This window comes from Salvelinus alpinus, chromosome 17 (assembly GCF_045679555.1).
Source record: "Salvelinus alpinus chromosome 17, SLU_Salpinus.1, whole genome shotgun sequence".
In the NCBI taxonomy this organism is placed as follows: domain Eukaryota; kingdom Metazoa; phylum Chordata; class Actinopteri; order Salmoniformes; family Salmonidae; genus Salvelinus; species Salvelinus alpinus.
In genome coordinates this window covers 27,058,464-27,202,642 of record NC_092102.1, presented here as the reverse complement: position 1 = coordinate 27,202,642, position 144,179 = coordinate 27,058,464, and the positions used below count along the sequence as shown (strand labels likewise).

The 144,179-nt window shown below is 42.1% G+C and overlaps 6 protein-coding genes across 22 annotated transcripts; 5 read left to right on the top strand and 1 right to left on the bottom strand.

Annotated features, from left to right (window-relative positions):
* The first annotated feature begins 399 nt into the window (after window positions 1-399).
* On the top strand, window positions 400-4,292 carry LOC139542676 (putative nuclease HARBI1). Of its 10 annotated transcripts, none has more exons than XM_071348409.1 (11): window positions 400-902; window positions 1,238-1,308; window positions 1,396-1,572; window positions 1,663-1,724; window positions 1,807-1,893; window positions 1,981-2,022; window positions 2,091-2,264; window positions 2,344-2,379; window positions 2,478-3,032; window positions 3,314-3,425; window positions 3,520-4,292. In XM_071348409.1, the coding sequence occupies exons 1-8, from the start codon at window positions 745-747 to the stop codon at window positions 2,377-2,379; spliced, it is 807 nt and encodes a 268-aa protein (XP_071204510.1). In that variant the 5' UTR covers window positions 400-744; the 3' UTR covers window positions 2,478-3,032; window positions 3,314-3,425; window positions 3,520-4,292. The 10 variants fall into 10 exon arrangements, with proteins under 10 accessions (XP_071204510.1, XP_071204503.1, XP_071204506.1 ...); XM_071348402.1 differs by adding an exon at window positions 3,102-3,217 and having other exon boundaries at window positions 1,981-2,264; XM_071348405.1 differs by adding an exon at window positions 3,102-3,217 and having other exon boundaries at window positions 400-1,308.
* Window positions 4,293-6,399: 2,107 nt separating this feature from the next.
* LOC139542626 (succinate dehydrogenase [ubiquinone] iron-sulfur subunit, mitochondrial-like) lies at window positions 6,400-10,332 on the top strand. The gene is made up of 8 exons (XM_071348282.1): window positions 6,400-6,548; window positions 7,735-7,868; window positions 8,001-8,086; window positions 8,284-8,420; window positions 8,594-8,710; window positions 9,082-9,183; window positions 9,427-9,549; window positions 9,774-10,332. The coding sequence occupies exons 1-8, from the start codon at window positions 6,483-6,485 to the stop codon at window positions 9,876-9,878; spliced, it is 870 nt and encodes a 289-aa protein (XP_071204383.1). The 5' UTR covers window positions 6,400-6,482; the 3' UTR covers window positions 9,879-10,332.
* Window positions 10,333-11,161: 829 nt separating this feature from the next.
* Window positions 11,162-57,118, top strand: atp13a2 (ATPase cation transporting 13A2). Of its 4 annotated transcripts, none has more exons than XM_071348280.1 (29): window positions 11,162-11,309; window positions 19,807-19,885; window positions 20,134-20,301; window positions 20,388-20,446; window positions 20,716-20,788; window positions 20,898-20,977; window positions 22,698-22,775; window positions 22,954-23,023; window positions 23,305-23,439; window positions 23,669-23,735; window positions 23,929-24,060; window positions 24,302-24,463; window positions 25,691-25,801; window positions 25,968-26,014; window positions 26,170-26,358; window positions 26,565-26,771; window positions 26,887-26,997; window positions 27,719-27,875; window positions 28,058-28,169; window positions 28,322-28,446; window positions 28,724-28,908; window positions 33,217-33,309; window positions 33,459-33,538; window positions 33,812-33,964; window positions 34,095-34,191; window positions 36,117-36,340; window positions 43,087-43,238; window positions 43,578-43,750; window positions 56,097-57,118. In XM_071348280.1, exons 2-29 carry the CDS (start codon window positions 19,883-19,885, stop codon window positions 56,262-56,264), a joined length of 3,411 nt encoding a protein of 1,136 aa, XP_071204381.1. In that variant the 5' UTR covers window positions 11,162-11,309; window positions 19,807-19,882; the 3' UTR covers window positions 56,265-57,118. The 4 variants fall into 4 exon arrangements, with proteins under 4 accessions (XP_071204381.1, XP_071204379.1, XP_071204380.1 ...); XM_071348278.1 differs by having other exon boundaries at window positions 19,803-19,885; XM_071348279.1 differs by lacking the exon at window positions 11,162-11,309 and adding an exon at window positions 18,631-18,775 and having other exon boundaries at window positions 19,803-19,885.
* Window positions 57,119-58,644: 1,526 nt separating this feature from the next.
* Window positions 58,645-59,391, bottom strand: szrd1 (SUZ RNA binding domain containing 1). Its single transcript, XM_071346747.1, has 2 exons — window positions 59,348-59,391; window positions 58,645-58,909 (listed from the first exon to the last, which is right to left on the bottom strand). Exons 1-2 carry the CDS (start codon window positions 59,389-59,391, stop codon window positions 58,645-58,647), a joined length of 309 nt encoding a protein of 102 aa, XP_071202848.1.
* A 21,296-nt stretch (window positions 59,392-80,687) lies between these two features.
* Window positions 80,688-83,810, top strand: tmem82 (transmembrane protein 82). Its single transcript, XM_071348276.1, has 6 exons — window positions 80,688-81,618; window positions 81,784-81,856; window positions 82,356-82,557; window positions 82,685-83,099; window positions 83,268-83,452; window positions 83,575-83,810. Exons 1-6 carry the CDS (start codon window positions 81,534-81,536, stop codon window positions 83,656-83,658), a joined length of 1,044 nt encoding a protein of 347 aa, XP_071204377.1. The 5' UTR covers window positions 80,688-81,533; the 3' UTR covers window positions 83,659-83,810.
* Window positions 83,811-93,428: 9,618 nt separating this feature from the next.
* Window positions 93,429-142,154, top strand: spen (spen family transcriptional repressor). 5 transcript variants are annotated; one of them, XM_071348272.1, is made up of 15 exons: window positions 93,429-93,820; window positions 101,531-101,851; window positions 108,477-109,070; window positions 119,864-120,021; window positions 120,827-121,042; window positions 122,791-122,942; window positions 123,058-123,183; window positions 123,322-123,435; window positions 130,474-130,587; window positions 130,717-130,817; window positions 130,925-138,773; window positions 138,942-139,277; window positions 139,437-139,631; window positions 139,830-139,988; window positions 140,162-142,154. In XM_071348272.1, exons 1-15 carry the CDS (start codon window positions 93,738-93,740, stop codon window positions 140,291-140,293), a joined length of 10,650 nt encoding a protein of 3,549 aa, XP_071204373.1. In that variant the 5' UTR covers window positions 93,429-93,737; the 3' UTR covers window positions 140,294-142,154. The 5 variants fall into 5 exon arrangements, with proteins under 5 accessions (XP_071204373.1, XP_071204375.1, XP_071204374.1 ...); XM_071348274.1 differs by having other exon boundaries at window positions 93,430-93,820; window positions 120,827-121,027; XM_071348273.1 differs by having other exon boundaries at window positions 93,430-93,820; window positions 119,861-120,021; window positions 120,827-121,027.
* The last annotated feature ends 2,025 nt before the right edge of the window (window positions 142,155-144,179 follow it).

Here is a 144,179-nt window from a genome sequence, read left to right as displayed (position 1 = left end):
AGTGGAATAGGTCTACCTTCTTGAGGAGAGATTATGAAATTGTTTGAGCACAGCAACACACATGAAGTGATGGTGGTGACCATCAATATAATACAATAAATAAGAATTAGGGAATATATAGATTTTAGGATGTCTATAATCACAGACTCTTTAAACATCCACGATAACCTGAATATGTACAGTACCAGTCAAAAGTTTAGACACACCTCCTCATTCAAGGATTTGTCTTTATTTGTACTATTTTTTTACATTGTAGAATAACAGTGAAGACATCAAAACTATGAAATAACACATGGAATCATGTAGTAACCAAAGAAGTGTAAAGCAAATCAAAATATATTTTATATTTGAGATTCTTCAAAGTAGCCACCTGTAACGCTCGTCTTCCTCCTCGTCTGAGGAGGAGCAAGGATCGGACCAATATGCAGCGTGGTTTGAATACATACTTATTTATTATGTAAACGAAGACGGAAAAACACTTAAACAAACTACAAAACAATAAACGACGTGAACAGACCTGGGGCCTGTTGCACAAAAGTAGAATTAAGACATCCGGGATAAATGACTCAGCTGAGCTCAATGAAGCCAAAACATGTGCGTCCAGGCTTAATTGGTTGCACAAAGACCAAGCCAGGATGAGCAGACACGGATTCATTAAGCCAGGTGAAACCAATCCTGGATAGGTGCGCGCTCACGGCTCACTCAAATAGACCCCGCCACAGATCACAGATTAACTGATTTACCATGGCAACTAGAGCCGCGTACTTTTCCCCGTCGGAAGCACAAATCCTCATGGAGGCATACGAGGAGGTAAAAGATATAATTAAGAAGAAAGGCAACACCGCCACAGTGATAAAGCAAAGAGAAAAAGCGTGGCAAAGTATTGCAGACCGCCTGAATGCGTAAGTAGTGCACAATTACACACTCACCGCTCCGCTGAAACATCACAATTACAATTCAAATATTTAATTCACATCTCCAAAAATGCAGTTGTACTGTAATTATGAAACGGTTAAATTTTTAATTGAAATGCACTGCAGATATGAGTGAAATTGTGTAAAGTAACTCCATCACACTGTATAAAGCTATGATAAATTTTTTGATATTTTTACTGAAAACAAGACAAAAATACCAAGTAATTTTTTGCAGTGTGACTCCATTAAATGTGTGTGTGTGTGTGTGTGTGTGTGTGTGTGTGTGTGTGTGTGTGTGTGTGTGTGTGTGTGTGTGTGTGTAGATTAAACATGAACGGGCCAAAACGGACATGGCAGCAGGTCAAAATCAAATACAAGAACATTCTGCAGAATGGTATGGTCCCTGACTAATATTTAACAAAGCACAAGCATATATTGTACCCAGAAGGTGCCTGCTCACACATTGTCTGTACTGTTTTAGCAGTGAAAAAGAATACCCACAGACAAGGCACGGGTGGTGGGTCACCAAAGGCTGACCTTACCCCAGCAGAGGACATGGCCTTGGAGCTAAATAAAGGCAGGCCCGTCTTAGAGGGGATCCCTGGGGGGAAAGAGACGAGCATAGGTTCCTCCCAAGATGCCACCCGCTTCATTCAAGGTATGTCCTTCCATCTCTACATGGGATACAACCACATTCATATTGAATCAATTTGGACTGTCTGACTTTGGTTTACCTATTGCCTTGCAGTGTCTGGCAGCACTGTGTTCCTGTTAGAGCCACCAGCACAAGCACCAGACGATGCTGATCCAGTGAGTACTCCATCAAAGGCATACTGTAGGCCTGGCATGTCTTGTCTACTAGCTTCAATATGAATCCGATTAAATGTGATAGGGTGAAGGCCCCAGTGCAGCAGCAACAGCACATGATGGAGACGATGATGAGGAGGAGACCATCTCTCTGGATTCCAGAAGGCATGAGGTATCATGTTAAGACTGTGAAAGTACTATTTACTCTACAATGGTGAGGAGTCCTCATCAAAATCAAAAAATCTAATTTCTTTTACAGGACCCAGATGCTATACAGTGGGAAAACCAGCCTGGCAACATAGTGCGTATTAATAAAAGGACACCACATCCTGCCAAATTCCAGCTGCGCTAATTGTATTGTGTTCACAGAGCTCACAAGCTATCAGAAAGTTGTATGGCAACCACCTCCGGCGCCAAATAGAACTGGCAGACATAGACATTCAGTACAAGAAGAAAAAGATGGAAAATCTTGCACTGGAGTCCGAAATAAAAAAGAGGACAATTAGGAAACTGGACCTTGAAATAAAAAAACTTGAGAGGGAGGTGAGATATGCCTTCAATGTACACTGTATGCTAACTGTAACACAAATGTATTAATCATTATTTTTCTTTCCTCCCCCAGCTCCAAGAAGATGACACAGCTCAAAATAAAAATTAGGTATATTCTCGTAAAGTCAAGTGAGCCATGACATATGAGCTCTTATTGTGAGCACACAGGACGGTGGCATCTTTCTAAGGTTTTTTTTATTTTCCCAGCAATCAGTACAACCAAGTCATCGTTATAAGGCATCGCCCTCTTTTGCCCACCCCCCCAGCACCAGGTGTGGCCACTAGCCTATATGAAGGCCCAAAATTGTGTGTTCCTTTCTGCTCTGACAATGGCATGCCCATTCGTGCGAGATGTGGTGGATGAAGAAGCACTTGTGCTGAGGAGAGCCTTCAGGCGAGAAAGGGTCTTCAGGGACCGGTTGGACCCACTGGCCTTCCCTGATGACCATCTATATGAAAGATACAGGTTTTCTGCAGATGGCATCAGGTATCTATGCAGACTACTGGGTCCCAGGATTAAGCACCGCACTGCACGGAGCCATGCACTGAGTGTGGAGCAAATGGTTTGTGTGGCCTTGCGCTTTTTTGCTAGTGGAGCCTTCCTGTACTCAGTGGGGGATGCAGAACAGCTGAACAAGGCCACAATTTGCCGCACAATAAGGAGTGTGTGTCTGGCTATCAAAGCATTAGCAGATGTCTTCATCTCCTTCCCTGGCCACAGAAGACTCTGTGACATCAAAGAGGAGTTCTATAGGATTGCAGGTAAGAGGATCTACAAATTACAGGACAACTGTTAACACATAGTAGGATACTCATTACTTTGTGTGACAGGTTTCCCCAATGTCATTGGTGCAGTGGACTGCACACACATAAGGATAAAAGCCCCCTCAGGTGCCCATGAGGCCGATTTTGTGAATAGGAAATCCTTTCACAGCATTAATGTTCAGGTGAACATAACTTTTTGATATTGTCCATTGACGAACACTCTGCATTGCCAGTGATGTGCATTGATTGGTGTAATATTCCTCATCTTATGATTTCAGATGGTCTGCAATGCTGACTGTGTGATCAGCAATGTTGTGGCAAAATGGCCTGGCTCAGTCCATGACTCCAGAATCTTTCGGGCCTCTGAAATCTATCAGTGCCTATCACAAGGTAAGCCACACAACCCCTATTTATAACCATCATGGCTGTGTCAAGAATATCACTGTGTTTATGAGGTAGTAATGATGAGATTTTGTGTTGACAGGTGAATTCTCTGGTGTGTTGCTGGGAGACAGGGGGTATGGCTGCCAGCCTTTTCTCCTGACACCTTTCACAGACCCCCAGGAAGCACAGCAGGCCTACAACCATGCCCATGCCAGGACCAGGGCCAGAGTTGAAATGACCTTTGGCCTCCTGAAGGCACGCTTTCACTGCCTTCACAAATTAAGGGTCAGCCCTGTTAGGGCATGTGATATTACTGTGGCTTGTGCTGTCCTCCACAATGTGGCCTGCCTGAGGAAGGAGAGGGCCCCCAGAGTGCCACCAGCCATGGACTGGGACAATCCGGCAATCTTCCCTGATGACGACAGTGGTCGGCTGCTGAGGGACCAATATGTGTTGAATTATTTTAGTTAGTATGTGTGCTTTCAATTTTGGTTAAATATGTCCTGCGGTGGCAGAGGAATTTGGGTTTTTTTGGGTTCGTTTTTTGACGAATTTGGCCTCTTATGATGTTTGTGCGGTATACTGTGTGTAATACAAGGCTGCAGGGAGGCTACTGCATCCATTCATTTGTCTGTTCAGTTGATGTGTATGGATTTGTCCTGCATTTATTTTAGTGTGCAGACATGCAGGGTGTGTTATATACAGACCTTTGAATGTGTATGTATCATTTTGTATAATATGCTTGGATTCTGTGCTTTCCATCTTGTAGAGTCACTGTGACTTCAGTTTCAAAAGGAGCTGATGGTTTACCTGCTTTGTTTTGTCCTTATTCAATAAAAGAACATAATGTTACACATTGTGTTTTTATATTCATATGGAATGTGTATTTGTTTATATGACAGAGTACTAGGGCCACACTGAAGAAAAAGGATAAAGTCATAAATTTATGAGGCTGGTTCTTTCTGCAGAAAAGCTACATATTGTTTTTACAGTTTTGATACTTATGACAATGTGATACTTAATATTCTGGCACATCAGCATGTCTTTGTTTATGAAACCATACTGAAGTACAATTTCACGAAATGCCCCACATCTGTCATTTTAACAACTGTCCTCCTTTAAAACAACTGGTTACAATATTATGACTTGTGTTTTTTTCCCCTCTGTGGCCCTAATATTCTATCATTTTATATATAGCCTTATAGTCTATGGGAAACTGTAAATTATCTAATGATAGCAACATCATCTAAAAATCATTTTTTATCCAAAATCATTGAAATTAATGATCACAAACGTTTAAATAATAACAGTGGGTCTAGTTATATGTGATAACAATGTATAGTGAGCAGTGAAATAACTATTGGTTTCCATTTGTGGTGACTGCTGACTGACATTAGGGATGAGATTAAATAGATCCTGGAATTTAGCCTGGTCTGGAGCAGGCTAGCTCCACAGAATAAATCTCCATGGTAATTTATACCATAACATATCCTCCTGCCCCCTATCCATCTTTAGTGCAACCGGATTACGGATCAATTGAGCCAGGATCACCAAGATATCCTGGCTTAATCCCTTATCCTAGTTTTGTGCAACAGGCCCCTGAACTTGAGAACATATAAAAATGAACGCACGAACGAAACGAAACAGTACCGTGTGGCGAACAAACACAGACACAGCAACAATCACCCACAAACAAACAGTGAGAACAGCCTAACTTAATATGGTTCTCAATCAGAGGAAACGTAAAACACCTGCCCCTGATTGAGAACCATATCAGGCTAGTTGAATGAACCCAACATAGAAACACATAACATAGAATGCCCACCCAGCTCACGTCCTGACCAACTAAACAAGACTAAACAAAGGAAAATAAGGTCAGGAACGTGACACCACCCTTTGCCTTGCTGACAGCTTTGCGTACACTTGGCTTTCTCTCAACCAGCTTCACTTTGAATGCTTTTCCAACAGTCTTGAAGGAGTTCCCACATATGCTGAGCATTTGTTGGCTGCTTTTCCTTCACTCTGCGGTCAAACTCATCCCAAACTATCTCAATTGGGTTGAGGTCGGGTGATTGTGAAGGCCAGGACATCTGATGCAGCACTCCATCACTCTCCTTCTTGATCAAATTGCCCTTACACAGCCTGGAGGTGTGTTGGGTCATTGTCCTGTTGAAAAACAAATGATAGTCCCACTAAGCGCAAACCAGATGGGATGGCATATCGCTGCAGAATGCTGTGGTAGCTATGCTGGGCCTCCCAAGTGGTGCAGTGGTCTTAGAATTGCATTGGTATACATTTTATATGCATGTGTAGGCTATATGCTTAAAGCACAACACAAGAGTGCAACAAAGTTACCAATGCAAGAGATTTTCACTATCCTTGATTAAATTGTGATTTCAAATTTGACAATGGATGCAGCTAGCAATACATACACTTCCCTCAATTATATCTGACAATAATAACCTTCTACAGTGAGCTCCAAAGCTATTAGGACAGACACATTTGTTGTTGTTTTGGCACTGTTCTCCAGCAATTTGGATTTGAAATTATACAATGACTATGAGGTTAAAGTGCAGACTGTCATCCTTTTTAATTTGAGGAGTTTAGAAATTATTGCAAGTTACAGATGCACAAATATCACATGCAATTTCAGAATGTCCCCAGTGAAAGTTGTGTCCCTGAGTTTTTTTTTTTTACGGTTCACCCGATATGGATGAAAATACCCTCATATTAAAGCTGACATTTTGCACTTTAACCTCACAGTCATTGTATCATTTCAAATTCAAAGTGCTGGAGTACAGAGCCAAAACAACAAAAATGTGTCACTGTCCCAATACTTTTGGACCTCACTGTATATAACCGACACCCCGTCTAAGCAATGAGAGTTGTAAAAGAGTCTCTGACATAATAGCCTGCAGTGCACCCATAGCTTTCAGTAAGTAGGCTACTCCTGAGTCGTGACATAAACTGACGTCATGCCTGGGGCGGGACAGCGACAAGATACATAAACTGGAACCGGCACCGCGCTGTATCGGTTAGAATATTCAACCTGAAAATATAAGCATGTCGGTCGTGTGTACCTCTTTAGCCCGAAACGCCGTGGCATTACGGAACACTGGGGCGATGATGGTAAGAAGTGTGTTTTTTTTTAAGGAGTAGAATAATGAAGTTGGTGAATGGAAAGAAAATACCTATGACTGGGATAGGTAGACCCCTATCAATAGGGTAGTCGTAGACCACCTGCCTGCCTGGCCATGCAATGTGTTTTTACTAGCTGTCAATAGGTCCATGTCTGGTTTATGGCATGGCTTCAAATAGTAGGCTGTCGTTCATATGGTTTACTAGACAGTTCCTCTGAAAAGAAAACTCACAAACTGTTGTCAATTGGAGGTTTACCTTACATCAGAGTAAAGCACAGTAGAAAAATCAAATAGAAGCTATTCTTTAATTTGAGTAACTTTGTTAAAGTCTAAATAATAATCTATTCATTTACGAAATATTCATTATTTGCCTAATCGATTTTGAAATAGAGCATGTTTCAGTTAGGTTTATAGGCCTATGTATCTTTTGTGAAGGACTTTTGCGCAAATTGTGTTTCAGATTAGAGATTTCTTTCATATAATCGTTAAATTGTTTTTTATTTCATAATTTATTTATTAGAATTTTTTAAAAGAATAGCGTTACTCTTAATTTAAGGTTTATGTATCCTTTTCGAATGTATTGTGGCCAAAATGTTAGTTATGAAACTTGAAATTGAGGGTGATATAACAACTCATATCAGTACATATGTCCTACCGCTAGAGGGAAATGTCTACCTTGTTATGAAAGTAGATATTTTCCTTTAGCGTAAAACCCTCATATGAATATACAACTCTGTGTCTTTTTGACATAGATATTTTTATGTCCGACTGAAATCCATTTTAATTTCAGTTGATCTATTGTGTAAATCTGGTATAGTATACTTTCACTCACCCCATGTCTTGCCTATCGATTGATATCAAAGCAAAGCCCATAAATAGCTGTATGAATCAAATTCAAATAAAATTTTATTTGTAAGATGCTTCGTAGACAACAGCTGTAGACTAACAGTGAAATGCTTACAGGACCTTTTCCAACAATGCAGAGTTAAAGATGAGATTAAAAAATGTAAATAGTGAATAACGAATAAAAATAACATGTACAAATAACATGGCTATATATAGGGAGTAGTATTAGATAATAAAACCAGCATTTAACACCAAAAACAATAATGTAAGCCTAATTTAAAATTGAATTCCTCCTACATTGATACATGTTGTCTATGTCTCGTCTCCAGATGGTGCGCTATGCACAGACCGCAGCCGCCCCGGCTTCTGAGCCCAGGATCAAGAAGTTCCAGATCTACCGCTGGGACCCAGACACAATGGGGGATAAGCCACGCATGCAGACATATGAAATTGACCTCAACAAGTAAGTACAACAACAGTATAGGTCTTCACTTGTTTAAAACCTATCAATGTCAGCGTATAGTCTGTATTGATGGAATTGCTCTCATTGATGAATATCTGCATTGTTAACAAATCCTTCTCCCTACTATTACAGCTGTGGCCCCATGGTTTTGGATGCCCTCATTAAAATCAAGAATGAGATGGACCCCACGCTCACATTCAGACGCTCCTGCAGAGAGGGTAAGGCATGAAGAGCAATTTGCAGTGGAGAGAAAAGTGGGTGTCATCAGTATGGGTAGAAAGTAGAAGTCATAAAATATAGACCTATAGATATAGTGTATCCTATTCTACAATGATAGAGCGTCATGAAATATGAAATGAGCCTTGGTGTGGGGTTGTCCTTTTCAGTGGTGTGATATACATGCATCTTGCTTTAGGTATCTGCGGCTCATGTGCCATGAACATCAACGGAGGCAACACACTGGCCTGCTTAAACAAAATAGACATCAATACCAGCAAACCGATCAAAATTTACCCACTCCCACACATGTACGTTGTCAAAGATCTGGTGCCGGTGAGTATTATGGTTACGTTTAGAAGTAAATTAATACTGATTATTATAGCTGCATTAAAAAATAACAAATCTAAAAGACAAATACTGAATAAAACAATGCAATGTTTAGTCACCATGTGGTAGCCTATATTTTGTTGACTAAGGGTGTACATGTACTGTGTGTGCCTCTACAGGACATGAGTAATTTCTATGCCCAGTACAAGTCCATCGAGCCCTTCCTGAAGAAGAAAGATGAGTCTCAGGAGGGCAAGGAGCAGTACCACCAGACTGTGGAAGACAGGCAAAAGCTGGTACATATTTCATCCCCTGGCCAGTGGCAGCAGATTTCAGTAGCTAAACTATCAATGCATCATATGCAATTTCCATGTCTAGTCTGAAACACAAGTACATATACCCATTTGATTAAGATATCAGAAAGGGACAATGTAGTATTTTGTAGGGTTGAAGTAATCTAGTCAGTTGAACCAATTTAATTTGCTGCATTGAGACCTTGTATCGCACTTGCGAAGGAAATAATTTTATACACGTGAACCACACTTTGCCACACCTTTCTGGCATTTCAACTTACCACTTTGTATATTTGAACATATGTTATATTGTTAGAGTGCAAGGAGTTCTCATGACAAAATAAATCTGATCTCTAATTGCCCTCCTCTCCCAGGATGGTCTGTATGAGTGCATTCTCTGTGCCTGCTGTAGCACCAGCTGCCCTAGTTACTGGTGGAATGGAGATAAGTATCTGGGCCCTGCTGTCCTCATGCAGGTATGTATTGGATTTTTAGTCTATATATGAATCTTTTTTTAATGCTTTTGCTTTTTTGACAGGGAGAACCGATGTCTGAAATCAAAGTAAAGCTGACGTGTGAATGCATTTTCAACAGGCATATAATTGGATGATTGATTCACCTAATGAGTTTGACTGGCACCTCCATTCCAGAGATTAGCATTTTATGATATTGCTGTATGAAGTAAATTAATCTGATTAATGTGTTTCCCTCCTCAACAGGCCTATCGTTGGATGATTGATTCACGTGATGAGTTCACAGAGGAACGACTGTCGAAGCTCCAGGACCCCTTCTCTCTCTACCGCTGTCACACAATCATGAACTGCACTAAGACATGCCCCAAGGTACACTCAACATCTGAATAGACTGCATCTGGTTTAGCCTTCCTTTGCTAAACCAAACCACCCTTTCTAAATACAGTAATAAGACTAGTGTAGAGTTCAGCACAGTGGACTTCAGACCATTTATACAACTCATGCAGCTTAAAAGTAGTTATCGCCAATCCCTTTCTGTCATGTTACTCATCTTTCTATCTTTCTTTACCTTTTATTTTGTATTAATTCCACAGGGACTCAACCCAGGAAAGGCTATTGCTGAGATCAAGAAAATGATGGCAACATATAAAGAGAAAAGCATTAACCCCGTGAACATTGTGGAAAACCACCGGACTTGAAATCCACTAGTAATGACTCTAATACTGAACTTTCGATTACACATTAGCCTTTCAACAGTGTCTGTCCCTTTCATTAGGCTTCGCACATGAAAAAAGATACAGGCAGTCTAGAAGATACTGCCGCTTTTATATATGTAAGAGTGAATGTGTGCTGGAGGAGAGGAGAGAAAGGACAGAGGAATAACTGCTCCTCCTTCTAGAAAAATACGTTTTTTTTCTAAAAATACATACAAAAGTAATGTTTGATGTGGTGATGGAGCTTATTACTCAGTGTGTGTATAGATTGTACAGCAGGGGTTGGCAACAGGTACTGGCCTACAAGTATTTAAGATTTTGGGGGGATTTGAGTTTTTGGAGAAAAAAATACTAAAACCACTAGGAATTCAGCAAAAAATGTGTTTAATTTAGGAAATCTGTTCAAGTATTGCCATGAATAAAAAAAGATGTGATCGTGTCTCAATGTAATCAAGGTCTGAAATTATTGCTATTTTCAAATACAATCTCTTTTTGGGCTTAGTTGTGGTCAATTTGCAGTGTATAAATGATTTTTAATTCTGTTCCGGCACCCCCGACCATCCACTCCTACAAAAATCAGCCAGCAGCTGAATCTAGTTGCCTACCCATGTTGTGCAGCCTTATAACCACATTATGGGATGATGATGAGCTCTGGACCACAATTTGATGTTTGTTCATTGGATATACTGTATGTATACATAATATTTTACATAATATTTTAAGGAAAAACAGTTAAATGTTATTTAAATGCTTATCAATAAAGGAAGTAGAATTAAAACAGGCTTTGGAGATGTTTTAATTTACCATTGTAACACATTGATAGGTTTCATGAACGAAACTGAAATGGTTTAGTTGATTTTTAAAAGGATTGATACTTTATCTGGTTAATGGCTGTTAGAATCGTTTTTGAGCCAAAGATCTACTCAGAATGCAAGTATGTTTTCAAAACTATGATTTATCATTGTCCCATGGGGAATGGAGTTTGGAAAAATTTATGTTACATCTCGTAAATATGATGTATGTCAAAATTTGATTTCATGTCTAGGTGTGGGGCTCTACTTTGGTGGCAACGCCCCCGAAAAGATCTCCCCTGTCATTTTCAGATTATATACAGTATGCTTAATTATCAAAATAAACAAAAACAAACCCCATTGCATACCAACCCTTATTTATTTATTAACATTTTTGTTGTTGAATAAACTCTGTTTTATTATTGTCACTATTCATGGGCTTCCGTAGAAATGCGTTTGTGTGTCACATGACGGGATAGAGAGGCAAAACGGAAGATAACGGTTCGCTAGTACCGGGTACTTGTTGTGCTAGTCAAAGACATCATTTTGCCAGTTGTATGACTGGCAACTAATTATGGTATCGATTACTAAATTATCATGACTAAAGGAAGGATGGACACGCTTGGTGAGTTTTGCAGTATGGCAGTAACGCCCCCCCCACCCTGACAATCCTGCTTGGGGAATGAACATTGGATCTAACGTTAATGTATGTAGCTACCTAATTTAGCTGATTAAACTCAACGATTTATGTTGGAGTTGAGCGGTACCTAGCGTGGGCGGACTGAAGTGCAGACGTCACATAAAATTCGTTTTTTAAAATTATTTTAATTATTTCAGCACAAAGAATAGCCCGAAATTACACATGACATTGTTCTGTGTAATTGCGGGCTATTCTTTGGGTGCTGAAATCCAGTAGTTTTTGATGATAACTGAATGTTATGACGTCAGAGCTCCGCCCACACCATCGCCGCTCAACTCCAACATAAATCGTTGAGCTGAGTCGGCTAGTAACTAGCAAGCTCTTGAATTTCTGGCTCCAGTAAATATCTTCTCATACAAACTCAATGAGACAGGATGTGGACTGGTGCCAGATAGGATGGTGCGTTACTTCCACCAACAGCAGAGGTGGTGAAATAACATTTAGAATTAGAAGCTAGGTACTGTATACTAGCTAGCTAAAGTAGTGACGTGAACTAGCTAGCCTAGCTCGTGTGTACTAGCTAGCTGCAATAGCAACAGTGGTTAATATAACGCCCTGGACCAGATCTAGTGCGACGACAAGAGCTAGTGCCTAACACATTAGACACCACAGAGTTTCTAAACCCTGAGCGCATCTGTTATGAAATTCGCAGACCACACGGAGTCGGCACCCATAATCTGCAGCTGAATGCTTCTCTGCAGTATTTGTATTGGAAACACTGGTGTTGAGCTACAAACTAATCCAACATTTTGCTTTTGGGAAATGTGCAAAGTCAGTGTTGACCAGCTGTAGCAACAGTAGCTGAACCATTTATTGTGAACACAGTTGTAGCTAGCTGACACTGCAGCAGGCTGTTTACCTCTGTGTTGTCTAGCTATGGGAGTTGCTGTTGTCTAGCTATGGGAGTTGCCTGCTTTAAACTCTTTCTGACAGCTCACCTGTCAAGACACAATCAGTTTTATAAATAATTAATTTGGAATGAATAGGGTTTAGCTCAACAAAATTGAACTATTATGATTTTTTTTAAACTGCAAGCACAACTAAATCTTTCTCTCATGATGAAATGATCATGGGACATGGTTACAACAGCACAAGCTGAATTTGCTAACATGTGATAACTCCAGCCATGCCTCTCCAGTAAGGGCTGAATCATGATCTAGTCCTGATTCCTTGAACCCTCTCAGTGTAGTGATTGTGGGAACAGCCTGTGCCATTTAGCCAAAGCCTGGGCCTCTTGGCAGAGGTAGTAGCACGCTCACATGCAGGGAAGTTACTGACCAACACTTTGCCCGGTCTGTGTGGCAATCAGTATTTGTTTGCTTTTGACCTACTTTAAGGCACGTGCACAAGACAAAAGTACATGCAGATGGTGCATAATAAACATAGCCTTGCAGGTGTTTACATGATTTTGTGCATGTGCCAGGTGATTGTACTGACCTGTTGCACCCTCTACAATCACTGTGATTATTATTTGACCCTGCTGGTCATCTATGAACATTTGAACATCTTGAAGAACAATCTGGCCTTAAATGGCCATGTACAGTGGCTTGCGAAAGTTTTCACCCCCCCTTGGCTTTTTTCCTATTTTGTTGCCTTACAACCTGGAATTAAAAATATATTTTTGGGGGGTTTGTATCATTTGATTTACACAACATGCCTACCACTGAAGATGCAAAATATTTTTTATTGTGAAACAAACAAGAAATAAGACACGAACACAGAAAACTTGAGCGTGCATAACTATTCACCCCCCCAAAGTCAATACTTTGTAGAGCCACCTTTTGCAGCAATCACAGCTGCAAGTCTCTTGGAGTATGTCTCTGTAAGCTTGGCACATCTAGAAACTGGGATATTTGCCCATTCTTCATGGCAAAACTGCTCCAACTCCTTCAAATTGGATGGGTTCCGCTGGTGTACAACAATCTTTAAGTCAAACCACAGATTCTCAATTGGATTGAGGTCTGGGCTTTGACTAGGCCATTGCAAGACATTTAAATGTTTCCCCTTAAACCACTCGAGTGTTGCTTTAGCAGTATGCTTAGGGTCATTGTCCTGCTGGAAGGTGAACCGCCGTCCCAGTATCAAATCTCTTGAATACTGAAACTGGTTTCCCCACAAGAATTTCCCTGTATTTAGCACCATCCATCATTCCGTCAATTCTGACCAGTTTCCCAGTCCCTGGCGATAAAAAAACATCCCCACAGCATGATGCTGCCACCAACATGCTTCACCGTGGGGATGGTGTTCTCGGGGGGTGATGAGAGGTGTTGGGTTTGCGCCAGACATAGCGTTTTCCTTGATGGCTTAAAAGCTCATTTTTAGTTTGATCTGACCAGAGTACCTTTTTCCATATTGTTAGGTTCTTAAATAACTCACGGACGGACACTAGAGAAGCTTAACCAAGTTTAATTCTTCTCAAAGGGTCGACACAGCTGTATTCAGACAAAAAACATTTCCCACCATCACAAGTATATATACCCCACTTTAGACACTCCTTCTCTCCAATCCTTACATCCTATGGTTCCACAGGAAAAGGGTAACAGGATAATAAACCCTTATTACTCCCTTCAAGGGATCTGACCTGACCTCAACCCCTCCTTCGATCTAATCCACAGATGTCCATCCGCTCCCCTATAGCAATCCTGTGATCTCCTCCCGTCCACCCAACACATTCCAAAGCCATCTGTCTTTCTACAGTAAACCATTATCTTCTGACATAAAACCCAGTCTCTTCCACTCCTTATATTCTATGCTTCTGATCTATCACTTATTTAATATCTCAATGTTCAAAGTTTATCCCGAATCCAACAATATGCTTGGGGAGTCTCCCACATGCCTTTTGGCAAACACCAAACGTGTTTGCTTATTTTTTTTCTTTAAGCAATGGCTTTTTTTCTGGACACTCTTCCATAAAGCCCAGCTCTGTGGAGTGTACGGCTTAAAGTGGTCCTATGGACAGATACTCCAATCTCCGCTGTAGAGCTTTGCAGCTCCTTCAGGGTTATCTTTGGTCTCTGTTGCCTCTCTGATTAATGCCCTCCTTGCCTGGTCCATGAGTTTCGGTGGGTGGCCCTCTCTTGGCAGGTTTGTTGTGGTGCCATATTATTTCAATTTTTTAATACTGGATTTAATGGTGCTCCGTGGGATGTTCAAAGTTTTGGATTTTTTTTTTTAACCCAACCCTGATCTGTACTTCTCCACAACTTTGTCCCTGACCTGTTTTGAGAGCTCCTTGGTCTTCATGGTGCTGCATGCTTGGTGGTCCCCCTTGCTTAGTGGTGTTGCAGACTCCACAGAAGTCTGTGGCCTTTCAGAACAGGTTTATATATAGTGAGATCATGTGACAGATCATGTGACACTTAAATAAAGTCCACCTGTGTGCAATCTAACTAATTATGTGACTTCTGAAGGTAATTGGTTGCACCAGATCTTATTTAGGGGCTTCATAGCAAAGGGGTGAATACACATGCATGCACCATGTTTTCCGTATTATTTTTATTTTTTTGTAACAAGTTATTTTTTTCACTTCACCAATTTGGACTATTTTGTGTATGTCCATTACATGAAATCCAAATAAAAATCTATTTAAATTACAGGTTGTAATGCAACCAAATATGAAAAACGCCAAGGGCGATGAATACTTTTGCAAGGCACTGTACTCTTATAATCTCCACTCGGCACAGCCAGAAGAGGACTGGCCACCCCTCTGACCCTGGTTCCTCTCTAGGTTTCTTCCTAGGTTCCTGCCTTTCTAGGGAGTTTTTCCTAGCCACTGTGCTTCTACATCTGCATTGCTTGCTGCTTTGGGGTTTTAGGCTGGGTTTCTGTAAAAAGGGCTTTATAAATACATTTGATTGATTGATTGAAATTTCAACGGCAGTACCGGTGTTCTAAAAATTTGGGCAAATAATATTTAATAATACCTGTGGATATGTTATCAAAAATTTCGGCCAGCTGAAGGACCAACTGCACAGACAACCGATAGAGTAAGTTAAAATGTAATTTTATTCAATATTCTGTCTTGTAAGGAAACAGGAATTGGTATCACAGTCCGATTTATTAGGCAACTGATCTACATGCTTTGCCTAAAGGAAAAGTTGGCTGGACTGCCTTTTCATTATCTCCAACTAGAGAAGCGGCTTTGGTTCAACTTCTGAAGGCAAGGCGTTGCACAGATGTGCATATCATTAGGCTAATGAGTGCGCTAGGATATTTGTTTGGAATGCAAGGTGATAGATCAGTGAGTCTGCAGCACTTTGCTCAGGCTGATCGAATGTACAGATGAGGCATAAATGAGACAAAGATTACCCTCCCCAATCCTAGTTTTATAACCATTTTCCCCAGTGAATGTAAGTTCCAAATGTCCTGACTCTCAGCTGACACTACAAGGACACTAGTCAGCAGGTCCAACAATGTCACAGATGTCTCAAGTTTTGAGGGAGCGTGCAATTGGCATGCTCCCTGTAGGAATGTACACCAGAGCTGTTGCCAGAGAATTGTATGTTTATTTCTCTAACATAGGCCGCTTCCAACTTAGTTTTAGAGAATTTGATAGTATGTCCAACCGGCCTCACAACTGCAGACCACGTGTAACCACGCCAGCCCAGGACCTCCACATCCGGATTCTTCACCTGCGGGATCGTCGTGAGACCAGCCACCCGGACAGCTGATGAATCTGTGGGTTTGCACAACTGAAGAATTTCTGCACAAACTGTCAGAAACCGTCTCAGGGAAGCTAATCTGCGAGCTCATCGTCCTCACTAGGGTCTTGACCTGACTGCAGTTCGGTGTTGTAAGCAACTTCAGTGGGCAAATTCTCACCTTCGATGGCCACTGGCAGGCTGCAGAAGTGTGTTCTTCACGGATGAATCCTGGTTTGAACTGTGCCAGGCAGATGGCAGACAACGTGTATGGTGTCGTGTGTGCGAATGGTTTGCTGATGTCAACGTTGTGAACATGGTGGGTTTATGGTATGAGCAGGCATAAGCTACAGACAACGAACACAATTGCATTTTATCGATGGCAATTTGAACGCACAGAGATACCGTGACGAGATCCTGAGGCCCATTGTCTTGCCATTCATCCGCCGCCATCACCTCATGTTTTGCAAGGATCTGTACACAATTCCTGGAAGCTGAAAATGTCCCAGTTCTTCCATGGCCTGCATACTCACCAGACATGTCACCCATTGAGCACGTTTTGGATGCTCTGGATCGAGTATTCCAGTTCCAGCCAATATCCAGCAACTTCACACAACTATTGAAGAGTGGGACAACATTTCATTTGTAGACTGCAAATTAACCGCAAGAAGCCCAATCTGATATAATATTTGACTAAAACATAATAATTTCAAACCTTGCTTACATTCGTATAAAATCACTTTTCTCTATTATGCGTGGAAATACTTGAACAGATTTACAAAATTATAATCACTTGGAGCTGATTTCCTGGTGTTTTTAAAAGTATTTTATGACCAACAATGAAAATTCAACAACAAAACAACTTGAGGGTCCAAATAAAACCACCCTCGGCAGTTGGGCCTAGTCTTATGCAAGGAGCATTTTTTTCTCTTACCCTGGATTTACGAGTTCCTGGGTGTGGGAGATAGAGATGATGTCCGATTTAACATTTGCTGAGGGCTTTCCAAATGGAGGAATGACTGGTTTTAACTCTCAGTACTCGTAGGTCTCGCGAGCTCAGATTTCTGCTCAGTGCTGTCACTTTTAGCACTATCATTTCCTGTGTCTTCAACTGGAAATGAACATATTAGGTTTTACTGAAGAAGTGGAACTTAGGGGCATTCATTATGAGCTACTTAGTGTGAACATTTTATTCAAGAAAAGATGAGCAATGGTAAGATAAAATATAAAAACGAAATATCAAACTTTTAATTGGTTCACTCAATGGTGTGGAGGAACAGGATTATTTTAACATTGACCTAGATGACACACACTATAATAAACTTAACAGAATAGCCTAGTTCCTCTTTGCGTTAGCCCTGAAACTACTGTAGGCAGCATGATCCAGATGTTTAGGATTCTTGTGCTATGTCAATTGAATAGTTACTTGAAGCCAGGAGAACTCTACTTTATAGGGACTGGTGTGGGCTTCATATGTTTTGAATGAAACTAATATTACTACATTAGCCTACACTGGCACCAAGAGACCTATTGCTTTATGTCGGTCAGCCCGTTGAGTTGCAGTTTCCGCTCTGTAAAATCCTTGAAGGCATGTAGTTTTCTAAGAAAATACTACTACGCTGTGGTTTATGTACCAACAAAAACATCAGCTCTAAGAGCACCACCACAGCCCTTTTTATTTTAGTTGACTGAGAACACATTCCAGCAACAACCTGGGGAATAGTTACAGGGAATGAATGAGCCAATTGTAAACTGGGGATGATTAGGTGACCTTATGAGGGCCAGATTGGGAATTTAGCCAGGACACTGGGGTTAACACCACTACTCTTAAGATAAGTGCCATGGGATCGTTCAGTGACCGCAAAGAGTCAGGACACCTGTTTAACATCCCATCCGAAAGACAGCACCCTACACAGGGCAATGTCCCCAATCACTGCCCTGGGATATTTTTTTTTAGACAAGAGGAAAGAGTGCCTTCTACTGGCCTTCCAACACCACTTCCAGCAGCATCTGGTCTCCCATCCAGGGACTAACCAGGACCAACCCTGTTTAGCTTCCAAAGCAAGCCAGCAGTGGGATGCAAGGTGGTATGCTCCTTTCAGGTTCCCTCTAAACAAGTTTGGGAGCTAGCCAAAAGTGGTGTGTATGGAAACAAAGTGGTCATTGTAAAGGCAATTCCAGATATTGTCAGTATTAATTTGATGACAAATGTATGTTAGCCCACTCATAGTGACTTTGTTTCTATATAAAAGCAATGTAGCCTAATAATGCAATATCATTCCATAAATCTTTCTCAAAGGAATCAATCAGATGACAATTAATTCAATACTTTCCCAGACAGGCTAATACCCATGTGTTTAGCACCTGATAGGACCTCAGAAGTTGAAGCCACTACTGTGTGCCAGTATTACAAATCAAATCAAACTGTATTTGTCACATGCGCCTATTACAACAAGTGTAGACTTTACCGTGGTACAATTTAGATTAGACTAGGAAAACGTTCAACATTCTTTGGTTTGTATTTCAAATGAACGAGGGAAATACAGCATGCGTAGGCCTACATGTTATTATTAGTGTGTAGGCCATAATGAATGTTAGCGGAACTCGACAGCGAAACTGGACAGACATGCGTATCGGAGCATTGCTACGTAGACAGGTAAACACAGGTGCGCTTTTGACACGCGACGCAAAAATAGCATTGCCAACCACTCTAATCACAGTTTCGGATATAATTATGACCAGATAAATAAGGTAAGTACTACTTTCGTTGATATTTCAAATAAATAGAAAGCCAACATCTGTGATGATATTTACATCGTACCTAAAACAGGTTACTGATACGTGTATACCCGGAAGCCAAAACAGCTTCAACATTGCCAACATTTCTGTTAATGTATTATTTATTTCGATAGGCTATTCGAGTCGATGAAATTAGTTTTACCCTCACCTCGACCGCACTTATGGTGATCTATTCAGAAGGGGCTCTTTTTCATCGTTTACCGGTCGTGGCTGCTGAGGGGAGAGGGGTTGTCTTTCCAAGGGAATAATATATCTGTTGTCAGATGACTTTTTCTGGTATAAACTGGTAATGATAATATCTAGGCTAGTGTTGGCTTATAAAATATCCTATTTTCGCTATGGATAGACCCTAACATTGTGCAGGCATGCAGTTGGATAGTTTTAACTAATTATAGGCTATCTACTGTAACTGTATAGTTTATTAAACGAATATTTGCCCCCCCAAAATGTCTAATGATCTATAACCTGAATAAGTATTGTAACCCCTTGGTCTTCCTTGTTTTATTACAAAAGCTTTATCTTGAAAAATTTATGAGAGTTTGTTAACTTGTAGAACCAAATAGATAAACCCTACTGCATTTGAAACTAGGCATGGAACAACACCTTCTTATTTGTTTCAGTATCTATGCCACATCAATCATATGCCCACCCATGTCAATTCATGTGTAAATGAAGGATTACACCGATATATAAGAATTGTTCTATTAATTAATTTAGTTTACATTCACTTACTTGAGTTGATTGAATGAAAAATGGAATGGACCCCCTACACTGATTCCCAATTGGTTCATTCATTCATACTGCTAGTGTAATACATTTGCCTTTCTTTCATGTGAGCTGTGTGTGACATTGGTGACTTTTACAGCTTATGTGTGCCCTGTTAATGTTAACATAATGGGTGTGTACATGCAGTGTTATGTTGTGTTTGCAGTCACTGTGTTGACTGTGTCTGTTGACTAACCTCAAGCCTGTTCCACAGGTAGTCCGGAGAAGGAGCCACCGGGAGGGTTCTGCTCCCCTAGTCCTAGGAGAGAACCCCACCGCAAACCCGAAACACACATGGTAGGAGCCTTTAGCTCATCAATTAAACATCAGTTAACTGACTACTTAAATTCTTTGCTCCCTGTTTAGCATAAAGCTACTAGTATAACCCACACCAATAAAGAGGACTATTATTTAAATTGGTGCTGAAAGCTGAACAATTGGTTCCATATCAACTTGTCTGCAATGCAAAATGACACCTGGAAATCAATGTACTGCTTTTGAATGAATGACATCTACTCTGATTGCTCTCTCTGTCTGTGTGTCAGGATGTCCAGGGGTTCAGATGGGTGCGCTGGCGTGTCTGGCTGTGTCACATTGGGTCCGTGTTGTCCCTGGGTCTGTTGCTGGTGCTGTTTCGCTGGCGCCCTCGTCTAGGAGTCCTTGCTCGCTGCAACTCCTGTCCCCTGGCCTTCGCCGATATTCTGCTTCTGAGGGTAATGTCATTGTCATGATTCAGTGTTTTTTGGTAGTTTAGGAAGCAGCACTTGGGTTAATGGTTTTATTCTTGATCTTCTCTCAGGACAGTTTCGGACAGCAGTATGTCGTGGAGGTCCTCACAGAAGAGCTGGAGGAGGGCAGGTTAGATACACGTCTTTATCATCAGACCATCTGTTGTATGTTGACATTAAAGATTTTCCATATTATTAGCCATAATAGAATTGCTCTGTCAGTGCTACCATAAAAAAAATGCTCTCATTTTCAAATGTTCAGTGTTTGGATATTGGTCAGCTGGAATGCACTGACTCCTGTACAATGACTCCTGTATGTAGTTGAATCTGTTGCTCTGTAACAACTCATGTTGGTCGTCCTGACTTCTGATGTAGTGTTTCTCCTTGTGCTCTCGGTAGTTTGGAGCCGGCAGGGAGTGAGGCGGAGGACAGTTCAGACTGGAGAGATACTGTCCAGCTACACAAAGAGGAGGTAAGGAAGGGGTAGTAAAATTGTATGAACAAAGTTGAATTGAATTAAATTGTATTGAAGGTGCAGCTAGAGAAGTCTGTAGCTTTTATGCATCCTGAATGCTTTTCAGGTACCGCTGCTGCATTACTACCTGTTTGAGGGGCTGCGCTACGTATGGATGGCCAGGAAGGGAGCCTTCTGTCGTGTTAGGTACTGTATGGAGGTGTAAACAGGTGTGGGCTATTGGGTTGGACTGGAGTCAGTGGCATTTTTATATACAGTGGGGAGAACAAGTATTTGATACACTGCCGATTTTGCAGGTTTTCCTACTTACAAAGCATGTAGAGGTCTGTAATTTTTATCATAGGTACACTTCAACTGTGAGAGACGGAATCTAAAACAAAAATACAGAAAATCACATTGTATGATTTTTAAGTAATTAATTTGCATTTTATTGCATGACATAAGTATTTGATACATCAGAAAAGCAGAACTTAATATTTGGTACAGAAACCTTTGTTTGCAATTACAGAGATCATATGTTTCCTGTAGTTCTTGACTAGGTTTGCACACACTGCAGCAGGGATTTTGGCCCACTCCTCCATACAGACCTTCTCCAGATCCTTCAGGTTTTGGGGCTGTTGCTGGGCAATACGGACTTTCAGCTCCCTCCAAAGATTTTCTATTGGGTTCAGGTCTGGAGACTGGCTAGGCCACTCCAGGACCTTGAGATGCTTCTTACGGAGCCACTCCTTAGTTGCCCTGGCTGTGTGTTTCGGGTCGTTGTCATGCTGGAAGACCCAGCCACGACCCATCTTCAATGCTCTTACTGAGGGAAGGAGGTGGTTGGCCAAGATCTCGCGATACATGGCCCCATCCATCCTCCCCTCAATACGGTGCAGTCGTCCTGTCCCCTTTGCAGAAAAGCATCCCCAAAGAATGATGTTTCCACCTCCATGCTTCACGGTTGGGATGGTGTTCTTGGGGTTGTACTCATCCTTCTTCTTCCTCCAAACATAGCGAGTGGAGTTTAGACCAAAAAGCTCTATTTTTGTCTCATCAGACCACATGACCTTCTCCCATTCCTCCTCTGGATCATCCAGATGGTCCTTGGCAAACTTCAGATGGGCCTGGATATGCGCTGGCTTGAGCAGGGGGACCTTGCGTGCACTGCAGGATTTTAATCCATGGCGGCGTAGTGTGTTACTAATGGTTTTCTTTGAGACTGTGGTCCCAGCTCTCTTCAGGTCATTGACCAGGTCCTGCCGTGTAGTTCTGGGCTGATCCCTCACCTTCCTCATGATCATTGATGCCCCACGAGGTGAGATCTTGCATGGAGCCCCAGACCGAGGGTGATTGACCGTCATCTTGAACTTCTTCCATTTTCTAATAATTGCGCCAACAGTTGTTGCCTTCTCACCAAGCTGCTTGCCTATTGTCCTGTAGCCCATCCCAGCCTTGTGCAGGTCTACCATTTTATCCCTGATGTCCTTACACAGCTCTCTGGTCTTGGCCATTGTGGAGAGGTTGGAGTCTGTTTGATTGAGTGTTTGGACAGGTGTCTTTTATACAGGTAACGAGTTCAAACAGGTGCAGTTAATACAGGTAATGAGTGGAGAACAGGAGGGCTTCTTAAAGAAAAACTAACAGGTCTGTGAGAGCCGGAATTCTTACTGGTTGGTAGGTGATCAAATACTTACGTCATGCAATAAAATGCAAATTAATTACTTAAAAATCATACAATGTGATTTTCTGGATGTTTGTTTTAGATTCCGTCTCTCACAGTTGAAGTGTACCTATGATAAAAACTACAGACCTCTACATGCTTTGTAAGTAGGAAAACCTGCAAAATCGGCAGTGTATCAAATACTTGTTCTCCCCACTGTATATATAACAACATAAAATGTTGATGTTGCCTCTTCCTCCACAGTGTCCTCAATGAGGACTGGACATGTGCCGACATTTATCGTTTCCGGGAGGGCCTGAGTCGTCTGGAGCAGAACACCAGGTACACTGCTCCACATGATGGGATCACACCCTTTCCTCAAGGGTCCTCTCTCGGACCTAGTTCTTTTTGAAGGCTTACCTCAAACACTTACGTCAAACATACTTTAATTTCCACACACTTCACCCCCCCCCCCTGCTGCCTCATCCAGTGTCTGACTCCAGTTCTCTTAATCTTTCAGGAGGAAGGTCTACGGGACCAATCTCATCGATGTGCCTGTGAAGTCCTTCATGCGACTACTGATTGAGGAGGTGATTGGCATGAACAACGATTTACGTTTTCTCATTGATTTACATGTACAGGACTAGATTTACTGACCATTTGCAGTGGTGCACTTGTTTATATTCATAAGGGAAATATACATTCACAAAAGCCGAATCATGAAACTTAGGCTTAAGGTCTCATTGTTCCACGTAAACTTTCATCTACCAACAGTTACATACAATAATACAGGTTTAAGGCCTGCTCACTCTCAACCCCTCTCTCTCTTTATCCATCCATCCCGTTATTCTCCCTCCCTCCATCTCTGCAGGTGCTCAACCCATTCTACGTGTTCCAGGTGTTCAGCATTGCTTTGTGGCTGACAGATAGTTACTACTACTATGCTGCTTGCATCGTCATCATCTCCCTTATCTCCATATGTGTGTCTCTCTACGAGATCCGCAAGGTGAGTGACACCAGGAGGCTCCTCCCATGTCTTCTGTGCTCCCATGAAAGCTTTCAGATAAATGTACAAATAGGTATTTTTGAGATTGTTATGGTTCTGTTATCGTGGGTGCTACATTATGGATACACTCCTTTTTATATTCATATTTTCCTATTACCTGTTATAGGGCAGACTATCATTTAGCTGTCTACATGTTCACCACTGAATTGTCGATTCTGTGGTTCCACAGCAAAGCAACACGATCCGTAGCATGGCTCAGCAGATAACCAATGTTACCGTGCGCAGAAGCTCCGGGGGTGAGCTTTCCCTCCATTTTTGTCTTCCACAGCCAGCGTACACATTTTAAGCAGATGTTATCGTGGGTTTAGCAAAATGCTTATGTTCCTATCTCCAACAGTGCAACCTAACAATACACGCAAATCCCCAAAACAAAAGTCTGCATCCTCTGCTCTAGTAGGAGCCGATTGATGCCCTGGCTCTGTTTTTCAGAGGAGGACAGTTTGAGCTCTGTGGAGCTGGTCCCGGGGGACTGTGTGCTGATCCCTCAGGAGGGGCTGCTGCTGCCCTGCGATGCTGCTCTGCTGGCCGGGGAGTGCATGGTCAACGAGAGCATGCTAACCGGTGAGGCCAAACAGAACTCGATCACAAAATTACTTCAGTCATGAACTACACTGAGGTCTGGCTGAAATGTGCATTAAGTTGAAACTTTCTCAACTCTCGTCACAAAATGTCTAGTTGAACTTGCCAATGATCAACTCGTTGAATGTCTCCTCCGTTGACAGTTACTGATTTTCGATCCTTTTGAAGCTCTTAGTAGTGAGCAATGTGAATCCATTGTAACAGCCACCTGCCTTACCTCTAGGTGAGAGTGTCCCTGTGATGAAGACCCCGCTCCCGGCTGCTGGGGGGCGTTACAGCCCTGAGGCCCAGCGCAGACACACCCTCTTCTGCGGCACGCAGTGCATCCAGGCCAAAGGGGGCCGGCCAGGAAGGGGCGGGGCCATTGCCGTGGTCACAAGCACAGGTGAGACGGTTACTTTTACACTACCAATATGAAAGGTCAAACAACAGACAGTTAAATCATGCATATGTACAGTGTATGTATGTATGTACAGTACCAGTCAAAAGTTTGGACACAGCTACTCATTCAAGGGTTTTTCTTTATTTTTACTATTTTCTATATTGTAGAATAATAGTGAAGACATCAAAACTATGAAATAACACATATGGCATTATGTAGTAACCAAAAAAGTGTTAAACAAATGTAAATATATATTATATTTGGGATTCTTCAAAGTAGCCACCCTTTGCCTTGATGACTGAGTGGTGATCCTGAGTGGCGCAGCGGTCTAAGGCACTGCATCACAGTGCTAGATGTGTCACTACAGACGATCCCGGGCTGCATCACAACCGATCTGGAGTCCCATAGTGCGGCGCACAATTGGCACAACGTCGTCTGGGTTAGGGATGGGTTTGGCCGGGGTAGGCCGTCATTGTAAATAAGAATTTGTTCTTAACTGACTTGCCTAGTTAAATTAAGGTTTAAAAGAAATCCTGGAATGCTTTTCCAACCGTATTGAAAGAGTTCCCACATGTGCTGAGCACTTGATGGCTGCTTTTCCTTCACTCTAACTCATCCCAAACCATCTCAATTGGGTTGAGGTTGGGTGATTGTGGAGGCCAGGTCATCTGATGCAGCACTCCATCACTCTCCTTGGTCAAAAAGCCCTTACACAGCCTGGAGGTGTGTTGAGTCATTGTCCTGTTGAAAAACAAATGATAGTCCCACTAAGTGCAAACCAGATGGGAAGGCATATCGCTGCAGAATGCTGTGGTAGCCATAGTGGTTAAGTGTGCCTTAAATTCTAAATAAATCCCTGACAGTGTCACCAGCAAAGCACCATCACACCTCTTCCATGCCTCATGGTGCGAACATCACATGCAGAGTAGCCACCCTTTGCCTTGATGACTGGGTGGGGATCAGTTAACACTTTTTTGGTTACTACATGATTCCATATGTGTAATTTCATAGTTTTGATGTCTTCAATATTATTCTAGTAGAAAATAGTAAAAATGAAGAAAAATCCTTGAATGAGTAGGTGTGTCCAAACTTTTGACTGGTACTGTATGTATATACATACAAAATACACAATACAATTCTTATGCATGTACATAATTAGACCTCATCATATTACATTATAAAAGGACTGTGTTTGTCCTCCACTCAATGTTGTTGGTTTTTGTCCCTCAGGGTTCTTCACAGCCAAGGGAGACCTGGTCAGCTCCATCCTCTACCCCCAACCTATCAACTTCCGCTTCTACCAAGACGCTATTAAGTTCTTGCTTTTCCTGGGGGGTGTAGGTAAGCCCCGACACAGTAGAGTTGCACGTCGTAAAATAACTCACTTTTGAATTATTTTAAATGGGTGCTAGACAAGTTTTGAGAAGTATAAAAGTATTACCAATTAGCCCCTTGTATTGTGTAAACATATCATTTCAGCATGAACCAATATTTAATTGTGTTTCAGCATTGTGTGGCACAGTATACAGCATCGTGATCCTAAGCAGAACCAACGTAAGTATTTGCCATACCAAGCTTATTAATACCATGAGTTCATTTCCACCCTAATTGATTAGATAAACAAACAACAATGTGGTGATCTTGGAGCTGGACAAAAATATTTGACCCTCTGAGGATTATTTCTTAATAAGATGTAATTGTGTCTCTAGACCACGTGGTGGGAGCTGGTGATTCGGGCTCTGGATATTGTGACCATCGTGGTGCCCCCTGCCCTCCCTGCTGCTATCACCACCGGTACCATTTACGCCCAGGGTCGTCTGAAGAGAGAAGGGGTCTTCTGCATAAGCCCCCCGCGCATCAACATCTCTGGGAAGGTCTCGCTCTTTTGCTTTGACAAGGTGAGGCCCCAAACCAGTATGCCCTAGTGTGTATGTGTGTGGTCTCTTGGTCGTGTTCTGTAAGCACACAACAGGAGAAAACATTATGAAATGGAGCGAGTTATTGTTTTTCTTTGCAAAACGCTCTGCTACGTTACGCTCTACTGAACATGACCCTGGTGAAGAACTATTTTGAAGCAGGAAGTGTGTGTCTACTCTCTATTCAGACAGGCACTCTGACTGAGGAGGGACTGGACGTGTGGGGGGTGATGGAGGGTAGTGGAGCTGGGTTCTCTGAGCTGGTCCCTGACCCACGCCTCCTGCCCCAGGGGCCCATGCTCTCTGCAATGGCCTGCTGCCACTCTGTGGCCTTGCTGGGGGGACAACCCCTGGGAGACCCTCTAGAGCTCAAGATGATCGAGTCCACTGGCTGGGTAAGACTGAGAAACCAAGAACCATATTTATGGAGTGTTTGTACTAGGTGCAAAGTCAGTTCTTCAATAGGGGCTGAGTATTTCACCTGTGTGACTGACTGACTTTTCCTGCCAGGAGCTGGAGGAGCCTGCAGGAGATGACAAAACGTTAGACTCAGAGTTCGGAGGTCACAGGGTTCTGGCAGTGATGCGACCCCCTGCCTGTCAGCTCCAATCTGAGAGTGTAGTGAGTATCCCACGTGGTCATGGCCCCTGAGGTGTTCACAGAGCTGAAATAATCTAATAAGTGAATTCAATCAATGTGGTGGAAGAAGCTCTTAGCTTTAATTGTTGGCCCAGACCTGTGGACACCAAAGGGGTTGGTATGAAAAAGTTAGCACTATCTAGGCCTAGGGCTTCGTGGGCCTGTTTCCATAGTGACAGACTTTGAGTCTGGCTCACAAGGTTAATAGTGACCTACCTAGCCTTCCCCATCTACTGACAAGGTTTTCTTTGTTCTTGGGTTCTTCTCAGATTATTAATTCATTATTCATAGGAGCTCTGCAATGTTTGTGTCATTGGGTACACTTGAAACCCTTTACCCAGATCAGCGTTTCCCAAACTCGGTCCTGGGGACTCCAAGGGGTGCACATTTTGGTTTTTGCCCTATCACTACACAGTTGATTCAAATAATCAAAGCTTGATGAGTTGATTATTTGAATCAGCTGTGTAGTGTTAGGACAAAAAACCTAAATGTGCACCCCTTGGGGTAGACAGGATTGTGTTTGGAAAACACTGACCTACAGTAGATAGTGGTTTGTGTCAGGAGTGTTAAGGCCATTGTCATAAACTGACCTCCAGTTATCATGACATCTGTGAAATTGCTTTAACACCGTTATGAAGGCCTTATGATGAAGGATTCAAGCCAGGGAGTTTAACCATGCTTTTCTTCTCTCCTGTCCCATCAGTCCATCCATGAGGCGGTGGCCCTCGTGCAGCGTTTCCCTTTCTCCTCGTCCCTCCAGCGGATGAGTGTGGTGACGGTGGCTCCCGAGGGACAGTCGTCCCTCGCCTTTATCAAAGGGGCCCCAGAGATGGTGGCCAGCCTCTGCCTGAGAGAAAGCGGTATGGAAGAGAGAGGGAGACAGAGTGGAGAGGGCTATGAATTGAAATAGATATTTCACAGAAAGAATAAGTTGCTGTAAGATTAGCATTGGCACTGGTTTGTGATGTAATTGTGTTTTAAGCCTGTCTTTTTTTGGTTATTGTTTACTTATACTGTCTTTCTTTTAAACCGTGACTTGCAGTGCCTGCACAATTCTCAAACACCCTGCGTACTTTCGCAAGTGACGGCTTCAGGGTGCTAGCTCTCGGCTACAAAACTCTGCATGGGCAGACTGACTTGAGCACCATTGAACGGTAAGACATTTTTATGAAGAACATCAAATGCGGTTATGTCCCTTCTAGCTACTACCCAAGTCCTCAATGAATTCTTCTTAACCTGTGCCTATAGCTCCGCTGATGAACTATCACGTCAGTAGGTGTTGATGGAGCTGTGTTGGTGTCCACAGGGGAAAGGTAGAGCGAGACATGCAGTTCCTGGGTCTGCTGGTGATGAAGAATCTGGTCAAGCCGGAGAGTGCCGAGGTCATCACTACCCTCAGATTGGCACATCTTCGTACCGTCATGGTCACTGGTATGAATAGCATGTCTCTTTTCTGTCTTTGTAACCCAAACATAATTTGACTATTAGAAATATCAGTCACGGCCATAGAGGACCGCAGTGTACAGGATCCCCCCCCCCCCCCAGGAGGGTTAGTGCTGGGCTAGAACAAAACATGTATACGCTATGGCCCTCCAGAGCAACCCATTCTAAGGCATACACTCTTAAGTCCAATCCTCTCACTCAAAGATATTACAGTATGTCCCACAGCAGGCCATCTAGCCTAAGTATTTTCTTTCCTACTTCACAGGTGACAACGTTCTGACTGCAGTCAATGTGGCTCGAACCTGTGGGATGGTAGGCTCAAACGAGAGGGTGATTTTTGTTCACGCCACCCCCCAGACGGGCCAGTCTATGCCCTCACTGCGCTTCCACCTGGGGGAAGGAGGGACGGAGGCCACAGCTACACAGAGCTCCATAGATATGTACACTCAGGTTTGTCTTTACCTCATGCTAGGGTGAATCGTAACTTCCACTTAAGTCGAATTTTCACTTGGTCATTCATAGGGCTGTTATGGTGACCGTATTACCGCCACACCAGCGGTCACGAGTCATGATGACATTCAAATTCCATGTGACCGCTGAGTCACGATAATTAAGCTTCTGATAGTCATTAGTAGCCTAACAAACTTTCTAACTGCCTGGTACTCAGCACTCCATTGTCCCTTTAATCACTTTGACATCAATACAAATGTAATCAAAAACTTATTGAGAGCCCATGAACTCTTGTTGTGCAACATTTCTATAGGCTATGCAATTGCATGAGAAAACAGAGTGATGGCCTCTATTAAAAATAGGAGGATCCCATAAGCTTTCTATAGGCTAGGCCTACTATATTTATTTCTAAACTTTCCTAATATTAAGCACATTGCTTCTCTTTACACAGGAGTATAGCCTATCTGGCTGGCATAAAAATTAACCACGGGGAAAGCATCCTCCATTTCCTATTTAAGTGCATAGATGACATGTATTTTTTGCCCCCGTTTTGAGACAGGTGCATGATAATCGTCCATTTGAAATCAAAATGAATTTCACACACATATTATTTAGTATATGTAAAGATGAGATCAAATCAAGAATAATCTGATCGGTGACAATATTAGCCTATCACTTATATACACTCCTCAAAAAAATAAAGGGAACACTTAAACAACACAATGTAACTCCAAGTCAATCACACTTCTGTGAAATCAAACTGTCCACTTAGGAAGCAACACTGATTGACAATAAATTTCACATGCTGTTGTGCAAATGGAATAGACAACAGGTGGAAATTATAGGCAATTAGCAAGACACCCCCAATAAAGGAGTGGTTCTACAGGTGGTGACCACAGACCACTTCTCAGTTCCTATGCTTCCTGGCTGATGTTTTACTCACTTTTGAATGCTGGCGGTGCTTTCACTCTAGTGGTAGCATGAGACGGAGTCTACAACCCACACAAGTGGCTCAGGTAGTGCAGCTCATCCAGGATGGCACATCAATGCGAGCTGTGGCAAGAAGGTTTGCTGTGTCTGTCAGCGTAGTGTCCAGAGCATGGAGGCGCTACCCAGGAGACAGGCCAGTACATCAGGAGACGTGGAGGAGGCCGTAGGAGGGCAACAACTCAGCAGCAGGACCGCTACCTCCGCCTTTGTGCAAGGAGGAGCACTGCCAGAGCCCTGCAAAATGACCTCCAGCAGGCCACAAATGTGCATGTGTCTGCTCAAACGGTCAGAAACAGACTCCATGAGGGTGGTATGAGGGCCCGACGTCCACAGGTGGGGGTTGTGCTTACAGCCCAACACTGTGCAGGACGTTTGGCATTTGCCAGTGAACACCAAGATTGGCAAATTCGCCACTGGCGCCCTGTGCTCTTCACAGATGAAAGCAGGTTCACACTGAGCACATGTGACAGACGTGACAGAGTCTGGAGACACCGTGGAGAACGTTCTGCTGCCTGCAACATCCTCCAGCATGACCGGTTTGGCGGTGGGTCAGTCATGGTGTGGGGTGGCATTTCTTTGGGGGGCCGCACAGCCCTCCATGTGCTCGCCAGAGGTAGCCTGACTGCCATTAGGTACCGAGATGAGATCCTCAGACCCCTTGTGAGACCATATGCTGGTGTGGTTGGCCCTGGGTTCCTCCTAATGCAAGACAATGCTAGACCTCAGCAGTTCCTGCAAGAGGAAGGCATTGATGCTATGGACTGGCCCGCCCGTTCCCCAGACCTGAATCCAATTGAGCACATCTGGGACATCATGTCTCGCTCCATCCACCAACGCCACGTTGCACCACAGACTGTCCAGGAGTTGGCGGATGCTTTAGTCCAGGTCTGGGAGGAGATCCCTCAGGAGACCATCCGCCACCTCATCAGGAGCATGCCCAGGTGTTGTAGGGAGGTCATACAGGCACGTGGAGGCCACACACACTACTGAGCCTCATTTTGACTTGTTTTAAGGACATTACATCAAAGTTGGATCAGCCTGTAGTGTGGTTTTCCACTTTAATTTTGAGTGTGACTCCAAATCCAGACCTCCATGGGTTGATAAATTTGATTTCCATTGATCATTTGTGTGTGATTTTGTTGTCAGCACATTCAACTATGTAAAGAAAAAAGTATTTAATAAGAATATTTCATTCATTCAGATCTAGGATGTGTTATTTTAGTGTTCCCTTTATTTTTTTGAGCAGTGTATATTATATATGTATTATCACTTGTGAAATATGCCCAGTTTAAGGCAAGAAACAGGCCTAATTATTTTTTTATTTTTTTACTTTTACAAATCATAGTCGCACACCTCATGTTGCATGGCCTATACGTTTTGATTAGGTATGTATCACAACTAAAGTGGCCAAATAACTTCTTAAAAAAGCACATTAATCGGCTTTACAACGAGTGTAGAGCCTTAACTGGCATGCATACGCAGCATGTGAGTTTCAAGTTTGGGGAAGATTATTTTCACCATAAAAATGCACTACCTAATTGAACATTTGTGCTTATAGCCTACTGCCGTGTCCACATTGCTGTGCTTATAATGTGAAGAAATGGCCTAATAGTTTATCAACATTTTGAGCTAAACGTTCTGAATTGTTGTGTCAGGCTCATTGCTTAAAACAGGTTTTTTGATGCTAGTGGTTGTATTAATTTTAGATCTATCTCATCCCACAACTGTCCCAGACTATGTTTGGTATATTTATTTCTCGCACAGAATAGAATAGGTCAACTTTTGTACAATGGAGGATAGTAGATTGACATAGGCTAACGCTTTGCGGGTTCGTTAGGCATCTTGTCATCTTGTTGGCTGACAAAAAGTAAATGTGGACAGTTCTTCCAATATCTTCAATATGCGCCTCGGAATTGGATAAGGACGCGCGCAGTTTCCTTCCCGGTGTGTCAGGCTTCACTTGTAGCCTGTGAGAAAGACCAAATCATGTGAGTTAGAGGTGCTTCGGCACAGTCGGGAGATGGGAATTATTATATTCAGCCCAAGGGCACAATGGCCACTGGCCGTAAAAGGCATGGATTTTCTTAGGGGGCATTACTGCCACACAATTATAAATGTTTTATTTTACCTTTATTTAACTAGGCAAGTCAGTTAAGAACAAATTCTTATTTAGAATGACGGCCTACCCTGGCCAAACCTTAACCCGGACGACGCTGGGCCAATTGTGCGCCACCCTATGAGACTCCCAATCACGGCTGGTTGTGATACAGCCTGGAATCGAACCAGGGTCTGTAGTGATGCCTCTAGCACTGAGATGCAGTGTCTTAGACCGCTGCGCCACTCGGGAGCCCAAAGGGGATGCAGCCGGGAAAGTCTAGGCATTATTTAGTGCTTTTCAAATAGTGAATGAGAGACTGATGAAGTGTGTACAGCCTGCGCAAAAACAAAAGGCAGAACTCATGCATTTTATGCAACTTTTGTCAAATCATCATTAGTCGCATCATGCAGCCTTAGAATGTATTAAAAAATCATAACATATAGAACAATATTTGTATCACAACTACATTTACATAACTAAATTAAGTATATAGGAGTGTCTGTTTCTTTGTTAACTGCTCAACACAGAATAGTCACGTGCGCCCTCCCTCAAATCGCTTGGAGAAAATATCCTTTCTATTTTATTCAGCTTTGTTCAGTTGTATTCTTCGTACTATAAAATAATGCCACAGAATTCTAAGCAAATCTTGTCTGCTAAAGGAACCAGTGTAGCCCACAGCCAAATGTAATAGCCAAATCAGGGCTTAACATAAGGACAACTCAGAGTATGTTATTCTGTTCTTCTGAAATAGACTACATTTTCTTCATATCATGTTTCTTTAGACCTGTCTAAAATAAATCATGGATTTATTGTGATGGTGTAGGCTATATTACATAGATTTATTAGACTTTTTAAAATGTAAATGTTCCAAAGGTCTGCATCGGTGGCTTGTAGGCTATGCGTGGAAGCCAGGAGATGCTAAATGTTTTTATTTTAATTAACGGTAAATTACAGTGAGACCGGCAGTTATTTGCTTGACAATCACCGGCTGACAAAATTTCATGACTGCCACAAGTCAAGTCATGCATTGATGTCAATGGGAGACTAAGTGAAACATTTTAGGAAGTGGAAGTTAGGATCCACCCCACTGATCTTTCATGTTATAATTTTATTTTGAGACAGACTTTTTAAAAAACTTTTACAAATCATAATCAATTTCCAACCCTATTACGGAAGGTACTGTTTGTAATACTCCAGTTCACCACCGCTTGCTTTCTCAGGGTCTGTACCAGGGTGTTATCAACTATCACCTGGCCATCAATGGAAAGTCCTTCTCCGCCCTGTGTGACCACTTCCCTGACTATCTCCCAAAGGTGAGACCACCTTCCCATTGTCCACTCTACTCAACAGCCACCCAGTTAGCTGAATAGTTTTAACACATACTGGGGAAATGGTTCTTAATGGTCAGTATGATGCTGTTGTGTAGAATAGACAATGCATTATGAGTGCGTTGTGTTATCAGGTGTTGATGCGGGGAACGGTCTACGCACGGATGGCCCCTGAACAGAAGACTCAGCTGGTCACAGAGCTGCAGAAACTGAAGTAAGAGAGGGGGAGCAGAGGTGGAAAGAACAGAGGAAACCAGTCAGGGAAGAAGAGACCAGCCTAGAATGAGAGAGATGGAGGGTAGAGTCATGCATAGGGAAAAGGAGGAAGACACAAAGGAACTCGGTAGCAAATGAAGGTACATGAAAGGATAGATGGACAGACAGGCAGATTCTTCCATTGATTGGCTCTCTTCGGCACAGCTCGGTAGTGTGAAAAGGGAATAGTCCTAAGTTCTCACCCATTCACCCTCTCTCCCTCCCTGTGTAGCTACCGTGTGGGCATGTGTGGAGACGGGGCCAATGACTGCGGAGCCCTAAGGGCCGCAGACGTAGGCGTGTCTCTGTCAGAGGCAGAAGCATCTGTGGCCTCTCCCTTCACCTCCAAGTCAGACAACATCAGCTGTGTGCCTCTACTCATCCGGTAAGGACACCACACTCTATTCAAGAGTAGCCTGACATCCAACAGTAATGAGTACTGTAATGTCATAGGAAAAATAATATGTGCCGTTGTCATTCTTTTTAACAAGGGTGATTCTTCCTCTGTCTCACAGGGAGGGCCGGTGTTCTCTGGTGACATCATTCAGTCTCTTCAAGTACATGGCCTTGTACAGTCTCATCCAGTTCTCCTCTGTGCTCATCCTCTACACTGTGAGTTCTACAGTAGTTGTTCTGCCAAGCTTATAGTGTTTCTTTACCCCTGGAAAGAAAGACAGGAGATATGCCAGATAATGTGTGCAGTAGTTTGGAGGGGTTCATTGTGCATACTTTCTCATGTTTCATCACTTTAGCCAAAATACTATAGCATGTGTTTAACTTAATTATTGTATGTACAGTTGAAGTCGGAAGTTTACATACACTTAGGTTGGAGTCATTAAAACTCGTTTTTCAGCCACTCCACAAATTTTTTGTTAACAAACTATAGTTTTGGCAAGTCGGTTAGGACATCTACTTTGTGCATGACACAAGTCATTTTCCCAACAATTATATACAGACAGATTATTTTACTTATAATTCACTGTATCACAATTCCGGTGGGTCAGAAGTTTACATACACTAAGTTGACTGTGCCTTTAAACTGTGCCTTTAAATTCCAGAAAATGTGATGGCTTTAGAAGCTTCTGATAGGCTAATTGACATAATTTGAGTCAATTGGAGGTGTACCTGTGGATGAATTTCAAGGCCTACCTTCAAACTCAGTGCCTCTTTGCTTGACATCATGGGAAAATCAAAATAAATCAGCCAAGACCTCAGAAAAAAATATTGTAGACCTCCACAGGTCTGGTTCATCCTTGGAAACAATTTCCAAACGCCTGAAGGTACCACGCTCATCTGTACAAACAATAGTACGCAAGTATAAACACCATGGGACCATGCAGTCGTCATACCGCTCAGGAAGGAGACGCGTTCTGTCTCCTAGAGATGAACGTACTTTGGTGCGAAAAGTGCACATCAATCCCAGAACAACAGCAAAGGACCTTGTGAAGATGCTGGAGGAAACCGGTACAAAAGTATCTATATCCACAGTAAAACGAGTCCTATATTGACAGAACCTGAAAGGACGCTCAGCAAGGAAGAAGCCACTGCTCCAAAACCGCCATAAAAAAGCCAGACTACTGTTTGCAACTGCACATGGGGACAAAGATTGTACTTTTTGGAGAAATGTCCTCTGGTCTGATGAAACAAAAATAGAACTGTTTGGCTATAATGACCATTGTTATGTTTGTAGGAACAGGGGGGAGGCTTGAAAGCCGAAGAACACCATCCCAACCGTGAAGCACTGGGGTGGCAGCATCATGTTGTGGCGGTGCTTTGCTGCAGGAGGAACTGGTGCACTTCACAAAATAAATGGCATCTTGAGGAAAGAAAATTATGTGGATATATTGAAGCAACATCTCAAGACATTAGTCAGGAAGTTAAAGCTTGGTCGCAAATGGGTCTTCCAAATGGACAATGACCCCAAGCATACTTCCAAAGTTGTGGCAAAATGGCTTAAGGACAACAAAGTCAAGGTATTGGAGTGGCCATCACAAAGCCCTGACCTCAATCCCATAGAACATTTGTGGGCAGAACTGAAAAAGCATGTGCGATCAAGGAGGCCTACAAACCTGACTCATTTACACCAGCTTTGTCAGGAGGAATGGGCCAAAATTCACCCAACTTATTGTGGGAACTTGTGGAAGGCTACCCAAAACGTTTGACCCAAGTTCAACAATTGAAAGGCAATGCTACCAAATACTAATTGAGTGTATGTAAACTTCTGACCCACTGGGGATGTGATGAAAGAAATAAAAACTGAAATCAATCATTCTCTACTATTATTCCGACATTTCACATTCTTAAAATAAAGTGGTGATCCTAACTGACCTAAGACAGGGAATTTTTACTTGTATTAAGTGTCAGGAATTGTAAAAAACGGAGTTTAAATGTATTTGGCTAAGGTGTATGTAAACTTCTGACTTCAACTGTATCTAACAGGCACAAACTTTTTCTGAATCTGTAGAATGCTTTGGAATGTTATTTTACCCTCCCCCACCTATAGCACGTGTTGATTCTATTTTGTGTACCCCATTCAGGAGAAGACTAACCTGGGCGACCTGCAGTTCCTGTTCTTTGACATGGTCCTGGTGACGCTGCTGGCTATCGTCATGGGGAAAGGGGGCCCAAGCACAGAGCTGCACCCCCAGCGGCCCCCAGCCAGCTTGCTGGCGCTGCCAGTCCTGGCTAGCCTGACGCTGCACACCCTACTTCTCATCCTGGGCCAGGTGTCTGCTCTGCTGATCACCACCTCCCAGGACTGGTAAGAACCATTTATGAATAGTGATTATGATCAGCTTGATTTGTATAGCACCTTTAATACTGTATAATATTTAGGGCTGTCCCCGACAACAACCAAAAAAATCTTAGTCGACCGAGAGCCATCTGTTCGATTGGTCGACATTTTAAAACGTGTATTTTTCCATATATAGACACAGTCTATGTTTGAATGAATCAACTATATGTAGGTTACTGAGCTTGTTAAGACACAAATTACTAAAGAGGGCGCCAGAGATCAATATAGCCTAACCAGAAGGGAAAAAAACTGTTCCCGGCCATCCTCCCCCTGTTGCAGGTTTTGCTGTTAGGCTCCTGAAGTTATGATTTTCATATGCACATTTCAGTGGAACAGTTTCATTTATAAAGTCTTCATATTTCAAAATCAATGTCATGTGGTTCATCAAAATTCTATCTAAATGAAAATTATACAAATTTAAATGTAACTTCCATTGCCAATATGTGAAAATAGCCTACATAAAGCCAACTAATAAAACAATTGCAGCCCGCAGGTAGAAAATATTCTGATAAATGTCCTATAAATCACATTGGCTACGCATGGCCTGTCTGCAAGAAACTTAAAACATTGTATCAACTATTGTATTAACTTGGTCTGGTGGGAAGCTTGTGCTAGCAAACTTGCAACATTGTAGAAAATATTCTGGGCCCTCAGTTTCCAGCGCCAGTGAGCTCCGGACAGACACTGCAGTAGACTATTTAGCGCAAGGGATAAGAAGTAATCAGGTATGCCTATTTTATGACGTTTCCACCAAATCACAGCATGACTTTTTTTCCCCTTTCATGCTCAGTGGTATTTGAAAGGGAGAGTTGGAAAGATTTTTCAAATAGGCTATGTTGGGGAACTATTGTCATCAGGGCCGGCAAAAATCTGCCCCCCCCCCCAATAGGTTTGGCCTTGGGCCAATTTATTTCTCAGCTAAAAGTCGGGGGAACAGAACATAATAGCATGCCAATTTAATAGGCCTATGCTACAAATTAAACACAATTTTTAACACATCTGGTTAGTAGGCTATATAATCAGTTCAATGTCAATAACATAGCCTAATATATTCAATCTGATTACATTGATAAAATCACCAATGCCCTGGACGTTCTGCCGCCCTAGGCGAGACAAAAATAGTTACATCTTAGACATCCCTATGAATCTAAGCATGGCACCTTTCTACCCGGACATAGGCTGTACTGACACAGAAAACTGTAAACTTCAACTGCTGGCTACTCGTCCGTTGTATAACCCAATAACCCAGCTTCTCGTCCGTTGAATAACCCAATAACCCAGCTTCCCTTAAATCTCCCTGGGTTTAAACATACATCTTCTCTTTTCAGAAAGAGAAAAGCTCAATTAATAGGGACAGAATAGCAAAGTCAAATATATATTTTTTGTCTCGAATATTATAGGATACAGTTTTAGCTTCAGATTGTCATTGAGAGGAATCAATATATCCCTGTATGCATCGGAGTCACGTCTTTCGCGGGCATTTTAGAGCTTGTTTCTACCATAAGGCATCACCGAGTTAAGCATGGCTATAGAACGCTTGATATAATCTGGATACGTTTTATGATTTTATTTCCAAATATAAAGCAAACAATAGATACCCTTTGTTAAAGAAAAGGGCAAAAGGGATATGTGATACCCTCACTCAATTCGAGCCGAGGTTTTAGTAAAATACACCAAGCCCTTCCCAGACACGGAGGTATTTAATCAGTGCATGGGACAGTATTTGGCTATACCGACATCTATGAATAGGATAATTGTGTCTGTCAAACAGGTAGGCTTACTACTTATTTTTTGGAAGATAAAGAAATAGGCTCCAATTTATATATGCAATTCTATGTTTATGCCCATAAAATTTTTTGGTGTGCGCGTGCACATATAGGAGGTCCCTTACCAGGCAGAAGGGAATGTTACTTTAACCCCTGCATCGGGGAGTTACAATGTTGCTATCACTATGCAACCTACTACCTATAGTAGGAAATCAAGTTTCTTAATAATAATATCCCACCTGTTATCGTGGCACGACCCCATAATTGTTACAATTACAATAAAAAATAACACTTATATAACATATTTAACATATAGTTGAAGTCGGAAGTTTACATACACCTTAGCCAAATACATTTAAACTCAGTTTTTCAAAATTCCTGACATTTAATCCAAGTAAAAATTCCCTGTTTTAGGTCAGTTAGGATCACCACTTTATTTTAAGAATGTGAAATGTCAGAATAATAGTAGAGAAAAGTATTTATTTCAGCTTTTATTTCTTTCATCACATCCCCAGTGTGTCAGAAGTTTACATACATTCAATTAGTATTTGGTAGCACTGCCTTTTAAATTGTTTAACTTGGGTCAAATGTTTAGGGTAGCCTTCCAAAACCTTCCCACAATAAGTTGGGTGCAATTTGGCCCATTTCTCCTGACAGAGCTGGTGTAACTGAGTCAGGTATGTAGGCCTCCTTGCTCGCACACGCTTTTTCAGTTCTGCCCACAAATGTTCTATGGGATTGAGGTCAGGGCTTTGTGATGGCCACTCCAATACCTTGACTTTGTTGTCCTTAAGCCATTTTGCCACAACTTTGGAAGTATGCTTGGGGTCATTGGCCTTTTGGAAGAACCATTTGTGACCTAGCTTTAACTTCCTGACTGATGTCTTGAGATGTTGCTTCAATATATCCCTCATGATGCCATCTATTTTGTGAAGTGCACCAGTCCCTCCTGCAGCAAAGCACTCCCACAACATGATGCTGCCACCCCCGTGCTTCACGGTTGGGATGGTGTTCTTCGGCTTTCAAGCATCCCCCTTTTTCCTACAAACATAATGTTGGTCATTATGGGCAAACAGTTCTATTTTTGTTTCAACAGACCAGAGGACATTTCTCAAAAAAGTACGATCTTTGTCCCTATGTGCAGTTGCAAACCGTAGTCTGGCTTTTTAATAGCGGTTTTGGAGCAGTGGCTTCTTCCTTGCTGAGTGGCCTTTCAGGTTACGTCGAAATAGGACTCGTTTTACTGTGGATATAGATACTTTTACCTGTTTCCTCCAGCATCTTCACAAGGTCCTTTGCTGCTGTTCTGGGATTGATTTGCACTTTTCGCACCAAAGTACGTTCATCTCTAGTAGACAGAACGCGTCTCCTTCCTGAGCGGCATGACGGTTGCGTGGTCCCATGGTGTTTATACTTGCGTACTATTGTTTGTACAGATGAACGTGGTACCTTCAGGCATTTGGAAATTGCTCCCAAGGATGAACCAGACTTGTGGAGGTGTACAATTTTTTTTTCTGAGGTCTTAGCTGATTTCTTTTGATTTTCCCATGATGTCAAGCAAAGAGGCACTGAGTTTGAAGGTAGGCCTTGAAATACATCCACAGGTACACCTCCAATTGACTCAAATGATGTCAATTAGTCTATCAGAAGCTTCCAAAGACATGACATTTTCTGGAATTTTCCAAGCTGTTTAAAGGCACAGTCAACTTAGTGTATGTAAACTTCTGACCCACTGGAATTGTGATACAGTGAGTTATAAGTGAAATAATCTGTCCGTAAACAGTTGTTGGAAAAATTACTTGTGTCATGCACAAAGTAGATGTCCTAACTGACTTGCCAAAACTATAGCAAGAAATGTGTGGAGTGGTTGAAAAACGAGTTTTAATGACTCCAACCTAAGTATATGTAAACTTCTGACTTCAACAGTATATATTTTAATATTCCTGTAGAACTGTAAAACAGAGTAAGATCATTTGAGCTTTGGAAACAAGTGCTTTCATAAATGCAGAGTGGGCGTCATTTCGCTGGAGCAGTGTAAAATAAGCTTTATATCATTGACCCAGCCTTAACGAATTTAGTTTATTTACATATCGAATTTGATTGTCCAACATCAGTTTCAGCATTTATTTATTTAGTCTCCGCTTACACGGAACCCAAACCGGCTGCGCGCGTGCGCTATCGTGCATACATTTATTTTGCCCCCCCACACCAAACGCGATCACGACACGCAGGTTAAAATATCATAACAAACTCTGAACCAATGACATTAATTTGGGGACAGGTCGAAAAGCATTAAACATGTATGGCAATTTAGCTAGTTAGCTTGCACTTGCTAGCTAACGTTAATTTGTCCTATTTAGCTAGCTTGCTGTTGCTAGCTAATTTGTCCTGGGATATAAACATTATAAACGTTATTTTACCTGAAATGCACAAGGACCTCTACTCCGACAATTAATCCACACATAAAACGGCCAACCGAATCATTTCTAGTCATCTCTCCTCCTTCCAGGCTTTTTCATCTTTGAACTTATATGGTGATCGCATCTAAACTTTCATTGTATTACCACGACAACCGGCAATAAAGTTCTTCTTTCAATCACCCACGTGGGTATAACCAATGAGGAGATGGCACGTGGGTACCTGCTTCTATAAACCAATGAGGAGATGACTTTCAGCGCGATCTGCGTCAGAAATAGGAACGACTTCTATTTTACCCCTTTGCGTCGCGGACGCTCGTTGGCGTGCGCGAGCAGTGTGGGTGCAATAATTGAATAACATGGATTTCAAAATATTTTTTGCGACGCTCGTGCACGCGACGTGTCTGGTCTGGTCAGCATGTCAGATTGGCCTCTCCTCTTCTGTGGTGCTGCATTGCAGTCAGTGATGTTTTCTCTCGGTAGCTGTCCATGGTTACTGAATTCAAATCATCTGAGTTTGCTAAGACACCAGCCTGATCTCCTGCTCCTTCTACCTCTGGAAACTATCTAGGTGGTCATGCAACTTCTCATGCGAGCTGAGGAGGCGGAAAGATTCTTCCAGTCCCTGGTTCCATCCCTGACCAGCGTAGATCTCCGTGAATGGCCTGTCCTTGTAGGCTTGTCATTCTCCACACTGGTGGATGTACATTGCTGCACACTGTTACATTTCACCAACGAATTTCTTTGGTTTAGAGATTGTGCCTCTTTTCTCATAGTTTAAAAAAAATATTTGCTTCCTGATAGTTTTTGTCTCTTAGACATGGTAGCAAATAGTTTCAAATCTCTATAGATTACTTTTAGCTAAAATGATATCCACTAGTAGTAGCTAGCTAACGTTAACAGGCTAGGTTATGCTACTGCCTTAATCACTGATTGTTTTCGTCATATACAACCCCCCCCCCAAAAAAATACAATAATTTAATTGGCAGATTCATTTTTATTAATATTTCACAATTGGATAATCCCATATAAACATACACATCACCATAGCTACCAATGATAGTGGGAGTGAACTTCGGGAGAAGCGGGAATGGGGTGGGGAGGGGAACTGCAGCAACGCTATGAGCTGGTGGCTGGGGTGCCGCGTGCGGTGTAGTAGCCGATCAGGGGCGCCGGAGGGTGGCAGCCAATTGTCAAAATTCCGCCCCAAATTCAAGTGCCGCCATAGGTGGCCGCCTAATGGGAGGGCCGGCCCTGATTGTCATTATCAATGGATGTAAAAACAGACTTTGTTAACTTGCTGTTTGATGCGAAGAACAACATACTTTGAGAAGCTTCACAGTGATGGTGAGTTAAGAAAATCAGAAATAGTATCAGATCCCCAAATAGGTACATTTTATAGGCCTACATTTGCACTCAGGCCAGGTAGACTAGTCCTACTTCTATATGCGTAATCAGTTGCGTGTCCTTACTCAAGATTAACAAGAGCACTCCAAACAAAAGTCAATGAATAAAATCACAAATGGAATGAAATAAACAAACTTTTCTCACAAGTGTAGCCAAGGTTGTGCACTCTGCAAACAACGTGCCCACTCCGACAATGGCAATGGTAAGACTTTAATAATAATATATTGAATGCATTAACAGAAATAAATCAAACAAACATTGTAGATTAGGAATTAACGGTAAATGTTCTACTGGTGATACTGGTGTGCCATCACCGCGGCTTCCGCAATGGATTCTGACAGACGTGAATCAGACAGTTGTCTCGTGTGCCATAATTGTTTTTATATAAATTTGCCACTGCTCGACTAAAAACAATCTTTGTCGACCAACAGCCTATCAATTAAACAATCAACCAGTCGACTAAATGTGGTCAGCCCTAATAATATTAGTAATTAGTGATGGGCGATCGAAACAGTATCTCAATATTATTTTTGCCGATTTTTATATATGATACTGACTCCACTTATCGATTCTAAAAATATAATTAAAAAACATGTTTTAATAATTGGTAGGTAGTTAACGTTAGCTACCTCTAGTTTAGTCGGCTGTACCTGCTCCAAAACTCATCCTATAGCTTGTTCTCCATGTTCTTTTAAAATGGTGAGCACTTATTTCCATGACTGGAAATATATATATTCTTTTTTTCATGGCTCTCTCTTGTCCATCTGAAGCAGACATATAGTGTGCAATATGTTTGGAACATAGAATCCCAATAAAATCTCAATACATATTGTATCAGCACCTAAGTATCGTGATGTCCCTGACAATTCCCAGCCCTATTCTTAATGACACAGAATAATGTTCTGATATTTTGAGGGGAAATTAAGGGGTTCTCATTGGAATAGATCCTTGAAGGACCAAAGGAATAATAAGAAGGGTTTTGGGTGTGACTCAGTCACATTGAGGTTTAAAATGATGTATCAAAAACACAGCAGCTCAATGACTTTCAACAAATGCCGTGCATTGTGGGGGAATGTCTAGGTAAATTAATATGAATTATTCCTCTCTTCATCCATCCTTTCAGGTTTGTTCCTCTGAATTCAACAATGTCAGGAGCAGCGAACCTGCCCAACCTTGAGGACACCAGTGTGTTTGACCTGTCAGGGTACCAGTACATCATCATGGCGGTGGTGGTGACTAAAGGATACCCCTACAAGAGACCTCTGTACTACAACGGTGAGGCACCAACCAAGGGGCTCCAGACATATCACATCATTCTTTGTGGGGTTCGGTAACGTTGTATGAACGTGCCTTGCAAATCAAAGCCACAAAAAAAGCACCTGTTGCTGGGTCTCCTTTCCCCTCCTTGATGTTCATTCAGTGTGCTGTAAGGGATAGTTTACTTGATTGGTTAATTTAAAAAGTGGTTTTAAATCCACTTAACCAATTTTGAGGTACTAAACCATCTGACACTTAGATTTGAGTGAACTATCCCTTTAAGCAGTGAACTCTGATAATCACAGTAGCTGCCAAGGTCTCTTACATGATGCCCATATTTTCTCTCTCTCCTAACAGTGGTTTTTGTGTGTGTGCTGCTGGTCTTGTTCGCTCTGATGAGTTGGCTGGTGCTAGCTCCCATGCCTTTCCTGCGCAAGCTGCTGAAGCTTTACGACATCCCTGATATGAACTTCAAAATCCTGCTGGTGGCCCTGGCTGCACTCAACTTTGTCTTCTGCTTCCTATTGGAGGTACTGTATGCAGAACCAACCCTAGGGCCCTGTTCTAAAAATTGTCCTTCCTTCCTTGAGGTAATCTCACGTTAGGATTCAGCCCTTAGTGAGTATGGTTACATGCACACAATAATGCGATTTATTGTGGATAGTCAGATTAATATAATAGTTTGATTAAAACATTTACATGCTTTGCAAGAACGATTTCCCCAAAAAATCCTGTTTACATGGACACATCTGAAATCAGGCTACTTGATGGCACTCTGATAAATTCAGAAAAATCGGCAATCAAAATAAACGTTCTACCACAGCGACCATGTTATTTTTCGGAAGCATATTTTATTCTGAGTTTGGACATATAAAATGTGTATGTGAAAACTACTTCAAAGAGGCATACATTCAGTTGTTCCGAACTCACTTCACTTGTGCAAAAGTGGGAGGCTCACTCGGCTGGAGCTAGCACATGCGCAGACCAAATACACCGCAGCAAGACCGATTTAAGGTGTTTACTTGTCCTAATAATTAGAAATTTGCTTAGAAAACCAGGGGCCTCATTTATCAATATTGCGTAGAAACTATTCTAAGAAGAAGAATCAGAATCCTAAAACACGGGGCGAGATGTTAAAACTGTCCATTGTGCCAATAGATGGTATGCACTCACATGAGATTTGCCGTGATGTTGACAAATCAAAAATCAAATTTTATTTGTCACATACACATGGTTAGCAGATGTTAATGCGAGTGTAGCGAAATGCTTGTGCTTCTAGTTCCGACAATGCAGTAATAACCAACGAGTAATCTAACCTAACAATTCCACAACTACTACCTTATACACACAAGTGTAAAGGGATAAAGAATATGTACATAAAGATATATGAATGAGTGATGGTACAGAACGGCATAGGCAAGATGCAGTAGATGGTATAGAGTACAGTATATACATATGAGATGAGTAATGTAGGGTATATAAACATAAAGTGGCATAGTTCAAAGTGGCTAGTGATACATGTATTACATAAAGATGGCAAGATGCAGTAGATGATATAGAGTACAGTATATTCATATACATATGAGATGAGTAATGTAGGGTATGTAAACATTATATTAAGTGGCATTGTTTAAAGTGGCTAGTGATACATTTTTACATACATTTCCATCAATTCCCATTATTAAAGTGGCTGGAGTTGAGTCAGTATGTTGGCAGCGGTCACTAAATGTTAGTGGTGGCTGTTTAACAGTCTGATGGCCTTGAGATAGAAGCTGTTTTTCAGTCTCTCGGTCCCTGCTTTGATGCACCTGTACTGACCTCGCCTTCTGGATGATAGCGGGGTGAACAGGCAGTGGCTCGGGTGGTTGTTGTCCTTGATGATCTTTATGGCCTTCCTGTGACATCGGGTGGTGTAGGTGTCCTGGAGGGCAGGTAGTTTGCCCCCGGTGATGCGTTGTGCAGACCTCACTACCCTCTGGAGAGCCTTACGGTTGTGGGCGGAGCAGTTGCCGTACCAGGCGGTGATACAGCCCGACAGGATGCTCTCGATTGTGCATCTGTAGAAGTTTGTGAGTGCTTTTGGTGACAAGCCGAATTTCTTCAGCCTCCTGAGGTTGAAGAGGCGCTGCTGCGCCTTCTTCACAACGCTGTCTGTGTGGGTGGACCAAATCAGTTTGTCCGTGATGTGTACACCGAGGAACTTAAAACTTACTACCCTCTCCACTACTGTCCCGTCGATGTGGATAGGGGGGTGCTCCCTCTGCTGTTTCCTGAAGTCCACAATCATCTCCTTTGTTTTGTTGAGTGTGAGGTTATTTTCCTGACACCACACTCCGAGGGCCCTCACCTCCTCCCTGTAGGCCGTCTCGTCGTTGTTGGTAATCAAGCCTATCACTGTAGTGTCGTCCGCAAACTTGATGATTGAGTTGGAGGCGTGCATGGCCACGCAGTCGTGGGTGAACAGGGAGTACAGGAGAGGGCTCAGAACGCACCCTTGTTGGGCCCCAGTGTTGAGGATCAGCGGGGTGGAGATGTTGTTACCTACCCTCACCACCTGGGGGTGGCCCGTCAGGAAGTCCAGTACCCAGTTGCACAGGGCGGGGTCGAGACCCAGGGTCTCGAGCTTGATGACGAGTTTGGAGGGTACTATGGTGTTAAATGCTGAGCTGTAGTCAATGAACAGCATTCTCACATAGGTATTCCTCTTGTCCAGATGGGTTAGGGCAGTGTGGTTGCGATTGGGTCGTCTGTGGACCTATTGGGTCGGTAAGCAAATTGGAGTGGGTCTAGGGTGTCAGGTAGGGTGGAGGTTATATGGTCCTTGACTAGTCTCTCAAAGCACTTCATGATGACGGAAGTGAGTGCTACGGGGCGGTAGTCGTTTAGCTCAGTTACCTTAGCTTTCTTGGGAACAGGAACAATGGTGGCCCTCTTGAAGCATGTGGGAACAGCAGACTGGGATAAGGATTGATTGAATATGTCCGTAAACACACCAGCCAGCTGGTCTGCGCATGCTCTGAGGACGCGGCTGGGAATGCCGTCTGGGCCTGCAGCCTTGCGAGGGTTAACACGTTTAAATGTTTTACTCACCTCGGCTGCAGTGAAGGAGAGCCCGCAGGTTTTGGTAGCGGGCCGTGTCAGTGGCACTGTATTGTCCTCAAAGCGAGCAAAAAAGTTATTTAGTCTGTCTGGGAGCAAGACATCCTGGTCCGCGACGGGGCTGGTTTTCTTTTTGTAATCCGTGATTGACTGTAGACCCTGCCACATACCTCTTGTGTCTGAGCTGTTGAATTGCGACTCTACTTTGTCTCTATACTGTCACTTAGCTTGTTTGATTGCCTTGCGGAGGGAATAGCTACACTGTTTGTATTCGGTCATGTTTCCGGTCACCTTGCCCTGGTTAAAAGCTGTGGTTCGCGCGAATGCTGCCATCAATCCACAGTTTCTGGTTTGGGAATGTTTTAATCGTTGCTGTGGGTATTATGTCGCCGATGCACTTTCTAATGAACTCGCTCACCGAATCAGCGTATTCGTCAATGTTGTTGTTGGACGCAATGCGGAACATATCCCAATCCACGTTGCGATCGAAGCAGTCTTGAAGCGTGGAGTCAGATTGGTCGGACCAGCGTTGAACAGACCTGAGCGCTGGAGCTTCTTGTTTTAGTTTCTGTTTGTAGGCTGGAAGCAACAAAATGGAGTCGTGGTCAGCTTTTCCGAAAGGGGGCGGGGGAGGGCCTTATATGCGTCGCGGAAGTTAGAATAACAATGATCCAGGGTTTTTCCAGCCCTGGTAGCACAATCGATATGCTGATAGAATTTAGGGAGTTTTGTTTTCAGATTAGCCTTGTTAAAATCCCCAGCTACGATCAATGCAGCCTCAGGGTGTGTGGTTTCCAGTTTACATAGAGTCAGATAAAGTTCGTTCAGGGCCATCGATGTGTCTGCTTGGGGGGAATATATACGGCTGTGATTATAATCTAAGAGAATTCCCTTGGTAGATAATGCGGTCGACATTTGATTGTGAGGAATTCTAAATCAGGTGAACAGAATGACTTAAGTTCCTGTATGTTGTTATGATCACACTACGTCTCGTTAATCATAAGGCATACCCCCCCGCCCCTCTTCTTACCAGAAAGATGTTTGTTTCTGTCGGCGCGATGCATGAAGAAACCAGCTGGCTGCACCGACTCCGTTAGCGTCTCTCGAGTGAGCCATGTTTCCGTGAAGCAAAGAACGTTACAGTCTCTGATGTCTCTCTGGAATGCTACCCTTGCTCGGATTTCATCAACCTTGTTGTCAAGAGACTGGACATTGGAGAGTAGTATGCTAGGGAGTGGAGCCCGATGTGCCCGTCTCCGAAGCATGACCAGAAGACCGCTTCGTTTGCCCCTTTTACGGCGTCGTTGTTTAGGGTCGCCGACTGGGATCTGATCCATTGTACTGGGTGGAAGGCAAAACACAGGATCCGCTTCGGGAGAGTCATATTCCTGGTCGTAATGATAGTGAGTTGACGTTGCTCTTATATTCAGTAGTTCCTCCCGACTGTATGTAATGAAACCTAAGATTACCTGGGGTACCAATGTAAGAAATAACACGTAAAAAAACAAAATACTGCATAGTTTCCTAGGAACGCGAAGCGAGGCAGCCATCTCTGTCAGCGCCGGAAGTATATAAAACAGGAGTGGCATGGGAGGTTTATTTCTTAGACTGGGTTAAGATGTCAATTTTGGGACACATCCTCAGTAGTGTGCCTTCGAATCAGTGGGTGTTTCGGCCTTTAATCACTAAACACCCTCATCAAAGGTGGCCAGCTAAAGGGTGATCAAGCCTTAGCTTGTGTCCCATGCCCAATTAAGATTTCCCACGGGACTATGCAAGGCAGGGGCGTCCTCTTCCCTGAGCCAGCCCTACAGCTGACCGCATACCTCAGATCTGAATTGGGTTCTCAGGTGGGGGTGGGGGGTCATGAAGTTATAGCCCAGCAAGGGTCCTTCCGTATGATCCAGATCCACTGGCTGCCTCTTTCAGCTGCTTGAGAAACTGCTCTGACGGTCTGCCGCAGAGCCTGTCCATGGATTCCAAGTTCTTTCAGCAACCTGATGGTGGAAAAAGCCACGAATCCTCTGCATCCCACTTCAACTGGCCGGACTTTTGCATTCCAGCCTTGCTGAGTTGCCTCTGCTGCCAACTCTGGCTAACGCAGTTTCTTACGCTCGTAGGCCTCTTCAACAGAGTTTTCCCACGGGACTGTGAGCTCTATGATGTACACAGCATTTCGTGAAGGGGACCAGAGTACCATGTCTGGCCTAAGGTTGGTAGAAGCAATCTCAGGTGGAAAAATGAGTTGCTGGCCAATATCGACAAGCATCTTCCAGTCCCGGGCCATGGCTAGGTGTACAGTTTCTGGCTTCGTAGGAGGATGCTTGGGCCTTTTCTGTCCCTCCCGGATGAATGTTGTTGTTTTGACGGGATTGCTTGCTTTTGGAGGTAATGAATTGGTTGCACTTCTCTTGGTCTCAAGTGCTGCAGCCAGGCTCTTGAGGACCTGATTGTGCCTCCAGGTGTAGCGGCCTTGTGAGAGGCTGGTCTTGCAACCTGTCATTATATGCCTGAGAGTCGCTGGAGCTGGGCAGAGGGGGCAGGTCGGGTCCTCGCCATACCATTGATGTAGGTTTTTTGGTGATGGAAGCACATCATAAACAGCTCTTATGATGAATCTGATGTTGCTTGCCTCCATTTGCCAAAGCTCACTCCAGTTGATCTTTCTCCTCTCCAGGCCTTCCCACCGCGTCCATTGCCCTTGTTTAGCAAGAGAGACAGCCTTTGCACTTCTTGCAGTCTCCTCCTGTCTGCGCATCTCCTCGACCACCAGCTTCCTGCGTTCAGATGTTGTTGCCTTATGGAACGTTGGTTTGCTTGCTGCCAGGCCAAAGCCTCCTCTTCCATGCTGGATATTCCCCACAATGTCTTGGTGTCTCAGGGCTGATGTTGCTTGCTGCACAGCCTTGGATGATGTCCATTTCCGTCCAGTTTGTAGGGGAGGTGCAGCCTTGCTAATGGTCTGGTCTTTGGAGTCCTTCAATGTCATCTGAAGTCTTACTTTAGAGCACTTGTACTCCTCCGTTAGACTTGTAAGAGGTAGTTCAAGGACCCCTTTGCCATAGAGGCCGATGTTACTCAGGCATCGTGGGACACCCAGCCATTTCTTCACGTATGAGGTAATGCTTCGCTCCATCTTCTCCACTGTTGTTATTGGGACCTCATAGAAGGTGAGTGGCCACATTACCCGGGGAAGAAGTCCAAACTGTAGGCACCAAAGCTTGAGCTTCCCAGGCAGTAGGGTCTTGTTGATGTTCTCAAGACCGTCGGCGATGTCCTGCATTACTTGCTGCACTTGATCTTTATCCCGGAGGCTTTCGTTGTACCATCTACCCAGGCTCTTGACGGGTTGCTCAGACACCGTTGGTATCGGGTCATCTCCAATGCAGAACCTCACATCTTTAAGCTGTCCCTTGACTATGGAGATGCTTCGAGATTTGCTTGGCTTGATTTTCATCCGGGCCCACTTGATGTTATCCTGCAGTTTTGCAAGTAGCCGCCTGGTGCATGCTGCAGTGGTGGTCAGTGTAGTCATGTCATCCATGTATGCTCGGATAGGTGGGAGACGGAGCCCTTCCTTAGTTCTCTCACCGCCGACCACCCATCTCGATGCCCTGATGATGACTTCCATGGCCATAGTGAAGGCCAGAGGTGAAATTGTACAGCCTGCCATTATGCCTACTTCCAAGCGCTGCCATGTTGTTGTGAAGTCAGGTGTTGTGAAACACAATTGCAGGTCTTGGAAATAGGCCTTTACCAGTGTAGTGATGGGTTCTGGTACGTGGAAAATGTTGAAGGATTCCCAGAGGAGTTCATGGGGAACTGAGCCAAAGGCATTGGCCAGGTCGAGGAAGATGACATAGAGGTCTCTCTTGTCCTTCTTAGCTGTTTGGATCTGGTGCCAAATCATACTAGTATGTTACAGGCAACCAGAGAAACCAGGAATGCCTGCTTTCTGTACAGATGTATCAATGTACTTGTTCCTTTCCAGGTAAGTGGACAGCCTCTGTGCTATTATACTGAAAAAGATCTTCCCTTCGACGTTGAGAAGGGAGATTGGTCGGAATTGACTGATGTCTGTCGCATCCTTCTCTTTCGGGATTAGCACACCACCAGCCCTTCGCCATGCTTTTGGTATTATTTCCTTCTGCCACAATATCCTCATGAGCCTCCAAAGAAAGCGTAGAACATCCGGGGCGTTCTTGTAGAGCTTGTATGGTATTCCATTAGGCCCAGGAGCCGAGGCCGCTCTTGCTCGTCGTGACAACGTTCACTACTTCCTTCCATTTTGGAGGGTCAGTGTCCAGATTGAATTATGGTGGTTGAATAGGTGGGATGTCATGTGGGATGATTATCTGCTCATGCCTTTTCGTGTCCTGGTGGACCTTTTCCAGATGTTCTTCCAGTTCTGGCTTTTGAGTTTTTAGGATTCCGCACTTTTCCTTTGCGAAGAGGTCTTTGACAAACTTAAAGGGGTTTTTATAGAACCGTGTTCTTGAGTGTTCCTTCTTCCTACGAAGTTTCCTTAAGTTTTCCGCTCTTCGCAAGGTTGCCAGCCGACATTTGATGTCTGCTTGGAGTAGCATGAGACCTTCTCTCTCTGCATCAGAGGCCTTCTTCCACTGCTTTCTCAGCTGCCTTCTCTCTCTGACAAGTATCTCGATCTCTTGCTGCCTCCTAGATTTGACTGGCGCGGGTGGTGTCTTGCCACTTCTCCTTTCGTTTACTCCAAAGCGCTCTTCTCCGTAGTGGTAGATAATGTCTCCCATCCTTTCAAGCTTTTTCTCTGCTGTTCCTACCTGTTCCAATATTTTTGTCAGGTCGTTGTTGATTGTTTCCCACTCTCTCTTTTCAACAGCTTTGGGCCACTTCACACCTGGTCTGTGCCCTTTGATCTTTTCCTGTTTTAGAGGTCTCTGTGGTTGGGTGAGTTCATCCACCGGCATTTCTGTGCTTGTGTTATCCTCCTCCGTTACAGGGGTGCTGATGCTCTGCGAACTTTGGTTTGCGTCCCGTCGCTGTGCTTCATTCGACTGTTTTGACTGGCTGCTTCGTAAGAAGTACTGGTCAATGCGAGGTCCCTGTCTCTGCTCTCCCAAGCACCTTTTCCTCCCTTAATGGATCCTTAACCCCCTTGCCGATGTTACTCTCTCCCAACCACAGCTGCACACCTGAAGTGTGTGTCCTGCTGCTGTTATGGTTGTCTCATGGGCTGTGTTCCTACTCGTAGTCGTTTCCGTTCCTGGGTCCGTAGCCGTGTGATCAGTCGTTGAGCCATCTTGCGCCCCAGCTCTTGCAGGCTCTAGGGGTATGTTCCTTTGTTGACTTTCAGTAGCACTTAGCGGGTGTCTCCAACATACTGAAACAGCGTCGGAGACTGCCAACATGGGTACCTAGCCCATGACAGCCCCAGTGGGGTCTATTCCCCAAATCTCAAATCTCTGCCAAATCTCTAATTCAATTTCCCATTATCGCAGTCTTTTATAGTATTTCAAGAACGATTTCATTTTCACCCGTGCCTCTAATTGAACAAATTACTGTACTTTATATGGATTATTCTTATTAGGGCTGTCCAACAATTTTTTTTTTGAACATTTGATTGTTTGAAAAATATATATAATTTTTCCATATAGACACAAGCTATGTATTTAATAGAATCAACTATATATGCATTGAGCTTGTCTGATGCTTTAAGCATACTGTTTGATGAAATAAGACACAAATGACCCAGCAACATTAAGGAAGTTATATACAATTTAAAATACAACATGACATTACATTTTTGTATTTATTAGGGATCCCCCATTAGGTACTCTTCCAGGGGTCCAAACACATTAAGGCACTTACATCATATAACATTATTACACCACTACATATCTACAATGTATGTGTGTGTAGAGTGTGTGCTTGTGTGCGTATGCGTGTGTCCGTACCTGTGTGTATCTTCACAGCCCCCGTTGTTCCATAAGGTGTTCCATAATCTGATTCTACTGCTTGCATCAGTTACCTGATGTGGAATAGAGTTCCATGTCGCACTGTGTGCCCCCCATAATCTGTTCTGGACTTGGGGATTGTGAAGAGACCTCTGGTGGCATGTCTTGTGTGGTATGCATGGGTGTCCGAGCTGTGTGCTAGTAGTTTAAACAAACAGCTCGGTACATTCAGCTTGTCAACACGTCTTACAAAAACAAGTAGTGACGAAGTCCATCTCTCTTCCACTTTGAGCCATGATAGATTGACATGCGTATCATTAATGTTAGCTCCCTGTGTACTTTTCCTAAGTCCCTCTTTGTGGCACCTGACCACACTACTGAACAGTAGTCCAGGTGTGACAAAACTAGGGCCTGTAGGACCTGCCTTGTTTATAGTGTTGTTAAGAAGGCAGAGCAGCGCTTTATTATGGACAGACTTCTCCACATCTAAGATACTGTTGTATCAATATGTTTTGACCATGACAGTTTACAATCCAAGGTTACTCCAAGCAGTTTAGTCACCTCAACCTCCTAAATTACCACATTTATTATAAGATTTAGGTTTTAGTGAATGATTTGTCCCAAATACAATGCTTTTAGTTGGAAATATTTAGGACAAATGTATTCCTTGCCACCAATTCTGAAACTAACTGCAGCTTTTTGTTAAATGTTGCCGTGATTTCACTCGCTGTAGTAGATGACGTGCATAGTGTTGAGTCATCCGCATACGTAGACACACTGGCTTTACTCAAGGCCAGTTGCATGTCATTAGTAAAGATTGAAAAAGTAAGGGGCCTGATTCTACCAGGATTATGTTGGAGATGCTTCCATTAAAGAACACCCTCTGTGTTCTGTTAGACAGGTAACTCTTTATCCACAATGTAGCAGGGGGCGTAAAGCCATAACACATATGCTTTTCCATCAGCAGACTATGATCGATAATGTCAAAAGCCGCACTGAAGTCTAACAAAAAAGCTCCCTCAATCTTTCTCTCAGAATCATCAGTCATTTGTGTAAGCGCTGTGCTTGTTGAGTGTCCTCCATATAAGCGTGCTGAAAGTCTGTCAATTTGTTTACAGTAAAATAGTATTGTGTCTGGTCAAACACCATTTTCCCCAAAAGTTTATTAAGGGTTGGTAAAAGGCTTATTGGTCGCCTATTTGAGCCAGTAAAGGGGGCTTTACTATTCATGGTTATCGGAATTACTTTTGCTCCCCTCCAGGCCTAAGGACACACTTTCTTATAGGCTTAGATTGAAGATATGGCAAATAGGAGTGGCAATGTCAGCCGCTATTATCCTCAGTAATTTTCCATCCAAGTTGTTAGATCCCGGTGGCTTGTCATTGTTGCTAGATAAACAATTTAACTTCTTCCACACTCACTTTATGGAGTTCAAAATTACAATGCTTGTCTTTTTAATAATTTGATCAGTTATACTTGGCCCCCCCAAAAATGAAATGCTAATTTGGCTATCATAAAGAACTACACATGCCATGTTGGTCTGGACGAGACTGCCGAATCGAGGAAAATGTAAGAATCTCTGGATTAACTATCTAATGTTAGCTAAATGTAGTAATGAATAAATTGGCAAAATGTCTTTAAATTGACAATTCTGTGAATGGTCTTGTGCAAGTTATGTATTTTTGTTTACTTTGATGCTCATTAGTATTTTCGAATCTGAATGTAAATAGAGCCAAATATATTGACATAAGTAGATAGATACTGCCATGGTGAGCCTATACGAAACACAGCCCTTATTTTAAGTCTTTCTAAATATCCTCTATGGGAAAAATTAATGGTGGATAAACAATTAGAACCATTTCCCTGTTTGACAGCTAGGTTTTATGCGTATTAGGACACACACCTCCACTGTGGGGCTCTATAGGCTACACAAGGTATTCAGCAACGTTTTTTCTCATGTGAAATGCCAATTTATCTTGCCAGTTATGGTTTTCATGTGCACAGTTTAATTTAAATGTATAACGTCTTCGCATCTTAAAATCATTGTCATCTAAATCTAAATGATAATGATAAACCTAAAATAAACATTAAATGATAATGATAAACCTAAAAAGTAACTTATATTGCCAACTATCTAAAAATTGCCTATAAAGCAAACAAATAAGACCATTGCAGTCTGCAAGTAGAAAATATCCTGATAAAAATAAATATCCTATAAATCACATTGGCTATGCATGGCCCTGTCTGCAACGAACTTGAAACGTTGTTTCAACTATCTTGGGCCGAAGGATCAGAGAATTACATTTTTCCCTTTCACGCTGAGTGGTTATCGAAAAGGAGAGAACTGTAAAGATTTTTCAAATACATTGAGGAACTATTGTCATTCTCAATGGATGTAAAAACAGACTTTGTTTGCTTGCCATTTGAGGTGAAGAAAACATTAGCCTACTTTGAAAAGCTCCACACCTCATTAGTGGTAGTGCGTTAAGCCAATCAGAAATACTATCAGATCCCCAAATGGAAACATTTATATGCATACATTTGCGCGCATATAGGCCTACTTCTACCTGATTGTGAACGTCCTTACTCAACATTGACAGGAGCACTCCAAACAAAAGACTGACTAAATTGACTTGTTTCTCAAAAGTGTAGCATAGCTTGTGTACTCTGCAAACGATATAATAATATATTGAATGCATTAACAGAAATTACCGTAACCAAACAAACACAGATTAGGAATTAACGGTAAATGTACTACTGGTGATATGTAATGGGGAATTGATAGACGCAAACAATTCACACAATGATGTTATGAAACAATGAATGTACACAAATTGGCGGGAGAGCGCGCATTCTGGAGAGAAAGGTGCATTTTAGCCACACTACACTTCTTCTTGTACTGTGCCATCCCCGTGGCCTCCACAATGGATTAAAGACAATTTATGCTTGAGACGTAAATATGGTTGGTGGCTTCGTATGGAGGGTGTGACGCAATTGCGGAACCTCTGGAGGTCAAATCAAGGTGGAGGGCTCCTTATAGCTCCGCATTGACATGATTGGTTGATGGTAGGTGTGGTGCGGGAGGTCCTGTATGAACACGAACTCACTTTGACAATAGCTCTACTCCGCGATGTGCAAAATGTATGTTTGCTCAGACTTCTGCGGAGGCCTCATCACAGTAAATGCTGTACGGCCACTGCAGATGTCAGATTGACCATGCAGAGCCTTTGTCTCAGTCTCCACTATGGAGTAGTTCACTAAGATGGGCGCAAATAAGACAGGTCTCTCGTGTGCCATGAAAAAAAAAAGATTTGCTTGGTCGACTGACCAGTCGACTATTTGGGTTCAGCCCTAATTATTATCGTAGCAAATTCACTGTGGTCAAATTATGTGATATAGCCTGACAAGATACAGTATGTTGCATGAATTCACAATGAAAATGCAATGAAGTACAAAAAATGTATATTATTACTCACAATTTCACACATTTTCCCCATTCTACGCTTGACAAATAGTTCCCTTATTCCACCACTTGGCACTGTGCCTACGCATGGCTGTGCGTGAAATGTATGCACTCAAGCAAATGTTCATATTGATAAATCACATTTTGTGTGGAAATGATCGCAGACATGGTTTACGCAGATTTGTGCCAACGCATGGTTGATAAGAGGCCCCATATGCTTACTTTGAACTTGACCATAAGCCAATTAAGATAAGCAGAGTAAGGTGTTTACATGACTATTGCATAATCTGCATACTGCCATAATCAGTTTAATATCAAATTATTACTATGCATTTAAACGTACTCAATGACTGTGTGACTATCCTACTGGCTCTCCTGTAGATGCTGATAGACCGAGGTATGCTGAACTGCCTGCGTCTGCTCCGAGGGAGGCGCCAGTCCAAGAAGCAGTACAAGCGCCTAGACGTCCTCCTGTCAGACTCTCCCTCCTGGCCCCCCCTGGACCAACCACTAGTCCCGCCCCAGTGCACAGTCATTGGCCTGAGCTAGCATCAGCCTCTCCTCCCATTGCACAATATTGAGAGATTCGATTATCTGGCCCAGGTTGCGTCGGTGGGAGGAGTCTAAACCGATAGCATTAGTTTTGGAACCGTGCTGCCTCCCGGGCATGAGTCAGCCAAGTGCCCAACTCTGTCCGATGGCGAAGTCGGCTCAAAACAAAAGTGACGTAGGTGAAGCACGTGAAGTAATGAGTAGGATTCTGTGTTCACATGTAAAAGTGATTGCTTTAGATTAACGCTTTCTGTCTTCCCAATGAACGTTCGAAAATTCTAACATTTTATCGATAAACCATGCTCTATTGTTGACATGACCGAGCGGTGCAGATTACTCTTCAATTTGATAAAGGCGCTCCTCCCTCACCGCTTTCGCCCATTTACATCACAGGCCATAGACCGGTGAACCGTGGTTAATTTTAATCGAACTCTCTCAATATTTCCCCAGCCAAAGAGTGCCTAGGATCTGAGCCACATCCACAATGTCGCAGTGAGGACAGTGGACAAACCTCTGAAGTATGTTTCACACATTTTTCCTTTTCAACAGCAGTGTGAAGTACAATACTGTGCCACTGGACTGCCGAGTGGTGCAAGCACTGCATCTCAGCGTTAGGTGTCACTACAGACCCTGGTTCGTTTCCAGGCTGTATCACAACTGGCCGTGATTGGGAGTCCCATAGGGCGGCGCACAATTGGCCCAGCGTCGTCCGGGGTAGGCCATCATTGTAAATTAGAATTTGTTCTTAACTGATTTGCCAAGTTAAATAAAAAAATACCAGCCAGTGATATAAGATTATGAAAAGCTCAAATGTTCAATAGTATTAGGAATAAAACTATTTTTTAAATGTTCTTGTCAGGTTGTATTTATGTTTCTCAGAGGTAGGTGGTTGCAACACAATAGAGAAAAGTGAAATGTTTACAAGAGAGCTAATTTGATCCCATTAATATGTTCAATAGGGGACTCCAATGGACAACAAATGTGGATGATATACGTATCATTTCTGTGGTGAAATCAATATCACTTTAAACTGTCATGGTCATTTTGAGATATAAAGAAAAGCAGTAGATTATTTTATAAATCATTTAAATTAAAATTTAAAATTTACAGGCAGTTTTGTTCTCACTCAGAGCTTCACAAACCCTGTTGATCCTGTCTCTCCCTCTTAGTGCAGACAGAGGACTTTCAGAAAAACCTTAATATCCAGGGTTACCCTCTGGCATGTAAAGTTTTCACAACCAACATCGGATGAAAACTGAATTGTCAGTTGGGAGGCGATGTTACTGAACACTAGGTGAATGGTTGATACAGTACTATGAAAAAGTATTTTCCCCTTTAATTTGCTCTACTTTTGAATAGAACATCAGAAAGGGGGCAAATACTTTTTCACATTTCTATCTGCAGCAGTAATGTGGCTGCTAAAGAGGCAACTGGACTCCCCTGAGTTCTTTGGAATAGTGTGCTGATATTCCTCCATTCAAATATCATCATGGCATACTGAAGAGGCCAGAGGCTGTCCACCTGACAGACTTGGGCTGACGCTCATGGATTCCTTTCATTCCAAACATACATTAGTTTAACATTTGGGCACACTTTCAGATATCGGTGTAGCATTAAGTTTAAAGTAGGTGCTCACTAAAGCTTTTATGGACATCAGTTTTTTTGCACTCGATCCCTCCCCAAACTACAGTCTGACATTGCACCCAAGTTCCTACTTCAGTGAAGTGCATTAGAAGAAATGAACGCAGTTGACAGTGTGTGTATGTATGTGTATATATATATATGTAATGGATGAGCCATGAGGGGAGAACATATGCATTTAGATTCACAGCACATCCCATAGAATTGGAGGCCTTTTGTATTTTTTTTACACCCTACTATAACCCCTTAGAGGGTGCCCAGCCATTTCATCTTCCTCTTAATTACTCTCCCCATGTCAGGATGGCCCCTCTTCCACTTATCTGTTTTGGTGAAAGGCTTGTGTGCCATCTAGGCATGCTGGTTGGCAGACAGCATGATTTTTTTGATTGGTCCTCTGGGGGTGTGGTGGAATTTGTAAGCCCTGGTCTGGAGGTACGGAGAAGACCAAAAACAGTGGTGCTTATGTACAGTATAAATTATGTGATCATCTACAAAAATATTGCTTTAGTCAAAGTTGGGCTTCCAAAATATATGTAGCAGATAAATGACAAGATACCCAGACTTTGTTTACTCAAGTTTACAGAATCAGAGATTGATGTCCGATCCGAACAGCCACATGTATACACACATACAGTAGGCCTATACTTGAGATTAACAATTGTATCATGGCAGCTGTGCAGTGGACACCATTTTGCCCTGCACTGTCAACTGGTAACAGCCTGCATACGGTATTTATTTACCCGTCTGCATTCAGCTTTTCCTGAGGCCACTCTTCACGGCTGGCGCTGCCTAGTATTCTCTTCCTGGCCTCCGCGTATGCCTCCTCCCGCTGGGCCAGGGACTTGACCTGTGGCGCGGGACGGTTCTGGCCCTGGGGCAACCCGTTACTGGAGGGCCTCTTCAGAATGCGGATCTGGGGCGGAGGCGCTGCGTGGGGGGAGTCGTCCTGGATCACGATGGCCGTCTTCAATGGTGACCGTGTAGAATTATTACTGGACAGTCTGGGAGCAAAACAACAAACTAGTGTGAATGGTGATTTCAGTGAGAAGGCTGTGAGTAGGAGAGGGGACTATGAATGTGGCTGTACCAGTGGGAGATGGGGGGAGGTCAATGGAAGTATTTAAGAGAAAATGCTTAGTGCTTGTGAGGTGGACAGATGTTTTGAGTAATGTTAAGGTTATGAAATGCAAATGGCTTTAATTAAGAGACTATTTTCCTAAATGCCTGTCCATTATCAAAAATGTTTGCCCTATGACTTGTTTGAGTAATGCACGTGTCAAACTCATTCCATGGAGAGCTGAGTGTCAGTGGGGTTTTGCTTCTTGTACTTCATTGATGAATTAAGGTCACTAATTAGTAAGGAACTCCCCTCACCTGGTTGTCTAGGACTTAATTGAAAGGAAAAAAAAAAAAACGAGGGCCAACAGCATTTTACTCACTTCTCTTTCTGGCTGATCCTAAACTTTTCTAATCTTCTCTCCATTTCCTGCATTTAAGAGACAGAACAGAAAGATCTGTGATTAAAATGCAATTGTGCATGCGAAATTGTAACGTTATGCCAAATGTAACTTGAAAGTGGTAACCGGGGTGAGTAATGTTAGCAGGAAGAAAGGGGGAGTGGAGGGTGGCTGAAACTATGGAGGCCTAGATTCAATTTCAAAGTTATTTATACACTGGCAGTATTACATTTACATTTAAGTCATTTAGCAGACGCTCTTATCCAGAGCGACTTACAAATTGGTGCATTCACCTTATGATATCCAGTGGAACAACCACTTTACAATAGTGCATCTAACTCTTTAATGGGGGGGGGTTAGAAGGATTACTTTATCCTATCCTAGGTATTCCTTAAAGAGGTGGGGTTTCAGGTGTCTCCGGAAGGTGGTGATTGACTCCGCTGACCTGGCGTCGTGAGGGAGTTTGTTCCACCATTGGGGTGCCAGAGCAGCGAACAGTTTTGACTGGGCTGAGCGGGAACTGTACTTCCTCAGAGGTAGGGAGGCGAGCAGGCCAGAGGTGGATGAACGCAGTGCCCTTGTTTGGGTGTAGGGCCTGATCAGAGCCTGAAGGTACGGAGGTGCCGTTCCCCTCACAGCTCCGTAGGCAAGCACCATGGTCTTTGTAGCGGATGCGAGCTTCAACTGGAAGCCAGTGGAGAGAGCGGAGGAGCGGGGTGACGTGTGACGTGAGAGAACTTGGGAAGGTTGAACACCAGACGGGCTGCGGCGTTCTGGATGAGTTGTAGGGGTTTAATGGCACAGGCAGGGAGCCCAGCCAACAGCGAGTTGCAGTAATCCAGACGGGAGATGACAAGTGCCTGGATTAGGACCTGCGCCGCTTCCTGTGTGAGGCAGGGTCGTACTCTGCGAATGTTGTAGAGCATGAACCTACAGGAACGGGTCACCGCCTTGATGTTAGTTGAGAACGACAGGGTGTTGTCCAGGATCACGCCAAGGTTCTTAGCACTCTGGGAGGAGGACCCAATGGAGTTGTCAACCGTGATGGCGAGATCATGGAACGGGCAGTCCTTCCCCGGGAGGAAGAGCAGCTCCGTCTTGCCGAGGTTCAGCTTGAGGTGGTGATCCATCATCCACACTGATATGTCTGCCAGACATGCAGAGATGCGATTCGCCACCTGGTTATCAGAAGGGGGAAAGGAGAAGATTAATTGTGTGTCGTCTGCATAGCAATGATAGGAGAGACCATGTGAGGATATGACAGAGCCAAGTGACTTGGTGTATAGCGAGAATAGGAGAGGGCCTAGAACAGAGCCCTGGGGGACACCAGTGGTGAGAGCACGTGGTGCGGAGACAGATTCTCGCCACGCCACCTGGTAGGAGCGACCTGTCAGGTAGGACGCAATCCAAGCGTGGGCCGCGCCGGAGATGCCCAACTCGGAGAGGGTGGAGAGGAGGATCTGATGGTTCACAGTATCAAAGGCAGCCGATAGGTCTAGAAGGATGAGAGCAGAGGAGAGAGAGTTAGCTTTAGCAGTGCGGAGCACCTCCGTGACACAGAGAAGAGCAGTCTCAGTTGAATGACTAGTCTTGAAACCTGACTGATTTGGATCAAGAAGGTCATTCTGAGAGAGATAGCAGGAGAGCTGGCCAAGGACGGCACGTTCAAGAGTTTTGGAGAGAAAAGAAAGAAGGGATACTGGTCTGTAGTTGTTGACATCGGAGGGATCGAGTGTAGGTTTTTTCAGAAGGGGTGCAACTCTCGCTCTCTTGAAGACGGAAGGGACGTAGCCAGCGGTCAAGGATGAGTTGATGAGCGAGGTGAGGTAAGGGAGAAGGTCTCCGGAAATGGTCTGGAGAAGAGAGGAGGGGATAGGGTCAAGCGAGCAGGTTGTTGGGCGGCCGGCCGTCACAAGACGCGAGATTTCATCTGGAGAGAGAGGGGAGAAAGAGGTCAAAGCACAGGGTAGGGCAGTGTGAGCAGAACCAGCGGTGTCGTTTGACTTAGCAAATGAGGATCGGATGTCGTCGACCTTCTTTCCAAAATGGTTGACGAAGTCATCCGCAGAGAGGGAGGAGGAGGGGGAGGAGGATTCAGGAGGGAGGAGAAGGTGGCAAAGAGCTTCCTAGGGTTAGAGGCAGATGCTTGGAATTTAGAGTGGTAGAAAGTGGCTTTAGCAGCAGAGACAGAAGAGGAGAATGTAGAGAGGAGGGAGTGAAAGGATGCCAGGTCCCAGGGAGGCGAGTTTTCCTCCATTTCCGCTCGGCTGCCCGGAGCCCTGTTCTGGTATGGCAATAAAGCAAGGCTGGAAATATAGTCTAGTAACGTAAGTTGGAAAATTGACATTGAGATAGACATACGATTGGCACCATAATTATTCAATAGATGCTAGCTGTAATATTGCTATCGCTGCTAGAGGGGCACACGAATCAGTATCAAACGTTTTATGAATTCATAAGTTAGCTAACGTTAGCCAGCTAGCCAAGACGTGGATTTTAAAGCGCAACGTAAAAGCATTTCAACAAACTATTTTGGACTGAGCCCTACAGTAGACGCGTCATAATACCCATGACACCTAGCAGTGGAACACGAAAATGGATCTAATCGTTTTCCAATATGTGATTTTAGAACCACTTCAAAACGGGGAAGAACTACATTGTTTGCATCCATGAGCTTGCTTTTTTTATGACCAGCACTGTAGGTGCGCGAGACAACTTTACCAGCATCATAGCATACGTATCGATGAATCGTTGTGACATAGATTTTACACTATCACTTGTATTTCATGTCACAATGATTCATCGATACGTATGCTATGATGCTGGTAAAATTGTCTCGCACATAATGTTACAGTGCTGGTCATAAAAAAAGCCCCAAAAACATAGCAAAACGACTCTGTTTCAGTACTGTAGCTATAGTTAGCATCATCTAAAAATAGCCCTAATTTATAAGACAGTTTTGTTGTATAGCACACTGTATTACTTATACAACTAATATAAGGACAGGACATGAGACGGGAGTAGAAATTAACGTGGGCATTGTGTAATGCGTTTCACAGGAAGAACATTAAAAGCATTTCAACGTAGGTAAGCAAGGGGGGTTACAAGTGCCCTAAAGGGACAAAACTACAATATCAATACACAACAAGTTCTTATTTGATTAATGGTGGTCGGTGTCTTGTTTTGCACGCTTTGTACAAAATAATAAAATGCAGTACTACAGGATATTTCTTAACGTAGCTCTTTATTAGCTAGCTATAACTGGCATGTTCAAGTATCGCCAACCAGGATCAAACTGACCATGACATAATCATTTGGGTGGTCTTAACCAATCATAGCACAGTATATGGCGGTAAAATGCATCCAATTATAATTCAGTATGTTTACACATATGAATATTACAGTCGGACCTATCTGAAGTTAGCCACAATAAGGATTAGCCACAATAGTGGACTTTCCGGGTAGCCTTCAACATAAAAGTATGGCATAATTCTACTATTCGTATTCATTTGCATCACTGTCAATTACACTTATTTTGAATGCAAACCGCAAATTCCACTATTGTGCCTAATCCTTATTGTGGCTAGCTTCATAACCCGGTCCGGTCAAGCCTGACTAGCCAGATGAAGCTAGCTGGCGCTGCTTATAACGTTATCTTTGGGCAACAGGGTTAAGTAGGTGGCTATGTATTTTCATGAACTGAAGTTCAATTTCAATAGGCGAACAACAAGCGGCAACCTAGCTAATACTTAAAAGAATTCCTAAATCATTGCTAAGAATAATGAAAATGGCTGCAGTTTCTACTGGTCATTGTTTTCAGGCTGGTTGAATTGGTGCTAGTTAGGTACCAAGTTAAAGCTAGCTACCCCACAAGTTGCGGTCGAACAAATTATGCTTTATTACTAACGCGGTATTGTAAACACATCGTTCGTGGCCGGTGTTTGCTTGTTTGCAGACTTTTTTTAATACAGCTTTGACAGTGTTACTGTATATTTTTTGACACGCAAAGACCCAAACGGCATTCCATAGTATGTATGTCGTGAAGCTAATAGCAGTGACGCCATTACTGTGCAACTCCGGTAGGGCAACATTTGAAAACTAGGAGAGGGCACAGGCAAGAGGTGAAGAGAGAGCACAGGCAAGAGGTGAAGAGAGAGCACAGGCAAGAGGTGAAGAGAGAGCACAGGCAATAGGTGAAGAGAGAGCACAGGCAAGAGGTGAAGAGAGAGCACAGGTGAGAGGTGAGGAGAGAGCACAGGTGAGAGATGAGGCGATAGGATTGCCTGTAAATGGACAGAAACAATCACACAAAGGTTATAACTATCCATTAGTTCAAATGTAGTCCGATACGAACATCAAATATATTATTATTAGGTATTGTCATGCTAGTCACCTGCACATCCTCCACAGACAACCACAACACATACAGTGTTGTGTACTCCCGAATGTCATGGTCCTCCAATTACCCATTAATCTTGCTCTTCAGGGTTGCGAAGCCCGCTACTGCCTGGAGGGTAAAAACCTCACTCGAGGCATCATCCTCCCCCACAAAATCAAACAACATCTATATAACAAAAGACCAACATTAACAATTGTAATTCAGCCTGAAATGTACATTTATAATACTGAGTTTATCAACAAGTAAATGAATGACTTACCTGAATGGATTCAGAGAGCCGGAATCTCCTAATCCGCTCCCTTCCATCCGGGTATTTGATCTTAAAGGGCACTCCATCAGGCTGCTCTGGATGAGAGACCCCCCTCTGTCTTCTCTCCTCTATTGACTACAATATGCATTACTGTTAGTGTTAAGTTACAAATATATTTATACCACAGCATTTTTGAATTCTAGAATGGGCATTAAAACCAGTTCAGAAAGAAAACGGCACGTAGAAATACATTTAACCGTGTATTAAAAAATTTATAATACAAGGCGTGGCGATATAGGCCCTGCTCATTCAGGGTAGCTCACTGCCCAAGCAAAGTGTCAATATAAAATAGCCTACAGGCAGTGAGTGCGATAAGCTATACCAATGCCCCCGGCAGGAACATATAACCTAACAGGTGGAGGCTGAGGTGGTGGTGGGAGCAAGAAGCCAGTGCATAGTAGCATTTCTGCAGATAAATGTGTGATTTAGTATTATTTTCTTTGGTAACTAGTATAAGCAGGATAAACGCCCCCTTTCTGTACATTACCTTGGAAAAATGAACTCCGCAAAGGGACTCGGCTCCACTTTGTCCCGCTGCGTCGTCCATTATTTCCAAGGTAATGTAAAGAATGTCTGCATTTGTCCCTTACATAATATACAGATGATATCAACTTGGTGAAATCCCTTACCTTCCTTCGCCTGCTCTCCCACACCTCAAAACGATGACATTTCATCTCCTGTGGCAAAAATAAGAATCTGTTTTGTGTATGAAAACGTAAGTGTTTCCTGTTGGAATGCCGTTGATGTGTGATCTGAACAGATTTACTAAGCTATATCATATACATACTTTCTCCTGGTCTGCAGCCAGAGAGAGATGGTAGGCCTCGTCTTGAAGACGCCGTATCTCCCGCATTTCCTCTAGAGACTGAAATTAATACAGGTACAGTAATAAATAAAGCCATTCTGATTGTTAAGTTACAATGACAATCCTATAACTAATTTTAAACTTTATAATTTGATGCTAAAAGTGGAAAAGGTAATTTAACGTTCCAAACCTCTAGTGTCATTGAAGCTTGTGGTGAGGCAACAGGGAGGCCTATCTCCATAGTCTCTGTCTCCGAGGTTCTGCCCTCCCTTTTCCTTTAACATAAAAATACAAGAAATCACTAGTTGCTCAATTACCTTAGAACTTGTGTATACAGAGGGAAATCCAGTTTCTTTTAAAATTAATTAATTACCTCTGTCATTTATCACGTGACATAATAAAGCTCAATCTACCTCCCCCTTCCTAACACATAAGCTATCAAATAACTTCAATCTTAAGTACAGGGCAGACCTCCCTAGACCAGCTGATTTGATTGCAGCTGGACACATGCTGTCCAGCTGTAGGGGAACAAGCCTCCTCCTGTCTGTCTTAAAGGCCTGTACATTTGGATTCATCTGGGGGAAGGTTTCCCCCAAAACCTTCAAGAAGCTGCTGTCTTCCTGACCATAGAGCACTTTGATCTGCCTCACAGGATACTCTAAAGATACTGAGGTATGGAAACATTATTTAAATCTAATAAAAATTATCCCAATATAAAACAGGGAAACAGTCCATGATCTTTAAATCAGTAAAATAACCTTCAATAAGTCTATGTTTAATCACAATATAGATTCACACTTAGCTTATTTACAAAGCAAGCACTGTGCACCGCACCGTGTCCTCATGTACAGCATGGATATATGTACCTATCCTGTTCAGCTGCCGGATGGTAGGGTCAGCGATCAGGCAAACCCTCATAGTTATCAGCCTGCTTCTCCCGGTTTGCCGCCTTTGGACTCCTGCATTATTCCGTCTCCTGAACGATTGAAATCTGACATGTGCAAACGTTATAAAAGTTACAATAATTACACTCCGCATAATCGATGCTGCCCATACTCGCGCACCCCGCGAGTTAGTGAGGGAGATAAGTCTCCAGCTTCAGTGATTTTTGCAATTCGTTCCAGTCATTGCCAGCATAGAACTAGAAGCAAAGGCAGCCAAAGGAGGAGTTGGCTTTGGGGGTGACCAGTGAAATATACCTGCTGGAGCGCGTGCTACGGGTGGGTGCTGCTACGGTGACCAGTGAGCTGAGATAAGGCGGGACTTTACCTAGCAAGGATGACCTCTAGCCATTGGGTTTGGCGACGAATATGAAGCGAGGGCCAGCCAAAGAGAGCATACAGAGCATACAGTGGTGGGTAGTATATGGGGCTTTGGTGACAAAACAGATGGCACTGTGATCGACTACATCCAATTTGCCAAGTAGAGTGTTGGAGTCTATTTTGTAAATGACATCGCCGAAGTAAAGGATCGGTAGGATAGTCAGTTTTACGAGGGTATGGTGGCAGCATGAGTGAAGGATGCTTTATTGCGAAATAGGAAGCTAGATTTAATTTTGGATTGGAGATGCTTAATGTGAGTCTGGAGAGTTTACAGTCTAACCAGACACCTAGGTATTTGTAGTTGTCCACATATTCTAAGTCAGAACCGTCCAGAGTAGTGATGGTAGATGGGTGGGCGGGTGCAGGCAGCAATCGGTTGAAGAGCATGCATTTAGTTTTGCTTGCATTTAAAGTTGAAGTCAGAAGTTAACATACACTTAGGTTGGAGTCATTAAAACTCATTTTTCAACCACTCCACAAATTTTTTGTTAACAAATTATAGTTTTGGCAAGTCTGTTAGGACATCTACTTTGTGCATGACACAAGTAATTTTTCCAACAATTGTTTACAGACAGATTATTTCACTTATAATTCATTGTATCACAATTCCAGTGGGTCAGAAGTTAACATACACTAAGTTGACTGTGCCTTTAAACAGCTTGGAAGATTACATAAAATTATGTCATTTCTTTAGAAGCTTCTGATAGGCTAATTGACATCATTTCAGTCAATTGGAGGTGTACCTGTGGATGTATTTCAAGGCTTACCTTCAAACGCAGTGCCTCTTTGCTTGACATCATGGGAAAATCAAAAGAAATCAGCCAAGATCTCAGAAAAGAAATTGTAGATCTCCACAAGTCTGGTTCATCTTTGGGAGCAATTTCCAAATGCCTGAAGGTACCACGTAATCTGTATAAACAATAGTACGCAAGTATAAACACCATGGGACCAGGCAGCCGTCGTACCGCTCAGGAAGGAGACACACTTTGGTGCAAAAAGTGCAAATCAATCCCAGAACAACAGCAAAGGACCTTGTGAAGATGCTGGAGGAAACAGGTACCAAAGTATCTATATCCACAGTAAAACGAGTCCTATATCGACATAACCTGAAAGGCCGCTCAGCAAGGAAGAAGCCACTGCTCCAAAGCCTCCATAAACAAATCCAGACTATGGTTTGCAACTGCACATGGGGACAAAGATCGTACTTTTTGGAGAAATGTCCTCTGGTCTGATGAAACAAAAATAGAACTGTTTGGCCATAATGACCATTGTTATGTTTGGAGGAAAAAGGGGGAGGGTTACAAGTCGAAGAACACCATCCCAACCGTGAAGCACGGGGGTGGCAGCATCATGTTGTGGGGGTGCTTTGCTGCAGGAGGGACTGGTGCACTTCACAAAATAGATGGCATCATGGGGGGGGGGGGGGAGAATTACGTGGACATATTAAAGCAACATCTCAAGACATCAGTCAGGAAGTTAAAGCTAGGTCGCAAATGGGTCTTCCAAATGGACAATGACACCAAGTATACTTCCAGTATTTGTGGCAAAATGGCTTAAGGACAACAAGTCAAGGTATTGGAGTGGCCAGCACAAAGCCCTGACCTCAATCCTATAGAAAATGTGTGGGCAGAACTGAAAAAGTGTGCGCAAGCAAGAAAGGAGGCCTACAAACCTGACACAGTTACACCAGCTCTGTCAGGAGGAATGAGCCAAATATTCACCCAATTTATTATGGGAAGCTTGTGGAAGGCTACCCGAAACGTTTGACCCAAGTTAAACAATTTAAAGGCAATGCTACCAAATACTAATTGAGTGCATGTAAACTTCTGACACACTGGGAATGTGATGAAAGAAATAAAAGCTGAAATAAATAATTCTCTCTACTATTATTCTGGCATTTCACATTCTTAAAATAAAGTGGTGATCCTAACTGACCTAAAACAGGGAATTTTTACTAGGATTAAATGTCAGGAATTGTGAAAAACTGAGATTAAATGTATTTGGCTAAGGTGTATGTAAACTTCCGACTTCAACTGTAAGAGCATTTGGATGCCATTGAAGGAGTGTTGTATGGCATTGAAACTCGTCTGGAGGTTTGTTAACAGTGTCCAGAGATGGGCCAGAAGTATACAGAATGGTGTCGTCTGCGTAGAGTTGGATCAGAGAATCACCAGCAGCAAGACAGCAGCAGCAACATCATTGATATATACAGAGAAAATAGTCGGCCCGAGAATTGAACCCTGTGGTACCCCCATAGAGACTGCCAGAGGCCTGGACAACAGGCCCTCCGATTTGACACACTGAACTATATCTGAGAAGTAGTTGGTGAACCAGGCGAGACAGTCATTTGAGAAACCAAGGCTGTTGAGTCTGACGATATTATCCAAGTGTTTTAAATACATCCATTATAAATATTATAATTGTAAGATTATAAATACAAGTTCAATTTGTACTTCAATGCACATCTGTTGTGCATTATAAAAACAGAGGAAGAAAGAGGAGGTGGTGAGAGAGGTGTAAAAGACAAAGGGAAAGAGGTAAGACATAGGAGCAGGGAAGGCAGCATATGATTAATGAATTACAGTGCTACCCAAATATTCTCTCAGATCATCACAATTACATAAGTGTCTCTAGTCGGCCTGAAGGTTATCTTAAAAGTGGGTGAGGTGGCGTTGATGCGACTGAGGGTTGGCACCCTCTCACATCAAACCATATCTGCAGAAGAGAGACAGATGGAGAGAGAGAGCATGCTTAAGCCTTGTGTTTTTCTTTTTTATTCTAACATTGTTAGTCATCATAATAATCAGGAGGTGAAATGCAACACTGACCTTGGATCATTAACTCTGGGACTACTGCATCACTATCTGTATTCCAATGTAAAGCATCTCTTTAATAATACTTTCTACTTACCTCTCACCCCTGATCAGGCTGTGCTCTCTATGTAGCCAGTTCAGATGTGGGAGGGGTTCACCAACACAGCTGATATAACCTATAGGATTTAGGGAGAAGAGGAGAGAGGGATGAAGTAAAGGAGAGAGACTTCTTGAGAAAATACGGTAGTTAAAGACAGTGTTCAACAGGAATCTGTGTGTGTGGCCTCACCTGGTGTCCACACCACACTAAGTGGCTGCTGAGTACTTTATGCTGAAAAACATGAACGGACACACGAGGACAAACAATATTGCGTAGTTATAGAAATAACGGAAGTGTCTTATTCTCCATGGTTGGCCCTCTTGCCTATTCTTTGAAGGTGGAAGGTGCCACAGTTATACACCTGAACCTGCTTACTGCACAACACAATCCATCAAAAAGATTGATACATGAGTGTGTAGGTATGGGTTATAGGGTGTCTAATTGTTCTACATTTTTTCAATATTGGTAATTGAAAATAGCCTGTTTTGTTTTTGTACAGACATCACACCTTTACCTTACTAAAAATCAAAGGGAGAGAAACTGAGAATTGAATAACTGCAGTTGACATAGCTAAGTAAATGGAAGAATATTCTTATTGCAATGTGAAAGACTCTTTAAAAGAGCCTTTGGTTGTGCATAGTGTAGTCTATGGTGTTGCCAGGGAACAGCACCCTCTTCAAAGAAGTAGGAGGTGAAGACCTCCCGCACATGGATTGCCTCTTGCTGCGTTGTTGGACCCCATCCTTGAAACATCCTGCAGAGCAGCAGACTTCTCCTCTGGCACACGGCGGTGAGCTGCAGATCCCCTCCTGGTCCTTGTGTCCATCCTCATGAAGTTATGCAGGACACAGGTAGCCTTCACACACCTGAATTGCTCCAGGAGGCAGTCCCAGATGACCCTGGTCACCCAACCTTGCAGTGCCCTACACATTAACTGTATGCAATTGTTTTGAAGGAATCTCCAGTTACAAGGTATCTGTAGGAATATGGAAGACAATGTAATCGCCAATATACCATAGAAGAAGACACTCCATGCGCTGCAAGCCAAGACCCCTTAATTGGATATGAGGAAGATACAAACCCATGTGGATGCTTGAAAGACAAACGAGGAGAGATTAATTAAAGATAACTAACTAGGTTTCCCTTTTATTAGTGGATTAATCGTCGGAGTGGAGAAATATGATTTTGTATGACTCCGGCTCAAAATTCTATAAAGAACCAGCTAAAGAGAAGCATATGCATGTCAGGTAAAATAACAACCCAATGTTCATCTCCCAGGACAAACTAGTCAGCCACAGCTAGCAAGCTAAATGTCCATGAATGTTTCGACTTACCCCCAAATTAATATAACGTTAGTTGTTTCACAGTTGGTTTTGATATTTTAACCTGTGTGTCATGATCATGTCAGTGGATGGACAGGTGCGATGTTAAAAACAACTCATATTTCAGAATTCAGACTTCAGTGCGTTCAAGACAACTGGGAACTCGGGAAAGACTGGCTCCGACTGGGAAAAATATTTTTGAACAGTCATCCAACTCAGAATTCCAAGTCTGAAACTCTGGCATCTTTCTAAAACTCTGACTTTCCGACCTAAAGTTCCCAGTTGTCTTGAAAGCACCATTCATAGTTCTGATGAAGGGATCTGTAGCCTACAAAATTTTGAATTGGACCAAAGACAGTGGTGTATATGTAACGGATGTGAAATGGCTAGCTAGTTAGCGGTGGTGCGCGCTAATAGCGTTTCAATCGGTTACGTCACTCACTTTGAGACCTTGAAGTAGTGGTTCCCCTTGCTCTGCAAGGCCCGCGGCTTCTGTGGAGCGATGGGTAACGATGCTTCGTGGGTGATAGTTGTTGATGTGTGCAGAGGGTCCCTGGTTCGCGCCCGTGTCGGGGCGAGGGGACGGTCTAGAGTTATACTGTTACATATATACGACTTATTTGCCTCTTCCTCTCTGGTTGGACTTAGTTTTGCAACTGTCTCCACACTGTTGCCTTCGGAAAGTATTCAGACTCCTTGACCTTTTCCACATTTTGGTATGTTACAGCCTTATTCTAAAATTGATTAACCAATTTTTTCCCACTCAATCTACACACAGTACCCTGTATTGACAAAGCAAAAAAAGTTGACATTTTTGCTAATTTATGAAATCACATTTACATAAGTAATTAGACCCTTTACTCAGTACTTTGTTGAAGCACCTTTGGCAGCGATTACAGCATTGAGTCTTCTTGGGTATTACGCTACAGGCTTGGCACACCTGTATTTGGGGAGTTTCTCCCATTCTTCTCTGCAGATCCTCTCAAGCTCTGTCAGGTTGGATGGGGAGCGTCGCTGCACAGCTATTTTCAGGTCTCTCCAGAGATCGGGTTCAAGTCCGGGCACTGGCTGGGCCACTCAAGGACATTCAGAGACTTGTCCCGATGCCACTCCTGCATTGTCTTGGCTGTGTGCTTAGGTTCGTTGTCCTGTTGGAAGGTGAACCTTCGCCACAGTCTGAGGTCCTGAGGCATCTGGAGCAGGTTTTCATCAAGGATCTCTCTGTACTTTGCTCCATTCATATTTCCCTCGATCCTGACCAGTCTCCCAGTCCCTGCCAATGAAAAACATCCCAACAAGATGCTTCACTGTAGGGATGGTGCCAGGTTTCTTCCAGACGTGACGCTTGAGACTTTAGGCTTTTCTATTATTTAACCAGGTAGGCTAGTTGAGAACAAGTTCTCATTTACAACTGTTCTCATTTACAACCTGGCCAAGATAAAGCAAAGCAGTGCAGCACAAACAACAACACAGAGTTACACAAGGAATAAACAAACATACAGTCAATAATACAATAGAAAATAGTATATATACAGTGTGTGCAAATGAGGTAGGATAAGGGAGGTAAGGCAATACATAGGCCATAGTGGTGAAATAATTACAATATAGCAGTTAAACACTGGAGTGATAGATGTGCAGAAGATGAGTGTGCAAGTAGAGATACTGGGGAGTGGCTTCTTCTTCTCCTTTTACTGAGGAGTGGCTTCTGTCTGGCCAGTCTACCATAAAGGCCTAATTGGTGGAGGGCTGCAGAGATGGTTGTCCTTCTGGAAGGTTCTCCTATCTCCACAGAGGAACTCTAGAGCTTTGTCAGAGTGACCATTGGGTTCTTCCCCTTCTCCCCCGATTGCTCAGTTTGGCTGGGTCGGCCAGCTCTAGGAAGAGTCTTGGTAGTTCCAAACTTCTTCCATTTAAGAATGGACCTTCAATGCTGCAGAAATTGTTTTAGTACCCTTCCCCAGATCTGTGCATGTCTCAGAGCTCTACGGATAATTCCTTCGACCTCATGGCTTGGTTTTTGCTCTGACATGATCTGTCAACTGTGGACCTTATCTAGACAGGTGTGTGCCTTTGCAAATCATGTCCAATCAATTGAATTCACCACAAGTGAACTCCAAGCTGTAGAAACATCAAGGATGATCAATGGAAACAGGATGCACTTGAGCTCAATTTCGAGTCTCATAGCAAAGGGTCTGAATACTTATGTAAATAAGGTATCTGTTTTTTGTGGTTAATACATTTGCACAAATGTCTAAAAACCTGTTTTCGCCTTGTCATTATGGGATATTCTGTGTAGATTGCGGAGTTTTTTTATTTGATCAATTTTAGAATAAGACTAACATAACAAAATGTAGAAAAAGTCAAGGGGTCTGAGTACTTTCCGAATGCACTGTACAGAAATAAGAAAGATCCAGCTTTTGTTGCCTGTTTGAGAGTTTGTTTAATAGCCTACTGATTCCGTGAGCTCCATGCCTCACATCACCAACACATGTCGGATAGAACAATTTCACAATTTAGGTGATTTTTTATTTTATTTTAATCTTTGCTATGCTGTAATAAAGGCATTACCATTTTTCCCCATTAGAACACACTCTCTGGTATTAGTTATAATTTATTTAGTGTTTACTCTTCCAAACGGTCAGAAATATTATATTGTAATCTAACAGCACCTGTTTTTTCTTGATCTCCTCCTTATTGTTTTTATTACAATAATAAGTAATGTCATTATCATTAGTAGGCTTAGTATAGTAGCCTTGTATAACCACCATCGAGCTGTAGGCCTAAGAGTGTGTCCTGTCTTAATACGTAACTTACTTAGTAAAATATATATAGGCTACTGTATACTTAAATTCACCACTTTACAAGCTGGACAGCTAACTCTTTCAAATGTTTTATTATGGGATATGCCAAATAAAGCTACAGATCCAGTCTGACATTGGCAATTAGCTAATTGTTACCTTTATTTCAGTATTTCAGTGGGGAGTCAAGTGAGGGGACTATGTTTCATGAAGCCATTACATTCTTAGAAAAAAGGTTATGGATAGAACTCAAAAGGGTTCTATGCTTGCATCATATAAGACCTCTTAAGGTTCTATATACACTGAACAAAAATATAAGCGCAATATGTAAAGTGTTGGTCCCATGTTTCATGAGCTGAAATATAAGATACCAGAAATGTTCCATTTGCACAAAAATCTTATTTCTGAGGCCCATTGTCATGCCATTCATCCTCTGCCATCATCTGCCATCACTTCATGTTTCAGCGTGATAACGCACAGCCCCATGTCGCAAGGTCTGTACACAATTCCTGGAACCTGAAAATGTCCCAGTTCTTTCATGGCCTGCATACTCACCAGATATTCCACCCATTGAGCATGTTTGGGATGTTCTGGATGGACATGTAAGACAGCGTGTTCCAGTTCCCGCCAATATCCAGCAACTTCGCACAGCCATTGAAGAGGAATGGGACAACATTCCACATGCCACAATCAACAGTCCAACTCTGCGAAGGAGATGTGTCGCACTGCATGAGGCAAATGGTGGTCACACCAGACACTGATTGGTCTTCTGATCCACGCCCCTACAGCAGGGCTCTCCAACCCTGTTCCTGGAGAGCTACCCTCCTTTAGGTTTTCAATCCAACCCCAGTTGTAACTAACCTGACTGAGTTTATCAAACAGCTAATTATTAGAATCGGGTGTGCTAGATTAATGTTGGAGTGAAAACCTATAGGGTGGTAGCTCTCCAGGAACAGGGTTGGAGAGCCCTGCCCTAGAGGCACCAATTCCTCCAATTTTATAGTGTATTGTAGGTCATTCCACACGTAAGGTGCAAGGAAAGGCTGATTTACCAAACTCTCTAGACACCAAAGGAGTCTCCAGAGTTAACCAGCCCAGTGAACGGATTTGATAACTTGCCATTTTAAATCTTCACAGTGATGTTCGATAAGTCGGAAATTTGTGGAGCAGGGCTTCGTAAACAAAACGTGTGTAATTATGTTATCTACATTACTTCAAATGGGTCCAGCCAACCTTTTGATAAAGAATACAGTGATGAGTAATAAAAAACTGTCTCCTGTGATAAAAAAGGGCGCTATGAAAAACGGCATCCAGGGATTAAAGAGTATAGGCAGCTGCACTTTGTTAAATAGTATGACCATAATCAAGAACTGATAGAAAGGTTGACTGCACAATCTGCTTCCTGCTGACTAGAGAGAGAGAAGATCTGTTTCTATAAAAAAAAAGCCCACTTTAAATCTTAGTTTCTTAACAAGTTTAGTCGTAAGTTTTTTAAATGATTGACCTCAATCCATATACTAAGGTATTTGTATGCAGGGACTCGTTCGATTATAGAACCATCCGATGAGTAAAGATGTAATCCATCTGAGACAATCTTATGAAGACTTAAACAACATGTATCTAGTTTTGCCCGTATTAAGTATGAGTTAAGTCATAAAGGGCTTCCTGCAAAACTGGAAAATCTGATTGTAGCCTTGTCACAGCAGTCGGGGAAATTGCATACATAATAGTATAATCCGCATATAGATGAAGGTTAGAATTAACAGATTGACCAATAAAATGTATATAAACAGTGAAAAGAAAGGTCTTAGTATCGATCACTGCGGAACACCTTTATGTACTTCAAGAAATTCAGACTTAACCCCATCAATCACGATGGCCTGAGTTTTGTCACTAAGATAATCGTGAAACCATGAACAAGTCTGAGCTCTGATGCCTATCAAGGACAACTTATTCAATAAAATAGCATGATCAACAGTATCAAAAGCTATTGACAGGTCCACAAACAAAGCAGCACATTTCATTTTAGTGTCTAAAGCATTGACAAGAACATTAACAACTAAAGTGGTTGCTGTAATAGTGTTATGCCCAGGCCTAAACCCTGATTGGTTTACATTCAAAATTCATTTCTCAGATAAAGAGCAAAGTTGTAAATTTACCAAGGATTCAAGAATCTTAGCTAGCTAAGGAAGCCTTGAAATGGGGTGAGAACGCAGTCCATACCAAACACAGGAAAATAACCAGAGTCGCACAGCAGGCCTATTATTGGTTATTTGACTATGAGTATTTGATGAAATACAGCATCATAACTTTATCTCTGAAACATTGAGTATAGCAGCACATTTATGAGCACTTCTGATGCAGATTAGGGGAGACGGGGCTATACCGGGGTTATAGGCTACTGAATGCCAAAGTAATATGAAGATTGGGACACAAGTGAAGCTTCATTATATAGATTATTTAACATTAGCATTTTTGTACAATAAAGAAATGACTTGTATGGACACGTGGATTTGTTTAGGTGTTTTACATTTGTCAATCTGAAACCAACCAGACCAGATGAAAAAAATACAATGTAACAAATAATCTTACTCTGATTCAAACTACACCCCAAAACGGTGTGAAAACGCCCTAAATCAAATGTTTTCGACACATCTGACTTCCCCTTTCCCTCCTGTGCAACCATTTCGAGTTTCTTTTTCACGTCCTCCGCATCCATTATGCTGTCACGTGTTATGGTGTTGGAGTTTGTAAAAACCAATTTATTGCTATGATTATGCTATAGGTCAGGCCCTATTGGTCACGTGCATGTGATGCATACGTATCACGTAAAGAGAGCAAGGGTTGAGGGATAATGGAATGTTTTTTCTAAACAAATGAGGGATTTTGGTAACAGAACTTTTCAGTCAGAGAAACAACAAGTAAGAAACTATAAATTGATGTAATTATGTTGCAGCTTTAGCACCACAGACAGCGCAATAAACACTGTTGCTGTGCTGTGGTGCCTGGTTACTCTAGCAGGGAGGCGAGACAGACAATTTGCGCTAGTCACAGGCACTTTTTTTTTTTAACAGAGCGGTAAGTCTGAGCCCGGTCCGGCCCAAATCAATTGCCGTCGAGTTCCCTCTGAGTCATTGTGTCTTAATTATTTCATCAAACAGTGCGCTTAAAGCATGAGACAAGCTCAATAGTTAGTGTTGATTTTATTAATACACATAGGGTGTGTTTTATATATGGAAAAATAGAAGTAAAACATTTTCAACCAATCGATTGACTCTCAGTTGACCAATATTTTTTTTTCTTCCCGGGGACAGCCCTACACATGTTTATATAGATCGGTATCAATTAAGTGAGTAGCATTTAGGCAACTGGTCAGTAGTTCAATCAGATTTCAATCAAAAACTAGATATCAACCAAAATGTGATTTGCTTACAAGACGTCCCGACCAGATTTCAACCAGAATTTTTTTTTTTATCATGTTGTATAGATGTTTTGGTTGTTTGGCAACAAAACCACTGTGTGCAACTATTGGGTAAAACAGACATGCGTCCACAATCGCGCACATATTGATTTTTGTGCTCCACACCAGATGTGATCAGGACACGCAGGTTTAATATCAAAATGAACTCTGAACCAACTAAACTCAGCAAAAAAAGAAACGTCCCTTTTTCAGGACCGTCTTTCAAAGATAATTCGTAAAAATCCAAATAACTTCACAAATCTTCATTGTAAAGGGTTTAAACACTGTTTCCCATGCTTGTTCAATGAACCATAAACAATTAATGAACATGCACCTGTGGAACGTCGTTAAGACGCTAACAGCTTACAGACTGTAGGCAATTAAGGTCACAGTTATGAAAACGTAGGACACTAAAGAGCCCTTTCTACTGACTCTGAAAAACACCAAAAGAAAAATGCCCAGGGTCCCTGCTCATCTGCGTGAACGTGCCTTAGGCATGCTGCAAGGAGGCATGAGGACTGCAGATGTGGACAGGGCATTAAATTGTAATGTCCATGCTGTGAGATGCCTAAGACAGTGCTACAGGGAGTGCTCAAACTGTCCGCAATAGGCTGAGAGAGGCTGGACTGAGGGCTTGTAGGCTTTTTGTAAGGCAAGTCCTCACCAGACATCACCGGCAACAATGTCGCCTATGGGCACAAACCCACTGTTTCTGGACCAGACAGGACTGGCAAAAAGTGCTCTTCACTGACGAGTCGCGGTTTTGTCTCACCAGGGGTGATGGTCGGATTCGCGTTGATCGTCGAAGGAATGAGCGTTACACCGAGGCCTGTACTCTGGAGCGGGATCTATTTGGAAGTGGAGGGTCCATCATGGTCTGGGGCGGTGTGTCACAACATCATCGGACTGAGCTTGTTGTCATTGCAGGCAATCTCAACGCTGTGCATTACAGGGAAGACATCCTCCTCCCTCATGTGGTACCCTTCCTGCAGGCTCATCCTGACATGACCCTCCAGCATGACAATGCCACCAGACATACTGCTCGTTCTGTGCGTGATTTCCTGCAAGACAGGAATGTCAGTGTTCTGCCATAGCCTGTGAAGAGCCCGGATCTCAATCCCATTGAGCACGTCTGGGACCTGTTGGATCGGAAGGTGAGGGCTAGGGCCATTCCCCCCAGAAATGTCTGGGAACTTGCAGGTGCCTTGGTAGAAGAGTGGGGTATCATCTCACAGCAAGAACTGGCAAATCTGGTGCAGTCCATGAAGAGGAGATGCACTGCAGTACTTAATGCAGCTTTTGGCCACACCAGATACTGACTGTTACTTTTGACAGTGAGGATGTTTATTTTTTGCTGAGTTTATATTGAGTTGAGGACAGGTCGAAACACATGAAACACTCATGGACATTTAGCTAGCTAGCTTGCTGTTGTTAGCTAATTTGTCCAGGGATATAAACATTGGGTTGTTATTTTATCTGAAATGGACAAGATCCTTTTATCTGGATCTTTGTATAATTTTTACCCATTTTGAGTCACAAATTGTGTGTTCTCTACTCAGACAACTAATCCACAGATAAGGGGAAATCTACTTAGTTTCTAGTAATCTCTCCTCCTTCAGGCTTCTTTTTCTTTGGACTTTACATATGGTGGTTGGCAACCAACTTTAAGGTGCATCACCACCACCAACTGGACTGGAGGGTACCTCAGTTCATCTTTCATTCCCCCACATGGGTATACGCTCCAAAAAAACAATGAAGAGATGGGAGAGGTGGGACTTGCGGCTCGTCAAGCATCAAAAATAGAACCAAATTAAATTTTAGTGCCTGGTTGAGCAGACGCGTGTGAGCAGTTTAGATTAAATTATTTAATAACTTCTACGGGATCGGTGACCGCCCCCACCCCCCACGGGACGACTGAGCTAACGTGCGCTAATGTGATTAGCATGAGGTTGTAAGTAACAAGAACATTTCCCAGGACATAGACATATCTGATATTGGCAGAAAGCTTAAATTCTTGTTAATCTAACTGCACTGTCCAATTTACAGTAGCTATTACAGTGAAAGAATACCATGCTATTGTTTGAGGAGAGTGCACAGTTATGAACTTAAATGTATTAATAAACCAATTAGGAACATTTGGGCAGTCTTGATACAATATTTTTAACAGAAATGCAATGGTTCATTGAATCAGTCTAAAACTTTGCACATACACTGCTGCCATCTAGTGGCCAAAATGCGCCTAACTTGGAATATTACATTTTGGCCTTTCTCTTGCATTTCAAAGATGATGGAGCAAAAACAAAACAATAAAACACACTTTTTTTCTTTGTATTATCTTTTAGCAGATCTAATGTGTTATTCTCCTACATTCATTTCACATTTCCACAAACTTCAGTGTTTCCTTTCAAATGGTATCAAGAATATGCATATCCTTGCTTCAGGTCCTGAGCTACAGGCAGTTAGATTTGGGTATGTCATTTTAGGTAAAAATTGAAAAAAAGGGTCCGATCCTTAAGAGTATAAAATGTATGTGTACATTTATTTTGCAACACTCGCGAACGCAATGTGGGCAGTGTGGTCAGCATGTTAGATTGTTGACATGAATTGACCTAATTAGTCAAAACACCTGAAAACAAGACATGGTATCAAGAACAGGTTAAACTAGCTGAAACGAGTCACTAACAATTTCCCACATTGCAATTTCTTGTCATTGCTTGTAGCTATCTGGCCAACCAGAATCACAACTCACAGACTACTGCTTCATTGAAGCGTGCGCATCGTTTGTGACATTGTCAGCTAACCCAAATATGCCCAGAGAGTCATCCATCATAGTCCTCCCAGACTTGAAGTGCACATGAATCAAATAGCATTAGGCCTATGTCTACATAAATGGCTTAGCACCCCAGTTTAATAAAATGATTAAAAGACAAAAAAAACAATTGTGATTGGGAATATTGTGTTTGGGAAATAAAGATTAGATATGGTTTTAAAAAGTAGTGGTAATATTTTATTCTGCACAGAAATGTGTAGGTTGCTTAACTTACACTGTCCCGTGGTTCAACTTACCCCATTCCTGGGGTAAGTTGTGCCAAGAGGCCACTTTATATGGACAAGCTATGTTTTCAAAACTGTATAATGTTTACATTAATTATGATTATTTCCAGGGATACACAACATCCTGAAATATATGTATTGTAGATGTTTTCAAATGGTTGAAACTGTTATTTAAAGGCTCAATGCAGCTGTTTTTATATCAATATCAAATAATTTCTGGGTAACAATTAAGTACCTTACTGTAATAGATTTACATTCAAATGGGAAAAAATTGCTTTTTAGCTAAAACTATTTCTCAAGCATGAATTTTGCTAGGACTGTCTGGGAGTGGTCTGAGTGGGGAGGGGAAAACTGAAAACTAGGTTTGGAAATCTTTTTGTTATTGGTCTATTAACTAATTTACGCATGTTGAAACTCTCGCCCCTGCAAACCTGCTGATTAGAAGGTCGTGTAGATTGTATTTTCAACCAGCAACTATCAGGAATTAACACTGATCAAATTACTTTTTACAGTGTTAATTGCATCAGCTGTTGTACAATATGAAATAAAACACAGGAAAAATATATTTTTTATCGATGATTACACATGAGCTACACTGTTAGAATTTATTTAAGTTTTAGAAGAAAATTTGAACGCACCCCAAATGCCTCTGAAGTCGTGAACTCAATGATATCACAACATATAAATCAAATCAAATTGTATTCGTCACATGCTTCATAAAACAACAGGTGTGGGCTAACAGTGGAATACATACTTACGGGCCCTTCCCAACAATGCAGAGAGAAAAAATAATAGAAAAATAATAGAAAAGTAAAACAAGTAATGAGCTCTAGTCAATGAACAGCATTCTCACGTACAATAGGTGTTCCTTTTGTACAATTGGGAAAGGGCAGTGTGGAGTGCATAGAAATTGCGTCATCTGTGGATCTGTTGGGGCAGTAAGCGAATTGGAGTGGGTCCATGGTGTCTGGGATGATGGTATTGTGAGACATTACCATTTCAAAGCATTTCATGGCTACAGATGTGAGCTCATAGAAGGCATTTAGCTCATCTGGTAGGCTTGTGTCACTGGGCAGCTCATGGCTGGGTATCCCTTTGTAATCTGTGATAGTTTGCATGCACTGCCACATCCATTGAGCGTCAGAGCCGGTGTAGTAGGCTTTGCCTGTTTGATATAGGTGACTTAGTTATGCTACTGGGACAATCACCGGACTTCTGATACTCTTATACAGAGTGAATTACAGTAGTGAGTTTTTGTTGTACTTCCAAACACATTATTTACACTATTTTCTCTAGTGAATGTTTATTTTATTAAAATATAACTTTTACATTTACGGTGTATTTTTGCCACACATGTTTGGTTGTAGAGTAATTACATTGGTTGTTTCTACAACAATTAAACGTTCTTTATTTAAAGACACCTTTTTAAAATGAATTTCACATACATTTTTGTCTCACAATGACTGCCCACGACTGACCTTTGAACGGCACAATGACTGAGCAAAGCGTAGTTATTTAATCACAGAGAAATAGACAGAGGTAGTAATTTAAACTTTTGAAATTATTTAAGTATTTTGTCAATTGACCAACTGGCATGGTCTTATCTTTTATCGAAATATAACTGTTGCAATTAAATGACCTATTTCTGAAATTAGCCTATTATTTCAATTCAATGTGTATTGGTCATGTGCACACGATAGGGTGTAAACCGGCAATAGGTTTGATATCGAAACTAACTATAGCTTTAGGGAATCATTAGTCTAATATTCTAGCGATTTAACGAAAATGTTATCTTTAATTACATCGTTTCTTCCGAGTTTACCTGGATGGCTGACGCTTGATGCAAACCCCCTGGACAGTCTACTCCAAGGTGAGATGTTTCTATCGTTCTAGGCTACTCCGGGTAAAGGCCCTTCTCCTTTCTTGGTTTGTGCCGAATGCCTTTTTGCAGGTTGCTACTCATGCTGTACGTTTATTTTAAGAACCATATTTTATAATACAATTTTGTTGATGACAAATGTTTTGTGTGACACAGGACTTGTCGGGGCATGTGGGATCTCTGTTCTCTGTAACCTGTTGAGAGTACACGTATTCTTAGAGGCTGAAAGGTGAGAAACGTATACAATTATGGACAACTCCCAAAATATGACATTAGAAGATATGATTTCACTTGGGTCTCAGGCTACACTTCTTGTTATTATCATACCTTTTTAATTACATTGTAGTTAGGCAACGTCAGTATATAGGTTAGGCTACATTGTTAGTTGTAATAGCGTTTGATAAATAAACAAACTGATTGTTGCTATACCTGTTGCCCTATAATTAGAATCTGGATGCAATTACCATGTTATAGACAGGGACATTTAAAAACACGTGAGAAACAGGACCAAACCATATAGAAGATGTGGATGTAGATAACTAACCTCATACCTACTACTAAGGCCTCTTGATGTAGTTTAATAATTTGTGCTATTGAATATTGTGCTTGATTTCATCACTATGAACAAAGACTGTAATGTGATTTACATTACTATTGACAATCAATGTATCCTTAGAAATCAATGTTTTGTATTTCACTGCTTTGAAATGAATACTTTCTCTACACAGTTCAAGCAACAAAAGCAGCAGTAAACTGACATCTATGCAGAAGAAACCAAGGCATCAAGCCAGTGCTAAAATTGGGCTGAGTGGAACTCTCCAGTTCTTGTTCCTGTCAGTGATGCTGGCTGTAGTGGGCTCTCGGGTTGCCTCCCTGGTGGTTCTAGAGTTCTCCCTCAGAGCAGTGTCAGCTTGGGTCACAGCTGGACCAGTGAGGCACTTGCAAGATAATAACATAAATGTCACTTATAATTATATGAAAATCTCTCTCACATCTCCCATTCATCAGCCTTGATCCATCTCTAAATTAATTTCCCTCCTGCTCTCTGAATCTGCAGGAGTCCAGTAGGTTCCTACAGCAGCTGCTGGTCCAGTGCCAGTTCTCCCTGGGTTGTGCCCTCAGCTGCAGTCTCCATTTCCTCCACGAGGGGGCGCCACAGCGCTGGCTCTGCCTCCTCCTAGCTGCAGGACTGAGCTGGTTCCTGGCCAGCCAGACTGGGCGCCTACGGCTCCATGTCATTTCACTGTACAAACTACACAGTTCCCAGCGCTACTGTGGAGTGTGCATTGCACTGCTCACATCAGGTTGCTCTTTGTTACCACACCTGACCAGGGCCCTTATGCTCAGCTTTGCAGTGGCTGCCATTTCCGCCATATCTATAATAAACAAACACTTCCTCTCAGCTACAGAAGCCCTCAGGTTCTGGACTCCACTGACAATCTGCTACACACTGCTGGTGGTGTATATGCAGGGTGAGAGACTGAACATACTGTATCATGTATGGGGAAACGTTTAAGCAGCAGATTGTCAGATACTATTTGGGTATTTTGTAAATACCACAAAACAACTAAATGACAAGCATAGTGTTGTCATTCTCATTGAGAAAGCGTTCAACTGATGATAATTATTTTTCTACTCAGAGGAGCAACATCACCAGCCAAGTGGCCAAGCTGTAATAAACACAGTGGTGGTGCGTCTGGGGGGGCTCATGGTCCTGATGCTGACTGTCGGCCGCTGGGCAGATGTGCTCCATATCCTTCTGTGCTTCCTGGGTGAGGCTGGCTGTCTGATACCCTCCAGAGACCTGTTGGATGCTACAACACAGGTGAGAATGATTCTCCTTCAATTTACCATGCTGTTGCAGGTTGCCCTGCATCCATCAATCTATGTAAATATTTCTGTCATTTCAATTTATCTAACATAATATAAATGTGTGTTTGTATGCAGGATATGGAGGAAGTTCCCAGACATTCCCAGGGAAGTGAGAACCGGAGGAGACACCTGACACCTGGCAAAGACCACCAGAGTTAAGTCATGGGAAGAAACTATTTGTGCTGGGAATCTTTCTTAAGCAATAGTCTATTATATTCTATGATTATAATCATATCAATTATTGACAAGTGTGGACTTTTATACCTAGGAAGGATATAATGAAAATAATAATAAAATGGTATTATGACACATCTACTAACCTTTTGAATAAGGTACCTTGCAATAATGTTATTTTCACATAGAAATGCAGAGCTCTTGGGAGATAGGAATGATGCTCTTGACTTTGTTTTCAAATGTCACTGCCATTAAATTGAGCCAGAAGCTCTTTAGAATGCACAGAATGGACCTTATCAGCCCTGAAGTAATCTAACAAATGCTGCTTTAGTGTAAAGCATTGGTTAAGGCTACATCATCTCATGTAACAGTAGCAGCTGCTGTAACAGTATCACTTGACACCAGAGATGTGATCATTATCTCCTGAACACAGGATGTTTATGGTATACAATTTCCTCTACTTTCTTTGGGTAGATTGTATTTCATCACAGGCAGGCTCTCCAGTGCAAGCTATGTCATATTATGTTACAGTGGCAAGAAAAAGTATGTGAACCCTTTGGAAATAACTGGACTTCTGCATAAATTGGTCATAAAATGTTATCTGATCTTCATCTAGGTCACAACAATAGACAAACACAGTCTGCTTAAACTAAACACACAAACAATTATACGTTTTCATGTCTTTATTGAACACCGTGTAAACATTCACAGTGCAGGGTTGAAAAAGTATGTGAACCCTTGGATTTAATAACTGGTTGACCATCCTTTGGCAGCAATAACCTTAACCAAACGTTTTCTGTAGTTGCAGATCAGACCTGCACAACGGTCAGGAGGAATTTTGGACCATTCCTCTTTATAACACTGTTTCAGTTCAGCAATATTCTTGTGATGTCTGGTGTGAACTGCTCTCTTGAGGTCATGCCACAGCATCTCAATCGGGTTGAGGTCAGGACTCTCCAGAAGGCGTATCTTCTTCTGTTGAAGCCATTCTGTTGTTGATTTACTTCTGTGTTTTAGGTCGTTGTCCTGTTGCATCACCCAATTTCTGTTGAGCTTTAAATGGCGGACAGATAGCCTTACATTCTCCTGCCAAATGTCTAGATAAACTTGGGAATTCATTTTTCCGGCGATGATAGCAAGCTGTCCAGGCCCTGAGGCAGCAAAGCAGCTCCAAACCATGATGCTCCCTCCACCATACTTTACAGTTGAGATGAGGCTTTGATGTTGGTGTGCTGTGCCTTTTCTTCTCCACACATAGTGTTGTGTTCCTTCCAAACTCAACTGTAGTTTCATCTGTACACAGCATATTTTGCAAGTAGCGCTGTGGAACATCCAGGTGCACTTTTGTAAACTTCAGACGTATAGTAATGTTTTATTTTGACAGCAGTGGCTTCTTCCGTGATGTCCTCCCATGAACACCATCCTTGTTTAGTGTTTTACGTATCGTAGACTCGTCAACAGAGATGTTAGCATGTTCCATAGATTTCTGTAAGTCTTTAGCTGACACTCTAGGATTCTTCTTAAACTCACTGAGCATTCTGCGCTGTGCTCTTGTAGTCATCTTTGCAGGACAGCCACTCCTAGGGTGTAGCAACAGTGCTGAACTTTCTCTATTTATAGGCAATTTGTCTTACCATGGACTGATGAACATCAAGGCTTTTAGATATACTTTTGCAACCCTTTCCAGCTTCATGCATGTCAACAATTCTTAATCTTTGGTCTTCTGAGATCTCTTTTGTTCAAGGCATTGTTCACATCAGGCAATGCTTCTTGTGAATAGCAAACTCACATTTTGTGACTGTTTTTATAGGTCAAAGCAGCTCTAACCAACATCTCCAATCTTGTCTCATTGATTGGACCAGGTTAGCTGACTCCAATTAGCTTTTGGAGAAGTCATTAGCCTAGGGGTTCACATACTTTTTTTCAACCTACAGTCATTGCCAAAAGTTTTGAGAATGACACAAATATTAATTTCCACAAAGTCTGCTGCTTCAGTGTCTTTAGATATTTTCGTCAGATGTTACTATGGAATACTGAAATTACAATCATTTCATAAGTGTCAAAGTGTTTTATTGACAATTACATGAAGTTGATGCAAAGAGTCAATATTTGCAGTGTTGACCCTTCTTTTTCAAGACCTCTGCAATCCGCCCTGGCATGCTGTCAATTAACTTCTGGGCCACATCCTGACTGATGGCAGCCCATTCTTGCATAATCAATGCTTGGAGTTTGTCAGAATTTGTGGGTTTTTGTTTGTCCACCCGCATCTTGAGGATTGACCACAAGTTCTTAATGGGATTAAGGTCTGGGGAGTTTCCTGGCCATGGACCCAAAATATCGATGTTTTGTTCCCCGAGCCACTTAGTTATCACTTTTTCCTTATGGCAAGGTGCTCCATCATGCTGGAAAAGGCATTGTCCGTCACCAAACTGTTCCTGGATGGTTGGGAAAAGTTGCTCTCGGAGGATGTGTTGGTACCATTCTTTATTCATGGCTGTGTTCTTAGGCAAAATTGTGAGTGAGCCCACTCCCTTGGCTGAGAAGCAACCCCACACATGAATGGTCTCAGGATGCTTTACTGTTGGCATGACACAGGACTGATGGTAGCGCTCACCTTGTCTTCTCCGGACAAGCTTTTTTCCGGATGCCCCAAACAATAGGAAAGGGGATTCATCAGAGAAAATTACTTTACCCCAGTCCTCAGCAGTCCAATCCCTGTACCTTTTGCAGAATATCAGTCTGTCCCTGATGTTTTTCCTGGAGAGAAGTGGCTTCTTTGCTGCCCTTCTTGACACCAGGCCATCCTCCAAAAGTCTTCGCCTCACTGTGCGTGCAGATGCACTCACACCTGCCTGCTGCCATTCCTGAGCAAGCTCTGTACTGGTGGTGCCCCGATCCCGCAGCTGAATCAACTTTAGGAGATGGTCCTGGCGCTTGCTGGACTTTCTTGGGCACCCTGAAGCCTTCTTCACAACAACTGAACCGCTCTCCTTGAAGTTCTTGATGATCCGATAAATGGTTGATTCAGGTGCAATCTTACTGGCAACAATATCCTTGCCTGTGAAGCCCTTTTTGTGCAAAGCAATGATGACGGTACGTGTTTCCTTGCAGGTAACCATGGTTGACAGAGGAAGAACAATGATTCCAAGCACCACCCTCCTTTTGAAGCTTCCAGTCTGTTATTCGAACTCAATCAGCATGACAGAGTGATCTCTAGCCTTGTCCTCATCAACTCACACCTATGTTAACGAGAGAATCAATGGCATGTTGTCAGCTGGTCCTTATGGGGCAGGGCTGAAATGCAGTGGAAATGTTTTTTGAGATTCAGTTCATTTGCATGGCAAAGAGGGACTTTGCAATTAATTGCAATTCATCTGATCACTCTTCATAACATTCTGGAGTATATGCAAATTGCCATCATACCAACTGAGACAGCAGACTTTCTAAAAAATTAATGTGTCATTCTCAAATTTTGGCCACAACTGTACACTGTGAATGTTTAAATGATGTATTCAACATATACAAAAATACAATACATTGTGTGTTTATTAGTTTAAGCACACTGTTTGTCTATTGTTGTGACTTAGATGAAAATCCTATCAAATTTGATGACAAATTTATTCAGAAATCCAGGTAATTCCAAAGGGTTCACATACTTTTTCTTGTCACTGTATATTAATGTGAACCATGCCAACTCATCTTGAAAATAAGCTTGTACAAAATGGCTGAAGCATAATGTTGGCACTTGTAAGTCACACAAAATGGCGTTATACAAAGTGACTATACAGGCTATTTTCAGAAAAGAGGAACAAACCAATCCCATAACTCACTGCATAGAACGTGTCAAATCTAATAGTTTGAATTCGGATTGTTTTGAGTGTCTTCAGACAAGTATATTATGTGTATGAATAAATTGAATATACCTAAACACTAAAATGTAAATTATGCCTCCCACGAAAAGCCTATTCGGCGCTGTTTTGCAGTTCTCGTTTAATGCAGTTCTCGTTTAAATCCGAAATTTATGGCAACCACAAACCAGATTTTTATCAGTCCTTTATCTTTTGATAGCAGTTTTGAGACACTGTTTATATGCGCCGATTTTATTTGACAGTGGTTGATTTATTTGCCTGCATCCAAAATGGGGCTTTGTTTATTCCGTTAATTTATTCCATGATCTGTTGAAGAAATGTGGATAATAAAACGGTGCCGCATTTTCAAAATAATCCAGGGTCGACCAAGACCGAAGTTGTAAAGGACATTGGCATGGTATAGGTTCGGTAGTTCCACCACAATGTTTTTAGGCAATACGAACATTTTACAATCCACGATGTTATTGGTAGACTTTATTAAGCGGTTCCTTTTTACAACAGAACGATGAATTCGTTGAGTTTACTGGAAGGACACGATTATTTCCAACAACGCTCAAGTATGGATTTCTTTTTTTTTTAAACAGTGGGAATTATAATTTTCCTGTACCTCCTCTGACGGCTGGACTCTACTGTAGCCTATTTCTAGAAAATGTCTCTCTTGACCCCTTGGTGGCATGCCATACGCATGCGTCCTTGTTCCAAAATGCAGATCCTTTTTTTACCGCATTGCAGCGCATGCCTACGTAGGCCTCCTAATAGAAGGCAAATTCGTTAAAAAAATTCTTTATCAATCTTTATTCAAACTGTCCATTAGATTTCATGAAACCTTCACTGTAAACTGTATCATTCCTTCAAGTAATTTGATATTTAACTAGCATTCTGCACTTGCAACACCATGGACGTTGACCTATAGGCTATCATATCTTATCACATTGTATACTTGGTTTTTTGGACTTTTGGACTTGTGCCTGATTTCTCCTGGCAATTAATAAACAGCTCAGAAAAGAGCAAAAGTGTTGAATTACTGACATTGTGGTATAGCCACTAAATTGTAATGGCATTGTAACTCATTTACTTATTCAAACGGGCAAAGATATATTTTGTACAGGTAATGCACTGCTAGGTATGTTATAGATTCAAGGATGTAATGGTAAAAAACGGGGAAACAACCACTTAAAAATAGGTGGGGACACCCTATTCACTAAATACAAAGGTGCTGGATGAAGTTCACCCTCCACTATATAATTGGCTGTCATAAGTTATGATCCTTGAGGGGCAGTTGAGCAGTACAATGATCACTGTTATAGAGGTATAGGTTAACCATTTTCTCTCGTGACAATTGTGTGATATTATTCTCTTGTTTTCACTCTGTGTTCCTCATGTGGATTTCAAACTATGTTCTGCTCATTCAGAAGAACAGAAGTTAGTTATATGTTTAGTTCTTGCAGATATGAAAAAAGTATAGTCTGTTTGTGCTTGCTCCAATACTGCATATTTCTGTAACGGTCGTCTTTAGGTGAGAGATTGGACCAAGGCGCAGCGGGTGATGAATACATAATGATTTATTTAAACAAAGACGAAACACGAAGAACACTTGAGAAATTACAAAATAATAAACGAAGTCAACAGACCTGAACAAACGAACTTACAATATACGAAGAACGCACGAACAGGAACAGACTACGAACAGGAACAGACTACATACACGAACGAAAACGAAACAGTCCCGTGTGGTGCGACATACACAGACACGGAAGACAACCACCCACAACAAACAATGTGAAACAACCTACCTATATATGGTTCTCAATCAGAGGAAACGTCAAACACCTGCCTCTGATTGAGAACCATACAAGGTCAATTAACAATGACACTTAACATAGAACAAACAACACAGACTGCCCACCCAGCTCACGTCCTGACCCACTAAACACAACTATACAAAAGGACAAACAAGGTCAGGAACGTGACAATTTCAGGTATAGCCTGTCTTATTCACGGTTCAAATCGGGGTTTGTAGGTTATGGTACTCTCCCCCAAAATGGTGGCCCTTCCATTATGTTTTTGACTAGAAATCTGTTTCATTCCTAATGTTAAAGGTCCAATTCAGCCGTTTTTATCTCAATTTTCAATAATTTATTTGTAACAATTAAGCACTTAACTGTGATTGTTTTCAGTTAAAATGGTAAAAAATAAATAAATAAAGCTTCTTATCAAAGACCAATTTCTCAAGCAAGAATTTTGCTAGGACTGTCTGGGAATGGTCTGAGTGGGAAGGGGACAACTGAAAACTAGCTGTTATTGGTAGAAAGGTTAAACTCTCTTTGTGGGTTTTTAACAAATTTACCGCCATGCGCATGTCTCGGAGGGTATTTTTGTGTCTCAGTTGCTATGTGTGCAACCTGAACTTGTGATGTGTTCCAGGGCATCAGTGTTAACACATACAGTTGAAGTCGGAAGTTTACATACACCTTAGCCAAATACATTTAAACTCAGTTTTTCACAATTCCTGACATTTAATCTGAGTAAATATTCCCTGTTTTAGGTGAGTTAGGATCACCACTTTATTTTAAGAATGTGAAATGTCAGAATAACAGTAGAGATAATTATTTATTTCAGCTTTTATTTCTTTCATCACATTCCCAGTGTGTCAGAAGTTTACATACACTCAATTAGTATTTGGTAGCGTTGCCTTTAAATTGTTTAACTTGGGTCAAACGTTTTGGGTAAGCTCCCACAAGCTTCCCACAATAGGTTGGGTGAATTTTAGCCCATTCCTTCTGACAGAGCTGGTGTAGCTGAGTCAGGTTTGTAGGCCTCCTTGCTTGCACACATTTTTTCAGTTCTGCCCACAAATTTTCTATAGGATTGAGGTCAGGGCTTTGTGCTGGCCACTCCAATACCTTGACTTTGTTGTCCTTAAGCCATTTTGCCACAACTTTGGAAGTATGCTTGGGGTCATTGTCCATTTGGAAGACCCATTTGCGACCAAGCTTTAACTTCCTGACTGATGTCTTGAGATGTTGCTTCAATATATCCACAACATTTTCCTACCTCATGATGCCATCTATTTTGTGAAGTGCACCAGTCCCTCCTGCAGCAAAGCACCCCCACAACATGATGCTGCCACCCCGTGCTTCACGGTTGGGATGGTGTTCTTCGGCTTGCAAGCACCCCCCTTTTCCCTCCAAACATAGCAATTGTCATTATGGCCAAACAGTTCTATTTTTGTTTCATCAGACCAGAGGACATTTCTCCAAAAAGTACGATCTTCGTCCCCATGTGCAGTTGCAAACCGTAGTCAGGCTTTTTTATGGCGGTTTTGGAGCGGTGGCTTCTTAGGACTCGTTTTACTGTGGATATAGATACTCTTGTACCTGTTTCATCCAGCATCTTCACAAGGTCCTTTGCTGTTGTTCTGGGATTGATTTGCACTTTTCGCACCAAAGTACGTTCATCTCTAGGAGACAGAACGTGTCTCCTTCCTGAGCGGTATGACAGCTGCGTGGTCCCATGGTGTTTATACTTGCGTACTATTGTTTGTTCAGATGAACGTGGTACCTTCAGGCGTTGGAAATTGCTCCCAAAGATGAACCAGACTTGTGGAGGTCTACCATTTTTTTCTGAGGTCTTGGCTGATTTCTTTTGATTTTCCCATGATGTCAAGCAAAGAGACACTGAGCTTGAAGGTATGCCTTGAAATACATCCACAGGTACACCCCCAATTGACTCAAATTATGTCAAGTAGCTTAACAGAAGCTTCTAAAGCCATGACATAATTTTCTGGAATTTTTCAAGCTGTTTAAAGGCACAGTCAACTTAGTTTATGTAAACTTCTGACCCACTGGAATTGTGATACAGTGAATTATAAGTTAAATAATCTGTCTGTAAACAATTGTTGGAAAAATTACTTGTATCGTGCACAATGTAGATGTCCTAACCGACTTGCCAAAACTATAGTTTGTTAACAAGAAATTTGTGGAGTGGTTGAAAAACAAGTTTTAATGACTAAGTGTATGTAAACTTCGGACTTCAACTGTACCAGTCGGCACACTAGCTCTGATCCAGGGCATTATGTTAGTGTGTTTAGTAGCATAGTGGTTGAAGTTGGGAGAGTTAGCTAGCTAGCTTTTTTCAGGATGAATATATTGTTTTTATAATTTTTGGATACAATGTTATTATTAATGCAAAAGAATCACTACAACCATGCAACCACTGTTGCTTGTGCTTTAGCTGTCACCTTGATAAATTGGCTACACTGGCTAGCTAGTACTACTAGCAAAGATCGACAACTAACCTCTTGTCTGCGCTACTTTTAATTTTAAATGTAATTGCAAACCGATGCTGTTGGTGGTAATGCACCATCCTCTCTGGCACCATTCGACATCCTGTCTCATCTTGTCTCACAGCGAAGGTACAGTGCCTTCAGAAAGTATTCATACCCCTTGACTTATTCCAAATGTTGTTGTGTTACAGCCTGATTTTCAAAATTGATTAAATACAACTATTCTCACCCATCTACACACAATACCCCATAATGACATAGTGAAAACATGTTTTTAGAAATCTTTGCACATTTATTGAAAATGCAATACAGAAATATCTCATTTACATAAGTATTCACATCCCTGAGAATACTTTGTAAAAGCACCTTTGGTGGCAATTACAGCATTGGGTTGTCTTGGGTATATCTATCAGCTTTGGGGATTTTCTTGCATTCTTCCTTGCAGATTTTCTCAAGCTCTGTTAAATTAGAAGGGGAGCAGCAGTAAACAGCAATCTTCATGTCTTTCCACAGATTTTCAATGGGATTCAAGTCTGGACTTAGGGCACTCAAGGTCTTTTACTTTCCCATTCTTGTTCTGAAGCCATTCCAGCTTTGCTTTGACTGTATGCTTGGGGTCATTGTCCTGTTGGAATGTAAATCTTCACCCCAGTCTAAGGTCATTTGCACTCTGAAGCAGGTTCTCATTAAGGATTTGCCTGTATTTGGCTCCATTCATTGTGCCCTCTATCCTTACCAGTCTCTCAGACCCTGCTGCTGAAAAGCATCCCCGTAGCATGCCACTACCATGCTTCACAGTAGGGATGGTATTAGATGGGTGATGAGCTGTGCCTGGTTTTCTCCAGACATAGCGCTTTGCATTCAGGCCAGAGTTCCATTTTTGTCTCATCAGAACACATAATCTTTTGCCTTATGCTCTGAGTCTTTCACATGCCTTTTTGCAAACTCCAGGCATGCTGTCATGTGCCCTTTTCTCATGAGTGGCTTCTGTCTGGCCACTATCCCATAAAGTCCAGATTGGTGAAATGCTGTAGAGACTGTTAAGGAACTCTGTAGTTCTGTCAGAGTGGTCATTTGGTTCTTGGTCACCTCCCTGACCAAGGTCCTTCTTGCCCGGTTGCTCAGTTTGGTCAAAAGACCAGCTCTAGGCTGGTCATTTATTTATTATTTTCAAGAATTCAAGAATTTCTAATTCTTGAAAATAATACATTTCTATAAGCTTATAAATACCGTATGAGCTTAGTACAAATGTCTAATAAATGTTTTATTCTCCATTGTTTGTTTTTGTCATTTGGGTCTTTGAATAGCAACTGAAGCCTACAGTTAATTTTTTTCTTATACCACCTCTTATGTATACTTTGTGACACTATTCAATGTCACAAAGTAAAACATTCTTCAATGGCCTGTTGTAGGACTGCTTGCCAGGTGCTATCTGTCTCTGTGAAACATTCTATTCACACCCTCCTTCTACCCAAACCCCAAACTCACACATCGATACCCACGCATGCGCAAGACGAAAGGCGATCTCGTCTGAAAGCGAAAAAAATAGTTCTCACACAGTGCCACGCGTGCGCTGTGTGCGCCTCATTACGAGCAAGGTTGCTGCATCTTTTTAGGTAGCTACAAGCGTTCTTTCGACAGCCAAAGGGTCGCATGGTGTCAGGGACGCGCCTAGTCACGGGAACAGTAATACAGCGCGTGCTCGTAAGCCCAGATCGCGCTTAGACAGCAAAGGGAATCAAACAGCGTGCAAGAATTGAACCCCAATGGTTACATTGGGCCAGAACATGCAGTCGATGATCTACGCACAATACTTCGCTGCGCTCAATTTCGTAACGTATTTTACTTTGTATCGGAGAAGATAAGGACATCAAACTCATCTGTATGATCGGGGGACAGGAGCGCACAGTATGGTCCGGGAAACCAGACATTTATGGGTGGGAAATTTACCCGAAAATGTACGAGAGGAGAAAATAATTGAGCATTTCAAACGGTGAGTAACGCTAAACAGTTATGCCAAATATTTCACTGAGTAACGTTATCCCACAACTGTCACCATCTGTCTGCCTGATTCCCCTTAAATCAGAGGGAGATCAATTCTGGATCGAATTGCCCAGGCAAGTGACAGCCTGGCTAACCCACTGCCAACAAACCAGCAACCCAATGCAAACAACTCGGGTGAAGAGGAAGATATATATTATAACTAACTAAACAACATGAGCTTACCAATTGCTATCTTATGGCCCATTTACCTGGATTTCAAGGTCTTGCAAGCCACTTCTCCCACGCGGTGGACTTAGAAATAGCTTAGGTAGCTAGCTAATTACTTTAGAAAACAGCTAGCTAGCGCCACTGAACAATCGTGCCACTGTAGCAGCCTGCTGGTTGTGGTGTGTTAAGACCGAGCGACTTGTTTCAAAGTTATGCCATGGTATAGCCTAATTAAAACTTGCCAGTTGTGGAGTGTCTCCAGCAATGGAATTATAACGAACCATGCAGTGACTAGAAGTCTGTCAGCAATCAATCATAGTTCTAAAATCAAAACATACTGCCCACGTGCAATGTACTCACACCTTCGAAGCATGTTAATCACTACTTCGCATCAATGTTTTTCCTTGTTGCAACTGCTCGCTGTTCAACCAAGTGATGGTCCATTGTGAGATCAACTGCCATTGCTGGGCCCCACCGCAACATATGTTGCAAATTTCAAGTAGTTTTAAAGTGTGAAGTTCCGCTGAGACTCGGCAACGTAAAAAATATTGAGGTGATGCAGAGCTGACTTGCCAGCAGCATCATACTGTGTGTGACTACTGGCGTCAATTAGCCAAATAATGTAATAAATGTCAGTGGTTAGCAGTTAACAATCAACATGTTTTTCAAAATAAACTGAAATGTTAATTGAATGCATGTATGGTTGCTATGAATTGTTATTCAAATGAGTAATATAGCCTAACATTTCGTAGGCCTATAGGTAACAGACGACAATAATGATGACCATAAGCCCTAATTAAACTGTCAACGTAGGAACAGGAATAAGAAGCACGGTGATTATAAGGCACTGGTCATATTCCCTATTGGTAGCCTACATGATTGTCGATATAGCTAACCCTATATAAACTATAGGCTATTGGAACATTATTTTTCACTTCTGAAATGTAAAGGGCGATTTTATTGCCATTGTTCCATTATTATTACTTCACATTTTTACCATTTTGTCAAATCAGATTGTGTGATGGTAAACTATATAGCTTTTGTGCATTTAACACAAACATTTCCCAACATCGGAATGGGGGTAAATTTGGTTATTGTCTTGACACTGCGCTCTCTAGTTCCTACTGGCTGTCAAAGAAAAAACAGGCCGCCTATCTGTCGAGCTAAGCAGGAGGAGTAGCCTAATTAAAATACGCGATATCCGTATTATTTCTTTCCGTTAGCTGAAGTGCTGCATTTTTAAGTTACAACATTATGGCTGAATGTCCTAAGTGGCGTATTTCTGCCACGGTTTCCAGCTCAGGTTTTGCTATTGAGCCTATAGAGACAGTGTATTCTCATCAGACCATTATGACTGGCAATTTCAGACTGTATTTTGTAGGTTAATCTCAAACGGATGCTCATTTAGGCCTAGTTTCATTGAATTTAATCCTTATTCTTTGATGTTATGTTCAGATGCAAGCATGAATTCTGGTAACCTATCTGCTATTCAAATATTGCGGTGCATTTATGTCATCCTTATGATTTGCATGCATTATATCATAGGAATTTAATATGCATAGACAATTAAAAACATTTGACAATTGATCACAGACATTTTGATTTTGTTTTGAAGATGAGGCATTCATCGAGGTAATGAGTGCGCATGGAAAAACTTTTCGGGTGCTCACTGCTCGTCAAGCAGCTTCTGGTTATATTGTAACAAACAAAGAAGCAGACAGCGTATGCAGGTGCATGACAGCTGAATGTGTGATAGGAGTCATTGAAGATGGGGGACGGCAGAATGAGTAAGCAGTGTGAACGGGTTTCTAAAATGGCGTCGAAGGCTATTCAATGTGGGAACTGGCATACCTTAGAGTCTACACTTATGGGCATTTTCTGGGTGTCTGTCGGACAATAAGCAGAAATAGATAGATGTTCTGTGGTTTTCATTTTCTCCCTGAATATAAAAGTGTTGTATGGAGTAGCCTAAGCTCCCCAAGACGTTGGCAAATAACTCGGATCAGAAATAACATCGTAACTGTAATATTTTGTTACTCCAGTTGTTTTATAGACGCCATAGGCTACAATGGAAATACATTTTAAGGCAATAACCCATTTTAATTATAGGCTATACCCAGGGAAACGATTGAAATCACTTTTTCCTCTGTGAAATAAACTTTAATTTTCCTTACATAAAACAGTTGCACTTTCCGTATTAAAATGTAGAAGCCCATATAGCTAAATTTCTCTTTAGCAAGCCTTATTGGAAGGACCAGTGAAATTATCCCATATTGCGTAATGCATCGGGTTTGCACCCACAAGCAAGAGGAGGGCTCCACAGTGCGACCATTTTCCTCTTAAATGCGCCTTATATATATAGCTTTCAGACCTGATATTTTAATTTAGGAGCACCAGTACGCGCACACGTGCTCCTTGTAACAACAAAATAACTCAGTGTAGAGCCCTGTGTCCTCCTTTTTAACAGAAAATATTCTGAGCACAAAAATATTGAGAATTGTTTACAGGGCGCACGCCATACATCCCCAAGTTTCCCGTTATAAATCAAACCTGTCATAAAAAAAGTGCGCCCGTTAACGAGCATTATAACGCTGCCTGAAACACGCCCATAATTCATATTTTATGGTGACAAAACCAGCCTGTATACTTTGGAAGTATTGGAGTTAGACCAAGACGGTATCTAAAGGAAATGGCAATGGCGAACTTGATGAAAATTTATTTGGAGGTGTTGGCAGAAAGTTTTTTTCCCCCCAGTGAAATTTGCTGTATTCAATTAATCAATCAAATTTATTTATGAAGCCCTTCTTACATCAGCTGATGTCACAAAGTGCTGTACAGAAATCCAGCCTAAAACCCCAAACAGCAAGCAATGCAGGTGTAGAAGCACGATGTCTAGGAAAAACTCCCTAGAAAGGCCGGAACCTAGGAAGAAACCTAGAGAGGAAACAGGCTATGAGGGGCGGCCAGTCCTCTTCTGGCTGTGCCGGGTGGAGATTATAACAGAACATGGCCAAGATGTTCATAGATGACCAGCAGGGTCAAATAATAATCATAATCATCATCATCACAGTGGTTGTAGAGGATGCAACAGGTCAGCACCTCAGGAGTAAATGTCAGTTGGCTTTTCATAGCTGATCATTCATAGTATCTCTACCGTACCTGCTGTCTCTAGAGAGTTGAAACCAGCAGGTCTGAGACAAGGTAGCACGTTCGGTGAACAGGTCAGGGTTCTATAGCCGCAGGCAGAACCGTTGAAACGAGCAGCAGCACAACCAGGTGGACTGGGGGACAGCAAGGAGTCATCAGGCCAGGTAGTGGGGAGAGGGAGAGACACTTAAATTCACAACGGATAAGAAAGGAGAAATACTCCAGATATAACAGACTGACCCTAGCCCCCTGACACAAACTATTGCAGCATAAATACTGATTGCAAATTGTTGTGGACCTGTAAACAAATCGTTTGAATGCAGCAATGTTTGCATTCACTTTTTCCCTAACCTAAATATGCTGCACTGTCTGAGAATTCTGAAACATTGTCCACTTTGAAAAAAAAAGAAAACTACAGTAGACCTAGTTAGTTTGCATTGAAGTGTGTAGGCTACCACTATCTGTTCACCTATTACATTCTACTGTATACTATAAACCGTGATCCCTGCCCGATACATGGAGCAAAAGCTTGAAATTATAATATCCTTTCTAATAGGCCCAATTTTAAATGAGAGATGGACATGGTCATTTGTTGTATGGCTACTTCGGGAATATGAACTCTGCTGTCTCAACTTGGCCAGAAAAGGTGAGGAATTTATTCTGCAATGGTTATGATAAATGTATATGTTTATAAGTTAAATATTGTCTACTCGAGAGATTTGACTTGCCAAGTGTGTGCAAAGCTGTCATCAAGGCAAAAGGTGTCTACTTTGAAGAATCTCAAATATGAAATATATTTAGATTTTACACTTTTATTGGTTACTACATGATTCCATGTGTGTTATTTCATAGTTTTGATGTCTTCACTATTATTCTACCATGTAGAACATAGTAACAATTAAGAAAAACCCTGGAATGAGTAGGTGTCCAAACTTTTGACTGGTACTGTATACTGAACAAGAATATAAATGCAACATGCAACAATTTCAAAGATTTAACTGAGTTACAGTTCATATAAGGAAATCAGTCAATTTTAAATAAATAAATTGGGGCCTACTCTATGGATTTTACATGACTGGGCAGGGGCACAGCCATGGGTGAGTCTGGGAGGGCATAGGCCCACCCACTGGGGAGCCAGGCCCAGCCAATCAGATTTTTTTTTCTACCACAAAAGGACTTTTACAGACAGAAATAACCCTCAGCATTAACTTGAAACGTATAAATGCCAACTTTTGCGTGAAAACAGGCGTACTCATATTTTGGGTAATATTTTGTGCGTACCCAACATTTATAAATGAGGCCCCGGAAGAGCAAACCAGGAAATTTCACGTGTGTATATATGCTGCGTTGTGCAGACCTCATCAGAGTTCCATCTTTGAATAACTTAAAGGGACCTTTTCTCATAACTAGAATACATGATATATTGAATGTATGTACAGGTAACTCCCAAAATACAGGAAACACTTGAGTACATGAGGGATAGGCCTACAAAGTATATTGAATGCAGGTGCTTCCACACAGGTGTGGTTCCTGAGTTAATTGAAACATTTCAACTTTAAAATCTATGACAAACAAAGTTTAACAAACCATACAACTCGATGCACAAGGACTACATTGAACAATTTAAACAGGACATTTCACAAAAACACTTTTAGTGGAAGAACTTTGCAGATGCAAAGTTTGATAACAGAATTAAAGTAAAATCTCCCTCAGTTTATGGGACTAAGTTTTCCAAAAATTCTTAAGTATCTTCTCCGAATTAAGATTCAGAGATGTCTGCAGAACGAATGGGGTGTCAGCTATGACGTGACACCTTGGGTTTCATTATTATTATTTTTGGCTATTGAACTATGGTAGGTGAAGTGGATTCACATCCGGTAACGGAATTACATCATGGGTCTCTGATCTGTATTATACAGAAATGCCTAATTACGGATATGAATATCATTTTCTTACTTCATGGTAACCAAAGGTAGAAATATGCAATATTCTTCTTTTGCATATCTGTCAGGGACGTGTGTAGGTGGCAGGGAAGTCAGGCTCAGGAGAGTCAAACGGAGTGTAAAATGGAGTCTTTTAATAAATGTCCAAGAAACATGCTCCATAACACTAATAAACAAATATGGGTACGAAGACCCGTCGCGCACCTATACAAAAATAAACACTACACTGACAACAAACAATCTCTGACAAAGACATGAGGGGAAACAGAGGGTTAAATACACAACAGGTAATGGATGGGATTGAAAACAGGTGTGTGGGAAGACAAGACAAAACCAATGGAAAATGAAAAAAGGATCGATGATGGCTAGAAGACTGGTGACATCGACCGCCGAGCACCACCCGAACAAGGAGAGGCAACGGCTTCGGCAGAAGTCGTGACAATATCTGGGTATTATTCGACACGCTGGCTATTATTGTAATGAGTTCCGCCCCAAAACAAGAACACATTTGTTTGTTTCAGATTTGGTCTGGTCAGGACCAATCATAGACATCTGTTTCTCAAGTTTGGACATCACAGTAGAGTACATTTAAAGTCTATGTACAGTAAATTGTACTGTACTGAACTCTGCTCTACTGTACTGTTCTCTACGGTGCTGTCCAAACTTGTGAAACATAAATGTCTATGATTGGTTCAGATTTGGTCCGGCCAGGGTGGACTGACCCAAACTACTTTTTGACGTCCAGTGTCGGTTGGTGCTCAGTAGTTGAGGATGCTTGTTACAGTAAATGTAACTAGGATAGGTGTCATGGTAGGTGCCAGTAAGAGCTGGGTGAGGTAACATTTAACTTGAAAGAAGAGAGAGGGCGGCAGAGAGGGAGAGGTTGTCCAGACGGTTTTCACAGTCTTGCTTTGACCACCAGACGACAAAAAGAGAAACAAAACAGTTATGACCTGAACATAACAGTATGCCAGTGGAAGGGAGTACAGTAGCAGGTGACCCAACTGTGGTTTGTCTCTAGTATGATTTCCCATTGTAGCCAATTAAATTGCAGTAATTCCGTTACTGATTTGGTAACAATTCTGAGTTTCAATCACTTAATATTTAATAAACTTGATATCAGTAAAATCATTATAACTAATTGGCAGGTCTACCTTTACATGTTGCTTCTATGAACTTTCATTATCCTCCCTCATGAGGGAGAGAAATTAGAAAATATCTTAAAGATATGTGCACAAGGCGATGTTTCTTAAATTTACAGAAGGCAAATAATTTCTCAAACTAAATAGAAGTGTTGATATTAGTTGTCAGGGGTCTTCAACATTTATTGTGTTTTGGTGTATTTCTAATACCTTAAGACTTTTTCTGGTAGGTGTATTCTAAGACCCTTTTTCTATCTGTTTGACCAGAAATTAAAACTGTTGCTTATACCTAATTATTAGGATGGAAAATGGTTGTTATATAACAAATTATATATATTTTTAAAACATACTCTTAGCTTTAATTTGACCTTCTCCTATGAACTTCACATGTTAGTGCTCATGGGTCAAACTCATTCCATGGAGGGCCTAGTGTCTGCGGGTTTTGGGGTTTTCCTTTCAATTAAGACATAGACAACCAGGTTAGGGAAGTTCCTTACTAATTAGGGACCTTATTTCATCAAACAAGTACAAGGGAGGAGTAGAAACCCGCAGACACTCGGCCCTCCGTGGAATTACTTTTAGAAGTGTTTTAGATGGAAATGCCCTTAAGCAATTAACATACCATCATGTATAAAAATGACCAGTTGCCCATTACTTTGGCTACCATGGCTAGAAGAAAACATCTGTGACTTTGAAAGAGGGCCTCGAAGGAGCATAGGAAGTTTAAACTACGTGTGTTTGTCACCAGATCTCAAAGCAAATGAACACTTATGGGAGATTCTGGAGTGGTGCCTGAGACTGTGTTTTCTACCACCATCAACAAAATACCAACTGATGGAATTTCTAATGGAAGAATGTTGTCGCATCCCTCCAATAGAGTTGCAGACACTTGTAAAATCTATGCCAAGGCACATTGAAGCTGTTCTGGTGGCCCGACATCCTATTTAGACACTTTATGTTGGTGTTTCCTTTATTTTGGCAGTTACCTGTGTATCATGCTATGTGCCAAGATTTGTAGTTGCTTGGTTACTGTTGCCTGGTGAGGTTGGGAAATGATAGTGGCCAAATAAATATTTTGTAAGGACACCCCTTTGTGGACCCCCCCCTGCACGCACATACACACCTTGACTCAATTTGATAAAATGCATAGGTCTACTTTACCTATTGACTTGTTTCCATTTCCAATAAAACATTCCAATTGGTATACAACTTAAATCAATAAATAAACAATTTTCTTTTCATTCTCCATTTCCTCCCTAGATATGGACGGGTGGAGAGTGTCAAGGTCCTTCCAAAGCGGGGTTCAGAAGGTGGAGTCGCAGCCTTTGTGGATTTTGTGGACATTAAAAGTGCTCAGAAGGCACATAAATCAATCAACAAGATGGGGGACAGAGACCTGCGCACTGATTACAATGAGCCAGGCACAATCCCTAGTGCTGTGAGAGGGCTGGACGATAGCCTGTCCTTAGGCTCTCGTGGACGGGATGTTTCAGGGTTCATAAGGGCGGCAGGGGGCCCGGTGTATGGGCCCCCTGCATCTCTCCACAGCAGAGAGGGACGCTATGAACGCAGACTAGACGGGTAAGTGGACAAAGTTTCTCTGAAGGCAGGGGGAACTTGGTTTCTGATAACTCCTTACCCCCAAGCATTTTTCCATCTATTAATTTATAAGCAGGTTCATAAACAGGAATAAATCTGTAGGCATCCCTTCTAAAGTCCTCAGAGTTGCCATCGCTCATGGATTGATATGGTAGACACCAAGCTATACTGTAAATGAGCATGTATGTACATTATGCACACAATTGTACTTCTATGTGTGTGGTAAATAGCGTATTGGCTGTTGGAGATTATCTTTGTGAGCTTAAACATTCCTGTGAGGTGGATATCCCATTTGCGGAGAGTACGGGGCATATTGGATATCGTAACATTCCTGGGATTAATGGATGCTGGAGAGAGTTTGTTCCAGCGGCCTTCCCTGGGATCTCCCTGATCTGGAGTACCGTGCCCTCCTTGGTGGATTAATGGGTCACCCTATTTTCGTATAACAACCAAGAATACATATTTACACTTTAAGATGCATTAACTAGTTTTTGGATTAATAGAAATTGGGTTCTCGATCATTCTGCAACCCTTCCAGTGGTGTTTTCAAGTGCAGCACTTTCCTTGTGGTCCGGAGTCATGTGGATAACCAAACCCGGATATGTATTCCCCTATTGGATTAAAACTGGCCAATCACGAAAGGATATTCTATCATCTATCTACCATAAAGGTATGGGTTTTACGGTTTTGTGATGAGATTGTTTGATATCAGGGTTTAACAATTAAATCCTGGGAGACCCCAACTGTTGATCAACTTTGTAGAGAAACGACAGAAAGGGTGAGCAAATTATGCACTTTTTTTATCCAAACAAATCTTTGTTGGTGGTTCAAGTAATTTGTTATATTTTTGCTCTTGAAAGAGTGAGACTTTCCAATGGATATAGGGGGAAGCATTAAACAGAATCACGTAATAGAGGATTGGATTATTTTGGAACCATACAAATCAATACAATTACATGGAAATATGGGGCTGAAGAACATGGTACTGGATGTCAGTGGAGATACCTGCCTTCTGTCAGTGGATTACCTCCCTTCTGAATGTGGAACTACATCTGTCCATCCTTGGATACAATTATTCTCAGAATCAGAAAAGACAACATCCTGTCAACATCAAATAATTAGCCTACTGCCTTGCAGGCAACTGTACCTATGAGGGAGAATCATGGAGTTTAAGACATGGATTACTACTGACAAATAAACTGTGTTATTACAAGATAATTTTTGCTTCAATGGATCTAGTTGGACAATTGTTCAATTTTGCACATAGAATGTGGCGGACTATTAAAGATGAAATACTTTTTTCCCACTAGTTGTGTGCCATGATGTTCCAGACTCATTGCTCATGGGGAATCAATAGAGCACTGTTTACACAAGCTGGACAATTGGATATCATTTATTGATTTGACTGGATTATGTTGCCTATTTTCCATGAACATTTAAACATTTATGTAACCTTTTTTGAAAGAATAGTTTAGTCTGACTTCCTATGACTATTTCCACCACAGCAAAATCTTGTTACAATTGGATTAGATTTTTGGATTAGTTGATATTCCAGCCCCTCAAAGCAAGTGACGATTCCCGCCATACTGATGAGGATGACTATTTTGAACATAAACCTGCCCGGAATATATAATTTTTTTTTTAAATATAATTTTTTATACCAACCCTACAGTTTTCCTTTTTGCTCACAAAGTTCTGTCTCCCTAGATTGTATTTGGAATTGTAGGTCGGGTTACCGCTGTCTCAAAAGGTTGGTTTGTCCTGCCTTGTGTATTTTAGCTGTTCTCTCTAACCCCTAGTTTGAACCCCTGTCTCTCTCCATATTTCCTACTAACAGAAATGGCTGTTAAACTGACTGTTTAATTGCTTGTTGTTGTTATTTGCAGATGATGTACCTTTTCCCGGCTGTCCCCCTCACCCTGAACCTACTCGACCCACTTCCCAGCTCCTAATCCCCTAGTCAATAGTACCTTGTTACTTAGGCATTTTTCACATTAAATGAAATGAGAGTGATACATTGACACAGGCCAAATGTTCTAAACAGAGGGATGCACCTCGAATGTTTTTTTTAAACCATGAACAATTACATCATATTTAATAGTTGCGTTAGTTAACAAAAATAAGATTAGATTCAACCTAATTTGAATTGCTACTGTATATTACATTTCACTGTCAGATTTGTCATGACTAAAGGGTTTATGACAATGTTTAGAAGGCTTTGGCAGTCTCTTGTTTTGCCAGTGGCTGAACCTTTTTCTTCTGAGCCAAAGAGTAGGATTTCTCCAGGAACAGATGAACTTGTGCATACCATTTTCATGTCTCCGTGTCCAGTATGACAGAAGTTAGAGGTAGTTTTGCGAGCCAATGCTAACTAGTGTTACCCATAGCCCAATGACTGGAAGTCTATCTGCTAGCATTCTTTGCCCAAGATTATCACAAGACATGAACAAAATGCTTCAGTGATTTGTATTTTCCTTAATCTTTCTGAAGAGGCAAAGCGGGAATGCCTCTGTCTGTTTGTTTACCACTTTGTGTAGCTGTTAGGGATAAGGCTAATGATAACCGTCTTCTGGTAGATGGAAAAGCTTTCCAAAAAACCTTCTCAATTAAATGTTAACTACAAAGTAGCCTATGCCTGCCTGGTAGAATTACATGATTGTTTGCATCAATCCAGTGGCAATTTTTTTTTGCTTTTAGCAAACTCTGTAATAACGTGCACTACAGAAACACCCCAAACCAAACAAGTGTCTTGCTGGTGCAGACTTGAATTAAAGGGTATCTACACCCCAAATTTCTTTGATTTTTCCCAGACCTCAAAAGTGGTCTCCTGATGTCGTTTGAGCGTTGTTGTGGACTTTGAACATCCAATTTTGTTATTATTATTTTAAAGGGATTTCTAAAGAGAACCTGAAAAAACTAAATGGAATTTGGGGGGGAAAATCAATAGAATTACGCAATAAATAAAACAGATTTTATAGGGCCCTTCAATAGGCGTGGTTTTGAAACTTATCATTAAACTTCCATCATACTCATCACTGTATTCAGAAAGGAAGTTATGGTAAAGGTATATTTTACAGATGGCTTATGTACCAGGTAGTTATTTTAAATTACATTTTAAATTGTATAGTAGTTATAATTTGGTTTCTTTGAGATTCATGGACTTAAGTGTCACTATGTACCATTTAGTACCAGGCTGTTACCAATTGTTTTATTCTTTCAGGTGCAAAAAGTACTAGAAAGACAGTATCCATTGTTACCACAGTTTTTTTTTTTAGGTAGCATCTTAAACCAGGCTGTATAAAGTGTTACCGAAGTTAGATCCTGCACCTTCTAAACTGCATCTCAATAAGTCTGATTCATCTCATACGTATGAAAAGGGTAACTAATCATCTAACATGCTGGCCACACCGCTCGTGTCACGTGCGCGAGTATTACAAAATAAATGTACACATACATGTTATTCAATCATTGCACCAACACTGCTCGCGCGCATCAACGAGTGTCTGCGTAGCCAGGCACTGAAATGGAACTTGCTTCTATTTGTGACGCGTGACGCGCTGCAAGTCCTGCTTCTCCCATCTTCTCATTGGTTTTTAGGAGCAAATATCTACACGGGTGATTGAAAGATAAGCTGAGGTTCACACTCCAGTCCAGTTGGTGGCGGTAATGCACCTTAAAGTTGGTTGCCAACCGCCATATAAAGTCCAAAGAAGAAGCCAGAAGGAGGAGAGATTACTAGAAACAAACTCGGTTTACCCTTTTATCTGTGGATTAATTGTCGGTGTAGAGGACCTTGTGCATTTCAGGTAAAATAACAACCCAATGTTTATATCCCAGGACAAATTAGTTAGCACCAGCAAGTTAGCTTGCTGAATGCTTTTCGACTTGTCCCCAAATTAATATAGTTGGTTCAGAGTTCATTTTGATAATTCAACCTGCGTGTCCTGATCGTGTCTGGTGTGGGTGGACAAAATCAACATGCGCGCGGTCTGGTCAGCATGTTAGTGTGATTCTTACATTGTACTCTCAGTGGAGACGACCTGTTTTGTGTTCAATTTTTAAGTAGGCATGCCATTTGCTATTTATTCCTCCCCCTTAATTCTAATATTTGTTGATAAATCGCCACCTCGTTAACTCACACATTTTTGATAGACCCTAACTGCCTCTTTATTGAAGTGGTGGTGTACCTCCTATAAGAACATAAATTAGTATAATTGTTTTCATCAGCAGAGCAGAGCATATGATTCAATTTCAGTGTACATAAAATCTTTAAAATTGGAATGTTGTTTGTACTGTTTTAGGCATTCCGACAGATGAAGGCTCTCGCACCTTGACAAACTACCAGTTAGGAGGTCTGGTGATCTTTTTTTTTTTTTTTTTTTTTTTTTTGTAGTTTATCCTGCAAGATAACTTGCTATCTAATCTTAAGAAACTGCTGCATTTTTGTAATGATTCCAGTAATTGAATATGGATCAGTGCAGTATCTTTCTAGCTATTCCCTAAAAGCTAAAATAACTAGTTGTGCAATAACATTATGATCTTATTTGCACAATACAGTGAAAACCCTCAAAATAATCGCAATTATACAGTTATCATAATATCAAAATCTTATTCTGGACATCCCTAATGGCAATCTCAGTATATTATTATTATTATTATTATTATTGAGCTTTTGTCAAAGAATCCTCCATTTGCAGCATTTTCAGTCTTGCAGACCTTTGGCATTCTAGTTGTTGAGGTAATCTGAAGAGATTTCACCCCATGCTTCCTGAAGCACCTCCCACAAATTGGATTCGCTTGATGGGCACTAGTTATGTACCATATGGTCAAGCTGCTTCCACAACAGCTCAGTAGGGTTGAGATCTGGTGACTGTGCTGGCCACTCCATTATAGACAGTATACCAGCTAACTGCTTCTTCCCTAAATAGTTATTGCATAGTTTGGAGTTGTGCTTTGTGTCATTGTTCTGTTGTAGGAGGAAATTGGCTTCAATTAAGCAACGTCCACATGGCATTGCAAAATGGAGTGATGGCCTTCTTCAAGATCCCACTGTACAAATCTCTCACTTTACCATGCTTGACAGATGGCGTCAAGCACTCCTCCAGCATCTCTTTATTTTTTTCTGCGTCTCACAAATGTTCTTTGTGATCTGAACACCTCAAACTTAGATTTGTCTCTCCCTTGTCTGTGTGCTTTTGCCCATCTATCTTTTCTTTTTTATTGGCCAGTCTGAGATATGGCTCTTCACTGTTGATGTTGAGACTGGTGTTTTGCGGGTACTATTTAATGAAGCTGCCAGTTGAGGACTTGTGCGGTGTCTGTTTCTCAAACTAGACACTCTAATGTACTTGTCCTCTTGCGCTGTTGTGCACCGGGGCCTCCCACTCCTCTTTCTATTCTGGTTAGAGCCAGTTTGCGCGGTTCTGTGAAAGGAGTAGTACACAGCATTGTACGAGATCTTCAGTTTGTTGGCAATTTTTGCATGGAATAGCCTTAATTTCTCAGAACAAGAATAGACTGACGAGTTTCAGAAGAGGTCTTTGTTTCTGGCCATTTTGAGCCTAGAATCGAACCCACAAATGCTGACGCTACAGATACTCAACAAGTCAAAAGAAGGCCCGTTTTATGGCTTCTTTAATCAGAACAACAGTTTTCAGCAGTGCTAACATAATTGCAAAAGGGTTTTCTAATGATCAATTAGCTAATCCAAGTTGATCATTTCAAAAGGCTAACACAACGTGCCATTGGAACACCGGAGGGATGGTTGCTGATATTGGGCCTCTGTACGCCTATGTAGATATTCCATAAAAAATCTGCCGTTTCCAGCTACAATAGTCATTTACACCGTTAACAATGTCAACACTGTATTTCTGATACATTTTGTTATTTTAATGGACAAAAAATGAAATTTCCTTAATTTGTAAGTGACCCCAAACTTTTGAACTGTAGTGTATATATTTTTTGCGTTTAGGTTTTAGCATTAAATCCATTGTGAAGGCCCCAGACTCTTGTTTTTCCAGATCAGGGTGTGCTCTATATTATGGGCCATAAATATATCAACTAATTTATTTTCTTTCTGCTTTTCAGTCGAGTACATGTAATACGGTGTCTAAAATATCTACTCCTTTTTATTTAGGTTCTTACCAGTTTTCAATACATTTTCCAAATCAGAAGATTTGGATGTTCATCAAAATACTAGAATAAAATTCAAACAAGTGAAAGATTTGATATAAATTGCAATGCCTAGTTAGTAGCAGTTAAACATTTTCATTTAGATAATCTGAAAGTATCTAGACAAATATAGGTGACAAATTCTGCAACAAATAATGAGAACATTAGAACATTTTACAAATATTTTAAATTAAATATCTTGCTAATGTAAAGTATGATATGCCAATTGAAATGTTTACTGTATACCGTTTCAAACATATACCCCATTTGAACACTCAACTTGACTGCTGTTTTAGTTATTTGATAACCTGATATACTTTTATTTACCACCGTGTGAAGCTCAACTAGTTTTGTAATTAGTGTCAAAAAGCATAATGTGTATCTCTTTCTTTCTCTCTCGCCATTTTCTCCTTCCATCCCTATCCCTGTCACTCAGGACTGCTGAAAGTCGGGATCGAGCGTATGATCACAGTGCCTATGGTCATCACGAGCGTGCTAGCAGCAGCTTTGACCGGCAGCGTCACTACGACACAGACTATTACCGAGATACCAGGGAGAGAACGCTTAACTCTGGGACTGGAACTGCCTGTGGAGGTGGTGGGGCTGTCTCTGCAGGGATCGGTGGAGGGGTTGTAGGTGCTGGCGTCAGTGGAACAGGTGGAGGGGCTGTGGCTGGAGGAAGTGGAGGATCTTCATCGGTTGGTGTGGGATACTATCGTTCACATAGCCGGAGCCCAAGCCACTTTGATACACCAGAACCTCGATATGAGCCTCGTGCCAGAGAACCATTTATACTGGCCAGCGTAGTTCACAGGGATTTGTACCAAGAAGAGGGAGGTCGGCGTAGAGATCGGTCTTACCACGACAGTCGCAGCCGATCTCCACACTCTACACATTCACGTAACCCCTCTCCACAAAGGTTGTCGACTCAGGCATCCCGGCCTCCACGCTCCCACAGTGGCTCTGGCTCTCGCAGCCGTTCCTCCAGTTCCGACTCAGTCAGCAGTACCAGCAGCAGCACCAGTGGCAGGTAGGTAGAGCGAGTGCTCATTAGTTTCACTTTCATGCATTCTGTCCCCTGCAGTTATCACATGGTGTCTCTGTGCCCATCTTTCTGCTTTACAACTTGCTCAATGAAATAATAAACCTAAAATGTTTCTTAAACAAGAAGCATAGTTAGCCACCAAAATGTTGTACTTAGCCACCCACATTCAAAGTTATGTTAACCTCAAAATGCAACCTAAACTCAGCAAAAAAAGAAACATCCTTTCACTGTCAACTGCATTTATTTTCAACAAACTTAACATGTGTACATATTTGTATGAACATAACAAGATTCAACAACTGAGACATTAAACTGAACAAGTTCCACAGATGTGACTAACAGAAATGGAATAATGTGTCCCGGGAACAAAGGGGAGGTCAAAATCAAAAGTAACAGTCAGTATATGGTGTGGCCACCAGCTGCATTAAGTACTGCAGTGCATCTCCACCTCATGGACTGCACCAGGCTTTCCAGTTCTTGCTGTGAGATGTTACCCCACTCTTCCACCAAGGCACCTGCAAGTTCCCGGACATTTCTGGGGGGACCCTCACCCTCCAATCCAACAGGTCCCAGATGTCCTCAATGGGATTGAGATCCGGGCTCTTCGCTGGCCATGGCAGAACACTGACATCCCTGTCTTTCAGGAAATCACGCACAGAACGAGCAGTATGTCTGGTGGCATTGTCATGCTGGAGGGTCATGTCAGGATGAGCCTGCAGGAAGGGTACCACATGGAGGAGGACGTCTTCCCTGTAAACGCACAGCTTTGAGATTGCCTGCAATGACAACAAGCTCAGTACGATGATGCTGTGACACACCGACCCAGACCATGACTGACCCTCCACCTCCAAATCGATCCCGCTCCAGAGTACAGGCCTCGGTGTAACGCTCATTCCTTCGACGATAAACGCAAATCTGACCATCACCCCTGGTGAGACAAATCCGTGACTCGTCAGTGAAGAGCACTTTTTGCTAGTTCTGTCTGGTCCAGCGACGGTGGGTTTGTGCCCATAGGCGACGTTGTTGCCGGTGATGTCTGGAGAGGACCTGTCTTACAACATGCCTACAAACCCTCAGTCCAGCCTCTCTCAGCCTATTGCGGACAGTCTGAGCACTGATGAAGGGATTGTGCGTTCCTGGTGTAACTCGGGCAGTTGTTGTTGCCGTCCTGTACCAGTCCCGCCAGTCTGATGCTCAGATGTACCGATCCTGTGCAGGTGTTGTTACACGTGGTCTGCCACTGCGAGGACAATCAGCTGTCCATCCTGTCTCCCTGTAGCGCTGTCTTAGGCGTCTCACAGTACGAACATTGCAATTTATTGCCTTGGCCACATCTGTAGTCCTCATGCCTCCTTGCAGCATGCCTAAGGCACGTTCACGCAGATGAGCAGGGACCCTGGGCATCTTTCCTTTGGTCTTTTCAGAGTTAATAGAAAGGCTTCTTTAGTGTCCTAAGTTTTCATGACTGTGACCTTAATTGCCTACCGTCTGTAAGCTGTTAGTGTCTTAACGACCGTTCCACAGGTGCATGTTCATTAATTGTTTATGGTTCATTGAACTAGCATGGGAAACAGTGTTTACCCCCTTTACAATGAAGATCTGTGAAGTTATTTGGATTATTACGAATTATCTTTGAATTATCTTTTTTTATGCTGAGTTTAGTTATGGGTGATTCCTTATGAAACTAGAACAGAACAAGACCATAATTTTTTTTTGATTTTCATAAAATGTGATCTATAGAAGGGTCCTTTAGAGAGAGGATTGTTTACATATATTTGACATTTGTATCTTAAAGCATAATTGAGACATTCATTTAAGTAGGAATATTTGTGCCATTTTGGCCTTACCAAGGCCTCCTTTATGACTTCATCGGTATCTGTAAAAGCTACAAGCAAAAGTTGGTGTCATATGAATCGTTACAGCTTATACTGCATTATGAGTAGTATTTTGATTTCAATAACCATTTTCTTACATTAATGAATTAATATATAAAACTTGAATTGAAATTAAACAATTTGATTTGTCAATTTGTTTAAAAAAAGTTTTTTTACATAATATATTCTAATGGCATATCAAAGTTCCCGAGTGGGCCGAAATTGGCATAGTAGACAATCACAGCCCTCCTTTTACACCTGCACATCCTGCAAATCACTAGCAGAGGGTGACAATTTTTAATCAATTTTTACATTCACTCTGTTGGCAATGCTTAAAAATTGGATCATAACTTTAAAGGTAGAGATCCCACTCTGGAACTTTTACATGCGCGTAGAGTATATTATGTTCGACAATATATAGAAAAACTACCCAAATCAAAATGGTATATTTTCAATATTCATAAATTTTTAAGAAATGTGCTATTGAAATGTGCAAACTCAAAAAAAAGTTCTGGGACACTGAAGTCCATGGAGAATAAGAGCACCTCCTCCCAGCTGCCCAGTGCACTGAGGCTAGGAAACACTGTCACCACCGATAAATCCACTATAATTGATAATTTCAAGAAGCATTTTTCTACGGCTGGCCATGCTTTCCACCTGGCTACCCCTACCCTGGTCAACTGCCCGGCACCGCTCGCCCAAGCCTCCACCATTTCTCCGTCACCCAAATCCAGATAGCTGATGTTCTGAAAGAGCTGCAAAATTTCGACTCCTACAAATCAACCGGGCTAGACAATCTGGACCCTCTCTTTCTAAAATGATCAGCCGAAATTGTTGCAACCCCTATTACTAGCCTGTTCAACCTCTCTTTCGTATCGTCTGAGATCCCCAAAGATTGGAAAGCTGCCGCGGTCATCACCCTCTTCAAAGGAGGAGACACTCTAGACCCAAACTGCTACAGACCTGTATCTATACTACCCTGCCTTTCTAAGGTCTTCGAAAGCCAAGTTAAACAGATTACCAACCATTTCGAATCCCACTGTACCTTCTCCGCTATGCAATCTGATTTCAGAGCTGGTCATGGGTGCATCTCAGCCACACTCAAGGTCCTAAACGATATCATAACCGCCATCGATAAGAGACATTACTGTGCAGCCGTATTCATCGACCTGGCCAAGGCTTTCGACTCTGTCAATCACCGCATTCTTATCGGCAGACTAAACAGTCTTGGTTTCTCAAATGACTGCCTCGCCTGGTTCACCAACTACTTCTCTGATAGAGTTCAGTGTGTCAAATCGGAGGGCCTGTTGTCCAATCCTCTGACAGTCTCTATGGGGGTGCCACAGGGTTCAATTCTCGGGCCGACTCCTCTCTGTATACATCAATGAGGTTGCTCTTGCTGCTGGTGATTCTCTGTGGCTGGCTCCAGGTCATCTACAACTCTCTGCTAGGTAAAGCCCCGCCTTATCTCAGCTCACTGGTCACCATAGCAGCACCCACCCGTAGCACGCGCTCCAGCAGGTATACTTCACTGGTCACCCCCAAAGCCAATTCCTCCTTCGGACGCCTTTCCTTCCAGTTCTCTGCTGCCAATGACTGGAACGAACTGCAAAAATCACTGAAGCTCGAGACTCATATCTCCCTCACTAGCTTTAAGCTCCAGCTGTCAGAGTAGCTCACAGTTCACTGCACCTGTACATAGCCCATCCAACTACCTCATCCCCATACTATATGTATTTATTTGTCTTGCTCCTTTGCACCCCAGTATCTCTACTTGCACATTCATCTTCTGCACATCAATCACTCCAGTGTCTAATTGGTATGTTGTAATTACTTCGCCATGGTGGCCTATTTATTGCCTTACCTCCCTTATCTTACCTCATTTGCACACATTGTATATAGATTTTCTTCAACTGTATTATTGACTGTATGTTTTGTTTATTCCATGTGTAACTATGTTGTATCTGTCGAACTGCTTTGCTTTATTCTTGGCCAGGTCGCAGTTGTAAATGAGAACTTGTTCTCAACTAGTCTACCTGGTTATTAAATAAAGGTGGGGGGAAAAATCCCTTGGAGGTTAAAGGGATACTTCAGGATTTTGGCTATGAGGACCTTTATCTACTTCCCCAGAGTCAGATGAACTTGTGGATACCATTTTTATGTGTATTGTGCAGATAGAAGGAAGTTGCTCACTAGCACTAGGGCAAATGCTCACTAGCACTAGGGCAAATGCTCACTAGCGCTAGGGCAAATGCTAACTCGCGCTGGCGCAATGACTGGAAGTCTATAGTATCTGCTAGCATGAAACTACCTCCAACTTCCTTCATACTGGATGCAGAGACATATAGATGGTATACATAAATTCATTTTACTCTGTGGAAGTAGATTAAGGGCCTAATTTGCCAAAATCCCGAAGTATTCCTTTAAGATACAAATGTAAAAAAAGATGTTAACAATCCTTCCTCCAAAGGACCCTTCTATAGATAAAATTTGGTGAAAATTCCCAAAATCAAGGTGTTTTGTTCTAGAGTTGTGAGGAATCACCCTTATGTAATGCTTTATGATAACCAATTGTTATTAAAAGTATGCCCCTCCAAGAACTTAAAGGGCTAGCTTATTCATCTTGCTTGTGCCATATGATTTGAATGCACTCAACTCAAATTGATAATAGTTTAAGCGCCTCTGGCTCACAAACTTCTGAGTGAAATTAAAGCTAGTTAGCGTTATTAGCATCAGAACTCCTGTTCAGTGTGCACCAACTTGGCTTTGATGAATGTAATGCAATGAACTCAATAGTAGAAAATGGTTCTAATTTGTTTAAAAAAAAAATTAACAATACTATTTCTACTTTTGCTTATTCGGTGTGAATCTCTCAGACCCACAGAATTCCTTAAAAGATTTGGGTGTGAAATGCTAAAACAAGGGTATTCAAATCTTACCCTGGGAGGTCCGGAGTACTGCTGGTTTTCTGTTCTACCTGATAATTATTGCATCCACCTGCTGTCCCATGTCTAAATCAGTCCCTGATTAGAGGTGACGAATTAAAAAGCTGTGGAACTGGCTTCGAGGTCCAGCTTTGAATTTGAGGGGACTAGAATTTAAAGCCCCACTATCTTGAGCCGAAGTAACTCCTTGGAAATCTGGTATAAATGTGACGACAAATTCCAACAACCGGCTTCAAAAAGTAAATTGCTATGGTATGACAGTGAAAATATGCAAGAATAAGTAGGTTCTATAATTTAAGCAGTTTCATTGGTTATTTGAGAGCATTGCGATCTGACACAACAGACTGTGCAGTTTGACATGCTTGGTGGTTTCAGGAAGAAATGCTACAGGGAATTTTTGGAGACTGCTGGTGTATTTTCTCACTGCCCACCTCTGTGTATGGGTAATGCCCCCCCCCCCCCCTCCCTCCGTGAGATCCAGTTAGAACTGGAAATTTCTAACCACTGCTGGCTCCTTGCCCACTACCACAGGCCAGGCTCCATAAGCAGCACTTATGGGAGTGTCTGAGGGAAGGAGGAGGAGCAGAGGCAAACAAATAGCAGAGGGAAGGCTGGAAAATTGAGAAGGGCATGAGAATAGTGGGGTGTACTACTAAAGGGATGCACGGCTTATGAAATGTCTATTGCAAGTTTAGCAAAGCAAAATAAATTACCATCTCACAAGAGATTGAAATGGAATGGTAGAACTGTACAATGAAAATACGAAAGTAATTGTTTTATTTTTATTACATTTGAGAATTGCGGCTCATATTTATTTTCTAAAACATTTCCTTTTTTTTGCTCCCTTTCTGTTACTTCTGTTATAAAATATATTATTCCATCTAACAACACAAGCAGTATAATTTCAAAATTGCTCTCTATTTGCTCTACAAAAGCCAGTGTCTTTCCGTTTTGTCATCTACCTGTGAGTCATTTGTTTTCTAAAATTGGAATCTATGCACTTGTGATCTATTGTAGTTCTCAGCTGCTCTCAAACCTTGGTTGTTAGTCATGGTGATTTGATTCAAATCCATATGGGCACGATCTGCTGAATGCACTCATGGATAACTCATATATTCACCAACACGGGGAACAGATGTACAGAATATTCTGCTTCAACATATAAATAGAAATAAACAATCTCAACAGATTTGATTCCATTTGTATGAATTGTGAGAACAGTGCCACTCAAAGACAGGTAATGGTATTACATATTCCTTTATGCTAGGGTAACCTTCATTATTTCCAACTTCATATAGAAGTTTGTTCAACATGATTGTTGTTGAGTGTACTGGGTGATTCTCACAAAACTGGCACTTGCCAAAAAATGTTTTACCCCAAAAATTTATTCTACACCATAATTCCTCTTGGATCAATAAGATTAGCATCTGTAGTTATCTATTTCATAATTGTTATGTTTATTGATCAGATATTATGCATTTAACCACAATTTCCACAACTATCAATACAAACACTCTCATTACCACAACAGTTGTCGAAGTCCAAAAAAGTGGGAAACAAATCTATTTGTAATATTTAACATTGCTCACCTAATGAAAAGGCCTAAGTTAATGTATTTTGTAATATATCTCATTACCGCAACACAACCTTCTGAATCTTGTTTTTTGTCATAATTACTTGTGTATGTACAGTTGATGTCGGAAGTTTACATACACTTAGGTTGGAGTCATTAAAACTTGTTTTTCAACCACTCCACAAATGTCTTGTTAATTAACAAACTATAGTTTTGGGAAGTCGGTTATGACATCTACTTTGTGCATGACACAAGTCATTTTTCCAACAATTGTTTACAGACAGAATATTTCCCTTATAATGAACTGTATCACAATTCCAGTGGGTCAGAAGTTTACATGTGTAACAGTATAGCTTCCGTCCCTCACCTCGCCCTACCTGGGCTCGACCAGGGACCCTCTGCACACATCAACAACTGACACCCACGAAGCATAGTTACCAACAGCTCCACAAAAGCCGCGTCCCTTGCAGAGCAAGGGGAACAACTACCTCAAGGTCCCAGAGCGAGTGACGTCACCGACTGAAACGCTATTAGCGCGCACCCCGCTAACTAGCTAGCCATTTCACATCGGTTACACATGCACTAAGTTGACTGCCTTTAAACAGCTTGGAGAATTCCAGAAAAGGATGTCATGGCTTTAGAAGCTTCTGATAGGCTAATTGACATAATTTGAGTCAATTGGGGGTGTACCTGTGGATGTATTTCAAGGCATACCTTCAAACTCAGTGCCTCTTTGCTTGACATTATGGGAAAATCAAAAGAAATCAGCCAAGATCTCAGATAAAGAATTGTAGACCTCCACAAGTCTGGTTCATCCTTGGGAGCAATTTCCCAACGACTGAAGGTACCATGTTCATCTGTACAAACAATAGTACGCAAGTATAAACACCATAGGACCACACAGCCGTCGTACCGCTCAGGAAGCAGACGCATTCTGCCTCCTAGAGATGAACGTACTTTGGTGCGAAAAGTGCAAATCGATTCCAGAACAACAGCAAAGGACCTTGTGAAATGCTGGAGGAAACGGGTACAAAAGTATCTATATCCACAGTAAAACAAGTCCTATTTCAACATAACCTGAAAGGCCGCTCAGCAAGAAAGAAACCACTGCCCCAAAACCGCCATAAAAAAGCCAGAGTATGGTTTGCAACTGCACATGGGGACGAAGATCGTACTTTTTGGAGAAATGTCCTCTGGTCTGATGAAACAAAAATAGAACTGTTTGGCCATAATGACCATTGTTATGTTTGGAGGAAAAGGGGGGAGGCTTGCAAGCCGAGGGAACACCATCCCAACCGTGAAGCATGGGGGTGGCAGCATCCTGTTGTAGGGGTGCTTTGCTACAGGAGGGACTGGTGCCCTTCACAAAATAGATCGCATCATGAGGTAGGAAAATTATGTGGATATATTGAAGCAACATCTCAAGACATCAGTCAGGATGTTAAAGCTTGGTCGCAAATGGGTCTTCCAAATGGCCAATAACCCCAAGCATACTTCCAAAGTTGTGGCAAAATGGCTTAAGGACAACAAAATGAAGGTATTGGAGTGGCCATCACAAAGCCCTGACCTCAATCCTATAGAAAATTTGTAGGCAGAACTGAAAAAGTGTGTGTGAGCAAGGAGGCCTACAAACCTGACTCAGTTACACCAGCTCTGTCAGGAGGAATGGGACAAAATTCACCCAACCTACTGTGGGAAGCTTGTGGGAGCTTACCCAAAACGTTTGACCCAAGTTAAACAATTTAAATGCAAAGCTACCAAATACTAATTGAGTGTATGCAAACTTCTGACCCACTGGGAATGTGATTAAATAAAAGCTGAAATAAATAATTATCTTTAATATTATTCTGACATTTCACATTCTTAAAATAAAATGGTGATCCTAACTGACCTAAAACAGGGAATTTTTACTAGGATTAAATGTCAGGAATTGTGAAACTGAGTTTAAATATGTTTTGCTAAGGTGTATGTAAACTTCCGACTTCAACTGTATGTATGCTATTTTTATGTACACATTTTTGATAAAGAACAAAAGGGACACTATCAGATTCATCCAAAATTCCTAAAGTATACATTTGACTTTTCGTGATATTAAATATTGTTTTATTACGGTAATTTACGGTAAATTAGTGTTGTATTGTTTGCCATTGAAAAACTACATTTGTAAATCCCAAATGCTTTACAAAATACTAAAATCAATGATCTTAATGCAATTGTTTAAAATACTCTTTAGCATAATCATAAATACTGTAATTACGTGCATGTGTTTTCAAAAGTGGACTTAAGTATTAGGTACAATTTTTTTCTCTCAATAATAGTAGTTTCTCCAAGGTCTTTACAGGTAATTGGTGTTAGGATGTGGTTATGTGTTATTCTAAGGTATTTTAGATGCATTTCTAAATTGACATACCACCTTTTTACACACCACCACAGTCAGAGGCAGCCTATAGGGAGGAGGTCAGAGACCTGGCCGTGTGGTGCCAGGACAACAATTTCTCCTACGGGATCAAGACAAAGGAGATGATTGTGGACTACAGGAAAAATGACCGCGGATTCTCATCGACAGGGCTGCAGTGGAGTAGGTGGAGAGCTTCAAGTTCCTTGGTGTCCACATCACTTACAAACTAACATGGTCCGAGTACACCAAGACAGTCGTGAAGAGAGCACAACAAAACCTATTCCCCTTCAGGAGACTGAAAAGATTTGGCATGGGTCCTCAGATCCTCAAAAAGTTCTACAGCTGCACCATCGAGAGCATCTTGATGGGTTGAATCACTGCCTGTTATGGCAACTGTTCGGCCTCCGACCGCAAGGCACTACAGAGGGTAGTGCGAACGGCCCAGTACATCAGTGGGGCCAAGCTTCTTGCCACCCAGGACCTCTATACCAGGCGGTGTCAGAGGAAGGCCCTAAAAATATTCCAAGACTCCAGTCAGACTGTTCTCTCTGCTACCGCACGGCAAGTGGTACCGGAGCGCCAAGTCTAGATCCAAGAGGCTTCTAAACAGCTTCTAACCCGAAGCCATAAAATTCCTGAACACCTAATCAAATGACTACCCAGACTATTTGCATTTCCCCCTCCCCCTCTTTTTGTTTTACACTGTTTCTGCTCTCTGTTGTTATCATCTATGCATAGTCACTTCAATAACCCTACCTATATGTACATACTACCTCAACTAACCGGTGCCCACACACATTGACTTTGTACCAGTACCCCCCTGTATATGGTATTGCTATTGTTATTTAGCTGCTGCTCTTTAATTACTTTTATTTATTATTCTTATCTGTATTTTTTTTAACTGCATTGTTGGTTAGGGGATCGTAAGTAAGCATTTCACTGTAAAATTTACACCTGTTGTATTCGGCGCATGTGACTAATACAATTTTATTTGATGTTTTACAAAAAATATATATTCAATAGTTGTAACAGTGGTACTAGTAAATAAGAAAAGTTACCTGCACAGCACACCCATTGACTATACATTAGAATTTAATTAATTTCATTACCGAAACAGACCAAAAAAATTATTCAGTAATGAGATGTGTGTTTCGGTAATGAAAGCTCAATCTGCAAGTAATAGGAGACAGACATTGAGTCAGCAAACAATTGACCATCACTAAACCCCATTCATGCTTCCATGTTGGTAAGGTAATGGTTTTCGAAGTTTTTCCCAATTGGAGCTTTTTTGTCATTTCGGTGAAAGGTCAAGTGTCTTAAAGCGGTGTTTGAGAAGAAGATCCTCATTCTGAAGGCATATAAATTAAAATAACTTGTACTCATCTAAGGACTACTCCTCTAGATGATGCATCATCGGTGAATTAAACTTTATTTTAAAAATGATTGGTATTTTTTATAGCAACTTAAAGTGTTATGGTAATGAGAAACATCCACATACACTGTTTTAAGTAATAAATATAACTTGTATGATTTATGGACAAACTACAGCAACATATTTTGTGTTTTATTCAACATTTTATAAAGTTACCCGAAAATTTAATTGGGCTCATTTCGGTAAAAAATGTACAATTTATGTAAAATAAAACACTGTGCCATAAACTAGGCATCTTAGTCTTCAGAATGATAGTTGATTGTTGCAGATGCATCAGTTTTCTAAACTCGAAATTTGTTACTGCCATTGTTAAAACTGGATTCATGAGAATCACCCGTATATATCGGAATCATCGCCAATCCATTATATCGCATCTGTGAGCTATATCAATATCTTTGTGCATAGAGATGTCTTTTAAATGTAAATTTCAGACAAAAGCACACTATCTAAGTCATCAGTTCTTTACAGTGATTTGCTCCTCTTATGACGGATGTATGAGATTCTGTGCACACAAATCTATTTTTCATTAAGCCTCTGTGTTCCTCTTTGGCAGCAGTGATTCCAGCAGTTGTTCAAGTGATGGCTCCCCAGCACGTTCAGTTCAGTCTGCTGCCATCCCTGCACCTTTATCTCTGCCTTTATCTGCCCTTGACAAGGATGAGCCTCGAAAAAGCTTTGGTGTCAAGGTCCAGAATCTTCCTGTGCGTTCTACAGGTGAGGATTTGACCCCTTCAGCTGTGCAGTGGAGGGAAAAAGTACCCAAAGGTCATACTTAAATAAAAGTAAAGTTACCTTAATAGAAAATGACTAAAGTATAATTTAAGTCACCCAGTAAAATACTACTTCTCTAAAAGTATTTGGTTTTAAATATACATAAGTATCAAAAGTATAAATCATTTAAAATTCCTTATATTAAGGAAACCAGACGGCTTCATTTTCTTGTTTTAAAAATGTACGGATAGCCAGGGCCACACAGACGTAATTTATAAATGAAGCATTTGTGTTTAGTGAGTCTGCCAGATCAGAGGTAGTAGGGCTGACCAGAGATGTTTTCTTGATAAGTGCGTCAATTGGACCATTTTCCTGTTCTGCTAAGCATTCAAATTGTACCGGATGCTTTTGCGTGTCAGGAAAAATGTATGGAGTAAAACTACATTATTTTCTTTAGGAATGTAAAAGTTGTCAAAAATATAAATAGTGAAGTACAAATACCCCCAAAAATGACTTATTTTTATTTCATATTTTATTTAACTAGGCAAGATACCACCCAAAAATGTAAAAGTACTTTAAAATATTTTTACTTTAGTAGTTTACACCACTGCTGCTGTGTTTATACCATACATTATCTACTCCACGCTACATTTGGGCAATACACCGTTAGGTTTTGGTATTAATATAATTTGTTGAGTTAATTACATTGTTGATTTTTGTACTGCAGATAAGAATTAGTCACTCTGTATGCACCTGAAGGTATTAAGTCAACATTTATTTTAGCATTTGTTCCCTCCTCTGCTTTCAGATACAAGTCTAAAGGATGGCCTGTTCCATGAGTTCAAGAAGTATGGGAAGGTGACGTCTGTGCAAATCCATGGAGCTTTAGAAGAGCGCTATGGACTAGTGTTCTTTCGCCAGCAGGAGGACCAGGAAAAGGCCCTGGCTGCATCAAAGGGGAAGCTGTTTTTTGGCATGCAAATTGAGGTCATTGCCTGGAACGGCCCTGGTGCGTCCACAACTGGTATATAAAGGGGCTTGAGTTTTTCCTAACCATGTAACCTGACCAGGAAAATCTCTGGGTTCTATTAAGATTATGTAAAAATATATAATATATACAGTGGGGAGAACAAGTATTTGATACACTGCCGTTTTTGCAGGTTTTACTACTTACAAAGCATGTAGAGGTCTGTCATTTTTATCATAGGTACACTTCAACTGTGAGAGACGGAATCTAAAACAAAAATCCAGAAAATCACATTGTATGATTTTTAAGTAATTAATTTGCATTTTATTGCATGACATAAGTTTTTGATACATCAGAAAAGCAGAACTTAATATTTGGTACAGAAACCTTTGTTTGCAATTACAGAGATCATACGTTTCCTGTAGTTCTTGACCAGGTTTGCACACACTGCAGCAGGGATTTTGGCCCACTCCTCCATACAGACCTTCTCCAGATCCTTCAGGTTTCGGGGCTGTCGCTGGGCAATACGGACTTTCAGCTCCCTCCAAAGATTTTCTATTGGGTTCAGGTCTGGAGACTGGCTAGGCCACTCCAGGACCTTGAGATGCTTCTTACGGAGCCACTCCTTAGTTGCCCTGGCTGTGTGTTTCGGGTCGTTGTCATGCTGGAAGACCCAGCCACGACCCATCTTCAATGCTCTTACTGAGGGAAGGAGGTTGTTGGCCAAGATCTCGCGATACATGGCCCCATCCATCCTCCCCTCAATACGGTGCAGTCGTCCTGTCCCCTTTGCAGAAAAGCATCCCCAAAGAATGATGTTTCCACCTCCATGCTTCACGGTTGGGATGGTGTTCTTGGGGTTGTACTCATCCTTCTTCTTCCTCCAAACACGGAGAGTGGAGTTTAGACCAAAAAGCTATATTTTTGTCTCATCAGACCACATGACCTTCTCCCATTCCTCCTCTGGATCATCCAGCTGGTCATTGGCAAACTTCAGACGGGCCTGGACATGCACTGGCTTGAGCAGGGGGACCTTGCGTGCGCTGCAGGATTTTAATCCATGACGGCGTAGTGTGTTACTAATGGTTTTCTTTGAGACTGTGGTCCCAGCTCTCTTCAGGTCATTGACCAGGTCCTGCCGTGTAGTTCTGGGCTGATCCCTCACCTTCCTCATGATCATTGATGCCCCACGAGGTGAGATCTTGCATGGAGCCCCAGACCGAGGATGATTGACCGTCATCTTGAACTTCTTCCATTTTCTAATAATTGCCCCAACAGTTTTTGCCTTCACACCAAGCTGCTTGCCTATTGTCCTGTAGCCCATCCCAGCCTTGTGCAGGTCTACAATTTTATCCCTGATGTCCTTACACAGCTCTCTGGTCTTGGCCATTGTGGAGAAGTTGGAGTCTGTTTGATTGAGTGTGTGGACAGGTGTCTTTTATACAGGTAACGAGTTCAAACGGGTACAGTTAATACAGGTAATGAGTGGAGAACAGGAGGGCTTCTTAAAGAAAAACTAACAGGTCTGTGAGAGCCGGAATTCTAACTGGTTGGTAGGTGATCAAATACTTATGTCATGCAATAAAATGCAAATTAATTACTTAAAAATCATAGAATGTGATTTTCTGGATTCCGTCTCTCACAGTTGAAGTGTACCTATGATAAAAAATTACAGACCTCTACATGCTTTGTAAGTAGGAAAACCTGCAAAATCGGCAGTGTATCAAATACTTGTTCTCCCCACTGTATATATATTTTTTTAAAGATTTGTACAGGTTCATGAAAACATGCATTTCTCTTTTCAGAGACTGAAAGCGAGAATGAGTTCCGGCCTCTGGATGAGAGGATAGACGAGTTTCACCCCAAAGCCACACGGACTCTGTTTATTGGCAACCTGGAAAAGACCACCAGCTACCATGATCTGCTCAATATCTTTCAGCGCTTTGGGGAGATAGTGGTAAGTGAAATACATTATGAATCTGCATGCTGCAAATGAGATTTTATGAGGAACACGTTTCCTATTCGACACTGCCTCTCTTAATGCAGTGTTGCCTTTCTTTCCATTCACATAGGATATTGACATCAAGAAAGTTAATGGTGCCCCTCAGTATGCCTTTCTACAGTACAGTGACATTACCAGTGTCTGTAAGGCCATAAAGCAGATGGATGGAGAGTACCTCGGCAACAATAGGCTAAAGGTGAGAAGAGCATAAAACTGGAATTTCACGAAACACATCTTTTGAATGTACAACTGAGATTTTTTGTTGTTGATGGTTGACTGGAGTGATGTCAACAGGATAATATTGTTGACATGTTAATTCTCCATCTTTCTACAGCTTGGATTTGGAAAAAGTATGCCCACAACTTGTGTTTGGTTGGATGGTTTAGCCTCCAACATCACAGAGCAGTATCTCACTCGTCATTTCTGTCGTTATGGACATGTTATCAAGGTAAGCCTGCTCCTTATTCCTGTTTAAGCCTTTCTCTTGTGACACATCCCCATGTCATTATATATATATAGATATGCATGCATAGTTGGAGTCATTAAAACTCGTTTTGCAACCACTCCACAAATGTCTTGTAAAAAAAACTATAGTTTTGGCAAGTCTGTTAGGACATCTACTTTGTGCATGTCACAAGTAATTTTTCCAACAATTGTTTACAGACAGATTATTTCACTTATAATTCACTGTATCACAATTCCAGTGGGTCAGAAGTTTACATAAACTAAGTTGACTGTGCCTTTTAAACAGCTTGGAAAATTCCAGAAAATTATGTCATGGCTTTAGAAGCTTCTGATAGGCTAATTGACATCATCTGGTCCCGTGTGGCTCAGTTGGTAGAGCATGGCGCTTGCAACGCCAGGGTTGTGGGTTCATTCCCCACGGGGGGACCAGGATGAATATGTATGAACTTTCCAATTTGTAAGTCGCTCTGGATAAGAGCGTCAGCTAAATGACTTAAATGTAAATGTAAAATTGGAGGTGTACCTGTGGATGTATTTCAAGGCCTACCTTCAAACTCTGTGCCTCTTTGCTTGACATCATGGGAAAATCAAAAGAAATCGGCCAAGACCTCAGAAAATTTTATTGTAGACCTCAAGTCTGGTTCATCCTTGGGAGCAATTTCCAAACGCCTGAAGGTACCACGTTCATCTGTACAAACAATAGTACACAAGTATAAACACCATGGGACCACGCAGCTGTCATACCGCTCCGGAAGGAGACACGTTCTGTCTCCTAGAGATGAATGTACTTTGGTGCGAAAAGTGCAAATCAATCCCAGAACAACAGCAAAGGACCTTGTGAAGATGCTGGAGGAAACCGATACCAAAGTATCTATATCCACAGTAAAACAAGCCCTGTATCGACATAATCTGAAAGGCCGCTCAGCAAGGAAGAAGCCACTGCTCCAAAACCACCATTTAAAAAGCCAGGCTACGGTTTGCTGCACATGGGGACGAAGATCGTACTTTTTGGAGAAATGTCCTCTGGTCTGATGAAACAAAAATAGAACTGTTTGGCCATAATGACCATCGTTACGTTTGGAGTAAAAGGGGGAAGCTTGCAAGGTGAAGAAAACCATCCCAACCGTGAAGCATGGGGGTGGCAGCATCATGTTGTGGGGGTGCTTTGCTGCAGGAGAGACTGGTGCACTTCACAAAATAGATGGCATCATTAGGGAAAGAAATTGTGGACATATTGAAGCAACATCTCAAGACATCAGTCTGGAAGTTAAAGCTTGGTCGCAAATGGGTCTTCCAAATGGACAATGAACCCAGGCATACTTCCAAAGTTGTGGCAAAATGGCTTAAGGACAACAAAGTCAAGGTATTGGAATGGCCATCACAAAGCCCTAACCTCAATCCTATAGAAAATTTGTGGGCAGAACTGAAAAAGCGTATGCGAGCAAGGAGGCCTACAAACCTGACTCAGTTACACCAGCTCTGTCAGGAGGAATGGGCCAAAATTCACCGAACTTATTGTGGGAAACTTGTGGAAGGCTACCCAAAACGTTTGACCCAAGTTAAACAATTTAAAGGCAATGCTACCAAATACTAATTGAGTGTATGTAAACTTCTGACACACTGGGAATGTGATGAAAGAAATTAAAGCTGAAATAAATCATTCTCTCTACTGTTATTCTGACTTTTCACATTCTGAAAATAAAGTGGTGATCCTAACTGACCTAAAACAGGGAATTTTTACTAGGATTAAATGTCAGGAATTGTGAAACTGAGATTAAATGTATTTGGCTAAGGTGTATGTAAACTTCCGACTTCAACTGTATGTACATACATACAGTGGCAAGAAAAAGTATGTGAACCATTTGGAATTATCTGGATTTCTACATAAATTGGTCATAAAATTAGATCTGATCTTCATCTAAGTCACAACAACGGACTGCTTAAACTAATAACACACAAATGATTGTATTTTTCTTGTCTTTATTGAACACATTCACAGTGTAGTTTGGAAAAAGTATGTTAACCCCTAGGCTGACTTCTCCAAAAGCTAATTGGAGTCAGCTAACCTGGAGTACAATCATTGAGACGAGAGTGGAGATGTTGGTTAGAGCTGCCCTGCCCTTTAAAAAACACTCACAACATTTGAGTTTGCTATTCACAAGAAGCATTGCTTAATGTGAACCATGCCTCGAGCAAAAGAGATCTCAGAAGACCCAAGATTAAGAATTGTTGACTTGCATAAAGCTGGAAAGGGTTTCAAAAGTATATCTAAAAGCCTTGATCTTCATCAGTCCACAATAAGACAAATTGTCTATAAATAGAGAAAGTTCAGCACTGTTGCTACTCTCCCTAGGAGTGGCCGTCCTGAAAAGATGACTGCAAGAGCACAGAGCGGAATGCTCAATGAAGTTAAGAAGAATCCTAGAGTGTCAGCCATAGACTTACAGACATTTCTGGAACATGTTAACATCTCTGACAAGTCTATGATATGTAAAACACTAAACAAGAATGGTGTTCATGGGAGGACACCACGGAGGAAACCACTGCTGTCCAAAAAAAACATTGCTGTACGTCTGAAGTTCGCAAAAGAGCATCTGGATGTTCCAAAATATTCTGTGTACAGATGAAACTACAGTTGAGTTGTTTGGAAGGAACACACATAACTATGTGTGGAGAAAAAAAGGCACAACACACCAACATCAAAACCTCATCCCAAATGTAAAGTATAGTGGAGGGAGCATCATGGTTTGGAGCTGCTTTACTGCATCAGTGCCTGGACAGCTTGCTATCATCGCCCGAAAAATGTATTCCCAAGTTTATCTAGACATTTTGCAGGAGAATGTAGGGCTATCTGTCCGCCAATTGAAGCTCAACAGAAGTTGGGTAATGCAACAGGACAACAACCCAAAACAGAAGTAAGTCAACAACAGAATGGCTTCAACAGAAGAAGATACGCCTTCTGGAGAGTCCTGACCTCAACCCGATTGAGATGCTGTGGCATGACCTCAAGAGAGCAGTTCACACCAGACATCACAAGAATATTGCTGAACTGAAACAGTGTTATAAAGTGGAATGGTCCAAAATTCCTCCTGACCATTGTGCAGTTTTGATCCGCAACTACAGAAAATGTTTGGGGTTGAGGTTATTGCTGCCAAAGAAGGGTCAACCAGTTATTAAATCCAAGGGTTCACATACCTTTTCCACCCTGCACTGTGAATGTTTACACGGTGTGTTCAATAGACATGAAAATGTATTATTGTTTGTGTGTTATTAGTTTAAGCAGACTGTCTATTGTTGTGACTTAGATGAAGATCAGATAAAATTTGATGACCAATTTATGCAGAAGTCCAGGTATTTCCAAAGGGTTCACATACTTTTTCTTGCCACTGTACGTACATACATACATACATACATACATACATACATACATACATACATACAAAAGTTTGGGGTCACTTAGAAATGTCCTTGTTTTTGAAAGAAAAGCACTTTTTTTGGTACATTTTTAAAATGACATCAAATTGATTAAAAAATAGTGTAGACATTGTTAATGTTGGAAATTACTATTGTAACTGGAAACGCTGATTTAAAAAATATATATATATCCTTTTTTTTAAATGAAATATCTATATAGGCGTACAGAGGCCCATTATCAGCGACCATCACTCCTGTGTTCCAGTGGCACGTTGTGTTAGCTAATCCAAGTTTATAATTTTAAAAGGCTAATTGATCATTAGAAAACCCTTTTGCAATTATATTAGCACAGCTGAAAAGAAGCAATAAAACTGGCCTCCTTTATACTAGTTGAGTGTCTGGATCATCAGCATTTGTCAGAAACAACAGTCTATTCTTGTTCTGAGAAATGAAGGCTATACCATGCGAGAAATTGCCAAGAAACTGAAGAACTCGTACAACGCTGTATACTACTCCCTTCACAGAACAGCGCAAACTGGCTCTAACCAGAATAGAAAGAGGAGTGGGAAGCCCCGGTGCACAACTGAGCAAGAGGACAAGTACATTAGAGTGTCTAGTTGAGAAACAGACGCCTCACAAGTCCTCAACTGGCAGATTCATTAAATAGTACCCGCAAAACACCAGTCTCAATGTCAACAATGAAGAGGCGACTCTGGGATGCTGGCCATTTAGGCAGAGTTCCTCTGTCCAGTGTCTGTTATTTTTTCCATTTTAATCTTTTATTTTTATTGGCCAGTCTAAGATATGGCTTTTTCTTTGCGACTCTGCCTATGAGGCCAGCATCCCAGAGTTGCCTCTTCACTGTTGACGTTGAGACTGGTGTTTTGCGGGTACTATTTAATGAAGCTGCCAGTTAAGGACTTGTGACACACACACACTCACAGTACCAGTCAAAAGTTTGGACACACCTACTCATTCAAGGGTTTTTCTTTATATTTACAATTTTCTACATTGTAGAATAATAGTGAAGACATCAAAACTATGAAAAAACACTTATGGAATCATGTTGTAACCAAAAACAAATCAAAATATATTTTAGATACTTCAAAGTAGCCCAGCTTTGCCTTGCTGTCAGCTTTGCACACTCTTGGCATTCTGTCAACCAGCTTCACCTGGAATGCTTTTCCGAACAGTCTTGAAGGAGTTCCCACATATGCTGAGCACTTGTTGGCTGCTTTTCCTTCACTCTGCAGTCCAACTCATCCCAAACCATCTCAATTGGGTTGAGGTCGGGTGATTGTGGAGGCCAGGTCATCTGATGCAGCATTCCATCACCCTTACACAGCCTGGAGGTGTGTTGATTGATTTGTCCTGTTGAAAACAAATTATAGTCCCACTAAAGGTGTTAGCCATGCTGGTTAAGTGTGCCTTGAATTTTAAATAAATCACAGACCGTGTCACCAGCAAATCAACCCCACACCATCACACCTCCTCCATGCTTCACGGTGGGAAGGGAACCACCGATGCGGAGATCATCCGTTCACTTACTCTACATCTCACAAAGACACGGCGGTTGTTATCAAAAATCTCAAATTTAGACTCATCAGACCAGAGGACCGATTTCCACCGGTCTAATGTTAATTGCTTGTGTTTCTTGGCCCAAGCAGATCTCTTCTTCTTATTGGTGTCCTTTAGTAGTGGTTTCTTTGAAAAGAAAAAGAAAAACCCTTGAATGAGTAGGTGTCCTAACTTTTCACTGGTACTGTGTGTTTGTATTCGTACAGTGGCTTCAGAATGTTGTCAGACTCCTTCCTCTTTCATTTTTTTTTGTTATGTTTACAGCCTTATTGTAAAATTGATTTAAAAAAAAAAATATATATATATATATACGTAATTTCAACCTACCTATTTTTGTAAATTTATTACAAATAAAAAAACATCTTTATAAGTATTCAGACCCTGGGCCAGTAACCGAAAGGTTGCTGAATCAAATCCCCAAGCTGACAAGGTTACAACTGAATGCCCCATTCTGCCCCTGAGCAAGGCAGTCAGCCCACTGTTCCCTGGGCACCGATGACGTAGATGTCGATTTTAAGTCCGCTCCCCGCACATCTCGTATTCAGAGGGGTTGAGTTAAATGCAGAAGACACATTTCAATTGAATGCATTCAGTTGTAATACTGACTAGGTATCCCCTTTCCCTTTGCTATGAGACTAAAAATTGAGCTCCGATGCATCCGGTTTCCATTGATCATCCTTGATGTATCTATAACTTGATTGGAGTCCACCTGTGGTAAATTCAATTGATTGGACATGATTTGCAAAGGCACACGCCTGTCTTCAAGAAGGTCCCACAGTTGACAGTGCATGTCAGAGCAAAAACCAAGCCATGAGGTCGAAGGAATTGTCCGTAGAGCTCCTAGACAGGATTGTATCGAGGCACATATCTGGGTAAGGGTACCAAAACAATCTGCAGCTTTGAAGGCCCCCAAGAACACAGTGGCCTCCATCATTCTTAAATGGAAGAAGTTTGGCACTACCAATCCTGTTCCTAGAGCTGGCTTCTCAGCCGTACTCAGCAATCGGGGGAGAATGATCTTGGTCACTTCCCTGACCAAGAACCCGATGGTCACTCTGACCGCGCTCCAGAGTTCCTCTGCAGAGATGGGAGAACCTTCCAGAAGGACAACCACTTCTGCAGCACTCCACCATTCAGGCCTTTTATGATAGAGTGGCCAGACGGAAGCCACTCCTCAATAAAAGGCACATGACAGCCCGCTTGGAGTTAGCCCAAAGGAACCTAAAGGACTGTCAGACCATGAGAAACACGATTCTCTGGTCTGATGAAACCAAGATTGAACTCTTTGGCCTGCATGCCAAGCATCACGTCTGAAAGAAACCTGGCACCATCCCTATGGTGAAGCGTGGTGGCAGCATCATGCTGCGGGGATGGTTTTCAGCGGCACGGACTGGGAGACTAGTCAAGATGAAGGGAAAGATTAACGGAGCGAAGTACAGAGATCCTTGATGAAAACCTGCTCAGACTGAGGCAAAGGTTCACCTTCCAACATGACATTGACCCTAAGCACAGAGCCAAGACGACACAGGAATGGCTTCGGGACAAGTCTTAATGTCCTTGAGTGGCCTAGCCAGAGCCTGGACTTGAACCTGACCGGAAAATAGCTGTGTTGTGACGCTCCCCATCCAACCTGACAGCGCTTGAGAGGATCTGCAGAAAAGAATGGGAGAAACTCTCCAAATACAGGTGTGCTAAGCTTGTAGTGTACCCAAGAAGACTCTAGGCTGTAATCGCTACCAAAGGTGCTTCAAAAGTACTGAGTAAAGGGTCTGAATACTTACAGTAAATGTGTAATTTTTTTTGCAAATAAATTCTAAAAGCCTGTTTTTCCCTTAGTAATTATGTGGTATTGTGTGTAGAGTGATTGGGGGGGGGGGGGGGCTATTTAATCCATTTTAGAACAAGGCTGTAATTTAACAAAATGTGGGAAAATTCAAGGGGTCTACTACTTTCCGAATGCACTGTATATAAAGAAGATAATTTTGGTTTTACTAAATATGTTTCTTTCTTCTCTCCCCTCCCACCACAGGTTGTATTTGACAGACCCAAAGGAATGGCCCTTATACTGTATAATAACATAGAATATGCGCAGGCAGCTGTCAAGGAGACCAAGGGTTGGAAGATTGGTGGCAACAAAATTAAGGTAGCAAAAAAATGTCTTATGAAATACAATCCCTGTTGGTTGGGGAAATAGGCCAGGTGATTGAAGACCATAGTCCAAACAATGATATTTGTCTCTGATTTATCAACTTCCATGTGTTTTTGTTTGCAGGTGGACTTTGCCAATCAGGAAAGTCAGATGGCTTTCTATCACTCAATGCAGGCATCTGGTCAGGACATTCGCGACTTCTATGAAATCCTGTCTGAGCGAAGGTTTGTATCATTTTTACTAGATTCATTTTGTCACATATCCCCATTTGAAAAATTCCAATGACATTGAATAATATGAGTTTGATTCCTCTTTTTTGTGTGTTTATCAGGGATGAGCGCAGGCCGCAATATGAGTTTACAGCTGAACGGCCATTCTTTGATAATAGTGTGCGAACACCTGGAGGAACCTTCACAGAAGATCCCCGTCGCAAGTTACCTGACAGAGGCCGCGAGTTCTACACAGAATGGGACTCATACCAGGGGGATTTCTATGACCCGCGTTACTTTGATGATTCGCGTGAATACAGAGATTACAGAGACCCCTATGAGCAGGACATCCGCAAATACAGTTACTTGCAGAGGGAGCGTGAGCGGGAGCGCTTTGAAACAGACCGCGAACGTGACCATGGGCGGAGAACAATGGAACACAGCCAGAGCCCTTCTCACCCTCATCGCCCTGCCAGTCCTACAGCGTCCCACTCCCTCTCTGAGCGTCTACCAAATGACTCTGATCGCCGCATTTGCTGTAGATCCTCAGAGCGAAGTGCCAGCTGCAGTTCACTCTCACCTCTGAGATTTGACAAGGAACGACCCGATCGGTATAATAAGAGCGATAAGCCAGAGAAGGAGAGACCATTTGAAACTGAACATGGTACTGGGGGTGATAAGGAAAAGAGGTCTGGGCGCAAGGAGAAGGGTGAGAAACAGAGGTTGAGAAAACTTAAATTGCAATCTCCCAGCATTCCATCGCCTGAGACAGTGCCTAAACTGGAAAGAGAAGTTAGTCCAGATGCAGGCCCTCGAAGCAAAGTCAGCAAGTTTCCTCTTAAGGAAAAAGAAGGCTCAGGCAAAGGACGGCTAGATCTACCACCTTGTGTGGTGCAGCTAACACGTGTGAAGGAGAAGGAAGGGAAATTGCTTGGTCATGCTATCCTAGAAAAACAAAGAGTTAGAGGTGGGAATGACAGTATTCGGCTTGCATCACCTTCAAGGGATCAGAAAAGTCCTCCCTTCCGCATAGATCCCCAAAAAGGAGATATAGTCAAGCATGGGAAGGTGCCAAAAGACAAAAACCTTGAAGTTGTAGACAAGGATGGTAAAATGAAAGCCAAAAAACATATGAAAGCTGACTCTAGGTATGATGATTCTAACTCTGTGGATGTTCACCGTCTAGCTGCACGAAAGAGGCGTTTTGAAGACTCCATGGGGAAGACCGATCAACTGAAGAGGGAGAGTCCGGAAGAGGGCAGTAGACTGGGACTTAGGAAGACACCTGACAGTGCTATGGCAAAGGAGAATGAGGGTGAAAAGAGCTTATTGCGAAAAGTGGTGCATAAGATGGAGCATTGCAAGGCTAAATCTGAGAGACTTGTTACTGTTTGCAGTCCTCAAGATGAAAAAGAGTCTGAAATAGTCTCCATGGGAATGGGGCTTGGACTCAGTTTGGAACTTCAGTCACGACTTGGAGAACCAACAGAAGAGGCAACAGATCCATTAGACCCAACCTGTCTGAAAATTCAGTTTTGGGGATCAAGTCTCACGAAAATCTCTGATGGGAGTCTTGACCAGGACGCATTCACGCAACTGCCGCAACAAGACAATGGCGAGCAGGGTGTAGGATTTTACAAAAGTAGAGGGGAGACTGAGGAACGACTTAAGTCTGACCTTGACCACTCTCAGACCTGCAGAAAACAAATGGAACAGAGCCGACAGCTTCGGCTGAAGCTAGAAGAGCCTGACAAATCACATAAATCAGAAAGCTCACAAGATGGCGACACAGAGGACTTTGAAAGGTGCAATCTGGTGCATGAGGTAGGAAAAGCACTTCAAGATGTTACAGACGATTCTCCATCTAGCAAACATAAGAAATCCGAGAGTTTTGACTTTGACTTGCTAAGTGGTAAGAGAGCCCGCAACTACAGGTCTTCCTGTGAATTAAATGAAGACCCTGACCTGAGTGTCATATCTTTTTCTGGCTCTGGTCCCTTTCCCTCAAATGAAGAAGAGTGTACTTCCCGGTTAGCACAATCAGTTACCAATAAAGAGACTAAAGACTCCCCAAAAGAAGAGGACAAAGTCTACTCGCAAGTAGATTCATTGAAATACAGCTTGGACATGACACCTAATCATTTCCGTTCCCCTATCACAGAATTTCCTAAGCTTAAAACAGCATTGCTTGGGTGTAACGAGCAGCTACTTCAACGATGGGAGAGTAGAATCAAATCTGACTGCCTCAGAATGGACATGACCTTCCCCAGTAGCATTGTGAAACAAGAAAGCATTTGCAAACATCTTGTGTGTGAACTAGAGCCTGGAGAAGTACCGTCAGATTCAGATGATGATGGTGAGAACAAAAACCACTCCCCTAAGCCCAACACCTCACTGTCCTCTATCCTCGGGGAACGTGAAGAAAGGTTGACAGGCCTCAAGCTCTCATGCTCCCTGGAGAAGAACAAGTTCTATTCTTTTGCATTAGACAAGACTATCACTCCAGACACACAAGCACTTCTTGAGCGAGCCAAGTCATTGTCCTCCGCAAGGGAGGATAATTGGTCCTTTCTTGACAGAGACTCTCGCTTTGCCAGTCTTCGCAGTAGCTCAGACAAAGAAAAGGTAGAGTCTGTACCACGACCTATCCCGTCTTGGTACATGAAAAAGAAGAAGATTCGTACCGACTCTGAAGGTAAACTGGATGACAATAAGAAAGACCACAAAGCAGAGGATCTGGAACGGCAGGAGCTGTTTGCATCTCGTTTTCTTCATAGTTCAATCTTTGAGCAAGATTCACGGCGTCTACAACATCTTGAGCGCAAAGATCCTGAGTTGGGAATTGGCAGACATCCTGCCAAACAGGATGCTGTCAAAGGACAACCTGGGCCATGGGGAGGGGACCTTCAAGAGCCCATAGTGCTTTTTCATAGCCGCTTTCTGGAGCTTCAACAACAGAAGGAGACCTCATGGGGCCACTTTCCACAAGAAATTGAAAGTGTTGATGAGAGTGAACAAGAAGAGTCTCCCAAGGTTTTAGAGTTCATGCAGAAGGCCGATATTAAATCAGTCAGCCCTGCTCTCATCTTGCCAATTTCACAGTTTCTTTCTTCACCCAGAGAGATTTCTCCACAGCAGGAGAAAGAGGTTGTTTTAACTACTTCATCCTCTGAACAGACTGTTTCACTGATTGAAGAGGAAAAAGTAGAACATAATCTTGAAGTGTTCCCACCCCAATCTCCTCTAGTAGAGATCCAACCCCCTGCCTCGATTTTAATCACACCCATATCACCTTTCCTTTCAGATGCTGAGGTTAAAGTTGAACCTAAAGAGGTATTATGTGAACCCAGAGTTACAACTGAAGGCAATCTTACAGTGGATCATACATCTATCCTTGATAATAAGCTTCCCACTCCTGGTGCCTCATTAAGTAGTTTTGAGGCAAATGCTGCTGAATTCACCTGCTCTGCTTCCCCCAAGGTTGACGAGAATATAGAAATGGTAAAGATAGAGACCCAACCAGAGAAACTATATTCTAAGGACATTGACAAACTTCAGAAATCTGACGATTCCCAAGAGGTTCACATACCAGTCTCAGAGGCTGGAATCAAACCAGCAAAGCCAATTCGCAAACAACCCAAGAGTAAAAGAGCTAAGCCAAATGTGTCAGAAACACAAATCCTGGAGCCACCCAAAACCGCTGTCTCTGAGAAACCAGTAACTCGAAAGAGTGAGCGAATTGACAGAGAGAAGCTGAAAAGGTCTTCATCTCCACGAGGAGAAGTATTAAAGGCATCATCAGAACCTAAAACCACAGCCAAGTCACCAGTTAATGTCCCTGACTCTGAGAATGAATCAATTCTAATCCACGGAAGGAGCAGACGGCGAAATGTTCGGTCAGTTTATGCCACACCATCTGAGGGGGATGCCCAGCCACCATGTAAAGAGGTGGTGGAGTCCTCTTGCTCCACCCGTAAGTGTGGTGTTGACAAGGATCTAGTGCTGCAGCAGGATGCATTGAACACATCTACCTACACAAGGCGAGGTCGCCCACCCAAGTCACGCAGGCGAGGGGAAGATGTGTCACCAGTGAAAGGGGACTCGCAGAAATCATCAGAGGAAGACATTGACATGAAAGAGCCTACGAACACTGGACAGGGTTCCAGAATGTCTGAGGGGTGGTGTTCACCCCGTATGCAGAAAGTGCAGACAGCTCAAGTGTCTTCACTTACTGGGGCTTCAATTGGTAGGAAAGCAAGTAGAGTAGACAAACAATCCGAGAGTGCAACATCATCAGGAGAGAAGTCAGTTGATAGTACAACTACTGAAGAGCCTGAGCCCAAAATAAAAGATGAGTCAGAAGAAGCAGGGAAATTATTAGAGGAAGCAATGCAATGCTTGCCAACACAGAAAGACGAAGGAAACAAAGTGCTAACTGATCAAATTGAGAAAAAGTATTCTGAAGGGGACATTGAGAGGATAGAATCTACCCATGTGGAGAAAAGACAACAATCTGAAAAGAGCACCAAGGTTTACACAAAAGCACCAAGGTTTACACGAAATGCCAAATTGGTGACAGAAGATAAATCGCATGGCTTGAGAAACCTTGAGATTCGTGTAAGCGTAGATGATGTGAAAGGGTTGCTTTGCTCTGAGGAGGATGAGGCTGAATCTTTTGAGACCACTGCTAAAAATGCCAAACCAGGAGTACCAGATAAAGAAGAAGCAAGGACTCAGTGTTATCTGAAAGATGCCGCAGAGTTCAGCCCAGAGGAAAAGGAAGATGTTCTGTTAGACCCTGAACAAACGGTAGACCCAGCAGCCTCTATTTTGGCACGTCAGATGGAACTGGAACGAGCAGTGGAGAATATTGCCAAACTTACAGTTGTGCAACCTCTTCAACCCTATAAGGAACCACCTGCAGAGCCACCTACCCTGTTGCCCCCTGTCACTGTAGAACCAGAGAATGAAATGGAGGGGGAGAAGTCAGCTATTCCTGCCAGTGAAACCGAACTAGCTGCTGCTATTGATTCTATTACTGCTGAAGACATATCTACTGATACAGATGGTTTCACAGCTCCTTCCACTTATACTGCAATTGTTCCTACCCCAGAGCCTCTGGTCTTACCCTCTGCCAATGATGTCTTGGAACCAGAAACACACATGGCTATCAGCAACATTATTGACCCAGAGATGGGAGTTTTGATTCCCAGTGCCAAACCCCTGACGACAGATGCTAAAGCCTCTGAATCAACAGTCTCTGGGGCCTCTGCTGAAGATGAGTCCCTTCTACCAGAAACACACGCAAAAAAAGGGAAAGCAGTCAGACCTAAGACTCCAAAGAGGTCCAGAGGACGAAAGGCTGTCAACCGGAAGGGAGAACCTGCTGAAGAGGTATCAGAAGCTGAGACCTCCCCCTTAAAGCTACCAGAGTCCATTCCTGAAGAAGTTGAAGTCATCAACTCTAAGGCAGCTACTGCTACAGCAACAGCCACTGTTGTCACTGCAGCTGCTACCTGCAAATGTGATATCACATGTACCATGACTGTGAACACTCCCAAGGAGGCAGAACAACCTGCTGTGGAACAACCCGTACCTGAAGAATCAGCCTTTCACTCTGGCACCAAGAGACTTCCTCATTTCAAAAAGTTTCAAATATCAGCAGTAGCCCCTACTCTCTCTCCATCCCCTGCTCTCACACCTTCTCCAACCCAATTGAATGTCCCTCCACCCTGCCAAGGCAAGATGCCTGTTTCACCAGACTGGCTTCACAGATCTGAAGAAAGTATAATACATGCTACTCCTGCAACTCTAGTTTCTGTAGTGACTCCCTCTGCACCAGCAGTAACAGCACTTGGAAGCCAGTCGGCAAATCCACTTATGCCTCCTGATACTAAGGCATCGGATATTGACTCTAGCTCCAGCACTCTCAGAAAGATCCTCATGGATCCCAAATATGTGTCAGCATCAAACAGCAATGCCATTCCTACTACAGTGCTAACCACAACGCTGGCAGACCCTCGCATGTCAGAGAATGAAAACTCATCTGACACAATGGCTGCTAGGCACACGCATCCTGAAGACAGACCCTTTCCTTTCACTCTTCAAAAACCATCCCCGCTCACCGAGACCCAGCAGAACTTTGGAGAGAAGATGGTGCATTCAGTCATTTCTTCCCCTACTACCTCTGTCATCAGCCGGATTCCAATGCCCTTTGACACTGAGGAAGCACCTCGAATCTCCCTAAGTAACCGTAATGCTGGCCTATCTCTAACCAAACAGAAATCCAGATCAAGTATGAACGAGAACAACTGCTACCATGGAGTGGATGTGGCAGAGGATGTAAACTGCAGAGGACGGTCTGTAGTTGAGAGCACACCCTACAACACAGGCTCCAGTCGTGGCCTCAGGGTAAATACATCCGAGGGTGTGGTAGTACTAAGTTACTCAGGGCAAAAAACAGAGGGACCTCAACGGATCAGTGCCAAAATTAGCCAGATCCCACCGGCCAGTGCAGTTGACATAGAGTTTCAGCAGTCTGTGTCTAAATCTCAGATTAAGCAAGAACCATTTGCCCCATCCCAGCTTTGCACTCCCAAGGGACCCCTGACACCCACAGGGTACGGACACCCGGGGGTACTCTTAACTGGCCATACATACAATTCTCAGCCTGTCATCTCCACCATTAAGCAGGAGAGTCCTGGTTCTGAAAAGTCAGAGTCGTCATATCACACTGGACCCCAGGGTAGCGCAGTAAGGATGTTTCAACAACCGGTCACTAGTCCTCAAATATTGATGTACAATCGGGCTGTGATGCAGCAGCACGTAAAGAAAGAGCCTGGAGCAGAATCCAAACCAATGATGGTGGATATGGCAAAGGCACACCAGACATCCAACCTCAGCCCAATCATGAATCCACATTACCCATCTTTGACTGGAAACCGCATGAGTCCTAGTCCCAGTACCCCATCTGATTGGTCAGTCCCACACCTCAAGCAAGAGCCTCATTCCCCTCGAGCAACGGGCCACTCACCTTTACCCTTTGCGAAAGTTTGCTCTCCCAGAAACTCAATGTCCCCCCATGCCAGCTCTATGGTTTTGCATCCTGGCATGCCTGAGATGTCTCCATATGTTGCCAGTATGCACCACCCCCACCCAGAGCAGTCTGTTATAATGACCCCGGTGTCACACAGCGTCACCCAGTCAGTGTCTATAGGTCACCTCTCGCACAGCGATGTCAGAATGAATACCCCACAGCTCTCTGGAATGAATCATGGAAGACGGGCGAATTCCATGCCATCTCCCCGCACTGGACCTCCTCAGCGCGCCAACACCATCAGAGAAATGGTGCTGCAGTCACATACGGGCCCCACTCGGGGAGCATCAGACAGCTGTGCCGAAGAGAACATGAAGCACTACCACCAGGGGCTGTGCAGACCCTCTGCACCCCAGCTCCAGTCAGATGTGATGATGATGCAGGCAGAGCAGCACAGAGGGCTGCATCACGCAGGCCTACGTCTGGACCAGTACAGCATGGCCTCCCGAGACATCAGAGACATGCGCGACATACGGGACATGCGCATCCTGATGCACCATCAGCTAGGAGAGCACACCATTGCAGAGGGACGTCGGTCACAAACTCCTGAGGCAGGAGCAACCTCAATCACCAACCTCTCTGCTGCCTCCAAGACTCCAAAAGGCATGACGCAGATGCGGAAGGAGATTCCTAAAACATTGGAGGCAAAGATGTCTCACCCACCTCATACTGAGAGCAGCAGGATGATGGGGGTCCATCCATCTGTCCCTGTTATGGTGTCTCCTCATCATCATCCTCAAGGTGTTCAGCTGATTCATCCAGGTGGCACTGGCTCCTTCCCAGTGTACCGGGATATGCAGGGCTTCCACTCCCAGTTTTCTAGTCACTCTTCGATGGGATTGAACCTGGCTCCCCGCGGCATCACACCTTCCCAGGTCAGAGAACTATGCATTCATGTTTAAATTTAGTTCATTAGTTTCAGATGTTTAGTGTTTTTGCCAGTGTTTTCAGTTAGGATTGACTTTGACTATTATTTTAGTGTTTCTCTCCTACAGTACATTACTTCTATGTAGATAGCACTGAAGTCTTATTCGTTTCCTCAGGATGATGATCTCAGCCACAGGGGCAAGCTATCTCAGTCACTCTCTGCTGGGTCACTTGGTGGAGGAAGTGAAACCAAATCGGACAACTCCCACCTCCGTCACACAGCCTCCATGGACTTATCCCACATGCCCCGGATGCAGAGGGACACCATTTCACCCTCTTATACTTCTCCCATGGCTCTCTCCCACAAGCAAGAGCTAGCTCTGCAGAAGGGCCCACCAGTCTTCATGCCGAGCCCTCCAGTAGCACCCCTCTCAAGTTCCTCACAGTTGCACCCTGAAGGTAAACTGGGGCACTCAGGATACCGGTCCGTCGATATGGTGCAGCTTTTAATGGTAAGGAGGCTGATCATGGGAATTAAAACAATCCTGAAGACTTTCAGTCATCATTAGTAAGGATAGATTAGAATTAGAAATCAGTTCAGATAATATTGCTTATACTTAAAATGTCATATATTTCTCTGATCTTTCTTTGCTACACTTTTGTTTGTGCAGAAATACCCCATAGTATGGCAAGGCCTGCTGGCTCTGAAGAATGACTCGGCTGCCGTGCAGCTCCACTTTGTCTCTGGCAACAACGTTCTTGCCCACCGTTCACTGCCGCCACTGGAGGGAGGGGCCCCGCTCCGCATCGCACAGAGGATGAGGTTGGAAGCGTCCCAGCTTGAGGGCGTGGCTCGCAGGATGATGGTGAGTTGCTAGTTGTCCGTCATTGAAATTATGCATTTTATCACGGTTCTTGTAGAATGTTTCCAAACTAAGACACTCTTAGGTAATGTTTTCTTTGCAGGCAACTAGTTCTCATTACAACTGTGAATGTAAACATGCTTAATATTTCAGTAACATTTCAGGTGAAAGCACAACCGATTTGATGATTGTTGTTTATAGGTGGAGAGTGACTACTGCCTCCTGCTAGCTCTGCCATGTGGACGGGATCAGGAGGACGTTCTCAGTCAGACCCTTCTCCTGAAAGGAGGCTTCATCACCTACCTACAGCAAAAACAAGCAGCTGGGATCATCAATGTCCCCAACCCCGGCTCCAATCAGGTATGTGTTGCATTCTGACTGTTAAGCCATATCAGCATCCATTTCAAATGGACCTGTAATGGCCCTTCTGTATTCAAGTAAATATTAGGTGGAGATGGGAGTATGGTACTGAACTGATTTCAAACAATGAGGTTGGAAACACAACTGACACGTCTTGTCTCTTCCTTCACCAGCCGGCATATGTGGTGCAGATTTTTCCACCATGTGATTTCTCTGAGAGCCACCTGTCGCGGCTCGCCCCCGACCTTCTCAACAGTATCTCCAGCATCTCCCCTCACATCATGATTGTCATTGCCTCCGTGTAATACCTCCAATAAAAAAAACTCCATTCTCTAGAACCCAACAGAATCAAGCCAACACCAGCCTTTTTGGACTTTCATCCAGGTTAGAAAACTGGAAATGCCTCAGTTTGGATGGGTTTGACCTCTTTTTTTGTTTTTAAAACATGCACTCACTCTTACTTCTCTTCACCAAGTCCTTAAGTCATCCTTCCACCTCTGATTCCACAACTCCCTGCCTTTACGGAGAGCATACGGAAGGGTGGATTGGGGGTTTTCATGATCAATTCTATGATCATACATTTCACTTTTGCAATCGTTGGAAGTAAACCGGATTGCGTATTGATTTTGAAAGCATTCGAGGAGTCGAAGGAACATAAAGAGAAAGACTGCTAAGGGATGTTTTTACTCTCATTGAAATAATGATTGTGATTTTATTTACATCCTTTGGGGATTTTCTTAGAGAACAGATCCAATCAGTCATTGCACTATGTTGAGAAAAAAAACATGATCTTTGTACAGATTAGAGAATAAAATGCTACCTAATTATAATAGACATGCGCCAGTGACCAGCTTTACTTGTGCACGAGAAAAATAGAAAAAGGAATAATGTCTGCTTCATCAATCTTCTGTACTGCTTCAACTCTTCTACCATCGGCCAACTTGATTTCCTTCTACTTCATTTCCAGAGTCAACTCTATCCTCAGAGGGTACTATTTGAGTTGTACAGTTTGCACTTAATGCCTCAACAGGTGACTATATATATAATTTGTTTATTTTTGTTTGTCTTATTTACAAGTCAAGGTGTCGTAGACAATTGCAAAATTGTAAATATTATAAATATTTAAAGATTAAAAGTATGTAAGGAGGCCAAGTGGATTATATGACAACTCATCACTATCAACCTTTTGGGGGTGGTGAGGGGTGGCAACTGGCAAGGACCCCTACAAAACTCCTAGGCGTGACATTTACAAACTTTTGTTATTGGAATTGATTCTGTGCCAAAATCTCTTTTTCAATGAACCCCCAGAACCTATTTTCATACTTGACTTTGTATTTGTCACTCAGATCTACTGTACCAGACTGTACCAGCCTCTGTTTGTACTTAGTTTTTTATATTTTTTCTTCATCAGCCCAACCTGTTACAGCATACATACTACTACTCCATTGTGAAATCCTGTCCTCATTTCCATGGAGTGCCATAAACTGTTCTATTTGATGTTGTTGAACATAGTCCTTCTGTCTCTCTCCTTGTGTCCTCCACTGCCCTCTACCGTTCCTCTGAAAATACTCCTGGATACCAATATGTGCTCCCAAAGTCAAAAAGCAAATTACTCAATGACAGCTGTAGCATGCTTAACTTGAATAAGTAAAGGGTAAATACAATCCGTAAGGCAACGAATGTGACTAAAACTTTAAACAATGCTGGGAATGTATGTGTAAACGGTCTCTCTTTCCTTTCCCTGAACTAGTGTCTCCCTGAGCCAATTCTGTAAATACTCATGTTCTCAATATGTGCTCTTGTGTACTTTCCCTTATTACTGTCTCCATTCAGGGTCTTCATGTTTTGTTTTGTGTGACAAAACAAAGCAGTCCGAAAGACGAAGCTAGTTGTGAACCGATGCAGATTCTCAGTTTTTGTGGTGTAAATATTTCTATGACTGCAGGCTGAATACTTTCATGGTGATGTTGAAGGCACTTATAATTTTTGTATACAACTTACAAGAAAATACCCCAAAAACAAAATTATTTATCTTAAACTGTCTTTTGATCAATCTTATTTCATAATTTTCAGTGTATTTTGCTGTTCCTCCATGAGGACATTTTTAAACTAAAATAAATGGTTGTTTAACATCTACAGATCCATTAAATGGTCCGTCACTCTTGATTTGTGTTTGCTTGCTTTTGCCCGTTGTCTTGGTATGCCTTGTTCCACTGCAGATACATTACTGTATGATATATTACCAACAGTATTATCTAGTTGTTACTCTGATTATGCAGAACATTGTTTTCAGGTTACTACTTGTTGTGAAATATGCAGCGTCTTCAGGTTACTACTTGTGAAAATATGCAGCGTCTTCAGGTTACTACTTGTTGTGAAATATGTTGCAGTTCACCTTGAAGTCACAAGATGTCAGCATAGGATAATACCCACTGGGCACAGACATCAGTTCAATGTTTAGTTTTGATTTCCATTTGGCTGAGTTATCAACTAATGTGAATTAAACATGTAATCACCCTGTCATTGGAATTAGGTTTAACATTGGGTGAAAAGACAACTCCCTTACATTGATGACTTTTGCAAATCCAATCAGTTTTCCAAATTAATTTAATGTCGTTACACAGATTGTTTTGTTGAAATTTCTGTTTGTACTTCTGTAGCCTAAAGCTTACCATGCTCATTTTATGTTTTGAGTCAGAGTTCTCTAACTGCACTATTAGTTGACAATCCTAGTTTATGTAGACAAATGGCTCACATAAATGAGTTTTGGAAAAACTACCACTAAATCATAAACATGGCAACTGCAGTGAAAAATCCACAGTACAGCTGTGTGTACATGCATAGGAGAGAGCGAAGAGAAGTTAATTTCTCCAACAATGGCCTTGCATTGTTAGTCTTCCAAAGAAAGTCAGACATTTATCTGATATGTGCCCATATTTTGCATTTATGTGAAGCAGTCTGAAGATAAGTGACTATGGAGAAGTATGTTCAAACCTGGGATCGGCACAAGGGAAGGGCAATTAAAGTTGCACTTTTGTACTTATCCTCCCCGAGGCTATAGGGCTCTATAGTTTAAAAATGTTAAGACTAATGCCTGAACATTAGGGTGTCCTGCTGCTCCTGTTACATTCAAAAGCACACTGAAGAATCCTCAGAGGGATGCCGATTGGGAGTTATTGGTGAGGAATTCCCTGTGGGAATGTTCAGCGGACAGGCCTGTGTGGACTCTCATCACATTTGGAGGTACTGAAAAGGCTAAAATGAATGTCCTCAAAGGGGGACTGCCTGCAGCGAAGAGACCCCAAGTACCCCAACTGTACATTATGGTTTTATAACCCTCAATTTCAGCCATCAAAGGATGTTCTAGAGTTCCAAACTGGTGGCTTCTTCCTGAAATGTCAACTGTGGTTTTCGCTTATTTAAACACTCATCCCACATGCTTAATGCAATAATATAGAATTTTTCATAACAGTATTTTATATCAGAGAGAAAACAGAGCTACAAAGAGATGTAGAAGGGCTGAGGTTGTGAAAATAAAGGTTCTCAAACTAAGAGGCCACTGGATATCTGAGGGAGGGAAAGCAGATCATGCTGGAACTCATCAAAGACACATCACGCCTCTCCTCTCTTTCTTTTTTCATTACAGGAGGAAGAAGGGAGTGTGACCATGGAAAAGAGGTGAAGCGCAAGCGATTTATAGTGCCTCGACAGGCTAAGACAAGGAATGTTAATTGAGGCCCAGCATGAGAAGAAGCAAAGATGGTGGAACACAGTGTGAAGAGAGAGAGCACGGAGAGCAAAGGGGAAACTCAAGATGCTGTTCCTCTCCTCACTTTGTCCCCCCCTCCTACCCTGCCCTCTGAAATTACAGACCTAGCCTATGACAAACGAGATGGGGAAGCAGCAGCAGGAAGAGTAGGAAGGAAAAAAGTTATGAGTCCTTCATGCTTGCTCAACCCCCTCCATCTTTCTGTCTTTTTAGTCTGTCGTTTGAAGTCTTAGCCCGCAACATTACATTCCAAAGGCCAAATTGAGCTAGTAAAAGAAGATGCAAAGAACTTTGAAAATAATGGTTTTGGCCTTTTCTGACATTGATAAGTGCTTGTTTTCTTGTTTTGAGTTTTAGGCTTTTTGCTGATGTTCCATGCAGATGTTGCTCTGAATGTATTATCCACAGACACATTTCAACAC

Bases quoted from the DNA above. Each gene is read 5' to 3' on its own strand.
- LOC139542676 (XM_071348402.1), top strand. From the start codon at position 2,561: ATGAAGGCCCAAAATTGTGTGTTCCTTTCTGCTCTGACAATGGCATGC. The intron at 3,218-3,313 runs GTGAACATAACT...TTATGATTTCAG, and splicing joins TTCACAGCATTAATGTTCAG to ATGGTCTGCAATGCTGACTG. The intron at 3,426-3,519 runs GTAAGCCACACA...TTGTGTTGACAG, and splicing joins CTATCAGTGCCTATCACAAG to GTGAATTCTCTGGTGTGTTG.
- LOC139542626 (XM_071348282.1), top strand. From the start codon at position 6,483: ATGTCGGTCGTGTGTACCTCTTTAGCCCGAAACGCCGTGGCATTACGG. The intron at 7,869-8,000 runs GTAAGTACAACA...CTACTATTACAG, and splicing joins TATGAAATTGACCTCAACAA to CTGTGGCCCCATGGTTTTGG. The intron at 8,087-8,283 runs GTAAGGCATGAA...ATCTTGCTTTAG, and splicing joins CAGACGCTCCTGCAGAGAGG to GTATCTGCGGCTCATGTGCC.
- atp13a2 (XM_071348278.1), top strand. From the start codon at position 11,282: ATGACTAAAGGAAGGATGGACACGCTTG. The intron at 23,440-23,668 runs GTGAGTGACACC...GTGGTTCCACAG, and splicing joins CTCTCTACGAGATCCGCAAG to CAAAGCAACACGATCCGTAG. The intron at 33,539-33,811 runs GTAAGAGAGGGG...CTCCCTGTGTAG, and splicing joins ACAGAGCTGCAGAAACTGAA to CTACCGTGTGGGCATGTGTG.
- szrd1 (XM_071346747.1), bottom strand. From the start codon at position 59,391: ATGGAGAGAAGATTAGAAAAGTTTAGGATCAGCCAGAAAGAGAA. The intron at 58,910-59,347 runs GTGAGTAAAATG...TTTTGCTCCCAG, and splicing joins AGGATCAGCCAGAAAGAGAA to ACTGTCCAGTAATAATTCTA.
- tmem82 (XM_071348276.1), top strand. From the start codon at position 81,534: ATGTTATCTTTAATTACATCGTTTCTTCCGAGTTTACCTGGATGGCTG. The intron at 81,857-82,355 runs GTGAGAAACGTA...TTCTCTACACAG, and splicing joins GTATTCTTAGAGGCTGAAAG to TTCAAGCAACAAAAGCAGCA. The intron at 83,100-83,267 runs GTGAGAGACTGA...TTTTCTACTCAG, and splicing joins GCTGGTGGTGTATATGCAGG to AGGAGCAACATCACCAGCCA.
- spen (XM_071348271.1), top strand. From the start codon at position 93,738: ATGGTCCGGGAAACCAGACATTTATGGGTGGGAAATTTACCCGAAAAT. The intron at 130,818-130,924 runs GTTTGTATCATT...TGTGTTTATCAG, and splicing joins GAAATCCTGTCTGAGCGAAG to GGATGAGCGCAGGCCGCAAT. The intron at 139,989-140,161 runs GTATGTGTTGCA...TTCCTTCACCAG, and splicing joins CCAACCCCGGCTCCAATCAG to CCGGCATATGTGGTGCAGAT.